This window comes from Ambystoma mexicanum, chromosome 5q (genome assembly GCF_040938575.1).
Source record: "Ambystoma mexicanum isolate Mex_15411 chromosome 5q, UKY_AmexF1_1, whole genome shotgun sequence".
In the NCBI taxonomy this organism is placed as follows: domain Eukaryota; kingdom Metazoa; phylum Chordata; class Amphibia; order Caudata; family Ambystomatidae; genus Ambystoma; species Ambystoma mexicanum.
In genome coordinates, this window is record NC_090933.1 from 1,078,999,382 (window position 1) to 1,079,143,560 (window position 144,179).

Sequence of the window (144,179 nt, forward strand, 5' to 3'; positions counted from 1 at the left end):
TCAGCCTGCAGTGTGATTATAAAACTTACTTGCAAGACAGCCCCGAGAGAGACGGCGCCTGAATTCGCGGTGTGCAAAATGCTTTGTGTGTTTTTTTTTCTTTTCTTCGCCTAGAAATAAATGCAGTTTGAAAACATGCTGCTGCCTGCTTGGCACTCTGTTGCATTTCTGGGGGCCATATGGGAGGTGTTGGGGCCTCCCATAGCTGGTGAGGGTATGGCTGCTGGCCCCCCACTGCCCTGGGGGTGGGGGGGGATCCAGCTTCTCCCCGACACTTGCATTTAGGAGGACTCGGAATATGTTGTATTTGTAGTTGTGAAAGGGTGGCTGAAGTGCCACGTAATGCAAACATTAACTAGAATAGATATTGATTTTCTAGTAACATAAGGGCTGTCGGGCGTGTTAGCAAGAGTTCTGCCATTTTGAATTATGTTTCATTAGAGGTTGCAGCTTCTGTTAGAGTTTTAGGCCGCATTTTGGAACTTCGGTTATGTTCATTTAATTAGATTTTATTCCCCCCTCCAATGAGTGTTTAGACAGTCAAAGTCCCTGGAGGAAAGGGGAAGCACCGCACAGATAGTAGTTAATAGTGCACGACCGAGCAGTCCACAGGAGCTAGAAATGGAGTACATTATATCAGTTTTGTTCCTGACGATTAGATTAGTACTGCAGCTGTGAAGGACAAATCCTATTGAGAACAAGGCCTGGTGCCCACACATTGCCAAGGTGTTGATCCAGGTTGTGGTTATTCTGTCCCCATTTAGAAGTGGCAGGTCCATTAGAACTACAGGTGTCACACTAAATAGAGCAAATAAATCAGAGAAATTAATCCCCAAGAGCAGTGTCTTGGCTATGTTTTTATAAAACCGCCTAGTTTCAATGAAGGATGGAGAAGGATTCGTGGTAGGAAAGCAGCATGTTTCAAGATGTGAGTCGCAATAAGTGTTACCAAAGAGTGCAACTGCAAGGACGAAGAGCGTTTTGGGGTTGCCAAGTTGTGTGGTCTCGTGAAAGTAGCATTGTGTCCACTTCATTACCACAGGGTATTGAGTTCATTGTTCACATTCGCACACGATTGCTTCTTTTCAAGGGACATGCGCATCACAAATTCTCTGAAGTTGTTTTGACCAATAAGGAAAGCCCATTATTGTATCAAGTTCCCTTAATGTAATGGACCAATCAGAACAAAGTATTTTTTGCTGACTGCACAATTAAGTCATTCGCAGGAGGCTATACTCATGTTGTTACAGATACTTTATTGACCAATGGGTTAGTAAAATGTAGGCAATGTTTAGATTTTCGTATATGGGATAGCTAATAGGAAATGTGGGATTTATCTGTATTGCATGCATGTTGTTTATGTAGTTTTTGTCCTTAAAAGCTGTAAATAACGTGGGCATGTCGAGTGAGTTCTCCATGTTTAGGTCTATGGAACTAACTGACCCCCCCGGACGTATTTGCATGTAATACAACTTGTTTTTCCTTGCAAAATGTGGGCTCCTTATTGACGCCTATCAATCAATATTATCAATCAGTGTTTGGTCCTTTCTTACAAATGTGGTGACTGTGCCATGATATTCAGATTACCCTGAGAGGCCGAGGACTCCCCCTGCCACGCATCCTGGGTTGTGATGCCCACCTGCAGTGACCAGTACATGTGCACACCCTGAGGAGGTTTGCAGGTGCTGTGCTTCCAGAAGGCCTGGATCCTTGGAACGGGGTGCTATGCCCTGCTGTACAAGCAATTGAAGCAGGACACCACACAGGAGGATCGTAGAGAACAGTTAAGAACAGTTAAGAACGTGAGTGCACTCTTGCAAGAAAAGCAGGGTGTTGATAGTTTTGTTTTTGTGTGTATGAATAAGTGAAGAGAGACCAGGGGAATCTCCTCAAAAACAAGGAAAGACAACGTTGTGACTGCTGAGTTTTCTTTTCCTAGTAATAGAGGTAAATCAGGCATGAGCGAAGCAGTGAGAAGGGGAGGGTCAGCACGCGACGATGGGCACAGGCGAGGAGAAGGCCGGACAGATACTGCTTAAGATCAATAGTAGATTGGGCGAGGGATACCGCCATCCAGGAGAGGATCGAGGGGAATTACAGCAGAGGGACGAGCACATTCATAGCACAGACTATGACTCAGTATGCACCCAAGGGAAAACGTATGGTGCAGAGAAGGATGGTGAGATGGATGAGGAGCAGAGGGCATAACAGAGGGAAACCACACCATGGGGCCGAAGCCTTAGATCAAGACAAAGCCAAATGGCACTAGCAAAGGGCATGAAGGGAAGGAGGATATTTTTATGCTCACCTGGTACCCCCGGGGGCGTCTGGGCGGCTCTGAGATCTGGAATCCTGGGTGCATAGTTGCCCAGTGTAGAATAATTAATCTGCAATTACAGAAGGGAGGATTTGTGATAACTGTCTCTAGTGGGTGAATCTCCCACCTCCTTCTGACCGATTCCCTTCCCACTAGGTTCTTATTTCACCTTAGTTATTTGTAGGGTGAGCTATCCGTCCTGAGTTTCTTGTGCAGGGGTGCTTGATGTTTGTTGGCAAGCTGCCCGAGTTGCTTCACTGGTGCAGTACGCCTTCCTTGGGCCCAGGCCTGCTGTGACCCCGAATCTGTAGGTAGGCAGGTAGGTTTGTTAATTGTAAGTGTTTGTTCTGTTTATGGTGGGAATTTGATAATGTCTTTATCTCCTTTTCAGGTGTGAAAGTCTTCATGCTGGCGTGCCGGATGGAGAGGCACGTTTTCTAGGTAAGAGAAAGTGCAAAAGCAGCGCCTTTATTGTTTTTTAAAGCTAACCTTTGTTTTCTTCTTCTTTTCCTCACAGGCCACTGTAGTGCTGCGAGTGGATGAAAGTGCGATGAAAAACAGGCCCCCGGAATCCGTTAAGGCAAGTACAGCACTGTGCGGTTGTTTAATATTGAAAGCGAACCTGAATATGTCTCTTTTCCTTTGCAGATGTTGCTGTGGTGCTCCGGATGGAAGCATGGCATAGCGCGATGGAATTCAGGTAAGACTGGTGAAATTCGATGTTTTGGAAGCGCGCGTTCTAATATTGTTTTTCCATTTCTCGTTATTGCAGGTCGGAATCTTCGAACAGCAGCTGTGGTAGCGGTTCCCGGAAGTCCTTAGGCTAGTACTCATAGGTGAGTGATGTTTCTTCTTCTCTCGGTTTCCACAGTCCAGTTGAGATGCTGAGTGCTGGATGGTGTCTTCTCAGGTAAGACAGAATAATCTTGTTCTTCTTCTTGCAGGATTCCAGGAAGATGCTGAAGACCCGGAGCTGGACACGGTGAGCGTCACACTGCGGGTTGCAGAATAACACGAAGTGTGTTGTGCAGTCAGGGTGTGGTTTATATAGCCCAGGTAAAGTAGTACCAGGGAAAGTAGTTCCAGGCCTGCCACACCCAAAACACTAGACCGCATGGCTTGGTTCTTAGAACTAGACTGTGTGGGTGCTTCCATGTTGGATTTAAAGGCCCATGTACATAAATGGGACCTAGTGTGAACAGCCCTTCCTTCCTACATATGAGCCTGGTGCCCAAGGTGCCAGGACTGGCTCCACGAGCACTTTTGCAGTGGTTTTAATGCCCTCAGGGTTCTGGTGGGAGCCTGCTTGTGGCACAACTTGTGCCCCCTCACAGTGGTCATGACAGATGTCCCACACTAAGAAGAGAGGAAAATAGTTCCTGTAGTTTCAAAAGGGACTTGGGAGCACAGACTACATGCCCTGGCCCTATATGGATTGGAAACACGTAATGAAGGCACTAACCTCACTTACAGCGGGAGCAGACAAATGGACATATGCCCTAGAAAAGCAGACAGCAGGGATCACGTTAGCTGTAGGGGACATGAAGATTTTGTTTGCTGCACTGCTAGGGGAGCTGGCGGACAAAATATGGAAGAAGGCGGGATATCCTGGGGTACAACTGAACAGTGATAATAATGATGGCATGCCATTTAACAACTGTCAAGCACACGTATCCAGACACATCTGACATAAATTCGATCATGGCCCGCGCCATGAAGGCAGATGAAGACCCACACTTTGCATTCATCAGATTCAGGAGATGTGGCGAGCAGGGACGGGGAATCATCGGACAAGAATATAGCTATATTTTATCACATTTTACTTAACGGTCTACCCAAGGAAGTGCAAAATGATTTGCATAAAGTGGTTGGTATTGGGGCAATGGGATGGGCTGAAGTACATGCGCACACATAATGCATTATTGCATTATTGCAGCATGAGGCAAGAGAAAGATACAGTGTATCAAGCGCAAAGGGCTGAAGTTAAGCTGGTTCAGAAAATGTTTGCTAAATTGTGCATGGATGTAGTAATGATTACTAGCACCGTAGAAGGGTAGCCCAACCAGAAAAAGATGCAAAGTTGGGTCGGGGGTACGCAGATGACAGAAGGGAGATGGGAACATTTCAGAAGGGAAGAGGAGGTTTTCAGAGAGGAAGACGGGGGAATTGGAGGGATGAGGCCTAGGTGTGGAGGACACTATTGGTTTTATGAGAAGAGGGCATTTGACATGAGAATGCAGGAGCAGACCATGTTTTCGTACAACAACCCCAGCCCTCCAGCATTTCAGCTAACCTATCATCCACCAACCCGAAATGCGACCCCAAGTTATCCCATATGCCCCAGGTGTCATGGCCGCACAAAGTCCAATACAAATGCAACTGATTCAGTAGCCATCACCAAAGATCACACAGACATACGTGCAGCAGCCACCCACACAGATTCCTACACAGCCATGGGATAATAATCATCTGCCAAAAGGTACAGTGATGCACTACACCAGAGCTAGCGTTTTAGGGGGCAATCCCTTCCCACTTCCAGGCACAAATGCTTATCCCCAATAGGAGTGCCCACAAAAAGCTCTGATGTGCCCAGTTCTATCAGTCACTTATGACTTGGAAGAGGAACCCCAGGTAGGAGTGTAGATAGTAGATAGAACATTAATGTTTATCGTTGACACAGGAGCTGCAAAGTCCTGTATCAGGGAAGGGAGGTTTCCCTTGTTAGGTAAAATAATGGACAAACAGAGATTCAATGGGGCAATTTTATCTATTTCTTTCACTGAAGATGTACCCATCACTGTAAGTGCACAGGAGATGTCAGCACCCTTATTGTATTGTAAAGATACTCAATTTAACCGCCTGTGCAGGGATCCCCTGAGTAAACTGAATATGACCATTTAATTCACTGAGGAGGGTATAGTGTGTTCAACACCAGGCATATACTATTCTAGGGCGCAGCAAAAACACAAGCACTTTGTAATGGCAGTGCCACACAAGGAATGCCCCTACATCTAGATTTGGTTCTCTACAGGGTAACAGTATTGCTAGGATCGGTGCCTGTGATTAAGGATTGGACACTGCACATTAATTTATGTTCAGGACAGCTGTTCCCGAGGAAAAGGCACCGGACACAATTAATACATTAGATTTGGAAGCAGTGATTACAAAAAAGGACAAAGTAATTATTTCTGGTACAGGAAGGGGAGGAATGGTGCACAGTTCTGTGCATAGACCCAACCCAGACACTGAGGTGGGCATCGGATGAACAGCTGTTCGAAGATACAGAGGACACATGAGAAAAGGTGTTTGAAATGTGCGTACCCTGCTAAATAATGACACAACACATCGAAGTACCTCACACTATCCTCCTTGCCAGGGTATTACCATCACACTTACAAGAGAAGTCTGAGAAGATACCCTGTCACCTATGGACTAGCAACCCCCACCCCCACTGTGTCGGGTTATTGATGAGCATAGGAGCAGTTGGATAAAACTGCCAGGTGCAGTGTTATTCCGAGTGAGCTAGTACCCCATGTCAAGGGAAACAGATGAAAGGGTCTATTCCCACCATTGTGGCATTATGGCAACAAGGCATCATACAACCATCAGAATCTGCATGTAACACGGCTATATTTCCTGTGAAGAAAGCAAAGGGTTCAAGTTTAAGGGTGGTTCAGGACTTACGCCGTTGAGCAATATTGTAGAAGCAGCATTTCCAGTGGTACCAAATCCTGGCAACATCCTTTGCAATATTCCCACCAAAACAACCCACTTCACGTTAATAGATCTCAAGAATGCATTTTTCTCTGTCCCATTACACCCTGACTCTCAGTACCTCACAGCATTTACCTATCAAGGCCAGAGATTTCCACACACATGATTACCTCAGGCATACTGTGAGTCCCCTAGCATCTTTAATAGAGTAGTGCAAGTGGACTAAAGAAAATGTACAAGTACAGATCGCAGTCATTCAATAAGTAGACAACCTTTTGATATGCAGCACAATAGAAGAGCACTGTAGAGAAGACTCAGTTAAACTTTCAACTTTACTAGCAGAGAAGGGCTACAAGGTAAACAAAGACAAACTGCAGTATTGCCAGAAAGAGGTAGTATACCCAGGTCAAGTAATATCATCAGCAGAAATGAGAGTAAAACAAGAAAGAGCAACAGCAGTGCAGAACGACCCACAGCCAACCACAGTGAAACAAATGCAACCCTTTTTAGGACTATGTAACTATTGTGGGTCTTGGATATTTGATTAGTCCAGCGACACCAAACCCCTGTTGCAAGGGTTAAAGGAAGCAAAGTAAAGGGATCCATTAGTTGGACAGAAGAAATTACCAAATGTTGTCAGGAACTCAAAAATGCAATCAGTTATGCACCATTGTTAGCAACGCCACATTACAGCAAACAATTCTTTCTATTCTCACATTCAAATGGTCAGGTGATGATGGCTCTCCTCACGCAGCAGACATCAATGGGGCATAAGGCTTTGGCTTAATACAGTGGACTTTTAGTAATGCAGGGTCCATGCAAGCAACCTCTAGCAGCAGCAGCTTCTGCAATACACAAATCCTCCACCATCAAAATAGGATGCCCAATCACATTATATGTGAAACAAAAGGTTTTTGCTATTCTAGAGAAATTGAAATGCACCCTCACTACACAGAGAGCTTCAGGCTACGAAGTGATACTGTCCAACTCCTCCATTCACATGGTTGGATGTCATACAGTGAACCCCACAACATTCATTGCAGAACCCGTACAGCAAGAGGATTCAGTACATGATTGTGCAACATACAAAGGGGATGTCTCGGGAGGATAGCTCAGCGGCAACATGCACATCTTGGACACAAAACGACAGGAAGCAACACAGGTTCGATCCCCGGGTCCGCGCTTAGAAACCCCTGGGTATTAAGCCCATCATAAATAACCTATTATATCATATGATGATGAGGGTACCCCTGTCAGGGAGGATGCGCTTGAGAAGAGGGAAGTGCTTTTTGTTGATGTTTCATCAATAACTGATCAGAATAAGTGACAGAGGCACATGGGTGCAGCAGTAGTGTGCCTTGTAGATGGGGAGTACAAGGTCATGGTAAAAAAGAGATTGCCCTCACATTATTCTGCACAAGCAGCAGAACTCATATCCCTCATAAAGGCATTGGAAATGTTTAACGGATGTCAAGTTACCATTTACTGACACTCCGCATATGTCACGTCCACAGTGCATTAAGGTTTGTTGAGGTGGCGTAGGAGAGGGTTGACCAAATCAGATGGTGCATCAGTACAACATGCAGCGTTGCTCTCCAGGGTGAAAGAGGCATTGACATACCCCAATACCCCACAGCAGTAGCAGTAGTAAAGTGTGCAGCCCATACAGACAATTTAAACCCAATACCTTATGGCAATGATGCAGCAGACAGAGCAGCCAAAGAAGCAGCATACCTGGAAGTACCAGAGGCCAAGAGGTCCCCTAACATAGCATTGCAACAGGCGCAGTTACCAGTCCCTTACAACTTGGATTCATCTAACTGACATTTGAAAGGACACCAGCCTAAGAGTTTTCTTAATATGTTATTGACATTTCTGAAATCAGTGAGTCCTTTCAGATGAGCAAATGCTAACCCCTTTTCACAGCCTCCAAAAATGGCAGATACAATTAGGAGAATTATGTTATGTATTGCTTGTTTCTCTCTCTCTTTCTCTCTCTCTCTCTCTCTCTCTCTCTCTCTCTTTTTCTTTCCCTTTTTATGGCAAGATTTATATGGTTGAGAGTTGCAAAGGGGGCACATAATAATACTGAAATAGCATAAAGGTTAGCAAATGATAGTGTATCCGTGATCAGAAGAAAAAGGGACACTGTGGATCAGGAGGTTCTTTTTGACATTATTTTCGACTGCGCATCACCCTGACACAGATCATTTATGGTACAATAAAACGCGGGAAGTGGGTAAAGGTAAGGTAAAAAATTCCTGTTATATTTGTTCTTTAATACTGCATGCAACTGGCACACCCAGACTGATTATTCCCAAAGAAATTCCATCTCTAATAGCACATTGTTTAGTGCATCTGGCTCTATGTAGGGTGTGTGGGTTGCTTCAGGAACATCAGGTTCAAGCAACTGTGTTAGAAGCAGACAACAGTGAATGTTCTGAAAAGAACGAGCAGGAGCAGTTGCGGTGCAGAATAAACCACAATGACGACAATCAGTGGGTTAAGAGACTGATGGGGTGCAGAGCAGAAGGACTGGTGTGGTTTTCAGAGGAAGCCGTGGAACAGGAACATATCAATGAGACATGTTAGGCTGTGTGTGGACGATATATGGAAAAACTGACCTAGATCAAACAATGCGAACGTCACAATAAGGACACAGTTACTTACACAGTTTTCCTTGCATTTCAGAGGAAATGGAAGCCTGCCTGTTGGTACAAAAGGACAATGCAATAGAATACTTCATTTTCCAGACCTCAATGGAGGAACTGCAGTGCTAATGGACTTTTTCTGGACATGTGGTAGCTTTGCATATGTCCAACTCCCACAATTCTGGAAGGGGTACTGTTCCCTGACAACTTTACATTCTCCTGTTCTCATTGTGCCAGATGCCATCACACCATAAGAAATGTGCCCCCTGTGACACTTGTGCCCCCTGTGACACTTGTGCCCCATACCTATCAATGTGGCCACCACCACAAACATATAAACTATTTTTATCCAGATTCAACAGAAAAGTTTAAGGCCATCCCTGAACAGTACCGGTTGTTGAGCAAGATAAACATTGTTTACCTACCTGCTTGTTCCAGGAATACAGACAGCTGTAAACTCAAAGTGGTTACAAATTATGCACTGGGAGTTTGCGAATGACACAGAGCATGGCCTCGAGACAATCAGAGAGGAGTTGAGGGCTGGTCAATTAATGACACTTTAAAACTGTTACATATTGGACCTATTTACTGCCATGGAGGGCATTGTATGTGCCAAAATAGGGAGTTCCTGTTGCACCTACATTCCACCCCATGATTCGGATAACGGGTCCCTGACACATGCCATTGGAGTCCTACACAATTTACGTGTTACAATGGAAAAGGAAGTTGAGGTGGGGGAACACGATTGGCTAACTAATATGTTTTCATTGGTTCCTTCCTAGATGAGCATAGCTGTAAAAGTGCTGGTGCCCATTGTTGTCCTGTTGCTGTCATATTTTGCTCCTGTCAGCTGGTCCTAAGTTGGTGCACGAAGACACTGCCCAGAGGAACGGCTATGATGTCGCAAACACAGACAAATAGAATGCAGTAATTGAGCATAAAATGGTCAGGATATCGCACCAAAATGGACCCCCAGGTACACTTTCACAACCCCCATCAAGTCCCTGGAGGAAGGGGAAAGCACAGCACAGATAGTAGTTAATGGTGCAAGACCGAGCAGGCCACAGGAGCTGGGAATGGAGTGCATTATATCAGTTTTGTTCCTGACGATTAGATTACTTCTACAGCTGTGAAGAACAAATCCCTGTTAATGTAGCTTTTGTCCCTAAAAGCTGTAACTAAGGTGGGAGTGAGATCTCAGTTATATAGAGCTAACTCGACCCTCATGGGCATGACCCTTTGGATGTTTTTATCAATTCGTTTTTAGGCCAATTTTACAACAGTAATAGCCCTAGGAGGGGTTGAGATCAGCCAGCCAACAGACCAGGCTTATCAGGCCCCTAACCTTTGGGGGGCTGAGCACATGATTAACCCAGGAGAAATCAGAGAACAAACCGAGCTCACAAGGACCCAAACCCTTGGTGGGGTGAGCACACGAGTAACCCAGGAGGGGTTCATAGAAACAAGAGAACAGACTGGGCTGATCAAGCCCCAAGCCGTTGTCAAGCTGAGCACACAAATACCCTGGGAGGTGTTGAGAAAAACCAGAGAACACACCGGGCTCACCAGGTCCTAAGCCTTTGTCAGGCTGAGCACACAAGTAACCAGGGGTCTTCAGAGAACAACTGGGCTCCCAGGTCTAGAACCCTTGTGGGGCTGAGTACAGGAGTACCCCCGGGGTGTTGAGACAAACAGGGCTGGACTGGGAACTAAAAGAGGCCCTGGAAATAATTACTGGGGACCAAAAGAGGCCCTGGAAATAAAGTTCAAAGTGGCCCCAAATGACACATTTTCTGCAAGCCCAATGCTTTTCCTATGAGAAAATTTGGAAATACCACAGAAAAGAGGCCCAGGGTGCAGAGACCCACCAGGAAAACTCCAGAGTTCCGTATAGGCCAGTCCACCCCTGGAGACAAACCAGAAAACAAACTGGGCTAACCAGAGTCCCTAGCTCTTGGCAGGCCGAGCACCTGAGTGTTCCAGGGAGGCTTGAGATAAACAAGACATCAAACAGGCCTAAATAGGCCCAAAACCGACCACGAATATCCCATTAGGGGTTAAAGAAACCAGGTTAATAAACAGGATGGGCAGGTTAATATACAGGGCAGAGTAGGCCCTTAGCCCACCCAAGGCTGAAGAGTCTGTGACTCCATGACAGAGTACATAAACCCGCACTGCCCAAATCCCCTGGTGCAGGTCCTCTTCTGACTTTGTATTTTATAAAATGACTTCCTGATGTGCACAAATCCACGTGTACAACATGATCAAGAAGCTTAAGACTAGAATAAGAATTCATAGCAAACTCAAGGTGAAGAGCTTTTTGTATTGTATCAAAATGTCTCAATACAGAAACATCTTCTAAGCATTAAGAAGACCACAAGGCACCAGTCATGTTAAAATATAACATATTTTATAGCAGTTAGCAGTTCGGGATACTGAACTGCTATGCCTAGAGGTATTTAGGATATTCAAATTGGGGACTCTCAAACCAGGAATAATTAATGAGGATATAGAAAAAAAAACCTCTTTCTTATAATATCTTCTAATCACTAAATAACCGGACTACAGTCTTAACTCTTTCTGTTTGCCCCTCCCGTGTCGTTGTTTGGTTCACTTTGTATTTCTATTCAACGCACAGTCATCTAAATACAAACTTTCAGAATTCTACAACTCTATTGGAAACAGTAATACTTGGAGCATATGCCCAGAAGATTTGACAGTACCAGGATGCCTTCTGCCCTGGTAACCAACATCACGGTGCCATGCAATCCTGATGTTGAAGGTTTCACCTCATGAAGCAATCTTGGAGTGAATTCAAAATGGATGAACTACACAACGATTTAGTGAAAATGGGTCGTAAGCCACACTACAATGCCTGTAAATCCAGTGAAGAAGCAGACAAAAGAATTTGGAAGACAGATATCAGCGCGGGTGGTTGAAAGTCACCTGTGAACAGACCAGATCCTTCCCTGGACTGGCAGAATTGATGGAGTATCATTAGGGGGGCGATTATGCATCGGGGACGTTTATGCATCATGGGCTGTCTTTGGTAGTCCTTAGACACATGCTCTTTCTCGGCTCATGTTTCCCTTTTTGCTCTTTGTTCTTTTTCCTGCTAAAGGATTTAACTAAGACCCACCCCTGGCTTGACACATATTACATGCACATGGGTCTCCCTGTATGGCTTTGTATTGTCTCTACCTCCTCTCCCCGTGTGCTCCAGTCACCACATGGTCCATTATATGAAGAACGAAGTGCGTAGTTCTGTTATTTTAGTTACATGAAAAGATTAGTGTGCTGCTTCCTTTATTGCTTTTTATTATGAAGTCATGTGATGTGCCATGCATTAATACATGCATACAGCTGGCGTGATGCATGGAAGATGGCATGCATGTGCTTGGTGGAGGAATATTCAGTGGATGCTATCTAAGAGTGCTCCATAAATGTTAGTTGAGAGTTGGCTGGCTGGTGACTGGACAGACCGCTGGGTATTGCCAATGATTCCATTCACCACAGGAATTGGGCAGTAACTGAAGAATGAAAAGCATGTCCTCTAGTACTCATGACTCCTGTGTGCAACCTGAAGTGGAATGCTTATTTCTGTGCCTAGGGGGAAACCCTTGCTCTAACTACCCAAAGAGGTAACCTACCCTTACTTTACTTTGAATTGGATTCCAGCCTGTGCCAGTGGAATTTTTGTTGGTGTTCTTGCTGCTCATGTGTGATCATTTGGGGGAAGGTATGATATGTCCCCTGTACTACTGGTGCAGTGGGTGCCACATTTTTGAGACAGCAATAGCTGCACAGCCCACTGCACCTGGAACCTCTTGCCCTGCTGCGCGTTCTTGTGACTGGTGAGGTTGCGGATCTGCCTAGGACTTCCGCAGAGCACATATGGCGCTGCAGATTGCAGCATTGTGCCGCTTGGTTCAGTTGTCCGGCGGTAGTACGTTGGAGGGCCATTTGAGGTGTAGTGCGCCATGTACTGTGGAGGGCCTGAACGCTTGAGCTGTTCCGCTAATTCCTTTTGCCCTCTGGGAGTCACTTTTGCATGGTTTCTACATTTCCAGGAAGAGGTTTGGTGATGGGTCTTGAAGGAATGCATCCATGCTGGTGGAGTGATGTCAAGATGTACTGGAGAGTGGAATACTGAGCGGCTGCTGTCAATGTGTACTGCATGCTGGCTCAAGAAAGGATACACTGTATCTGTGACTGAGGAATAAAGGACACTTGCATCTTCTGCATCCTACTTGAAGTGGAATGCGTTCTTACACATCTCATTTCATGTGCACAGTGGCATGCACGAATGAACATTTTCTCTATTTGTTTTCCGTAGTTGGTGATGGGTTGTAGTTCATTTTAAGAGATACATATTTTCTCACACTGTTGATCATTTGATATCATGACACAATCGGGTCTATACTCGTCTGAGCGCAGTAAGGAAATCAAGGCGGTCCACTTGCAAAGTATTTCTGGATTTCCAAATTACCTGCATTGCCTCTAAGTAACTTGCATCCAAACTGGAATCCAGCTGAACCATGGGCTCTCAGCATATTTATTTATTACTTAGTTATACAGCGCTTATACACAGGTGAAGCATGACTTCTTTTACCAATGAACATCACTGGCGACTTTTCTTGCAGGCATCTTATTTTCCTGTTGAAATTCTTTTGCCTGTAGCCTGGGTCCTTTGTTTGGATTTAGTAGTATGGAATACATGTAATCACCTTCAAAAGACTTCCTGTGGTAGTGAGCATGTGTGTCCTTCATTAGTCCGTCAAAGCAAACAAACACGCTGTTATCAATTTGACCACATTTGGATGTGGTATTAACCAAGTGAGAGTCTGAGCTTCATGTTGAGGCATACACAAATATATGTATTATCAGGGTGCACTTTATATTTAAAGAGACTGAAGAATTACCATTGTCGGTTCCCACAGTCTAGTATGGAAGTACTATGCAATATACCTATGTGGTTCCATGTGTTAATATCCTCGCAAAAATATTGCGATACAAAAATATCGCCATATTTTTGCGGCAATATTGAGGCATGTCACCTGCGGGGGACACCCCCGCAATCCCCCCATTATTTTTAAAGTGCGGGGGACACCCCCGCAACCCGCTCTCCCACAAATTATCCCCCCCAAAAATATTCTTTATGGCGTTCCAGGCGATACAGCAATATTATTGGTGGGAATAATATTACCTGATACCACCTCTATGTATGAATACCCGAATTGAGGCAACAACATGAGCTAGTGTACACATTTCATTTCCAGATCCTTCTAAAATTGCACAAGGCTTGAACTCTTCAATCATAATGCATAAATGTATACAAATAAACAGACACTGTTTTCATTTTTTCCAAAAAAGAATATAATTCGATATTCCAAAACAGCACAAAATGCACAAACATAAATAAAAAGCAAATGCTGGTCCCTGGCATTTAGAACAAAATATAAGCAGGCAATCCTGAATGGTTGCTTTCAACCAATTATGAGGCCGATTCATGGAATAATTAGCGCGGCGCAAGTGGGCAAAAACGTGCGAATCGCAGTGGAATAGCGAAAATCGCAGTGCAAGTGCGAAAATCGCACGAAAAGCAGCGCACGTCGATTCATGGAAGGCCGTGCGCGAGAAAACCAGCGGATGTGCGATAAAAAAGTGCGCGGCGCACGTTGGCGCACGTTGGCGCACAGGCCATCTAACAGCGTGCGCCAGGTCACAGCGAAAATCGCACAGGCCACAGCGAAATTCGCACATAGCGCAGCGCACGCAATAAAAGTAGGCGGAACACGGGCGTAACACTCGGAATGGGGAACAACTTGCCAAAACGTGGGCGTCACGGGGGAAGTACAGGGCACAAGTGCGCGGAACGCCCACACGCTCGCCTACAACACGTATTCATGGAATAGAATAGGGGAAAAAAGCGCACGCTCAAACCAGCGCACAGGCACAAACACGACCGCCACAAGAAAGCAGGCGGTAGCGTCTCTGCGGCTGTAAGAAATGTGCGCCAAAAGGTGCGCCAACAAATAGCACCTATATACTGCCATGATGAATGTCCCATACTGTGGCCCTCCAGGAAAAATGACGTGCAAAGGGGTACCCACAAACACGGACACCCGCTGACAAAAAATACGTGTGCGTGTATACCGGGGTGCGCGGGAAGTCTAACACGCGATTTCAGCAGGGTACGTGCATCACAGGGGTTCGCGTGAAGTTATTCACGCGATCGGGCCTGGGGGAGCGGGCTATGTGTATTTCAGGGGGTCGCGTGAAGTTTCACACGCGATCGGGTCTGGGGGAGCGGGCTACGTGTATTACAGGGGTTCGCGTGAAGTTCCTCACGCGATCGGGCCTGGGGGAGCGTGCTACGTGTATTTCAGGGGTTCGCGTGAAGTTTCACACGCGATCGGGCCTGGGGGAGCGGGCTACGTGTATTACAGGGGTTCGCGTGAAGTTCCTCACGCGATCGGGCCTGGGGTAGCGGGCTACGTGTATTACAGGGGTTCGCGTGAAGTTCCTCACGCGATCGGGCCTGGGGGAGCGGGCTACGTGTATTCCAGGGGTGCGCGTGAAGTTCCACACGCGAATAGCCTGGGCGCGTGTATTTCAGGGGTGCGCGGGAAGTTCCACACGCGAATAGCCTGGGCGCGTGTATTTCAGGGGTGCGCGGGAAGTTCCACACGCGAATAGCCTGGGCGCGTGTATCTCAGGGGTGCGCGGGAAGTTCCACACGCGAATAGCCTGGGCGCGTGTATCTCAGGGGTGCGCGGGAAGTTCCACACGCGAATAGCCTGGGCGCGTGTATTTCAGGGGTGCGCGGGAAGTTCCACACGCGAATAGCCTGGGGGCGCATGTATTTCAGGGGTGCGCGGGAAGTTCCACACGCGAATAGCCTGGGCGCGTGTATTTCAGGGGTGCGCGGGAAGTTCCACACGCGAATAGCCTGGGCGCGTGTATTTCAGGGGTGCGCGGGAAGTTCCACACGCGAATAGCCTGGTGGCGCGTGTATTTCAGGGGAGCGCGGGAAGTTCCACACGCGAATAGCCTGGGCGCGTGTATTTCAGGGGAGCGCGGGAAGTTGCACACGCGAATAGCCTGGGCGCGTGTATCTCAGGGGTGCGCGGGAAGTTCCACACGCGAATAGCCTGGGCGCGTGTATTTCAGGGGTGCGCGGGAAGTTCCACACGCGAATAGCCTGGGGGCGCGTGTATTTCAGGGGTGCGCGGGAAGTTCCACACGCGAATAGCCTGGGCGCGTGTATTTCAGGGGTGCGCGGGAAGTTCCACACACGAATAACCTTGGCGCGTGTATTTCAGGGGTGCGCGGGAAGTTCCACACGCGAATAGCCTGGTGGCGCGTGTATATCAGGGGTGCGCGGGAAGTTCCACACGCGAATAGCCTGGGCGCGTGTATTTCAGGGGAGCGCGGGAAGTTGCACACGCGAATAGCCTGGGCGCGTGTATTTCAGGGGTGCGCGGGAAGTCCCACACGCGAATAGCCTGGGCGCGTGTATTTCAGGGGTGCGCGGGAAGTTCCACACGCGAATAGCCTGGAGGCGCGTGTATTTCAGGGGTGCGCGGGAAGTTCCACACGCGAATAGCCTGGGCGCGTGTATTTCAGGGGTGCGCGGGAAGTTCCACACGCGAATAGCCTGGGCGCGTGTATTTCAGGGGTGCGCGGGAAGTTCCACACGCGAATAGCCTGGTGGCGCGTGTATATCAGGGGTGCGCGGGAAGTTCCACACGCGAATAGCCTGGGCGCGTGTATTTCAGGGGAGCGCGGGAAGTTGCACACGCGAATAGCCTGGGCGCGTGTATCTCAGGGGTGCGCGGGAAGTTCCACACGCGAATAGCCTGGGCGCGTGTATTTCAGGGGTGCGCGGGAAGTTCCACACGCGAATAGCCTGGGGGCGCGTGTATTCCAGGGGTGCGCGGGAAGTTCCACATGTGATTTGACAGTGTGGGTCCTCCCAGGTGTACCCTGTACACCCTCCACGGCCCCTGCAGGCAGCCCACACCACAGGGGACTACCATGCATCCCTGGTCATGTCCCGCAGACAGCCCACCCACCATGGGCATGCCCCCCAGCAAAGGCACATGTCTCCTTGAACTAATGAACACCAACTCATGTCCCCTTGCACCCCCACCCCCCAGCACTGTGGGGCACCTGCCAGCAGGCCCCCACCCATGTCCAACTCATGTCCCCCACCACCCCCACCCCCCAGCACTGTGGGGCACCTGCCAGCAGGCCCCCACCCATGTCCAACTCATGTCTCCCACCACCCCCACCCCCCAGCCACCAGGGTCACCCTCCACCAGGCCCCCACTCATGTCTCCCATCACCCCCACACCCCAGCAGTGCAGGGTCACCCTCCACCAGGCCCCCACTCATGTCTCCCACCACCCCCACCCCCCAGCCACCAGGGGCACCCTCCACCAGGCCCCCACTCATGTCACCCACCACCCCCACCCCCCAGCCACCAGGGGCAGCCTCCACCAGGCCCCCACTCATGTCACCCACCACCCCCACCCCCCAGCCACCAGGGTCACCCTCCACCAGGCCCCCACTCATGTCTCCCACCACCCCCACCCCCCAGCCACCAGGGTCACCCTCCACCAGGCCCCCACTCATGTCTCCCACCACCCCCACCCCCCAGCAGTGCAGGGGCAGCCTCCACCAGGCCCCCACTCATGTCACCCACCACCCCCACCCCCCAGGGTCACCCTCCACCAGGCCCCCACTCATGTCTCCCACCACCCCCACCCCCCAGCCACCAGGGTCACCCTCCACCAGGCCCCCACTCATGTCTCCCACCACCCCCACCCCCCAGCAGTGCAGGGGCAGCCTCCACCAGGCCCCCACTCATGTCTCCCACCACCCCCACCCCCCAGCCACCAGGGTCACCCTCCACCAGGCCCCCACTCATGTCTCCCACCACCCCCACCCCCCAGCAGTGCAGGCTCAACCTCCACCAGGCCCCCACTCATGTCCCCCTGCACCCCCACCCCCCGGCAGTGCAGGGGCAGCCTCCACCAGGCCCCCACTCATGTCACCCACCACCCCCACCCCCCTGCCACCATGTGCAGCCCCCACCAGGTCCTCACAATCCCCAATCATGTGCGTAATGGTCAGCCTCCACAGCCAAAAAGCCCTACCAAGTAACCCATTCACCCACATGGAAATGGAAATCACATGTTACACCCCCAATGTACATGAAGCAAATGAACCCATGTCCGTCACACACATATTTTCAAATAGAATGGGAAAACACACAACATGACATGCATGAAACCAATGAGATGAAACCACACAGTGAACAATGGAAAAAAAAATGTATTGAAAAAAATACAAATGCCAAAGAAAGAAAACTAACTACAATGTAAATGTGAAAAAATAAGCTGCATGTCCGCATAAAAACACAAAACTAGAAAATCAAATCAAAAAAATTATGTCCAAAGTGAAATGTAAGAACTCTCCATGCAACAAAGAACTATGTACAAAAATAACAAGGGTCCATCATCACAACTGAACTAAGGAAACCTCCTAAAAAACCTACCTAAATATCAACTATATACAAAAAGTGGAGCAGTGTCCGTCGACTCCAAATAACAATAAGAACGAAAGGAAACCTAAAACTAAAGAACTATATACAAAGGCGGCGGGCAAGTCCAGCGGCTCACTCTGTGGTGTTCCGGGCCAGGGCATCATCAAACTCCTGTTCGATGTCCCGGAGGCGGTCCAGTTCCATGGCCCCGAGGGTCCGCAGGGACGACGCCGTGTCCTCCTCCAACCCCCTGCGGATTGCCTCGAGGCACTCGGCCCGCCTCAGGGCCCTCCGCATGGAGTTCTCCGCCCTGACCATTGTGAGCCGCGCCTCTTCCGCCCGCCGCCGCTCCGCACCTATGGCGTGGCCCAACCGCTGCCACACGGAAGACACTCTCTGTCCTGGGTCCTCCTGCCCTCCGGCCGATGCCTGCCCCTCCGATGTCGAAGGCCCCGAGCCTTCATGGCTCCCACCATCTTGCTGCTGCTGCTGCTCTGCCTCTGCCCGTGCACTGCCTCCTGCTGCCTGCACATCCTCCGCCGGCTGGGGTGCACCTGTTGATGTGGCCACCCCTGCTGGACGTCCGACTCCCGACTGTAGCAGGGATGCCTCCTCCACCAGCCTGGCCGCACTGTCAGAGGCAGCTCCACAGGGCACCCAGGTGACTGATGGGTGGGAAGATGGCACAGAGGACGACTGGCGCGTAGGGGGTCCAGTTGAGGAGGGGGTCGGAGAAAGCCCCATCAGACAGCGGAATCCGGCCTGGGTGACCTGTCCCAGCAGGCTGACGTGGTCAACGAGCCATTCGAGATGACGTGCAGTCTCTCCATGAAAAGACTGCAGGTCACCTCGCATGGCCCGTTGACGCAACGCCACACCAGCCAGGACAGGCTCAACCCGGACCTGGATGGCCACGTCTGCAGGCAGAGGAAGGCCAGTTGACGTCAGCTCATCCCCTGCCTGAAAACGGGTCTGGACGTAGGCATCCCTGCTGGTGCAAGATGATGCAGGGACAGGATCGGGGACAGGATTGCACACAGGCACCTCCGCGGCCGCCTGTGCTGCCTCCTGTCCCTGGTCCTGCACTGCACCACTAGCACCAGTGGGATCCCCACCTCCAGACCCTGTCTCTGGTGCTTGCGCGGCCCCCTCCTCCACCAAACCCCCCACCAACCTGGATGACTCTGTGCCATCTTCCCCTGTTGGGCCCTGTGGGGTCCCAGCTGCCCCTTCTGCTGCCGAGGAGTCCAACTGCAACCTCCGCCTCTTGGACCTCCCCCCGGCAGCTGCGGCCTGGGACGCGGCACCGGACTCCTCACTCCCCGACGAGATGACAACACGGGAGGGGAGCCGGGCCTTGCGTCTCCGGCTGGCGGTCGGATCCCCGCCGCTGTGCTCCACAGCACCTTCTCCGCCCTCTTCATCAGTTGACGCTGCAGACAGGGAGAAACAAAACACAGGCATCAGGGCACTGTACAATGGACACATACACGCATGACAGTTGCACATGAGTGGCATTGGCAAACCTCAGACATGTCATCACAATCCCCAACACACATGTCATTGCAACTGGCACACATGAGCCATACCACAGCCATATCGCAACTGCCACCACCATCCCTACACATACAACAGCATCAGCAGCCAAAGGGGAGCCATACATCACATGCAACACAGGAAGTGCACCACACATGTACACACACCACCACACTTGCATGCATGTCTACACCTCTGCCAAGTGTCGCACTGTTCAGACGGGCATCCATGTCACATCTGCCAATCAGGCTTCCACATACCGCTGTCACATGCATCCATGTAGCATCACTGTTGCACCTTTGACAAATACACACACATGCACATGTACACAGTGCTCATACATGCAGCCGAAAACAACATACATGCCTGACATCACGGACATGTCTACTTACATACACATTCATCCAAACATGTGTGCACGCACAACTGCATTTGCCATGCAAGCCCACACACACAAGCACCATCCATGTCTCACACATTACAGCCCTCGCATGTGTCAGCCCCACGGCCCTGTACACCCCCACCCATACTCCACCCCATACAAACAGATGTGCAACCGGCACAATGGGGAATGATCACCACACGCCCTGCTCACAACCAGGATGCATGTACACTCACCGCTCGACTCCAGACGGCTCTGCTTCTCTAGGACCTGGACGTGGAGCGCTGGGGATATGCGTTCCAGGACCCCCATCTGTTCTTCCGACAAGTGGCCCCGGCGCCCCTTGGCATCCGCTGCCTTCAAGAGGCGCCGGGCCTTGTTCAGGGTCCTGGACCTGAAGTCCTCCCAGCGCTTCCTGACATGTTGTAAGTCCCGGACTGCCACCCCCTCCGCGTTGATGACAGTCACGATGTCAGTCCAGATCCGAGTCCGTCCTTCCTTGTCGGCGCGGGAACTTCCAAAGAGGGCATCATACTGCCCCAGGACTTGCTCCACCAGGACACCAACTTCGGTGGCACTGAAGCTGGTGCCCCTCTGCCTCTCTGGCCGGGGGTTGTCAGTGGTCACAGATGGTGTTAGCCCCGACATGACAACCCCAGAGGCAGGAGTGGGTGGGCAACTGGGTCCTGGGGCTGGGCTGTGGAGCGATGGAATTCCAGTCGGGAGTCTTCTGTTCCAGCAGGGGTGGTCACAGCAACAGCACCCCTGGCTGATGTGCAGGCAGCAAATGGCAGTGCACATGGGCAGCAGGCGGTCAGGCAGCAGCAGATAGCAGGTGGGAGCGTGCTCGGGGCTCTGGGGGGCAGTAATTCAGCCTTCTGGGCAGGAGCGTGGTCTCCCGTGTGCTCACGCGTGGCCAGCTTGGTACGGAGTGAATTGGCACGTGAAAATCCTGCACGTCAGCGTGAAAACCGAGGAAAGGCCCTTAGCGCGTAAGCGCGTCAGCACGCATACGCAATTCCATTGGACCAAAGGCCCTCAGCGCGTAGGCGCGTCTGTGACGTGACCCGCACGGGTGTTTCCCACACAGCACGTGATGACAGAGCACACGTGGAAAGACTGCACGTCAGAGTCTCATTGCGTGTGATTGGTGGAAATGGCCGTACACCGGGATACAGGTGCGCTGACGTACTTGCGTGTGTAAGTGTCCGCGCACACCTCATATACACGTACATAGGCCAATCGCGTGTACACGCACTTTTGTCCAATTACACGCGATGAGACTCTGACGTGCAGTCTTTCCACGTGTGCTCTGTCATCACGTGCTGTGTGGGAAACACCCGTGCGGGTCACGTCACAGACGCGCTTACGCGCTGAGGGCCTTTGGTCCAATGGAATCGCGTATGCGTGCTGACGCGCTTACGCGCTAAGGGCCTTTCCTCGGTTTTCACGCTGACGTGCAGGATTTTCACGTGCCAATTCACTCCGTACCAAGCTGGCCACGCGTGAGCACACGGGAGACCACGCTCCTGCCCAGAAGGCCGAATTACTGCCCCCCAGAGCCCCGAGCACGCTCCCACCTGCTATCTGCTGCTGCCTGACTGCCTGCTGCCCACGTGCACTGCCATTTGCTGCCTGCACATCAGCCAGGGGTGCTGTTGCTGTGACCACCCCTGCTGGAACAGAAGACTCCCGACTGGAATTCCATCGCTCCACAGCCCAGCCCCAGGACCCAGTTGCCCACCCACTCCTGCCTCTGGGGTTGTCATGTCGGGGCTAACACCATCTGTGACCACTGACAACCCCCGGCCAGAGAGGCAGAGGGGCACCAGCTTCAGTGCCACCGAAGTTGGTGTCCTGCTGGAGCAAGTCCTGGGGCAGTATGATGTCCTCTTTGGAAGTTCCCGCGCCGACAAGGAAGGACGGACTCGGATCTGGACTGACATCGTGACTGCCATCAACGCGGAGGGGGTGGCAGTCCGGGACTTACAACATGTCAGGAAGCGCTGGGAGGACTTCAGGTCCAGGACCCTGAACAAGGCCCGGCGCCTCTTGAAGGCAGCGGATGCCAAGGGGCGCCGGGGCCACTTGTCGGAAGAACAGATGGGGGTCCTGGAACGCATATCCCCAGCGCTCCACGTCCAGGTCCTAGAGAAGCAGAGCCGTCTGGAGTCGAGCGGTGAGTGTACATGCATCCTGGTTGTGAGCAGGGCGTGTGGTGATCATTCCCCATTGTGCCGGTTGCACATCTGTTTGTATGGGGTGGAGTATGGGTGGGGGTGTACAGGGCCGTGGGGCTGACACATGCGAGGGCTGTAATGTGTGAGACATGGATGGTGCTTGTGTGTGTGGGCTTGCATGGCAAATGCAGTTGTGCGTGCACACATGTTTGGATGAATGTGTATGTAAGTAGACATGTCCGTGATGTCAGGCATGTATGTTGTTTTCGGCTGCATGTATGAGCACTGTGTACATGTGCATGTGTGTGTATTTGTCAAAGGTGCAACAGTGATGCTACATGGATGCATGTGACAGCGGTATGTGGAAGCCTGATTGGCAGATGTTACATGGATGCCCGTCTGAACAGTGCGACACTTGGCAGAGGTGTAGACATGCATGCAAGTGTGGTGGTGTGTGTACATGTGTGGTGCACTTCCTGTGTTGCATGTGATGTATGGCTCCCCTTTGGCTGCTGATGCTGTTGTATGTGTAGGGATGGTGGTGGCATTTGCGATATGGCTGTGGTATGGCTCATGTGTGCCAGTTGCAATGACATGTGTGTTGGGGATTGTGATGACATGTCTGAGGTTTGCCAATGCCACTCATGTGCAACTGTCATGCGTGTATGTGTCCATTGTACAGTGCCCTGATGCCTGTGTTTTGTTTCTCCCTGTCTGCAGCGTCAACTGATGAAGAGGGCGGAGAAGGTGCTGTGGAGCACAGCGGCGGGGATCCGACCGCCAGCCGGAGACGCAAGGCCCGGCTCCCCTCCCGTGTTGTCATCTCGTCGGGGAGTGAGGAGTCCGGTGCCGCGTCCCAGGCCGCAGCTGCCGGGGGGAGGTCCAAGAGGCGGAGGTTGCAGTTGGACTCCTCGGCAGCAGAAGGGGCAGCTGGGACCCCACAGGGCCCAACAGGGGAAGATGGCACAGAGTCATCCAGGTTGGTGGGGGGTCTGGTGGAGGAGGAGGCCGTGCAAGCACCAGAGACGGGGTCTGGAGGTGGGGATCCCACTGGTGCTAGTGGTGCAGTCCAGGACCAGGGACAGGAGGCAGCACAGGCGGCCGCGGAGGTGCCTGTGTGCAATCCTGTCCCCGATCCTGTCCCTGCATCATCTTGCACCAGCAGGGATGCCTACGTCCAGACCCGTTTTCAGGCAGGGGATGAGCTGACGTCAACTGGCCTTCCTCTGCCTGCGGACGTGGCTATCCAGGTCCGGGTTGAGCCTGTCCTGGCTGGTGTGGCGTTGCGTCAACGGGCCATGCGAGGTGACCTGCAGTCTTTTCATGGAGAGACTGCACGTCATCTCGAATGGCTCGTTGACCACGTCAGCCTGCTGGGACAGGTCACCCAGACCGGATTCCTCCGTCTGATGGGGCTTGTTCCGACCCCCTCCTCAACTGGACCCCCTACGCCCCAGTCGTCCTCTGTGCCATCTTCCCACCCATCAGTCACCTGGGTGCCCTGTGGAGCTGCCTCTGACAGTGCGGCCAGGCTGGTGGAGGAGGCATCCCTGCCACAGTCGGGAGTCGGACGTCCAGCAGGGGTGGCCACATCAACAACTGCACCCCAGCCGGCGGAGGATGTGCAGGCAGCAGGAGGCAGTGCACGGGCAGAGGCAGAGCAGCAGCAGCAGCAAGATGGTGGGAGCCATGAAGGCTCGGGGCCTTCGACATCGGAGGGGCAGGCATCGGCCGGAGGGCAGGAGGACCCAGGACAGAGAGTGTCTTCCGTGTGGCAGCGGTTGGGCCACGCCATAGGTGCGGAGCGGCGGCGGGCGGAAGAGGCGCGGCTCACAATGGTCAGGGCGGAGAACTCCATGCGGAGGGCCCTGAGGCGGGCCGAGTGCCTCGAGGCAATCCGCAGGGGGTTGGAGGAGGACACGGCGTCGTCCCTGCGGACCCTCGGGGCCATGGAACTGGACCGCCTCCGGGACATCGAACAGGAGTTCGATGATGCCCTGGCCCGGAACACCACAGAGTGAGCCGCTGGACTTGCCCGCCGCCTTTGTATATAGTTCTTTAGTTTTAGGTTTCCTTTGTTTTTTCTTATGATTTGGAGTCGACGGACACTGCTCCACTTTTTGTATATAGTTGATATTTAGGTAGGTTTTTTAGGAGGTTTCCTTAGTTCTGTTGTGATGATGGACCCTTGTTATTTTTGTACATAGTTCTTTGTTGCACGGAGAGTTTTGACATTTCACTTTGGACAAAATTTTTTGGATTAGATTTTCTAGTTTTGTGTTTTTATGCGGACATGCAGCTTCTTTTTTCACATTTACATTGTAGTTAGTTTTCTTTCTTTAGCATTCGTATTTTTTTCTAATACATTTTTTTTTACATTGTTCACTGTGTGGTTTCATCTCATTGGTTTCATGCATGTCATGTTGTGTGTTTTCCCATTCAATTGGAAAATATGTGTGTGACGGACATGGGTTCATTTGCTTCATGAACATTGGGGGTGTAACATGTGATTTCCATTTCCATGTGGGTGAATGGGTTACTTGGTAGGGCTTTTTGGCTGTGGAGGCTGACCATTACGCACATTGTGAGGACCTGGTGGGGGCTGCACATGGTGGCAGGGGGGTGGGGGTGGTGGGAGACATGAGTGGGGGCCTGGTGGAGGGTGCCCCTGCACTGCTGGGGGGTGGGGGTGGTGGGAGACATGAGTGGGGGCCTGGTGGAGGGTGCCCCTGGTGGCTGGGGGGTGGGGGTGGTGGGTGACATGGGTGGGGGCCTGGTGGAGGCTGCCCCTGCACTGCTGGGGGGTGGGGGTGGTGGGAGACATGAGTGGGGGCCTGGTGGAGGGTGACCCTGGTGGCGGGGGGGTGGGGGTGATAGGGGACATGAGTGGGGGCCTGGTGGAGGCTGCCCTTGCACTGCTGGGGGGTGGGGGTGGTGGGAGACATGAGTGGGGGCCTGGTGGAGGGTGACCCTGGTGGCTGGGGGGTGGGGGTGGTGGGAGACATGAGTGGGGGCCTGGTGGAGGCTGCCCCTGCACTGCTGGGGGGTGGGGGTGGTGGGAGACATGAGTGGGGGCCTGGTGGAGGGTGCCCCTGGTGGCTGGGGGGTGGGGGTGGTGGGTGACATGAGTGGGGGCCTGGTGGAGGCTGCCCCTGCACTGCTGGGGGGTGGGGGTGGTGGGAGACATGAGTGGGGGCCTGGTGGAGGGTGACCCTGGTGGCTGGGGGGTGGGGGTGGTGGGTGACATGAGTGGGGGCCTGGTGGAGGGTGCCCCTGGTGGCGGGGGGGTGGGGGTGATAGGGGACATGAGTGGGGGCCTGGTGGAGGCTGCCCCTGCACTGCTGGGGGGTGGGGGTGGTGGGAGACATGAGTGGGGGCCTGGTGGAGGGTGACCCTGGTGGCTGGGGGGTGGGGGTGGTGGGAGACATGAGTGGGGGCCTGGTGGAGGCTGCCCCTGCACTGCTGGGGGGTGGGGGTGGTGGGAGACATGAGTGGGGGCCTGGTGGAGGCTGCCCCTGCACTGCTGGGGGGTGGGGGTGGTGGGAGACATGAGTGGGGGCCTGGTGGAGGCTGCCCCTGCACTGCTGGGGGGTGGGGGTGGTGGGAGACATGAGTGGGGGCCTGGTGGAGGCTGCCCCTGCACTGCTGGGGGGGGGGGTGGTGGGAGACATGAGTGGGGGCCTGGTGGAGGCTGCCCCTGCACTGCTGGGGGGTGGGGGTGGTGGGAGACATGAGTGGGGGCCTGGTGGAGGCTGCCCCTGCACTGCTGGGGGGTGGGGGTGGTGGGAGACATGTGTGGGGGCCTGGTGGAGGCTGCCCCTGCACTGCTGGGGGGTGGGGGTGGTGGGAGACATGAGTGGGGGCCTGGTGGAGGGTGCCCCTGGTGGCGGGGGGGTGGGGGTGATAGGGGACATGAGTGGGGGCCTGGTGGAGGCTGCCCCTGCACTGCTGGGGGGTGGAGGTGGTGGGAGACATGAGTGGGGGCCTGGTGGGGGCCTGGTGGAGGCTGCCCCTGCACTGCTGGGGGGTGGGGGTGGTGGGAGACATGAGTGGGGGCCTGGTGGAGGGTGACCCTGCTGGCTGGGGGGTGGGGGTGGTGGGAGACATGAGTGGGGGCCTGGTGGAGGTTGACCCTGGTGGCTGGGGGGTGGGGGTGGTGGGTGACATGAGTGGGGGCCTGGTGGAGGGTGACCCTGGTGGCTGGGGGGTGGGGGTGGTGGGTGACATGAGTGGGGGCCTGGTGGAGGCTGCCCCTGCACTGCTGGGGGGTGGGGGTGGTGGGAGACATGAGTGGGGGCCTGGTGGAGGGTGCCCCTGGTGGCGGGGGGGTGGGGGTGATAGGGGACATGAGTGGGGGCCTGGTGGAGGCTGCCCCTGCACTGCTGGGTGGTGGGGGTGGTGGGAGACATGAGTGGGGGCCTGGTGGAGGGTGACCATGGTGGCTGGGGGGTGGGGGTGGTGGGAGACATGAGTGGGGGCCTGGTGGAGGCTGCCCCTGCACTGCTGGGGGGTGGGGGTGGTGGGAGACATGAGTGGGGGCCTGGTGGAGGGTGCCCCTGGTGGCGGGGGGGTGGGGGTGATAGGGGACATGAGTGGGGGCCTGGTGGAGGCTGCCCCTGCACTGCTGGGGGGTGGGGGTGGTGGGAGACATGAGTGGGGGCCTGGTGGAGGCTGCCCCTGCACTGCTGGGGGGTGGGGGTGGTGGGAGACATGAGTGGGGGCCTGGTGGAGGGTGACCCTGGTGGCTGGGGGGTGGGGGTGGTGGGAGACATGAGTGGGGGCCTGGTGGAGGGTGACCCTGGTGGCTGGGGGGTGGGGGTGGTGGGTGACATGAGTGGGGGCCTGGTGGAGGGTGACCCTGGTGGCTGGGGGGTGGTGGGTGACATGAGTGGGGGCCTGGTGGAGGCTGCCCCTGCACTGCTGGGGGGTGGGGGTGGTGGGAGACATGAGTGGGGGCCTGGTGGAGGGTGCCCCTGGTGGCGGGGGGGTGGGGGTGATAGGGGACATGAGTGGGGGCCTGGTGGAGGCTGCCCCTGCACTGCTGGGGGGTGGGGGTGGTGGGAGACATGAGTGGGGGCCTGGTGGAGGGTGACCCTGGTGGCTGGGGGGTGGGGGTGGTGGGAGACATGAGTGGGGGCCTGGTGGAGGCTGCCCCTGCACTGCTGGGGGGTGGGGGTGCAGGGGGACATGAGCAGGTGTGCAGGGTAGTCCCCTGTTTTGTGGGCTGCCTGCAGGGGCTGTGGAGGGTGTACAGGGAACACCTGTGAGGACCCACCCAGCCTAATTGCGTGTGATAATTCCCGCACACCCCTGTAATACACGTACCTGGCCAAATCGCATGTGAGAATTCCCGCGCACCCCTGTAATACACGTACCCAGCCGAATCGCGTGTAGAACTTCCCGTGTACCCCTGTAATACACGTACCCAGCCAAATCGCGTGTGATAATTCCCACATACCCCTGTAATACACGTACCCTGGCCAATCGCGTGTAGAACTTCCCACGCACCCCTGTAATACACGTACCAAGCCAAATCGCGTGTGATAATTCCCACGCACCCCTGTAATACACGTACCTGGCCAAATCGCATGTGAGAATTCCCGCGCACCCCTGTAATACACGTACCCAGCCGAATCGCGTGTAGAACTTCCCGTGTACCCCTGTAATACACCTACCCAGCCAAATCGCGTGTGATAATTCCCACGCACCCCTGTAATACACGTACCTGGCCAAATCGCATGTGAGAATTCCCGCGCACCCCTGTAATACACGTACCCAGCCGAATCGCGTGTAGAACTTCCCGTGTACCCCTGTAATACACCTACCCAGCCAAATCGCGTGTGATAATTCCCGCGCACCCCTGGAATACACGTACCCAGCCAAATCGCGTGTGATAATTCCCGCGCACCCCTGGAATACACGTACCCAGCCAAATCGCGTGTGATAATTCCCGCGCACCCCTGTAATATACGTACCCAGCCAAATCGCGTGTGATAATTCCTGCGTACCCCTGTGATACACGTGCCCTGGCTAATCGCGTGTAAAACTTCACGCGTACCCCTGATATGCACGTTACCCGCTTTGCGTTCCTTGTTTGGCAGCCCTGTGGACTGGTCCAGGGTTAGCGCTGCCCTTTGCGATGATTTAGCGATTTTGATGGCTTTTCCTTGCGCGAGGGCGTTCTTGGGGGCGTTACTGGCGCTGCTGCAGGGTCGCTGCGATACTCTGCGCCACGGCTGGTTTGGGAGCCTGAAATCCATGAATACGCTGTGCGCGGAAATCGGTTTTAGCGCACGTGCCTGGCGCAGTCAATCGCACGCGGACACTCTGCGCCAGCCGCTTGCGACACTTTTCTGCGAAATTCTATGAATTACCCTGTATACCTTCTGATAGTGCAAAGGAAATGAAACGCATTAGACATGTTAAGAGACGTTTTTTGTATTAGGGTTGTAGATCAGCTAGGTTCCAAAGCCAGTGTCAACAGATGATAATATATAATAAAACATTATTCTACTTCTAAGTCTCATCATCATCTTCACTGCTATTTTTTTGATACAATAATACTGTTCTCCTGTGCATAAGGATGCTTGACCAGTTATATCAATAAAGTGCTGATTGCTTTTGTATTTGTTCATGAATTAACTGGTCAGGTTTACCTAGTCCTTATTGACATTGAGCTCAGCGAATAAGTGTTTTGGTGGTGGGTGAAGACAGAGTAAGTAATTTTAAAGACAACGCCACACTTATTTAAAAACATTTTTAAATAACGTACAATCAATATCACAAATTAGAAGCTGTAAACATTTCTCTAAATAATCGTCTACCCGTTACATGTTACTGCATTCACCACATCAATGCTGACCGCAGAACAGACTTCCTTTTGGCCTCTATCCGATATCCTTCAGTCAGCCCATAACGCTCCTTAGTCCTCGAGAGGCAACTGAAGAAATTTAGCATCACCCGACTTGCCCACAAAGTAACCAAGATATGTTCTCCGTGCACCCATACTTTGAAACATATTCAAATAAAATAGTAATGTCTCCCTTGATAAAGGAATACTTCCCTGAGCAATGTAGCTACGGGCTTTGCCGGGGACACTTAACTGCACTTAATGGTACAAATACAAATTCTAAATATATTATTAGTTATTGAAAATATACTTGAAACTGGATCATATATACAATTCCATGAAGATTAAATGAGAAACGTTGAGTCATGAGTTCTGCTTTCAATATGAGTACCAGTTTGAAGTGGACAGGTTTACTCTGCAATCCAGGTTTTGCTCATGAATAATTTGAAGCCTGGGGAACAAACTGCAGCGTAAGGCATCCATGATCAAACAGCTTGTGTGGCAGCTTTCCCTTGGAGCTCCATGTGTCTGTGTCAGGATCGTAGCAGTCGAAGGAGTTGGAATCTTCAATGGTGTTGTCGTTGGTCAGGTAGCGCCCGCCGGTGATGTACAGCTTATTTTTGATGACTGTGGCGCCGTGGTGCATCCGCCTGTCTTTCATGTCGGCACATTTAATGAACTTGTTGAGTTTGATGTCATAGGCAATTATTCGCCTTGTATAACCTATGTAAAATAATGAAAATTTGATTAAGGATCTAATCGGTTTCTCATTGCAAGAATCAGATCATAAAATGGACAACACAATACGCTCCAGAGCATTGCACTGTTGCAGCGCACTGCTGTTCATGCAACAGCAGAGAGGAGTCTAGAGCTGCATTCTTCAAACCAGCAATACTAAAAACTTTGATGAGTATAAGAAGGAGCAACATAGTGAGTCTTATTCACAAATATTTTTGTTGGTGCCAATGGGGAGATGCCAAGGACCATCTCAGATTTGCACCTGCTCTCTTACACCCGTTTCACAAGGCATACACCTGGGGCACACCCGGAGCATCTTCGGTGCTTGGGTCTAAATCAGTTTCATAAAGCTTTGATCAAGGGCATCTCAAAGATACACCAGACGTCTCATTATTAGCCCCAATACACAATTATGTGAATAAAGCCCATTATCTCCATTGGAATTTATTTCATGGAAATATATTCATTGTAGATAGTCTGAACACCTCGACTGGATTTTGCTATCCGGAGCCCAGCCTTAATACAATTATACTTAACTGTTGATATGGTCATAACAATTCAATGTCATTTAGCATTGAGAAGTGTGATGAATCCAATTATGTCATCACTCGTTTCCTAGAGGTAGCCTCTCCTCATGTGGCACGGGGATGGCAGCCGCTACCTGATCCTGACCTTGGTGGTGGAAATTTGAGGGAGGACCACATGGGGAGGCGACCCTCAGAGGGATGGAGCCCTCATGGCATATTGTGTCAGAAAACCTCCATATTCCCCAACACTCAGTCATAGAACTTTTAAACATCATGTGGTTAAATGAATAACAAAGATTTACATGAGGAAGAGAGGAACCAGAATGCAGATCGCTCAGCTAGACCAATGTGAGCGGTCTAGGTGTTGGAGAAATCCGATTTGCTCCAAAAGGCTTCCACGGGAGTTCTAAGATGGAGCCGTGGGGAACTGCAGAGAGACCCAACCGGCTAGTGACTGCTGGGGAAACCAAGCTGTCAGGTGGACACGCAAACAAAGAAGCTGCACGAAGAATGAGAAAGGCGGCCTCTGGACTAGAGACACATTCTCGCAGGCAGGAGGGACGCGGAAGTGGGACGTGAGACAAAGGAGCTTTGCACCGGCAAGAGAAGCTGAAGCTACGCGCAGACCGCCACCAGCAGCAGAGACGTGTCACTAAAACTGGAGAGAGAGCGGAAGCTGAGAAGGACCCGAGCAGGGTCAGAGAAGCCAAGGGAGTCACCCCAAAGCCAGAGACCCCACATTGGAAGAGTGGGGCACCGGGAGGGAGCTGGAGGAGGCATACCTGGTCCCTAACTGGAACGGGAGGCAAATTCCCTTTGGCTTAACTCAAGAAGTGAGTTCCATAAACCGTCTTTCGGGGAGATACAAATACACCAATGATAAAAGAAATTATCTAACATCCTTCAGAGGTCAGTTAACTGAGTATCGACTGACTATAATAATCACAGTGCCTAGCTGTTGGACGAACCATGTATGAAGCGCTACATGAAGTTAAACACCTATCTGGATTATCACAGGGACAGGTTTGGCTGAGTTTCAATTTCAATTACAAAAGTAACTTTCATTTGTTTGTTTTTGAACAGCGCTTGCACTTCCTGAAGTGTCAGCTTTTGGATGTTTTAATTGTAGTCTTGAAGATTTGAGAGGCTAGAACACCTGTGATGTGTGTAACGACAATCCCTCACCCTTGAGATCTGCTGCCACTGACCATTTATAGTAATGTACCCCATTGAATGCAAACTAGACCATGCATAGTCATCATTTTACACACTGTTTTTATAATTAGAGTGTACATTAAATATAAGTGTATAAATTATCTGTCTCTGATTATGCACACATCACAGAAACTCTGAAAAATACAATTGTGCAATGCTGGTTTGTTTTCACTGGGAACAAAAAGCATAATTTGCTACAAAATATTAATTCTCAATTGCAACTTAGTTTTCCATCTTATTAATTTTACAATCCTAAAATGCTAGGAAAATAAATATGCACAGTGCTTCTGTTTGCTCCATGAGCAGCAACACAATAGAAGCTGAATGGAAATAAACCATTCCTTTTATCACAGTGTGCAGTTTCTTTTTTTGAAAGGCTTCAGAGAAATACATTCTGTTTCAGGGGCGTTTATCCATGGCTTGCAATTAGATCCATGTAGATAAAAATCAAAAGAAGCGTTCTGGTTTGTGCCAACTAACCTGACCTTTTCCACTGCCCTCTGATCTAAACTTGTGTGCAAATGTACACAGGAAAATAATAAAGCTGTTGTATTTACAAGAAATTAATGCGTAAAAAGGCTTAGTACGCACCTTATCTGGAGGCCTGGGTGGAGAAGTAAATGTGGATCCCTCGTTCCAATGTTCATATTGTGGAATGCCCGAACATCAGCCCGGAGAAACCATGGAATGCCACGGAGCCACTGACTCTGATGATGGCAAATCCAAGATGATGCCACATGCCACAGACTTCTTTGAAACCTCATTAAAGTTAATGGAAGCCATCAAATAATGAACCAATATCAGACCTTGACTAATAATACCCTGTTGACTAAAAATACCATAAGGAGAAGAATTGGGAATGAAGGGGGAATAAACATCAACTGAGAGAACCATAAAAATCACCCCCAGCATAAAAAAAATAGAAGGGTCTGGAAATGTGCAGGAAGGAGGAGACTATCAAAGAAAGCAGACATTTCTTGAAGAGGCTGCCTTGATACAAGGCGAGATTGATGAGGAAAAGAATGCTGGGAAGGCTGCTGACTGTAGGAAGGCAGTGCAGGGGTGAAGGACTTGGAAGGAGGGACTAGGAGATGATAACACCATAAAGCCCTGGGGATGAAGGCTAACTAGAGTGGTAAATAAGCACCTCCCATGCCTCTGGGAGAACCAGAGCCTGAGGTTTTCCACCAGTACCCTGGGAAGGGGACACAGCAAACCAGATCTGTTGCAGGAGGGATACATGATAGTGTCTGCTTGAAAATTGCCCTGAACTAGAGTGAGGGCAATACCCATTCGACGTGGATTAAGTGCTGACATATCCCAGGTCAGGACGAAACCTGAAGTTAATGCTGAGAAGCCCCATGTCAGAACAAGTATTTTAGTTAACGCTGAGAAATGGCAGGTCATGAAGAATGCTGTGAAACCCAAAGTCTGAGAGAGGCCAGACATGCATTTTGAGAAGCTCAGGTTCTGTGAAATAGCTGAAATAAAGGTTGAGAAAACCCAAGGTTTGGGAAAAGACCAGAAGAAAACTCTGAGAACCCCAAGTTCTGGGAGAAACCTGAAGTGAATGATGTGAACCCCAAGGTCTGGGAGAGACCTAAAGTGAAAGGTGAGGAACCACAGTCTGGGAGGGAAATTATGAGAATGGTGAAAAACCCAAGGTTAGGGAAAGACATGACTTCAAGAGTCAGAACCCCAAGGTATGGGAGAAACCTGAAGTGAACACTGAGAAACCAAAGATCCCGGAGAGACCCAACGGGAAAGTTCAGTGCAACCAAGGTCCTGGAGGGACCCATCTGATTGTTTAAAGTATCAAAGGTTGGGGAGGATCCCAACTAGCCTACAAAGAATTTGGCTGGGAATTAACCTCAAATTGAGGAAACCAGAGGCCGAAGGGAAGCTTGACCAGAGAAAACTGGAGAGGGCTGAAACTCGGAGAAGCCTTGAGAGCACATGAGTATTAGGTTTTTTGCCTGCAAACTACTGATCGCATACAAAAAAGACTGAGTACCGTAGCCTGCAAGCTGCTAGCTTTCCAAGCCACACCCCTTACTACACACAAGTGCACGCAGGCGCTGACAAGTGCAGCCGGGACGGAAGAGAGGAGTGGTGGGCATTACAGGTAAGTATGCGTACATGCGTTTCTGTGGGGATTTAGGGTTGGGGGCTGGGAACAATGGTCATGTGGGGGATTAAGGGGTGCTTGGGAGTGAAAGCCCCTGGCTGAAAAAGGTGGGTGGGTGGTCGAGTGACTTCCAAGGTTTTGGGGGTGAAGCCCCCCTGAAACTGTAATAATGGCCTTTGAAAGCTGCACAAATGCAGCCTGTTTTCAGTGTGTACTTCAACAGTTGGGATATGACATAGAACCACTATAGGTACACCATGAAAGAGCCTTCCCAGGAAAACTTTTTGTTGTTGCAATAGATTGCGATGGGACATTTCAGACTAAGATTTGTCAACTCTTAAATTGGCCACCCCTTGGAAAATTTGTTTTATAGACAAGGGTAGCCGGGAGGCTACAAACTTGTTAAGCTTACAGTTTTGGAATGCTCTGTTGGCTATGTCGTCGGGTATTCCTTTTTAGAATAGTGTGTCGCAAGGAAAGACAAGGATTTGTAAGAATAGGTTGAGAACTTCATGATTTGGACATTAATCTACTGTCGGTGTTGGACATCTGGAGATGGACCCCATTTGAGTTGACACATCACTGCCCCTGTTTGTTTTGGAAACATCCTTATTATTTGTGAACATTTCCCTATTTCTGTACGCCGATGTTGCAACCTCTCCACTAAAGATATGTTTAATGAGAGGCGTCCTTTTGAACCATACTATCTTTGTGTCCCATGTATCCTTGCTCAGCCTTAGCACAGTGGGTAAGGAGAAATTCACACTGATCTCTATAAGTGTCATGGGTACTTCACTCACCAGGAAACCGAGGAGCTAACCTGTGCTCCTGTATCCGGAATCAACAAACCAGCTGTGTTGCGTGATCCTTTGCCCGTGTGCACCACCATTTGTATTGGCTGAATTGGGCCTTAGCTGTTAAAGTTCTCTGATTAATGTCCATTAGTAATTTACATGTGTGTAATGTGCGAATTGATGGCATGCATCATGCAGCACACACACACGCATGCACACCCTACCCACAGTTATTTTAACATTCATAATATCTCACTGAAACATTCTTGGGGGAACCATCCTCTCATCAATACAGGTGCAATTATTATTTTTCTTTTGGTCTGTCCCAAGGCTATTCATTGCCTAAAAAAACGATGTGAATGTGTTGCACAATTTCTAGTTTTCTTTTTTTGGGTAATTGGAACAACATGTGAAAACATTCCCCAGGTACTTTTCAGTTTCCAAAATAAACCAATGTGTACAGTCGGAGCTTTAGTGGTTATAAGCATACTATGAAATGCCACCAACATTTTAAAAGTATCACTTGGCTGGCCACTGAATAAAAAAAATTACGACCAAGGTAAGACTTCCCAAAGCTCTTTCACAAATATTATATTTGTTTACAGTGCCCCAAAACCATATTGCAATAAGCAGTTAGTATGCATAGGCAAGAAACTGAGTGTAAGCTACTGTCAGATTGGGACAGAGGCAGAAGTGGATTGCAATGTCTTGCATTATACAGAGAAAATAAGACATTGCGCCTTTAATAACTAGTTACCTCCGACAATGATAATACGGTCTGCGATCACAACTGCTGGCGCACAGACATTTTTCACCATCCTGGTTTCCATTCTGAACCACATGTTCCTGGATACATGGTACACCTGGTATGAACACAAAATGAAAAGGGCAATGACTGACCAGAGTGCACACTTTGTAGCTCGAGACACATCTCTACAAATCAAAACCTATCATTCACATCTTAAACAGCCCTAATAAAACCAACGGTATGGCATGTATGAACGAGTTGCACGTCAGCGAAATACTAAATGGTATGAGTGTGGAGCCATGTCCGCCCCTCCACACTGTTGCTTGTCACGAGAATTCATGGGTACTGCCTGAAACTGGCCCTTGCATGCTGCAACTAAGATTGTGCAAGTGCAAACTACTGAAGAGGAAGCTGTGTTGCTCAAATTCTCCTCTTGTTTCTCTGCCTTGTCTCATTGACTTCATTTGTATCAAGGTAATGGGCTCCAAGAGAATTGAAAGTTTACTTTGCTGTGCAATGTATCAGATTAAGAAGTCCTAAATCTGCCCTGTTATTGCTGGGTGGGTGACTTTCTTGCTCTTTAACCTGCTCTTTGTACTATTCAGCCTTCTATTCTGGCCAGTGTTCAGTAAAAACAAAACATCCATACGGAGACAGACAGCAACTTGGCCCCATGCGAGGAAAACAGCCATTTTCGTGAGGATTGCCAAACTGACCACCTGGCAGGACACAGTTCTGGAATGTAAAAGTGCAAGACGCTGGGGTAGAATGACATTGGGCCTCATTACGAGGAAGGCGTTAGAGGGTTAACGGCGCCGGTAGAGCTGCTGGTGTCATTAACCCTCTACCGTCTCGTTACGAGGTCTGCTCCACTAAGGACGTCTGGTAAAACCCTATGGGGGCTCAAATGTGAATGGGGATGTACCGGGTCCGGGTCCCAGGAAAGGGAATTACCGGGCCCTCCAAGGTCAGAATGGCCCGGTAATTCCTCGTTCCTGGATCTGGTACCCGGTACCCAGTATGGGGGTAGCCATGCCGCTAAAAGTGCCATGGCTACCTCCATACTCGTTATGAGGCTCATTGACTTCTCAGTTATATCAGCGAATGTGAAACAGTGTCCTCTTGAACTTTCAAAATGTTACTGTCAGGTTATGATTAATTGCTTCGGAGTAAAGCACATGAGAAGGTACATTAAGGTGTGTAATCTGTCACAAATAAGCATCACTTGTGTTTGAAACATTAGTGCAACGTTCCTGGAACTATTATTGCACACAAAAGAAAGCAGTTTATAATCATAATTGGCTTCTTTGACACTTAATGTTGACTGTTTAAATAACTACGAACAATCTTAAAAGGATACGCACTCGAGATGAACCACCAACATTTGATTTCCTTTCTATTGTCTTTTAAACATCGCCATTAATACCCATTTCATCAAAGTCATCCAGAAAACCACAAACAAATGAAAACAATTGTTTACAATAAACATGCCTAAACAAACGGTAAGATAATTTCAGAGCTTGCATATTCAGATGCCAAGAAAAAAAGAGATATCTATACCCTAAATCAGTGAAGTAGGGTTTTCCACCTGAAATGTATTCCAACACTGCCTTCGTCCTATGTTGGTCATGTGCTGGGCATTTGATGGATCCGGCTGCTGGCAGATGAGCTTTCGTACACCTCCTTTCATTTGATACATATTATAGTTTTGTGGAAGAGACACTACTGTTAAGGATACCTGTTACTTTACATTGAAGAGAGTTTTTCCATCTGTCAATTTTGACCTGGTCCATGAAAGCTCACCAAATATGAACGCACATTTCAAATGTAGTCAGGTTTCATGACAATGCATGTAAAAAGAAAATGTTTAAAAATATGTGGGGGACAAATCAAATGCCCCCAACCAACATAACTGAGGAGCCCCCTGGGAAACTAACCTGCCAGCATCCAGAAAAAGTGGGCCTATTTAGACAGACTATGCGGGTGTCTTTCTGCAAGGGAAATCCAGAGAAGACTAAAACTGAACTGTAATCAGAGTGAAGATTGCAAAAGCACATCACACTGCGGGCTGAGAAGTAAATGCAATTTTTCACTGAAACTGTCACCCATCAAAAGGGGGTGTACTGTGACAATTCAGACCCACTTTTCAGCAGAAAAACAGACAGCAAGTAATTAAAGTGTATTTTGTTAATGCCTGACAGAAACAGCCCTGCACTTTCAGCACAAAATCAAAGTGAACTCTGATCAGTAAAATACACTGTGTGTCAAAAGGTTAAAGGCTGATGTTAGCAAATGCAGTATGTGAGTTCATTTCAGCCAAGGACAATTGGCAAAATTCACAAGTGGTTCCCCCACTGCCAGCCTGGCTTGTGAATCCCCACTGTTTACAACTGCAATAAAATGTGCCCTGTCTGGAAGGTGTAGAAATGGCTAGCCTCTCGGCAGAACAATTGGCCCTGGCTGGTGCATGGCCGGAATGTAGGGGGGAGGTGTGAAAACAGGGGCTACAATCAAGGGGAGCCGAATCGTTGAAAGAAATACACACAATAGAAGCCTTTCAGATTGGAACGATGGTCCCCTTCAGATAAGAGGACATGCCTCGTGACATGACAGGGCCGGCCTAGATCATTATCTGCAGTGGGAGATCTCTGTGTAGCAAATGCATCCCCATTTACGATCTGTAGCCACCAACTTCAAACAACAAAGAGACTAATAAAAAACGATGGTCACGGGCTAGCTGAGAGAGAGACATATTACCTGGAGGAAGCAGAGCTCCCATTTTCTGAACATACAGATTTACAGATTTACAGAATTCATTTTAAATGACTGTTTTAGCATACGTCTTTTTCCCAGCAACCACAATTCATATTGCATTGATCAACTGGAGACATAGGTATGGTGACTGCCTTGCATCAAATCTGGACATGGATTTGATGATTGAACCGTGTCGCATAAAGATAGAGCTATCGGAACGGGCATGGGTCACAACTAGATAGATCCATGGGGACCAGTTTGCATTAAGCACAAACTGGGATGGGAGGGTTTGTCAGAGTAACAGCAAAGATAGAATTGCAGAGACTGACTAGTGTGACATATGGACAGAGAAGTGAAGGACAGCCTTGTGTAATGCCAGAACAAGATCACTGTAAGGAAGGACATGTGTCTAAACCTTGAAAGACTCACAAAATGAACATGTGTCTCATCAGACAACAATGCTAATAACCAAGCCTACTAAAACCTCACCCCTCTGCATCCACCTCTCAAACTCTAACTAAACACAAGCATACCTCTGAAACCACAGCAAACCACACACACTACACTACACTGCAACAACAAAACAAACTACACAAAGTCTTACACAACAGTAAACAATGGATACCGACCGGAAACCACACCAAAAAGCTCAGCGAACAGTGTTAATCGAACTGAAGCTATAATGGTATGAAAAACGGAGTGGAGACCACCCCATAGCACCCAGTGGTCACTGCTTGCCTCCTGCCTGGAGGCTAAATTCGGTACTTGAAGTTATATTCAATTCTTAGTTGAGTTAGATAATTCCTGAACTTCAGCATAATCATTAGACTTCATTCTTTTAGAAAAAGGGATTTCAGCCACTTCATTTATCAAAGTTTTTACTCGGGTACTTGTGTTCATATCACAAAATACATTAGGCGTTTTCCCAATTCCTCTACCACAAATCACAGCTCTTGCCAATGCATTTCGGTGACTAGGCCCATCTTCAGGGCTAAATTGCAACATACATTTCATCACGTAACACATGTGTATAAATTATGGATCATAAATGTTAAATGTACATACCAGCAAGGAGATTGGTTTCATCACATAAAAGAAATACAAAAGAGAAAAAGTGCAATGTGAACGTTAGTGTCATTCTACATGCAGACGTCGTTACCATTTATTTTTAGTAAATGTGTGAATTCAGCCATGTGTGAATTCCATTACTTTAGCTGTCTCGTAAATGTGTAAACGCCTCATAAATGTTGAAACATCAATGCAGTGTCTCTGTTAAGAGAGGGTGAAAGACTATGAGCTCTCTAGCTTATTCAGTGACCTTAATTGCTTGCATGGAATGCCGTGACTCGGCAGAACTTCTTATCTTGACTCTGCTCGCGAGTGAACTGCTCGTAGAACGGGCTGCAGCTGCGTGTGCCCGTGCGTGGCCTAGTAACAACGTAACCAAGGAGCTGACGGCACCGCCCGTCTTCCGGGATAGGACAGGACAGGCGTGCCTCCTGTCCCACCTCCTCGTGTGAGCGTGGGGGCGGGACTATCTCCTTGGTAACCCTTCGTGACACCGTCACATGAGGCAAGTTCTCTCCGTGCTTCCTAAATGTCAGAGTTTTTTTGAAAAGATGTGCATCTCCACGGTGCTCGCACCCCGCCCACATTCAAACAAGCCGGGATCGCCGGCGTTCGAGCATGTGCGGAGTGCAGAGGAGCCGCGAACTGACACATATCCCAGCGTCTATCACTGTGTATCACTCTAGTCCATGGGTGCACAACATACGGCCCGCAGGCCAGTTGCGGCCCGCCATGCCCTTTTGACCGGCCCGCGAGGCACAAGGACTTTCCTAATGGAGGGCGGCCCGCGCGGCCGCCCTCCATTAGGAAAGTCTTTGTTGACTTCCGGGCCGGTGAAAAAACTGGCCCTCATTGGCTCAGCACACACACGCATCACGTCGCTCCTATGAGCCACGTAATGCGTGTGTGCAGCACCAATGGAGGGCCAGCACTATGGCTGGCGTGGTCCATAAGGCTTGATGCCGGAAGGCATTTCAGCCTTGGACCATGCCAGCCGTAGTGCGATTCCAGCGACTTCCAGCTTACCTGCCTTCCAGCACGTCTCCGGTAAGTGGTCTGTTTGTGTTTGTGTGTCGGGTTTGTTTTGCTTTATGTTTGCGTGTGTATGGGGGGAAGGGGGTGTGTATGAATGTTTGTGTTTGAATGTATTTTGTGTGTATGTTGAGATGCGGGGGTGGGGGGTGTGTCCGATGTGTATGAATGTTTGTGTTTGAATGTATTTTGAGTGTATGTTGAGATGCGGGGGTGGGGGGGTGTGTCCGATGTGTATGAATGTTTGTGTTTGAATGTATTTTGAGTGTATGTTGAGATGTGGGGGTGAGGGGGTGTGTCCGATGTGTATGAATGTTTGTGTTTGAATGTATTTTGAGTGTATGTTGAGATGCGGGGGTGGGGGGGTGTCAGATGTGTATGAATGTTTGCGTTTGAATGTATTTTGAGTGTATGTTGAGATGCGGGGGTGGGGGGGTGTGTCGGATGTGTATGAATGTTTGTGTTTGAATGTATTTTGTGTGTATGTTGAGATGCGGGGGTGGGGGGGTGTCGGATGTGTGTCGGATGTGTATGAATGTTTTGATTTGAATGTTTTTTGTGTGCTGAGTTGGGGAGGTGGCGGGTTCGGGTCTGTATGGGTGCATGCTTGAGTGTGTGTGCTGAGTTGGGGGGGTGGGGGGTTCGGGTCTGTATGGGTGCATGCTTGAGTGTGTGTGCTGAGTTGGGGGGGTGGGGGGTTTGGGTCTGTATGGGTGCATGTTTGAGAGTGTGTGCTGAGTTGGGGGTGGGGGTTTGGAGTTGGGGTGGGTTTCGAGTTCGGGACTGTATGGGTGCATGTTTGTGTGTGTGCTGAGTTGGGGGGTGGGGGGTTCGGGTCTGTATGGGTGCATGTTTATGTGTGCTGAGTTGGGGGGTGGGGGGTTCGGGTCTGTATGGGTGCATGTTTGTGTGTGTGCTGAGTTGGGGGGTGGGGGGTTCAGGTCTGTATGGGTGCATGCTTGAGTGTGTTTGGGGCATAGTGTTTGGTTGGGGGTGGGAGCCATGGGGCATAGTGTTTGGTTGGGGGGTGAGGGGGCCATGGGGCATAGTGTTTGGTTGGGGGTGAGGGGGCCATGGGGCATAGTGTTTGGTTGGGGGTGAGGGGGCCATGGGGCATAGTGTTTGGTTGGGGGTGAGGGGGCCATGGGGCATAGTGTTTGGTTGGGGATGGGAGCCATGGGGCATAGTGTTTGGTTGGAGATGGGAGCCATGGGGCATAGTGTTTGGTTGGGGATGGGAGCCATGGGGCATAGTGTTTGGTTGGGGATGGGAGCCATGGGGCATAGTGTTTGGTTGGGGGTGAGGGGGCCATGGGGCATAGTGTTTGGTTGGGGATGGGAGCCATGGGGCATAGTGTTTGGTTGGGGGTGAGGGGGCCATGGGGCATAGTGTTTGGTTGGGGGTGAGGGGGCCATGGGGATAGTGTTTGGTTGGGGGTGAGGGGGCCATGGGGCATAGTGTTTGGTTGGGGGTGAGGGGGCCATGGGGCATAGTGTTTGGTTGGGGATGGGAGCCATGGGGCATAGTATTGCACTCCAAGAGTGAACTCAATAATAAAGCTAAAACAGGCACAGTTAGAAATAAATGATAGCAATGGAAAATGTGTAGTACAAAATGTAAGGTTGAAATGCAATAAAAATCGTTACCCCTCAAAAACATATCTTTTTCCATGTCTTTAATACAAATTGGGGGTTGAAAAAGCCTCCTGACATGTCCCGCCTACCGCCCCACCCACTTTTACTTTTCGGCCCACTATAGCCCTCATGTAAGGTACTTTCGGCCCTCTGTCAAAATCAGTTGTGCACCCCTGCTCTAGTCCTATTCTCATATTGTATGAATGGTTATCGTGATGTTTCCTAGATTGCTTCAAGGCAAATATCTTTTTCAATCAACGCGTCAGTACTTTTAACAATATTACAGAATAAATATCTCGATCCGAGGTGGATCTGTTTGTACTTATACACTTCTCCTTCAACCGCTGTATCTAACACACATCATACCCACAGGGCAATTACATCCTATTGAAAACGAAAAACTATAAGATGGGTAAAAAACAATTTGCATATAATCTAAACCAAACATGTTATTTCACATTCTGTGCATACATTTCTTTAAAGAAAGCAAGCAAAGTTAATCTCTTCATTGCGTCCTTTCGGTGTGAGCGTTCCCAGGCGGTCTATCCAAAATGATTCTCTTTGATCAAGTCTTTGTTGCAAATTCATATGAGGTTCATTTTTCTGGACCACCTGTAAGATTTGAAACCTTATCTGGGATAAATTATGTTTTTTGTGATCCCAGTGTCGTGCCACCGCCGAAGTTTTATTGTGAGTACGGATACATGAGCGATGTTCATTCCATCTTGTCTTCGCTGCTCTTGTTGACTGCCCTACATAGCATAACCCACACGGGCATTTAATTGAGTAAATTATATTGACAGAATTGCATGTTCCAAAAGGTTTCAATTTGATCTTTTCTCCAGTGTGTGGATGGTTTACTGTATTGCCTTTCAATATATATCCACAATTAGAACAACTCAGGCATGGATAAGTTCCGGTTTTGGTTGTTCCCTCTTTTTTCTTCTTCAAGCTTCTTGTTCTCACCAGCTTGTCCTTCAAATTCTGACTCCTTTTGTATGCAAATGTTGGCAGTTCTTTGAATAAAGGCTCCACTCTTTCATCTAGAGTTAGTATGTTCCAGTTCCAGTATTGTGAATAGTATATCTGTTTCTGTATAGGTTGCTTCTTTCAGATATTTCAAGAAATGTGTTATGTCTTTGACATATGTACTAGTTTTTGGTATCAGTGGTTGTAGGAAGTAGTCAATGTACACTCCTAAGGGTTGTAGAATACTGTTGGTGCCTGCCACAATGGGTCTGCCGGGTGGGTTGACCAAACTTTTGTGCACTTTGGGTAATGTGTAGAAATGTGGTATCTTCGGGTAATTGTTCGTCAAAAATCTTTTTGTATGATGGTTGATCCAGCTTAATTCTTCTGCTTTGGTAAGTAATTCTTCTAAGTTCTGCTTGATCATGATCGTATGGTCTTTGTCGAGTTTAGCATATGTGTTACAGTCATCTAATTGCCTCATACATTCGACATCGTAATCTTTCGTGTTAAGAAGTACCAGTGCTCCTCCCTTATTGGCACTGCGTATGGTGTGCTCCCATTCATAAGGTTTCATGTTCATTCGTCCTTTGGATTTAAAGTTGATTTTCTCCAAATCTCTAATGGTTTGTTTGTGAAAAATGTTTATGGAAGGTACATTGATCGGTGGAATTAATCCACTTTTTGTTCTAAACTCTTTCAGTTCTTCCTTATCCCTTTCTTTTCCTTCTGGTATCTCTAATTCATTAAAAAACACTTTTAGCTTCATCTTTCTCACCAGTTTGAACAGTTCCACTCTAGGGTCGAACAATGTGCTATTATGGGTAGGCACAAAGTTGAGTCCTTTGTGCAATGTCTTAAATTCTTGTTCAGTTAGTATCCTGTACGAAAGATTCAGTACTAAACTTTTCTCTGTTTCTGTTGTGTCTCTGGCCCTTCTCTTGGTTTTCCTCTTCCCCCTCCTGGTTCTTTTCGTTCTTTTGGGCCTTTCTCTAAAAAAGAAGAAGAAGCTGAGGCCCCACTCGTGGATGTGGTGGGCCTTCATGTGGGGCTTATGGTTCCTGTTGTTAATTCCTCTTCTTCTTCCGGTTGCGCAGGATTACTCTCGGTTCCGGAGCTAGATGTTTCACTGTTGTGGCCAGACCTGGGTTTCGGTTTGGGTTTACCTACCGAGGGTCCATATCTTTCCATCCAACTATATATCTCTCCGTTTAGATAGTCATATGTGTCCCTACGGAACTTCCTCACTTTCTTGGCTTCCAATTCTGATTTGTATTCTGAAAGTTTATTGTTTATGTCATCCAGAATTGTTTGGACCTCTTCTTCCTTGAGAGTTTTCACCAGTTCTTTTTCAATTTCTTCAATTTCCCCACGTAGTGTCGTCAGGTTATTTGCCAGATCTTGTATAGTTAATAAAATTAAGTCGAGTGAGCATTTATTTAGAATTGCCTCCCATTTCCTTACAAATTCTTTGCTCTCTTTAGATAACGTGGGGCGTAATTGCATTCGCAGCCCACGTGGTATTCTTTGGTTTTTATAATATCTGCCCAAAGGGATTGCATGAAGTTTGCGGTTGATTTCCTTTCTGATTAAATATTCTAACTGTTTAATTTTTCTGGCCGGATCCTGTCCGGCATTCGAGCTAGTGCCAAGGGAGGAATCGGTAATCAGACCTAAAATTCTGTTGGCCTTTGGCCTCCTCGGCCGAGAACTGAAGCTGCCAATAGCACATCACAGCTCTCTTGCTCTTTGTCCAAACTTTGTCCTACTAACGTCCCCCAACCCACCCCCTTCTTTTTTCAGATCTGTAACAGTGCCAGGGGACCACTCTGGTGGTGATAGTGCGCGGTATAAATATCCTTTAACATTAACATTTATGTGTCATTTTTTAGATCATTTGCAGGCGATTTTGTTGAAATAAAAATCATCCACCTGCGACTCAGGGAACTTTAATGACCAAAGTAAATTGTGTGTTCATAATTGTTACGCGTTTTGGAAAATTGCCACATGGCTGTGCAACATGATGTGGAAATGGCTGTTTTATTAAATTTCCCATGAGTTGCTGAAGCAGAATATATTTATACTATGGCAGTTACTATTAAAATTATGAAGTTCTGCTACAAAACTAAATTTTCCCCAAAAGCGGACATAGAAACAAAAGGGGATTTCAAAGGAAAATTGCCATATTTCTGTACCAGACTCTTAAACCAATCATTACAGAGCGGCTGGATTTGGGAGGAGAGAGAAGGGTAACTGTCCAATCCTGTATGTGCAAAATCGTGCAGGGAACTCCCTAAGATTGTAAACTTGATAGTGTCATCACTGCTATATAAAGTGGATGCACTATGAGGAAAGTAAGAGCTCCTAAAATTACCCTTGTGAAAGGAGCTGATAAAACATACCATCTGCCCTGCACAAGGAAACACCAAAAGGAGATTTTGCAGAGATTCCTCGGGGTCAAGCTGTCTATTCCATGTGTCGTTTTAGTGTGATGTCCATTATCTTTGGCTTTTGTGGGGCTCGCCCATCTTCAAATCGGTCCCAGATCCTGGTATGCTACGTTTGCCGGTTCGCTACCCCAGCTTCACTCAATGTCCACCTCAACAGACCTGGTGTACTCTCCTGACAGGTATTGTTCCACATAGGATATTTGGTAAAGTTCATTTCAACTTTTACAATTTGTTCGTTACCCCTTTCTGCTTCTCGGGATATTGGTATGTGTCTTTTTAACTTATTTGGTGCCCTGCATGTCCCACAAGTCTGCCCGTCCCTTTCCCTACCTTTGTGAAATGTTGTTGTGGTCTGCTGGGGGTAGAGTGGGGCTTCTGCACTCCTTCCACATTTGGCATCCTGCCCTTTGCGACTCTGCAGCGGTAAGCTCTCTCTTGCGGCCCCGGCTGCGCATCTTCCCTTTCATGTAGCTTTGCCAGTCGGGTTTCCTCTTTCCCCATTACTGGACAGGCTCCCGCTCCATGAAGCTCCTGGAGACACTTGTCCCTCCTCGACAGTCTCCTTCTCTTCCCCTCAGGCCTCTTGCCACAGAACCGGCATCTGATTCCACGCTACTCCAAGGCTCCACAGTCCTTCCTTGCTTTTTATCGCCAGAGTGGTCTTTAGTAGACTGCACCGTGTATGTTGGATCCGCTGTGAGCTTTTGTCTCCTGGTCTGATCTTCATGGTGTCAGTGATTGTATGCACTCCACCTGGGAACACTATACTCTTGCTCATCCTAGTATGATCTGTATGAATGAAAGCCTTTACTCTACAGAGATACATAGAGGGGTGGGGGTCCACAGGGAACTGAGTGTGGTGAAAGGATGGAGGGGACAGAAATGAAAGGGGAGAATACCGCGTTCTCACAAGACGATCGTTACTGGTCCCTATGGAGGGCTTCCCTCCCCGTGAGATCCACCCACTTGGTAGCACCCCCAGGGGGACTATGGGGTAGCAGCCTCACCTCCCTGGCCTCATGGAAAGGGACTCGCACCATGTAAGCAGTGACAATACCCTGGGATTCGTCACAATACATATGCACAGCAAGAGTGCAATATGGACTAATAGGCATGTTTACTTATAATGCATTTATTTATTACATTTATTGGTGTTTTTGAAGGCTCTACCTGCGAATCCAGTCTATATTTTAGTGTCCCAAAAGGAAATAGAGGTAGGTGCGTGGGGAGGATGGGGCGGTCTAATACTGGTACCTTCTGGACCAGTTAATTGTATGAAGGAGGAAGGTGAGAATGCATAAAATACATGGTAAAAAATGCAGATGTGTCAAGGTTATGAGAGATTACAACAGAACAAATCAAGAGCAAATTAAGTACACACTGGAGATATAAGCCTGTGGTGCAGGTTACATGTATGAATGCTAGTCTCAGTGAGCTATAAACTACAGGGGGCGTCAAGTCTCATAGTTCAAGTGTTCCAGATCCACCTTCAGCTTGTGCTTCAGGGATAGCGTTATGAGGCAGAGTTAAGAGCCGCAAGATCTCTTGAAAAGGTGGGGTTTGAAGGGCCTGATAAAACCGTGGCTTTCTTCCTCTCGGAGGGAGATTGGCAGGTTATTGAATAATCTTGCCCCTGCAACATCTTAACAGCCTTAAAGAGAGAGATTTAGTGCATGATGATCTCAGTGGCCTGACAGCAGGACAGTATTTGTTTGTATTTCTTTTTTTATATAGCACACCTGGCCCAAAGGCATCTGGGCACATGTCTTAGGTTACAATCACAGCATCAATATATAAATACACATATCATAAGTCACAATCGCAGCATCAATATACAGTTACAAGACATACTATACATGGTGAGATATAAACTGAACAATAACAGGGCATTTAAGGTATGTACAATCCGGCTAAGGCAGTTGCAGTGAATGAGCCAGGTCCTGGAATTAGAGGTTACGGTAGAGGATTGTGTGAGACTTGGGTCATGAGCCATGATTTGGCTTTGTTCTTGAAGGCAAAGAAGGAGGGTTCTAGTCTAAGTGAGGTAGGCATAGAATTCCATAGTTTGGAAGCGAGGACCGGGAAGCTGGCCCCACCAGATTTTTGCAATTTAAATCTGGGTACAGATAGGCAGTGGGTTTGGGCTGCTCTTTGTGGCCGGCTTGAGGTTTGCAGAGAGAACCAGGTGGCCAAGTATGGGGGTGCCTTCTTAGTCAGACATTTATGTGTGAAGGCCAGAGATTTAAGGGAAACCCTTTGGGCAACAGAGAGCCAATGCAGGTTGCGTCGGGTGTCCGATATGTGTTGGTTCCTGGGGATGTTCAAGGCAGTCCTTATGGCATTATTTTGGATGACCTGAAGCTTGCTAATGTTTCGTTGGCTGGTCCCAAGATAAAGGGCATTGCAGTAGTCCACCTTGGACATAATTAGAGTTCTAGCAAGAGTGATGCAGTTAGCTGTGGTGAAGAATGGACGGAAGGCAGTGATAAGTTTGCAGGTATATGCAGATGTTGGGATCACAGCATTAGTTTGTCTCAAGAGAGATAGGGTAGAGTCGAGGTAAATACCTAAGGTTTTGGTGTCATTGTTGACTTCGGTCTTCAAATAGTTAGCAACAAAGCCCCAGTAAGCCCAGTGTATGAGGCATAGGAGCTTGACAAGTGGAGGGTCTTCACTGCTGGTGTAATGTGATCTGTAGGCCTCAAACACAGGATCAGCCTAGCTGCCTCATTTTGGATGACTTGGATCGGAAGTCCAAGTTAAGCGAATAGGTTCTTATCACTTCACTTTGTGGGATGTGTTTAAGCATGTATAAGTGAAAATCCCATCTTGTTGTTAGGTCTTGAATCAGGTGGGGGGATAGAAGGTAATGAGGCCATTAAAGATATGCCCGAGATTTCTTGCCTGAAATACATGGGTGAGTGTTGGGCCCAGGGAGAGCAGTTAAAACAGAAGGGTAGAGGGGACTATGGAGACCATATGGATAATCTTCATCTTGGAGATTTAAAGGTAGAAACTAGTGTTGATCATCTGAACCTGGATATGGGTAAGGCGGGATGAGGCGAGTTGGGAGTCTGCAGCTGCTTCACTCAATTTGAAGATGATGTGGGTGTCCTCTGCATATGTTTGGAGGGGGAGAAAGGGGTGAGGAAGTCAAAGAAGGGCTTGATGCAGGTGTTCAAGAGCCATGGGGACAGCACTAAAACCTGCAGGATGCCAAAGTTGCAGAAAGGAGGGTAGGATGCAGACCGCACTTGTATTACATTGTCACTTGCAAATATCAGGTCACACCATGACCAAAATGCTATGACATGTATTTATTTATTTTTACATTTATAGAGCACGCTAAGCCCTGAGGCATCAAGGTGCTGTTACATGACCAGTTACTCACATGGCAGTACAAGCATTATATTATATACAGTGTTAATCGGGCACCAGGTTTTGTCAGTTTCACAATTACCCCCAGGACGGAGGAGGCACTTGGCACTTGGCAGTTCATATTAGGTGAACATCAATGTTTTTAACGCTCTCTGGAATGTCCAATAAGAATGTTCGGCTCACAAGGTAGGTGGGAGAAGGTTCCAATGTTTGGCCGCAATGGCCTGGAAGCTAGAGCCGTTTAAACTTGGGCTGGGCATGGGCTGCCCTGGTAGGTCCGGAGGAGGATGCCTTTGTGATTTTCCGGGATAAGTAAGGTGGGGCATCCTTGGGCAGGCAAGCCTCTGTGTGTGATGGAAAGTGTTTTCAAGAGAATCCGTTCATGAATAGGGAGCCAGTGTGCTTTTTCCTGGCTGCAGTGATATGGTCAGCTTTGGCGATATTCTGTGCTGCTAAGAGTGCATTGTTCTGAATAACCTGCATTTTGCGAATGTTGTTATCACTGGTACCTTCAAAAAGGGTATTACAATAGTCAAGCCTAGATCCTTCGGTGGCTCGGGCTATTGTAAGGCAGCTGTCTGGTGAGAGGAAAGGTCTGGATGTGTTAATTAGCTTAGTCATGTAGGTGGCAGAAGAGGCAATGGTGCTGATTTGCCGTGAGAGAGATAAGGTGGCATCAAGATATACGGCAAGCCTTTTGACAGAGGGTGAGACTGGGATCGGGATACCGTCAATGTTGAATGGGGAGTATTGGGGAGTATTGGGGAACAATCTTCTTGATCACTGACGGGGGCCCACCAAAGGTATCGCTGTCTTCTCATCATTTAGGCATAGACAGTGTGTGGCCATCCAGGCCTGGATGGTCATGTAGACAGAGTTTAGACAGAGTTTAGAATGGTGGAGACTTCATGGTAGGGGGAGTAGAATTTGCGTGTCATCAGCATAGTTTGTATAAGATATACTGATTGAGTCAGGAGGGCAAATAGTGGTATCGTGAATATGTTATACAAAGTTGGGGACATGCAGGATCCTTGGGGCACACTGTAGGTGATTGGTGCTGGGGGGTCGGGGGGGCACTGGCATTCTCTGCAAATACTCTAAAGAATCTATCCCCTAAGAAGAAAGCAATCCAAGATGTGGCCTTGGGAGAGAAGTTACCTGAAGAGGATAGGTGCTGACCTGGGAGTTTATGGTCCATTAGGTCGAACGCTGCTGATAGGTCAAGGGGAAGCAGCAGAGCAGGCTTGTCTTTATCCCTGATTTCGTAAGTCTGGGTTTTTAGGTCGAGTAGTGCTGACTCCGTCTCGTGGCCTGGGCGGAACCCTGACTGATGCATACCCAAGATATGATTGGCTTCTAGGTATCTCTGGATTTGCAGGTAAGCTGCTATATCCAGAAATTGTAGCAAGAATGGGACAGTTGTGATGGGACGATAATTGGTAGGGATAGTAGGGTCTAGTGAAGGTTTTCTTTGGATGAGAGGAAGTACCTAAGCTTCCTTGAGGCTGGTAGGGACTGTGCCAGTGGAGAGGGATGCATTGATAATAGAGGCAATGAGGAGTGCTATGATGTCTGCACAGTCTTTGATAAGGCTCGTTTGACAGGTATGTGTGGTAACCTGCATGTTGTCTGATGCGTGCTGATTATCAAATGCCTGATGGAACATGGAGTGTGAGTGTGTGAGGGATCCGAGAGTGACGGTTAAGGGACTACAGCATGGGACTAGAGCTGTTAGGATGCAAACTCTCTCTGGTCCAGTATTTATCCTTACCTGTAACTGAAGATTAAAGTACAAGCTTACCTTTTGTACTTACCGCCTCCACCTGGTCTCTCTGTCAGAGTCTCCTGTGCTGAAGACTTCATTTTGGCGACAAGGATTAAGGAACGCATTAGATGAGGTTTGTTGGGTTGTTGCTCTGTGTAGTGGAGCTTGGTTGTGCCCAGGGGTGGGGGACCTGAAGACCTGGTGTGGCAGGCCAGGTCAAAAGGAGGTATGTTGTGTATGGATGGTAGTGAGTGTAGGTTGGTGTGTTGCCTTGCACAGCGGTTTTACCCATGTGTGGGTAGTTGTGTTTGGGTGTGGCAGACCCGAGGCCATGGCGTGGCAGGCCAGGCCATATGGGAGTGTAGTTATTTTTGAGTGTATGTCATCATGTTGTGCTTTGTTGTCTTTGGTTTGGAAATGTGCTGGGTTGGTTCTTGTTTCTCTTTGGGAAGGAGGTGTCTGGTCACCTGCATGTTGTCTGCTGGGTGCTGCTTATGGAATGCCTGATGGAACGTGGAGTGTGAGTGTGTGAGGGTTCCGAGAATGACGGTTAAGGGACTTCAGCATGGGACTAGAGCTTTTAGAATGCATACTCCCTCTATTCCTTTCTTTATCCTAACCAGTCACTGAAGACTAAAGTACAAGCTTACCTTTTGTACTTACCGCCTCCGCCTGGTCTCTCTGTCTTCTGTGCTGAATACTTCAGTATCTCCTTTACATTGAGATGGTTTAAGACCTTTTAAAATGGTTTTTACTTCATCTTCAGAGACGTTGGTGAAGTAGAACATGGGGAGATCTTGGGGCTGATGGTGGAGGGAGATCATTCTGTCAGAGGATGGTAGGGGGTTTCCAGTTCCCTGGGAATAGTGAAGAACTCATGGGTGTTGGATTGGCATTGGCAATGCAGGCATTATAGGTGGAGGATTTAGGAGAGAGGGTGTTTTTTTTATATAGTGTTTGGCATCCACAGTGAACAGTAGCTTCTTGGCTTCTGATGGTGATGTCTTCCAGTTAGCTTCTGCTAACTGTTTGTTAGAACTCAGCGTTTGGAGTTCTGGCGTGAACCACAAATGTCTATGTGCAGATGTTTGAGTTTGCGTGGCTTGAGAGGGGCTATGATGCCAATAGTGGCAGTTAAAATTTGGGAATATAGGTCCGCAAGTGTGTTGGGGTCATTGGCGAAGGGGGGCTGGGGTAAGAGTGAGCTGAGCAAGGGAGCGAGACCTTCCTTGGTGAAGTTTCTGGAGCTGCAGGCAAGAGTGGGGGGGCTGTGGGATAGCGATAGGTGTAGCGTGTCCAGTGGGTGAAATGGAAAACTGCACTATGTTGTGGTCAGACCACAGGCAGGGGCTGTTAGTGTGGATAGACCCGTTGACAATTGAGGTCCGCAATCCAGTCTAAGATGCAGCCTTTGTTGTGTGTGGGAGTGCTGATACATTGTTGAAAGCAAAGAGCGCTAAACGAGTTGGAGAGTGATGCGGCTGCTGGGTCATCAGGGTCATTATAACCTAAGTTGAAGTCTCCCAGGAGGATCGATTTTGAGGTGGGCTTAATGTGGGCACCCAAGGTGTGTAAGAGGTTCTCCTCAAAGGACATGGCTAGGCCCGGACAGTCGTAGATGGTGTGAAGAGTAATGGTGTCAGAGAGGGTCAGTTTAGCAGACAAGATGTCGCAGTTATCGGGCAGGGTGGAATTCAATTCTCCAATGGCCAGTCCTTTGCTATGAGGGCTACTCCTCCACCTCTGGCATTTGATCTGTCATAATGGAAGATGGTGAACCCGGGGGAAAGGCAATAGAGATGGCAGGGCCAGATGCGTAATGCAACAATTTTTCTGTGGTTGCTAAAATGTCAAGGTTTAGGGTGGTGATGAGATCCTTGATATCAAAAGCATGCGCAGGGATGGAGCTTGCATTGATTAGAGCACATATTAGTGGTAAGGTGGGTGTGTGCTTGGTCTGCTGGCCATATGGGACCTTAGTGGTGTCCTTCTGCTGGGTGATAGGCTTTGTTGGCTTATGGGTGCTGCGGGTTGCGGCCAGCTTGGTTCAGGGTCTAGGGGAGGTTACTATCCAATCCCCTGAGTGATTGTTTCTTTTGGCAGTGATTTGAGGGAGTGAGATGTGCCGAACGAGTGGTGACTCTTGAAGTACAGTGAAGCTGGGGGCAGTCAGGTGAGGTAGTGCATGTGGTTGGGGGCCGAGCAAAATGCTCTGATGTCCCCTAGTACTGTTAGGAATGCCAGTGATGGACTTATCAGGGGGAACATCGGCCCTCCCAATGGCTGAAAAGCAATAGCTGCTAAAGTGCTCAGAAGGAGGTAGAGAGGTTGTAGGTTTAGGAAATACATGACACCTGGCAGTGCAGGCTAGGGTGCTTGGCACTAGCAGTTGTGTGTAATGATTAATACGCTTGGGGCTTGTAGTGGCTTATCATTAGGATTGGTGCTGGGGGTGATGAGGTGGTGCTCATCAGTGCGTTAGGGTTAACAGGCATGGGCATAGAGTCCAGGTTCTGTCTTGGTGGTGTAGAGGCTGAGTGCTGCAGCTGGGGAGGTGTGGATTTTGGGCAGAGACATGGTGGTTTGGTCAAGGGTATGTTTTGCTGCAAGCATGTGCAGTAGGAGCAGGGCAGGAGTCAGCTTGGGGTGGAGAACGAAAAGCATGGTGAGTGGGTGTCTGAAGGGTGTGGGCTTGTAAACCTGCCAATGCAAGGAGTGGTAGTAGGTGGTTGAAGTCGGAAGGGGGGCTTCGGTGAGGCAAGTCCAACTCAGGGGTGAAGGAGATGGTACGCAGAGTGGGCGTGAGGGTGGGTTTCAGAGTGCCAGGAGCTGATGGCGATTGTCTCCTGAACTGCAGGGGATTTTGTGTAGGCACAGCATGGCCTAGTGTAGGTGGCTGCGCGATGATGGGTAGTAAGGTATAGCTAGTGGGTGGGGGGTGTGCTGTAGAGATCTCACTGGCAGAGGCACCTGTGGGAGGCGGGGCAGGGCATGTAGTGGACAAAGGCAAGTTACAATAAGCATGGGCAGCGGCAATAGGCAAACGTTGGCAATGCAGAGGCACTTGTAAAGAAATCGGTGTTTGCGCCATGGCGGATGGCTCGGGCTTCCAGGACGGGGGCAAGTGCGTAGTGGTGGGCACATTGGTCTCTGCAGGAGGCCGAGGTGAGCAGGACAAAGACGCTTGCACGCATATCAATGCTTGGGCCATGGTGGGCGGCTCGGGCATCCAGTATGGGGGCAAGTGCAAGTTTGTGAGCACAAAGTTGTCAGGAGGTGGGGGGGCGAGCAGGCTGATGGCCGTGGGATGAAAGCATGTGCATGTTCAGATGTGGAAGCATTAACGGGGGTATGACGAAATGGCAGTACCCTGATCCGGAGACACGCAGGGGTGGGCAGCTCAGTTCTCAGTAGTGGCTTGTGGCAGTCATCTCGAAGTGGTGGGCTGTACGTTACCCTCCACAGTGATCGAATGTACAAGGAAGAGGGAGGGAAGATTGAGTATGAACAGGTAGGACACTTGAGGCTATGGCATGTTTGAGGTGGCAATGTGCATATTGAGAGGTGATATTGGATGAGCTGGGGTATGTAGAGTGATGGGAGGAAACACGTTGGGGGGGTGGGATGGGGATTGCATGGGAACAATACAGTTAAACAACAGAGACCAGGCACATGGGCTTACCAGGTGTTTGAAAAGGCAAAGGAGGCTGATGCAGACGTTAATCATAATGTGTGGGTCGGCTTAGAGGAGGCGTTTCGAAATCTTCCATGCCCCGACAGGCCCGGACAGGAAGAGCCCTTTGGCATGGTCTTTCAGGGTGGCCCGGCTTTGCATGCCGGCTCACTTCCTGGGCCTGTGACCAGTTGGAAGTCATCTCATTGGTGGGATGGCAGCCTTAGATGCTGCAATGGCAAGGGTGGTTCTTGCTCTGGCCCAAGCTGTGCAATGCATACAGTAAAGGGCTCAAATTCGGTGGCCAATTTAGAGCTATGTCCTCGCTTGTGTGAGTTCAACAGAGGCAGATGGTCAGCCTCAATGCAGGGTACAGTGGGGATAGGATCCCAAGGTGGGAGACCTCCCAGGCTGCTTTCTTCTTTGTTGTGGACCCAGACAGAAATTGTATGGTAGCAAATAAAAACACACAATAGATGCAAGTCACCAAGAGAGCAAAGTAACATTTATGTACCCATTTTCATGATGCCTTTGCCACTCTTTGGCAGCTGCCCCATTCCACAAAGCTATAGGTTCTTCTTACATGTGTGTTTATGTACTTTTCTCTCTCTTCTTTGTTTTTGTCTACGCATATTCCACTAATTTGGAATATGATCACATGTGTTGGGAGCCCACTCTTGTAAAACGTAACTACTAGCCCCTTTGCCCCCAACATCAGGAGCACCCTTCCAGTATTCGTTGTGTCTGAAATTGTAGCCCACCGCTGCGCTAGGGGTAGATACATATATGAACTGTAATATTAAATATACTTTTTCAGCTAGTATACAACAAAGGACACAGAAGAACCTGGGTAACGGTTACATACATTGGTCTGGACATTCTAGCCACCAAGGGTTATAATCAGGGACACAGGGTTGGATTACTCAGGACAATATTCCAATTTAGCATACATACTTCATGTTTTGAGCACATCTATCAGATAGGGCAATATGGCATAGGCCAACACTTTGAGCTTTACAGAAGCAGAAATATTGGAAATTATGATGGGACCATCGCTCTTTAAACCCACAGGTACAGACCAACCCCTTACTCTCCAGTCCACAGGGGAAGATCTAATCAAACTTAAGAATAAATGCCTATGCACAGTGCATGGACACTTCTTGCAAGAGTATTTAAAAGCAAATATCATACCAGCCGGGCTAGTGGTCGAGAATGAACCCGCTTTTTTCCTAGATGACATGAATATAGACATTAATTCAGTCAAATAGTCACCAAGTGCAGAAGAGATCTGATGGTTCACACCATCACCACAGCATTACGGATAGGCTGTAAAATACAAGAACTAGACAAACAGGAACGTGACTTTCTTAACAATACAGCTATTAACAACACCCGAGAGAAACTTAACAAAATCAATTCACAATATGAACAATTCAAAAATACCACACTCAACAAAAAAAATGAAAAGCTCACAAAAGATACCAAGGATTTCAAACTGGAAATCGCATACCCCTATCTAGTGGAGAACTACTATGACAACAGACAGGACGACACAGGAGGGGGAAACCAGCAAATGCAAAAAAACAGGTGCAGATGGGTGACTTTCAATGACACCTCAAGTGCAGATTCAGGTGATGATGACCCGAGACAATACCACACAGGAACATATGAACAATCGAGAGCCAGAATGCGGGCTTTTTTAGAACAAGGGGACCCCAGATACTTCTGGGGTCCCGACAATTTCAGCAACAACAGGTACCCCCAAGGACTCAGATACTAACAACCATGGAGGCGGCAACAGCAGAGGAGATGGATGTACAACTAACACTCCCTGTGTTCAATCTCACATCCACGGAACTTACTGACAATGAGAAATCACTCCTCAGTAAGGGCATGTCCTTTGTTCCCACCAGAAACACAGACTGGTACCAATTGGAATTAGGAATGCGTAGCTTCTTCAGAAGTCTTAGACTGAAAATATTCTTTCGAGAACAACAAGATAAAGAAACCATTGAAGACACCGGCCTCAGACCGAAATTTACTTTCACACCGCAGGGCCACCAAATGCCAGAGGAAATCCTGGCTTATGAAAAATGTGTGCTCTTGGAAGTCCTTAAACTACCGAAACAAAAAACGTCTGTACGCAACAACCTGACCAATGAAGAAAGGGCGGCCCTTACATCCCTGTGTGCCAAAAATAAGATCATAATTAAACTAGCCGATAAAGGAAGACATTCTGAACCTCTTATCCACCAACACCAAAGGATCCCAAGCTATGCTCTGACGAGGCCTAAACCTTGGCCTCCACAACCCCAATGACCATCTTGCCCTATCCGTAGATAACACTATCTCCAATCTGGCTTTTATAAACAGAATCACAATACCTACCCATTCCAAAGACAGAATGCTGGGTTGGGTTTCCGACCTTAACTGTTCCATTTCCATCACCAAAAACGAACCCGTAGCTTGGTCAGACCACCATTCCAGGATCCTCTGTGGCCAAAACCTCACTAGCACCCCCTTTGCTATCCAGAAACTGCCGTAATGTCACAATAGACAATATCCAGCCCCTTATGAGTGACATCCTTAACAGGTCCACATTCAGCAACCTTGACCCTCCTAGTTTGGTAGACCTCTACAATAATACTCTCAAATCTGTGCTAGATACTGTGGCTCCTCTTATACTTAGGGAAGCCAAACCCACAGCTCATCTCAACAAGTGGTTCACCCCGAACTAAAAAATCTGAGAAACTCAAAAAGATCAGCTGAATTCACTTGGCGTAAAGCACCGTCTGTCAGTAACAAAACTGTATTCACGTCAGCGTCCGCCACATGCAAAGCAGCCATCCTCTCAGCAAAAAAAGAAACCTACAATTCCAGAATTCATAACGCAGAATCTCCGGCACCACCCTCACAAGACTGCATCAAAGACGCAGAGTGGTGCTCCAAAATCCAGCAAGCTCTCGCAGATAAAATCACCTTACTCCAGAACAAGATCAACGCCAAAAAGGCAAGCCTCACTATCGGCTCCCAGCCTGTCCCTGACCCAGAGAAAAAACCCCTTCATTGCACTCCCTTCTCCTTCTCACAAGTAACTGCTAAGGAAGTGGAAGACATCATAAAAAGCCTAAAACCTTCACACTGCCAAGGCGATATCTGCCCTGCCACCCTGATTGAAGAGGGAGCAAAAAACCTAGCACCTTTCATCACCACGCTGATAAACTCCTCATTCGCATCTAATCAAGTACCCAATAATCTCAAGGAAGCCTGGGTTATGCCCTTACTTAAAAAAACAACCTCGACCCAGGCCCATCACCACCGTCCCATTCCTTCTAAAAATTCTGGATCGTGTGGCCCATCTGCAAATTCCAAAGCACTTAGAGGAGAACGAACTCCTAGGACTCAGACAATCAGGCTTCAGACCCAGACATGGAACTGAGACTGCACTCCTAGATCTAAAGATCCAAATGAACGAGCCCAAGGATATGGGTAAGCTAGCAATCCTCCTACTCCTCGACTTATCCGCCGCCTTCGATCTCGTCGATCACCAAATTCATATCAGCCACCTCCACACAGCTCCAGCATTCTCCACTAATGCCTAAGACTGGATAAAATCCTTCTCATCAAATCAGACCACCAGAGTCTTCTCCCCTTTTGCCTCAGCAGACCCAACACCGATACACTGTGGGGTCCCGCACGGCTCCTGTTTGTCACCCACATCATACAATATATTTACGAAGTTACTCTTCGATTGCCTAGATAACCTGGGTGTCATCTACACTAATTACGCTGGTGACACCCAAGTCCTCATCCCCATCACTGGCTGTTATGACCATGACCCTAAACTGCTAAACAACATCTATCTTGAAATCCAAGCCTGGATGGCCACCAACAGTCTTCCCCTCAACGACGACAACCGAGTTAATGATCGTGGATACTCAGGCACGCCTGAATAAACTCGACTCCAGATACTCGGCCATTGTCATTGACAGCAATACTATTAACGTCTCCAAGAGATAAAAACTCGGAGGGTCTACCTCGATACTACTCTTTCTCTTAAAAAAGTTAAGCAGGTTTGCTTCCTCTACAGCCTACACCAATAAACTAATCTACAACTGCAAATCTTACTTATCCACCAGTAGTTGTCTAACATTGGTTAAAGCATTTGCGCTATCCAAACTCGACTACTGCAACACACTATTCCTGGACTCTTCTGAATACAATCTAAATAAACTCCAGGTTCTCCAGAATAACTCTGTGAGAGCAGCACTTAGTCTTCCCAGATCTTGCCACATTTCCACTCACAGACAGAACACCAACTTGCTACCGATTCATGACAGAATCACACTACGCACCCTGGACATCACGTACAAATGCCTTACAAACTCAGCCCCGAAATACTTGGCTGACAAAATATGCAAACATCAACCTACATGTACTACTAGGTCAGCTCACTCCCACAACCTGGTGGTACCAAGATTTAATCTGAAAACAGCCGGAGGAGCTAGCTTCCCTGTCCAAGCGGCCAAACGATGGAACTCTATTCCCATCCCCTTCAGACAGGAACCCTCCTTCCTTATCTTCAAAGCCAACATAAAAAATTGGCTGAGTACCAAGCCTCCCCTGTAAGAGGCCTCCACTATGTCATTTGACCACTGTATATTTATGTCACTGCTCAACACATTGCCTACTTTTGACATAAAGGGGAAAGCAAGGAAGTTCAAACATTTCTCCAACTTCAAGACGGCCAATGTCATCTACTTTGTGCAATGCCCATGCAATGCCCATGGGGAAAGCGATATGTTGGCCAGACCTGTCCACAAAAGGATTGTGGAACATCGCTCGAAGATCAGGTGCAAAACACTTACAGCACCTATGGTTACCCACTTCATCAGACACCAGCACTCCCATAAGGACATGTGGTGGGTCTTAGAAGTGATTAACAACATGCCTAACATACATGCCTCACTGGACCGAAAAGAAGGCTGGTGGATCCACACCATGAACACTGAATAAGAGGGCCTGGATGAGGTGCACCTTATACTGTAATCACGAGTATGTTTCACAGAGTGGATCCGCCCCCCTGGATCTCCAGACATTTATCTGTCAGCTGCTTTTGTGTCCTGGGACTGCGCCCCTAAAAGGGTAGTTGTCCAATATATAATCAAGGCAGGCCTTACATCCCTGCACTCGGGGGGTGGGAGGGCCCTCCCCTCCATCTTCCCTGCCCTCCCTTCCCCCCAGCACACTTATCCTTTCCTGGCTGGCCCCATTCCCACCTTGGTCATGATCGACTCAGCCTTTCCACAGATGTCTCAATCTACACGTCCCTCCATGCTGGACATCTAGTTTGCACCTCCTCACCTCTGTGCATTGGCGCTCAACCAGCCCCTGTCCTCCCATTAGGGACTCAGTGCGCCCTGTGTTATTTCATGGGTTCTCCCCTAATTTTTACATTTTACGTCTGTTACACACAGCCATGTGCACTCGGTTATGCCTCTGCCACCGAGCCATTCCGCCCAGGATTCGCTTTCTTTTTTGCCTGAATTGCGCGAATATCCATGGGCCCCGGGGCTGCCTAGCAACACTCAGAGTTGCTACAACCCCTCGCTGATCTTACATCTGCGTCCACCACACAATCCTGGCAGGACGCCGACTACACACTCAACCCATCACATCGGCACTATCACCTCAGGCCCCATCTCCATGACAACAGACCATATACATTTATTCAGTGTGTGCACTGCGCCGGCTCGTAGCTTGCACGCTGGCAGTTTCGTTGGCAGCAACTAGACGCTGTCCCAGACACAGCCCCTTCTCTGGGCCAGGAACGCACAGTAAGAGGCAGTCTTTCCCTACTAGCCAGCCTATTACATCCCGTGACCAGACTTTGTGCACAGGAGCGTTTCCTGCTCCTGTCAGAAACCGTACTAAAATTAATATCTTTTTTGCGTTTTACACCTTCCATGCCTCATGATAGATTCTCTGTGGAACCTGCACCCAACAGGCCCGCCGGCATACTGCGGGACCTCCATGTTACTGGCTCCCGATGCTACCACTCTCCTTGACGATCAGCTTTGCATAGCCTGGTGTTGTGTACGTGGTACACGTAACGCGCATGCGCGGCCCGCGAGCCGGCGCATGCGCGCCAGTTAATAAAGGCGGCGCCCGGCGGCAGTTCGTGCCGGAGCGCCGGAACAGGCGGACGTCTCCAGTGTCCATTCTTGCGCGATCCATCTGCACGCAGGGCCCCAGATCTAGGAGGGGCCCGCACTCCACCACAGTGGGCCCTCCGATCACAACACTGGCGACGAGGAGGTACGGTCCACTTCCGTGCCCGACGACCACGGAGTGACGGAAGTCTGCCGTGTCACGGACCCACGGAGCACCGGCGGCCATTTTCTCTTTCACCCGCTCCCCGTCACACGTGGCGACAGTGGTTGCGGCCCAACAGGGTGCTCGTGCGCCACTCGCCAACGGCGTCGGAAGACACCAAAGAATAATTTTTGGAACGCCCACAGTCCTGCAGGCGCAAGACTGTGGCAACCGAGAAGAAAGAAGGGGATTTCGCGCCCAACCCTACCACGAGGCCGAGATAAGCCATCCTCTCCTGAGACAGCCAACTGTGAGTACGTGGCACTGAAATGGGTGAAGGTGCTGACGATGAGGGTGCCGCAGCCCCAATCCCCCGCAGAGCTCGCAGCTCCCTAGCCCCCATGCCGGAATTCGATGCCACTGGCCCCCCTTCCAAGCTAGGCCCGAAGTGGCTATTGTGGGTCAAAAGACTGGACATGTTCTTTAGGGCATCTGGGGTAGACGATGATGACGAAAAGATTGCAACCATGATCTATTCGGCAGGCGCAGAAGTCCACAAGATCTACGACTCCCTCGTCATCCCCGTGGTCACATACGACGCGGTCAAGCAGGCACTCAAAGACCACTTCCTACCCATGGCCAATGTAGACTTTGACAGGTTTGTCATGGGCGCTGAGAGACAATTGGACGATGAGCCCCTAGACAAATTCTGCGCCCGCCTGAGACACCTGGCGACCTCCCGCAGATGGGCCAACGAGGAGGAAATGGTCCGCAACCAACTACTGCAGGGGTGCAGCTCCGGAAAACTTCGGAGGCAAGTATTGAGGGAGCCTGGCCTGACCCTCCAGCAGATTCTAGACCTGGGCAGAGCACATGAGCTAGCAGAGGCCAGAGGCGCGAAAATGGACGCTGCCTCACGACCAGGACACAACGAAGACGCATTCGCAGTAGGACGGTCAGCTGCGGGTAGGTCGAGATGGGCGCCGAAAAGGCCTGACACCACGTCCACACCAAGCAACGCCCCATCGTGCTCGAACTGTGGGTATGACCTCCCCCACAGCGGTGACTGCCCGGCGAAGTCGAGGACATGCGCCCGGTGCGGAACACCGGGTCACTTTGCCAGAATGTGCCGTGCGGCTTCCCCTGTTGCAGCAGCGAGAGGACCAGAGAGAGTGGGGCGAGGTGGTACTCGCAGAGTGAGAGGCATCTCCTCGATTGATCAGGGCCTGCAGGACCTAGACCTCGCGGAAGAAGAAGAGGAGGAGGAAGAAGTCTTCTTCATCTCCAGCATCGCGAAAGGTCCCAGCACGAGGCGCCAACCCACGTGCACCGTCAACATCAACGACATTCCCACCCCCATCCTTATTGACACCGGAGCTTCAGTCTGCGTGCTAGCCACCGAACATTATGTAGCCCTGCCAGGCCCACCAGAACTGTCAACATCCACAGCAAGGATATATGCATTCCGTGGAGACACTCCCTTACCCATCCAGGGTGCGTTTGTCGCCCCAGTATCTCATGGGCAAAACTCCATCAAAGCGAGATTCTTCGTCACCGACGTCAGCCCACATTCCTTGCTGAGCTGTGCAGCGTCGGAAGCGCTCGACATTGTCCATTTCACATTTGGGGTATACCACGCCGACCTGAAAAGCATGCTACACAAGTTCGAGAGTCTCTTCAAGGGCATCGGCAAACTGAACGCAGACCCTATTCGCCTGCACATCGACAAGTCTGTAAGGCCGACAGCCCTCAAACACCGCCGAATTCCCTTTCACCTGAGGGCCCAAGTGGAGGAGGAGTTGCAACAGCTGATTGACCGAGACATTATCGAACGGGTAGAAGGCCCCACCCCTTGGGTTTCGCCCATCGTAGTAGCCCCAAAGCCGAAACAACCAGGGGCCGTGCGCATCTGCGTGGACATGAGGCTCCCAAATGCCGCCATCAAAAGGGAACGCCACCTCACACCCACCCTGGATGATATCGTCGGTGAACTCCAAGGCGCCAAAGTCTTCTCCAAACTGGACCTCAGATCCGGCTACCATCAACTGGAACTGCACCCCGAGTCGAGGTACATTACGACGTTCACAACGCACGAGGGGTTGTACCAGTACAAGAGACTTAACTTTGGGATCTCATCCGCGGCTGAGGTCTTCCAGAACGCCATAAGAGGAGCGTTGTCCGGTCTGAAGGGTGTCATTAACATGTCCGACGACATTCTAGTCTTCGCCAAGTCAGAGAGCGAACACCTCAAAAGGCTAGAGCGCACGTTTGAGAGGCTCCAGGCGGTAGGACTAACCCTGCACCAAGAAAAGTGCGAGTTCCTTAAAGACCGGCTGGAATTCTTCGGGTTCACTTTTCATGCAGGCGGCATTTCCCCAGACCCTGGAAAAGTAAAAGACATAAGAGATGCACCTCCACCCACATCTCCAGCAGAAGTTCGGAGCTTCTTGGGGATGGTCAATTACTGCGGCCGATTCATCAAAGACCTGGCCTCCCTATCAGAACCACTGAGGGCACTTACCAGAAATGACGTGCCGTGGCAATGGACAGCGACTGAACAAAGATCCTTCAATGCCATCAAAGAGGCCCTGTCAGAGCAGGAGACAATGGCCTATTTCCACCCCAGCCGGGAATCAGAGATCGTAGTTGACGCCAGCCCTGTAGGACTAGGGGCAGTCCTCATGCAGGCCGACGAACTGGGGGCCATGAGACCCATAGCGTACGCCAGCAAGGCCCTCACCGACACGGAAAGGCGCTATTCACAAATTGAGAGAGAGGCCCTTGCCATCCTATGGGGGTGCAAACACTTCAGGATATACATCCTCGGCAAACCTGTTGTCGTGGTCACAGACCATAAACCCCTGATTCCCATCCTGTCTGGAACATCTTCCAAGCCGCCTCCCCGTCGCGAAAGATGGATGCTGTCACTCATCGAATACGGCGTCAGGTTGGTGTACCGCCCAGGCACCCATAACCCCGCGGACTACCTGTCCCGCCACCCAGGCACGAGAAATGCCCAGAATCCTGTGGAGTTGTCTGACGCTGGGGACGCAGTGCATCTCGTCGTTGAATCAGCCCTGCCAGTGGCCCTGTCGAGGGAGGACATTGTGGATGACTCGAACTCTGACGAGGCATTCCTGCGAGTGAAAAGAGCGGTAGCCACGGGGGAACGGCGGGACGTCCTCCTGAACAACGGCAGAAGAAACCTAGAGGTGCAGAGAGACCTACAACTACTGTGGAAGGCTCGACACGAGCTCTCGGTGTTCACGGACGGCCTGCTACTGCGGGGAGACCAGATCGTGATCCCCAGGTCCCTGGTCACGAGAGTCCTCCAGCTAGCCCACACAGGGCATCAAGGCATGGCTAAGATGAAGGCGCGCCTAAGGCTGAAGGTCTGGTTCCCCGACCTGGAACACAGGGTGACCGAATTCGTAAGGACCTGCATCCCCTGCCAAGCCGCGAGTCCCGCGGAAAAGAGCCCGCCCATTCGAGCCATGGAACGGAGCGACGTGCCGTGGGGTACTGTTCACGCAGACTTCGGCTCGACCGGTAGAGGCCTATACTTCTTAGTAGTGACAGACCAGTGGTCGAGGTACCCGGAGGTGGAACTTGTGGAATCCACCGCCAGCGATCACACCATCCTGGCCATGGACAAAATTTTCGCCACCCACGGCTTCCCACTTGAGATCTGCTCAGACTATGGAGCCCCGTTCCAAGGGCAGCGTTTTGCCAGGTACTGCGCAGAACGAGGCATCAAGCACCGTAAGGTGACCCCGCTGTGGCCGAGGGCCAATGGAGAGGTTGAGCGTTTCATGCGGACGCTTAACAAAATTTTTCGCATCTCTGTCAATGGTGGGGAAGACCTGCGCCATAACCTAATCGACTTTCTCCGTGAGTACCGGTCCACCCCACATCAGTCCACCGGAATCGCGCCTGCCGAGGCACTGTTCAAGCGAATACCCAGAGGGTTGATACCGGAAGCGGGAGAACGACGCCCAGGGGTGATCGATGACGCACAGGTGGCAGCAGACAGGGCCGCGAGAAACGAGAGTGAGACAACGAGGCGGAGGCTGCCGGAGAAAGAGATAGCAGTAGGAGACACCGTCCTTGTCCGAAACAGGAAGCCGGAGGGGAAACTCTCAATGACTTATGAAACACAACCGATGGGAGTAACTCACGTCAAAGGATCCATGATCACGGCGGCGAACGCGCGTGGGACGGTGACCAGAAATGTGTCCTTCTTCAAACGCATAGGACCAATAACCTCAGAAGAAGAACCGGATCCCGGCCAAAGGCTGGCGGCAGAAGCGCCGCCGGAAAACGTTGAACCGCCCGGAGATCCTGGGAGGCCAGAGAACCTCGAAAGGAGCCCGCCCAGGTACCCCCGCAGGGAAGGGCGCCGCCCCCCACAAAGGTTCCAAGACTTCATTATGGACTCAGCAGCCTGAGCAATCAAGTCTGTTAAGTATAAAATGTTTTGAGCCACGTTGGCTCCCCATGTTTAATGTTTTGTTGTTTGAGGGGAAAAAGGAGGGATGTTGTGTACGTGGTACATGTAACGCGCATGCGCGGCCCACGAGCCGGCGCATGCGCGCCAGTTAATAAAGGCGGCGCCCGCCAGCAGTTCGCGCCGGAGCGCCGGAACAGGCGGACGTCTCCAGTGTCCGTTCTTGCGCGATCCATCTGCGCGCAGGGCCCCAGATCTAGGAGGGGCCAGCACTCCACCACAGTGGGCCCTCCGATCACAACACCTGGCATTCCGGCAAGCCGCCTACAATCACTGCCAGCCAGTAAAGGAAGAGACCACACCTCTTCCGCCATTCCAGCGACAATTACTTTTCAAACCCTCATCTACCTGGCATGGTTAAGCATGCATCTATTTGATATATCTTGTGGCTGCACACATGGTGTCTACCATCTAGGGCACTGAGTTAGTGGTCTTTATAGCGCTTCCTGACACAGTCTTCCTTTTTTTCATTTGCCCTCACTTTCAGGACTTGTCGCAGTACAGTGCTCCACACTATGTATACAGATACATTCCTCAAGGTCCCCCTAGCCGCATCAGCTGCACCCAATGCAGAGGTTAGTACATCCTTTCATCCTGACCTACGTTCTATGCTTTTGTGCCCACTGCCCGTTTTACTCCTTCCTTTGATTTTCTCTTGCGTTCTGTTTATCACAGCATACATACTCCTTTCTGTTTATGTCTGCACGCAGTCCCGAAGAAGGTAACAGTCAAACTACAGAGACATTGGCCCTCATTAGAAGGTTGGCGGAATGGGTTTACCGGCACCGGTAAAGGTGCCGGTGCCGCTAAACCCATTCCGCCCTACCACGAGGTCTCCTCGCGGGACCCGCAACGGGCGCCTGGAAAAACCATGCGTCCATACCGGGTCCTGCGAGGACACCAGGGAGCTAACAACGGGCCTGTCATTAACGGGCCCGTTGTTAGCTCCACCCCCATTCCCATTGAGCCCTAGGAGTGCTCGAATGGGAATGGGGATGGACCGGGTCCGGGTTCCTCGGACGGGGAATTACCGGGTCTTCCAAGGTTGCGATGGCCCGGTAATTCCTCATTCGAGGAACCCGGGCCCGGATTGCGGTAAGGAGGCAACATGCCGCTAAAAGCGGCATGGATACCTCCAACCTTCTAATGAGGGCCATTTGCTGAAACGTCTAACCGGTCCGACGGATTGGCAGCTTGCCACCATTGCATGGAGTTAGTGACACGGACTATACATTACTTTGCCACACACTATGAAATCTCATTAATTAACGTTTTCCGACGAAGACCTGCAACACGATTTAATCTATTGTTGAGCTAGACAGACAGAGGCCCTAGCCTCAACCCATTTGAAAAACGGCACCAGTACTTAATATAGTGTGCCTATTATTATGTTTTGTTTGTTTTGTTCAAATAGTTTTTTTGTCCCACGCTTTATTGGATATGTTTTTTACCTTCATGTTATATGTTTGATGTTATATATTGCACCAATGTGTAAAATGCACTGAATAAGCATAAATATATATTTTTGATACATATTGGAGTACTGAAGTTCATTACACAAAGGAGACTTTGCCACTCTTTGGCAGCTGCTCCATCCCACTTAACTATAGGTTTTTACGTATGTGTTTATGTACTTTTTTCTCTCTTCTCTGTTTTTGTCTATGCATACTCCACTAATTTGGAATATGATCACATATGTTGGGAGCCCACTCTTGCAAAACTTTGCCCACATCATATGCCAGTATAAAAGATATTGTCATACTGGCTGTGTCTATACATGTCCATGCAGGCTGCACCAATATATGCCAGTATTACCATATAAGAACTCCTCACTAGTAAAAGATATGCCATGCTACACAAAGGAAGTATATACAGACTGGATGAACCAATGTAGACAGTCTAGACATGTAATCATACTTATGTTAGCTTTTGCCCTTGATGCACAGTACAAAAACGTCATGCCACACTAACAATATGTGGCCCGACTGGGACCACCAATGCAGGGCAGGCAAGCGATGTAATAATATTTATGTCTACTTTACCCTTGGTGCACAGTAAATAACATTTACTGTGCATCAAGGATAAAACAAAAAAGAATGCCATGCCCACAGCAGCCTCCACCCCTATGAATCCCATGGCCAAAATAGGATCCAGCTAGGCAGGGCTACATGCTTGTTCCCTGTGGGAAATAGAGAAATGTAGACACAGATACCATGGTGTACAGACAAATATTTTATTAAATGATATATTTATGTAGTGTTTTGTGCTTTTACTTAAAAGGGCTTACCTGGACTGACCCATCCAGCCCACCATAGGGCTGGATGGAATGTGAAAAGAAAAGAAAAAGGAAAACTAGACAATAAAACTTCCCTGCCCAGCCGATTCCAGAGAGTGTTGAAAAACGAGACGGTTAAAAGAAGGGAATAACCATTGGGGAAGTGGAGGATGCAAGAAGCTTCAGGCGGTGGCTCCCGGGGAGACTGTGGCCTCGAGCAGCCCCCCAGGGTTGACAGTCTTTTAATAACCAAACACGTGTGTTGGTGCAACACAGCTGGTCCACCTGGCCCAGGCTGCATGCCCAGAGCAGCCTGGAAAGTCACAGGTCTTTGTGCGCTGTCAGCTTGCCGGGGGCCCAAACCAGGCAGGCCTAAACAGTAAAAATCGACAGACTGCATGTGCGGGCCCTGAGGAAAATGTCTTCCCGGGCCACATATGCAAGGTACGGTCCAGGCGGTGAAGAGTGGGAGAAAATGACAGAGGTCCGCCCTGCCATATCGGGCAGTGAAAGGAAAGCACTGGGCTGCCCTTGAGGCCGGGGAGTGTACGGTCCTCAAGACATTTGAAGTGCAGCGGGCATGGTGGTGAACAGAGGAAGTGTCCACATGGCAACGGGGATACTATCAGAAGAACACAATGTACCAGGGCATGGCAGTTATGCAGGGGCCCCCCCAGAGCATGGTGGCTGCCGAAAAGGCGATAAAGAGTGACCTGGGTGTAGCAATGAGTGTGATGACCCCCACCGAGCATGGGACTGCAAGGAAGAGAACTAAGGGGCCTGCGGGATGCGTCGGTGAAAAGGTGGCCCCACGTGGCAGACAGAGCTGCCTGAAAGACAGTGATGAGATGCAAGTTGCACAGGGTGATCAGGTGGCACCAGGCCAGGCAAGCAGGCCAGGTCCCATCCACCACGTGGGGCCACCACCAACAGAATCATGACTGGGATAACGCTGCCGTTATTCCCGCTCGGTCAGAGCTGGACCCCATACAACAGGACAGCACCACAGGTATTGAGAAGGGGTGGCTGGCTGCATACATAATATATATTTATGTGTTATTTTTTGTAGTGTGTGTAATTGTGTATTCATACTGCATTTTAATGTATATGTGGGTAGGTTTATTGTTATAGTTATCAAGGCATAAATTAGTTTTCAAAAATAGACTAGGAGAGTTTGGTAATTCAAATGTTCTTGATTAGCAAACAAACCCATTTGATTAGCAGTGGTATACTAATATTTTTAAATTCACCATAAATTGTTTCTACACAGGACATAAAACTACCAACAATACAGCATTTTTGTGTACCGCTTAAGTAAGACATTAGTGAAAAAGAGTTGGGCCTTGCAAATTCTTCAAAATTCTGCTAGACCTGCAGCTCTAGAAACGTACCTACTCGACCTATAAGAAATGCACTTGTCCCTTGGCAATAGATGACAAAGCATGTAAATGTGCTTTATGTGAAACGGTGCAAGTCACCAAAAACCCACTTTTTGTTTGGCATGCTGCTGCCACCCAGAGGCCAGCCTTGCACAGTGAAACCTTTATTTCACATTTACTGCAAACAAAGTAAATATGAAATAAAAGTTGTAAACATCACCTGTAAATGGTTTTCACCCATCATAAAATCTGCTCGACTATGCGAGTGGGCAAGTAGACTTTGCGTGCCCTGGATGAGTGTCTTTAAAAGTTACATCTCCATGAATAGACACAAATAGATACAATAAAAAGGCTCTGAAAACAGTTTCCACCTCTCATGTTTGGGCTGTTATACAAGGCAATCCTAATCATAGAGAAAAGTAAGCTCCGGAGGCTCAATAATACAGTGGATTGTATTGCAGCAGATCTGTAGATATACAGACTGGATGGAACTATTGATCACTACTTTGCATACATATGTAGTCCGTTTTGTGTGTTCATTATGTAAGAGGAAGGACAGTAAGAGACTAAGCTGAATGGATGGCATAGCTGGCAGATAACTGGACAACTAGGTGGACAACTGTTGTTTGTGGCCAACTCACGTTTAGGGTAGCTGGTATAAAGCAACTGGGTAAAAGGATATCATGCACAGGAGTATGGGTTCAGCTCATGGCCTGAGCAACAGTTGCAGATGTATGCAACTAGTAGATCACAGAACTAGGTTTGCCATCAAAAGTATTTGGCTGTGTAATAATGTACATTTTCAAAAGTGTTCCATTGTCCTGATGATGCATCTTCCCCAATAAAATGAAATGTAGTTGTCACTGAGATTTAGATACACTAACCTAAACTTTACTGTAATGCATGGAGACATTGCAGTGTTTTACAGTAGCAATACTGAAATTATTCATTATGTAAGGAATGGAATTGCAGGACTGACTTAAAAAAATATGAAGTTAACACATACTCGTTTTTGCCAGACAGGATATAGTTAGCTTAATAAAAGTGTCATACTGGCTTGCAATTATTTGGTGAAAATAAATTCTTTACTAGCACTCCCACACCGGCCTTTGGCACTTAAGAGTGGAGAAGGGGATCTGTGCAGTGAGTAGAGCAAAAAAGGGTGGAGAGAGGCCTGGGGGCAACAGCGGAATGCAGGATGACTGTGCTTTAATTGAACAAGGCAACTTAAATAGCTATTTTTGCTACAAAAGGGTCAATTTAATTAGCAAACCCATGGAATTGCATAGCAAATTGCTATACGACACTGCTTATGTTTTGCCTTGCAGTTATTAATAGGATAGTGAATGTTAGTAATTAAGGAGAGTAGTGTTGCGTTGTTGTTTATAAGTTGAAAGGGATAGATATGAAGGTGTTGCAGGGGTGTAATCTGGTGTGACAGGAAAAGGAGAAGTGGTGGCCTGCCAGGGGTTGTCTAAGGCAGCCATCTCTTGCCCTTTCCTCGCAGTGGGTGGTGCCAAGTAGGACATAGGGGTCTGTTCCATCAGTTTCAGACTACCGTTGACCCTGCTAAGGGAGGGTGGGCTGATGGAGCAAATCCCTTAGAGGGAAATAACGTCAGGGAAACCAAGAAGAAGGGTTCTAGGGTGGGTAGGGCTTTTTGTAGTTATTAGGTTGTATATTCTATAAATGAAAAGGAGTGTCCTATGGGATCCCTAAAAAATCCACCTTGGTGTCTGTTTCACCTTTCAAGGCAGAGGTTATGGATTCTGGGTGTAGCCCATCTCCTGTTGTAGCATCAATTTTATTTACAGGTGGCACAGTGATTTCTCACAGTACAAGTGTCACAAAATGCAAACTATTCAGACTCTATCCCTGTTCCCAGAGGTAACACAGGTGGTTTTATTTATACCTACCTCAGTTCATATGTGAGGGGTCTTCCCTTGTTCAAACTGGCCACATGACAGGTATAATCAAGGTGTACAAGGATGATTTCTTCACAGGAGTTTCCAAAGAATCTACCTGTGAATCAGACCTGATCAAAACACAATCTATATCATCCCATGTTGCACTAATTGCATAGGACAATATCTCAATGCGCCTCGATGAAACTGTAAATAGCCACTAAAGATTTCTGAAACATTACTAAAACAAATCTCAAGCTATGGTTTGATCTAGGGGTCTGCTACCTTTGGCTTTCCAGATGCTTTTCATTACATGATCAGCTCTAGCAAGCATAGTCCATGGTGAGGGACAATGGGAGTTTTAGTCCAAAATTTCGGTCCACATCTTTTGCCATCCTCAATATGGAACAAATATCAGGAACAGTCAGTGTGCCATTTCTTTTGAAACTGTAGTGTAACTGGTCCGCCCATCCTATCCCACTGCCCATACCTGCTCTCTTCTTTCTGCGGCATGCATCTCTTCAACCTTCCTGCAGCCACAGCACCCCTTTAGGCTTGAGGAATGGCACACCAAGCTTCATGGGGCACTTTGAGGAATCCAGACTCCTCCTTTACTGCTCATTTCCCCACGAAGAAACGTCAGCAGGCTTTCAGAATCATTGTGAAGCTGTAGTTATGGAACATCCGCAAAATCAGATGAGGGGTGGCAGGGATTCCATTTTGGACTCTGGCTGCATCTGAGGAGTTTGAGGCTTGTGGAAGACACTTGGGTAGACTTCCAGGAGAAATGATCAGGGATTCTGGCCCCCTGCCACAATCACCAGACTAATTCCTTCCTATGCCCCGATGGACAAACGTCCTAGCTGGCTACTGATTACAGTACTTGGGCAAGTGAGGTTTGAGACAGCACTCCGACTGCCAACCTACGTAAGGTGGAAGTTGAGAGGAGTCTTCATATCTCAAGTAGCTGGTCCTCCAAACCAAAAATTCTTGTCTCCAATAACCCTTAATGCCGAGCTTATGATAATAAGTGGAGTCACCAGACTATCCTCTTTCCAGGGCCTTAGGGTACATAGGATTGAATGGGGTAGCGGTCAAGTGAGTGAGATGGAACTTGTCTGCAAGAGACTAGTGGCAAGGATGCCAAGTTTAAAGTCCCTTTACCACCACAGGCACACAAGCATCCTTTTCAGACGTTAATCCCTCTATGATCTTGACAAAGAACATCTGAAAGCATATCCCAAGCTTAAAGGTACTTTAAGTCTACATGGATCAATTCAACAGGAAAGTTATCTTGTATTTTCCCATCACTCTCCAATAACCTCACCACATCATCTGTTTCAGAGCCACCAGAGTATCCGGAGAGCATGCAAACGGCATTGAAGCGCAGTGTAAATCACAAGATCATATCATATGATTGGAGCACGCTCACTTGAATAGGCTAGAAATTGCCATATTAGGTCAGCAGGAAGCACTTGTATGAAATGCTTGTTGCAGTAATAAATGCCCGTCTACATCCAGTATCGTCCCATGCACATGTCCGTGTACAGATTCATATGCCATTATAGCCGGTATGCCAAGTGCAGCCATCATATACTAGGTACAGACTCAAATGCCCAGTTATTGACATCTTTTGCATGAAGCAACCTCAATCTATAAGCACAGCTATCATCTAGCCATCCATTTCTGTCGTATTGCTGTATCCTCATAGGCCCCGTTACAACCACCACATGCGCCCAGGTATAGACTCATATGACAAAGTACAGCCTTGTTTGCCTAGATATGCACATTACTAATTAGCTGTACCATTGTATGCTTGAGCACAGCTGGCATAAGCCCCAGTACTACCTAGTGTAGGGCCGTGATATGCACGGAACAGATTCAAATACCAGGGTACCACCATTACATGCCATGTGAAACCACCATTTGCCTAGGCACAGCCATTATGCACCCAGGCACTGCTAATTATGTACTCATATGTCTATGTAATCCTTTCAATTGGCTAGTTTTGCCATCATATGCCAAAGTGCTCCCATCACATGCCATTCATTACCATTATATGCCCAATTTGACCCACCACATGGAAGGGATTGGCCTCAATGCCCATATATTACTATCAAATGCCCCCTCATGTGGCAGGAGTTTCCTTCAATGATGATGTACTCCCACCTCACACCAGATATTGACATTATAGGATCAGATATGCCCACCACATGCCAGGTATTGCCATATATATTCCAGAAAAGATTTTGAGGAGTGTGTATTGTACTCCCTAATTTTGAAAGCTGGGGATAAAATGATTTTTCATGGCACAGAAAAGTAGTTATTATTGCCGACTGGTGTATTCCTCGCTAATTACAACTCAATTTTAATTTTACAAACAAGACTGTTTTTGTTGTAACATATTCTTTCTTTGTCCCCAGAATTTAACATAAAGACAGAGATTGCCAGCTTCTAGGCCATCTTCAAATCAGTTAACACAATACTAGGGCTTCTCTTTGTGGCATATGTTCTGATGCCTCCTGTCTGACCACATCACCACAGTAGTGCAGGCGACACAAAAGGGCAAAGACCTGTTTATCCATTACTTAGGAGTATCTGCCTAGTTACAGGAAGTAGAACATACTGATATGCTGCTTGCCTGTGGACAGGTTGCTATCAAATGTCCAGGTTTGCCTTTGATATGGCAGGTATATCCATATATATATATATATATATATATATATATATATATATATATATATATATATATATGCCCTGTGGATCACATCATCTGGCAGGTATTGCCCTCATATGCATGTCAACTCTACATAATATGCCTACAAATTGCCATTAATACCAGGGTTCTGCCCCTCCCATCCACACCCATTTAAATAATTGGGTCTTGCCCAATGTGTAGAGGGCCGTAGGAGATGTGGCATGGTATGGAAGACTGGGGGTCACAGGAGATCTGATCAGTCGCCTGGGACTGCACACAAAGTATTTAGTGTATGCTCAAACCCCCTCTTGTTATCGCAGACTACATATTAATGTGGGGAAGAGGGGCTCCAGGCCAAAGGTGACTTTTGGCTGGGTAGAACTTTTGGCAGGAGGTAGCAGGGAGCAGGTCAGGTCATCCATAAGTGCCACTGTGTGTATGTGGCACGAGCTGCTGAAAAGCCTGGCCAAGTTACCTCCCCCACTTTGTGTTGCTGTTGGGAATGATAGTGAGGAGAAGGTTGGAAAGACCGAAGGATTAAGGAGGCAACGGGGGGAAGAGGAAGCCAGCCACTGAGATCCCACCCACAACTAACCCCTTCCTCCACCACTTCTTCCTCCTCCTCTTACTCCTCTTTCTTCCTTATTTATTTATTTATTTATTTATTAATTAAATTTATATAGCGCGCAGGCAGCCCAGGGGCATTGTGGCACTGTTACTTGCAAGGAAGACTTAGTTACAATGTGTGCAGGTTGTGCCTTGGGTTACAGTGAGGCAATGACCTGTGATCAGATATACCACATAATACATCATACAATACAATTATGAGGGCTAGGCCATGTAATTGTTAGATGAACAATCCCAGCACGGTACTGCTGTTATCCTCCAGGGGACATGCAGGCACCACAATGTTTGTTTTGTAAAGGACAATATTGAAATGATCTCCGAAGGTGGCACTACTTATTTAAGTCACACAAGATGAGTGACATTTTCTAGGTCTGACAAATATTCACCTTCATTGAAAGAGAAACACTCAACTACTACTAAAAAACCAAAGCACATTTGCAAATCCCTAACAAAAGTTTCATTTAACTTTAGCAACGTTTAGGTATTTTGGTCATTTTGCAGTTGAATTCACCCGGGCCGGGAGCTACAGCTCTCTTGAGGAAGACCTACAAATATATACACTCATGAACATAATAACTACAAAAAAAAGTGTCAGCATGGGCCCAAAACTCAGGGCTAATGGACTGTAGGCAGACTGGCTTTACGAAAGGCGTTGGAACCAAAGTAAATCTGGTGCTTCTGACATTATTATAACTAGAGGCAATGATAAATAAGCAAAAGCTGTTTCTCGCATTTGTAGATATGCGACAAGCATTTGATACTATAAATCACGATATACTTTGGGCTAAATTGTCTCAGAGGTCATGTCCATTGTCATTATTACATCTGTTGATGGCTCTTCACAACAATACAAAGATCCAAGTGCGAACAAATGATTGTGGCGAACTTTAAGAAGAACTTAATACCAAGAAAGGGGTTAAACAAGGTTGCCCCTTAGCAGCTCTTCTGTTCAAACTGTATATCGCTGACATTCCGGCAGCACTTCAAATGGTTCACTGTTTTCCACCAAAGGTGAAAGGCCAGTCAATAAGATGCGTAATCTATGCTGACAATATTGTTTTAGTAGACTCAACCCAAATTGGTCTTCAAAGGCTTTTAACGTGCCTTCAAGAATATCTGAAATCTAATGATTTGGAGATCAATGAATTAAAGACAAAGCTAATGACAATTGACGGTCCTGGAAAGAAGAAAGACCAACACTTTAAATGGTCTGTACAAGGAAAGACGATTGAGAAAATAAAATCAATCAGTTACCTAGGAGTACTTGTCAACACTTCAATTAGAGAGTGGGAATGGTCAATGGACTTGAATCAAAGGATGACCACGTTCTCACTACAAGGAGCGAAGTTGTATGCCGAATATGGCTAATTTACATTTTTGCCAGTCCTGCAATTTTACAAGCAGAAGGTAGTCCCATCGATAACTTTTGGTGCCGAAGCTGGGTGGAACTTAAACCATCATATTTGGTCATCCTTAGAAGGACTGTTCTGGAGGCGTGTTCTGAGACTGCCAAAGAATAGCTCAATGATTACGATATGGCACGAACTGGGTCTAGACTCTCTCTACGGCACCGTCCTCTGGCGGTCAATATCGCTGCTAAGGAAAATGTATGTATCCGATATGGCACCTGCATACCGGATTTTGGAACCTACGCAAAAATATCCTCATTCTGGTATTCTGGCATGCTGGGCAGAAATGATAATTAACATCACAGAACATGTCGGAATAAAATGGCAAATGGTGGTATCCTTTCCTCAACTAGTGAAGAAGAAACTGTGACTATGGAATTGGATTCAGAACAACGAAAAAAGAGTGCATTAAAATCATCACTATACACTGGATGGGCAGCTAATAGTTTGGATCAATTACCAAAATATCTGAAAAAATTCCCCTCTAAACATCACCGCAATCAGTTCTTGAGGTTGTGGTTAAACACATACAACACAAAGGAAATGCTGTGGCTAAAACAGGACAAAGACACGGCTGACAACCAATATGGATTCTTTAAAAAAGCAGTGGAATCATCAAAACATGTGATAACTGAATGCGTTGAGCAAATGAAAGTTCATTGTTTTTGGGGAAATTTGCACCGTTAACAAAAAACCTAGATGATGGGTGGTTTACTATGCATTCAAGTAACAATGTTCAGAAAAAATGTGCGGTTGTTAACTATCTTGATAAAGCCTTTCAGAAAGATGTAGAGTAGTTGACAATGTTCGAGGGTGAACTAAACTAAAATTGTCTGAGTGATAGACTTTGTACTATGGATAAGAACTGTTAGATTTTGTTTGTTTGTTGTTGTTGCTGTTATTTTGTTGTTGGTGGTTAGGAATGTATGTATGTTGGTTGTTAGTTTGTGAAGAGTTCAGTTTGTTGGTTGGAGTTTAGCATACAAGTTTGATGACGTGGTCATTTTGTTGTGTTTTGTAATAAAAGTTTTTAATAAATGTACTAAATGTTACAATAAAAAATTAAAAATAAAAAAAAACAATCGGTTCCCTCCAAACCATAGAAAGGACATATAGAACTGCCTGAGGAAAGAGAAATGAACTGCAGAGTAATATTTTTTGGAAGATACCTGTAATACTATAAAGACAAACATTGTATATGGTCAGATTTGTCAGAGGGTAGTTATAAAATAAAAAGAGTGAAAGTTGATATGGCAAACACAACTTAGTACTTGAAATGACAGACTTTATATGGTGGAGTATCTGGGTTCGTTCCATAGGGCCATTGTTATAAAGTAGGTTCTTGAGGCAGAATTATGTCATTGGGAATTTATTGAGTTACAGGGTAAATCAGGTTTCTTCAGTATTCCGTATAAATAATCAAAAGAGCTAAGATATTATGGGGAGAGCCCACTGGCTCCCACCACCCAGGCTGCATTTCCACCAACGGCCTGGGTTGGAACTGTGAGACCAACATATACATTCCACCCGAGCTTGAAGTCTCGGGAGGATAGCTCAGGGGCAACGCGCTAACCTTAGAAGCAAGACGACACGGAGCAACACATGTTCGATCCCCGGGTCCGCGCTTAGAAACCTCTGGGTATTAAGCGCATTATAAATAATCAATCATAACCCACTCACTCAACATTCGACTGACATCGCATCATTCAAGCAGGGGAAGAAACAGAGTACAACAGCCATCAGTTTAAATGTGCTTATTGGGCCATTGGAGTTCAGAATGGTATTATCCCAATGGATGTGAAGGAGCTTACAAAATATATGATTGAAAATTACCTGTATTAACCGGACAGGGTTCTGCATACAATCCTCGCCTCCAAACAGATAGAGTCTTTGGTCTTTTGCAGCAACCGCAGGATGGAGCACAGCAACAGGCATATTCGCCATAACCTCCCAGGTATTGTAAATAGTGTCATATCGCTCCATAGTACTCAAGATTCCATGGTTGCTTCCAATACCTCCAATTGAGAAAATGTAGTTCTTGAAGGCCAGACTCCTGTGGGAATAGCGTGCGGCAAGCATTGGTTCTCCGATTCGCCACTGGTTCAATTTCAGAGACAGAATGTACACAATACAGCTAACCTCTCGTTTCACGCTACCAACCGGCATTCCTCCTAAGACATAGATGTTACTATGTAAACCCACAGCAGTGGCCTTGTAAAGACGCAGCGGAAGCTTAGCAAGGCTCATCCACTGCTGGGTTTTCTCATCGTACAGCAGAACGTCTCTAGTCGTCTGCTGGCTGTTCTTCCTACCGCCTACATTGATCATAAATTCTTGCTGCGAGTACCTGCGTGGAGCATGCCACATGGGTTTGATATCAGGGATGTTTGCGCTGGAAAGACAACACATTAGCCTGCGGGCAGAATCGAGGATGCTTTTGCAAACGGGGGAGGACTGAATGAGTGGGTCATTAGCAATAAATTGAAAGAGAAAGGTTGGGTGGACATACTGGATCCTAACCTTCTCAAACAAGTCCTGCATGTACCCTTGCCTCGCTAATAGGTCGTGCCGGATCCAGACCATGAGGGTTTCGAACACTTGCTCTTCTTCACCGCACAGTTCATCGTCTCCGAGATAACTCATCAGTTCCAGCGCACAGAGGTCTTTCAGGTCCTCGGAGGCAGCAACTTCAGGAAAACATTTCAGAGCCATATCCATGGCTTTCCTCTTGAGATTCTCACAACACAGAATTTCTGATAATCTTTTTATGCTCAAGCAATTAGTTGGATTGAGTTGGTCCTGCAGGTATTTGGAACAAGCCTCAAAGAGCTTTACGTACTGTAGCATGGAAGCGGCTTCTATGAGGCATAGCACGTTCTCCCCTGTTATGAGTATTTCGCCGGTGTATACATAAAGGATAATTTGCTGCAGTATCTCTGGCTCAACACCCTTCAAGTCCACTTTTTCCTGATGACTTTCTTTAAAGTTATTGCAGAACATGGCCTTAAAGTAAGGGCTACTGGCAGCAAGCACATTTCGGTGGCAGGCAAATTCATGGTCCCCGGTGCAAATCCGAACATCTGTCAGGACCTCATTTTGCCTGAAAATGTTAAATTGTCTTAATAGTTCAAAGGCGAAGTCCTGATCTTGGAAGAAGAGTCCCTCTGGAGATTGTTCCTCCATTTTGGAGCAGGCTTTGTTTGTGAAGCATCACTGAACTGCCTGCCTTAGTTGCTCCATCATAATAAACACAACAATAATAAACGCTTGTATGGAACAGAGATGAGATGTGCGGAAATAAAGGGAATGGTGTGAAGCTGGAAGCAGAGCTTTAAACCTGAGCAGCCACTCAGGCACTTCTCCAAATGTGGCTGCGCTGGCACGCAGCACTGAATGAAGTGCGTCTTCTGTCAACCTAGCAGAAAGCAGAAGAAATGGAAAGTACACAGTTTATTGCAACGTTTCAGCTACAGCTTTAGTTTTCAAACAAAGTATTGGTTAGTTCAAGGCATATATACTCCATTAATAGCTTTCATTGTACAAACAAAGTATCATCACTAGTACGGTGCTAACTATACGCCAGGGCCTTGCAGGCGCCAAGAAATCCACTGCACAGAATACTATATAAACAAAGTATAGTTTCAATGATTTAGATAGACTAACACCTCACTCCAAGTCCACTTACAACACATAGGCCCTCATTACAGTTTTGGTGGTATTCTGCCGGTAAATCTGGTGCCGGAATATTCCAAGTGGCGGAAACTCTGGTAAATCTCCACTCCATGTAGTCCCACAGGGTTCCATGGAGGGGATTGCCGGAATTATTGTCACCGGAATTACCAGTGGCGGTAATTCTGGCATTTTTTTGCCAGTGGGGGCAAGATTTATCTCCAGCTCCAGGCTGGGTGTACATCAGTGGCCGCACCAGGCAAACTTCTGTTCTGCCGGTGCAGTGAAAGTGCCACTGCTGGAATTACAGGCAGGTTTAACAGCCCTTTTACCACACCGGCAAAACTGTAATGAGGCCCAGAGTGATTGCATTTTCACATGTGATGTGCACCAGGAGGGCCTCTGGTGCACATCATGCACAGTGGTGGATGGCAATCTTTTTAATTGGGCGGGCGGAGGGGGTGAAAGTATTTCCCACAAATATGCCGGAGCTACCAAGTGTACTGAGGGAGCTTGAACCAACCAAGGGACTTTCAGGTATTTTTGTTTTACTGGGTTAAAAATGGTGTATTATATAGAACACTTTCGGTGAAGAACTGTGTAAGAAGCCAGACAGTTAGCAATTTGGTTTTGTAGGTTAACTCCAATCCAAAAATGCAATAGATGCAAGTCACCAACAGTGCACAGAAGTATTTCCCAGCGTATTTTCATGATGCCTTGGCCCAGAATATATGCCAGTACAAACATATGTTCACACTGGATGTCCCCATACATTTCCATGCTGGCTGCACCAATATATGTCCGAATTCCTATATAAGAACAAACTCATGTTTGCGTTGAACATAATGCCAGTAATCATACTACATGAAAACATGTCCACACTGGCTCTGCCAATACTTGGCAGTATCCCCACATAAGGACATACTCCTGCTGTCTTTACCTTTAAAAATGCCCTGCCGCAATAAGAAAAAATGTCTAACCTGGAAGCTCATTTTAGTCCAATCTAGACACAATATTTCTCATCATGTTTGCTTTATCCTTGATGCCTAGTGAGAAATGGCAAGACTGGCTTCCCCAAAATGCCATTCTAGCCAAATAATAATGCTTAACATGCTTGATCATAAATAGTTAGCATAAAAACATGCCCAAAATGTCAGTATAGCCAAGTAAAAACACATAGCATGCTTGGCTTATCATATATGCCCAGAAATAAAGTGATTCCATAGTATGAAATGGCTAGACTTGCTTCCCCCAAATTGCCAGTCTAGCCAAATAATAGCACGTAATATGCTTGATCATAGATGCCCAGAATACAATACCATCCCACAGTAAGAAAGGACTAGACTGGCTGTCTCAAAATAACAGTCTAGTCACATAATAACTGATAAGAGGAGAATTACCATTTTTCACAGGACATCTATGATAGATGGCCAGTAAAAAATGCATTGTTGCCATGGCCCCACACCCAATCCAGCTTAGCCCAAACACACATGTGCACACACATACACATAGATCATTCACTCATTCACAAGCACACCCATACATCATACATGCACTGTGACGAATCAAGGGAATTCATCACTTCTTCCCAAGGGGGGGCCCCCCCTGTGAGGCTAGGGAGGTGAGCCTGCTCTGCAACACCCTTCCTGGGGATTGAGGCAAGTGGCACCTCACTGGGAGAGATGGGGCATCCGTTGCAGGGCTTAAGGACTCCTGTTCCTTAGGCTGTTCACACCATTTCCTACATGGGATGCTCAACAATGCCAGCGATTGTTAAACACCAAGACTGGGATGAATAAACACTCACTAGATGTCATTATAGTATAGGAGAAGGAGAAAAAAATGTCCCTTTAAATCAAAATATCCAATCCACTGGGACGAGTACGTTGACTAGAGTGTGTTCGATGAGCAATGAAGAGAGAGAGGAACGCATAAGCAGGCAAGGGAAGCCCCCGAGCTGGGTAAGACCGGGAGAATTCAGACTAAGCGTAAACCAGAAGGTCCACAAGATTCAAACTCGTATGATACTGGAGAGTCGGACTCTAGCGATACAGCAAATTCCCAGCCTGAGAAACTGAAAGGACAGGATCCAAGAGGAAGGTGCTGGCGAGACCACGAAGGCTCTGTGGTGGAGAGGAGGTCCACAAACCATTGCCGATACCACCCTTGGCATAGAACATCAGGGTGTCTTGTCACTCATTGGGACACAGAGACACTTTGAGGAAAAAAAGAATTTCAGTGAGCACAACCTGACAGTGATGCTGTGCGAAAGAGAAGGTTCCTGATGTACAAGGCTCCCGAAGAAGTTCTCCTTCAAAGTCGAAGGTAACGGGGAGAACCGGACTAATGGGAGGCCTGAGGGAATCTTTATACCATGCACACAACCTGTCTCAGTAGAAATCAAGAGGAAAAGTCAAGTTTAAAGCTGATGAACTGAAATTATTGTGATACAAAAGAAGAGATTCCTATAAATCTGCATGTGGAGAGAAAGGAAGAGTAAGGGAAGGAAACTTAACATTCTGTACAAGAAGAATATGGTTATGTAAAGAGAGTGAACGTTATGAGCCATAGTTCAGAGGAACTATACAATTGAATCATGTGAAAAAGCAAATGGATCAGAACAGGTTGAATGACAATTACCGTGGAGGCAAGGCTTACCAGAAAAATAGAACCTTCCGAGAATACGGCAAAACCAGCAACCAAGAGAGTCGATCTTGTAAAAGATCGCCAAAAGGTACTCCCAAACAAGAGAGACAAATCAATAGTCCATTTGAAGAGTTATAAAGCTAATCTACAAAATCACAAAAGACTATTCGAGGATTGTGTATTAAACAAAAATCCTGCAGACTGACACTAGAAGTATCCTCAGGAGAAGGGAGTAATTCTCCTGATTTAAGTTATTTATTAGGTAGGGTCACTTAGGGTCGTTTTTGACTGCAGACTTATTCCTTTGGACATTCACGCATGACTGACGAGCACCTTAGTTAGTAACATAGGCAGGGACCATAGGGACAGGGAAAGTCAGGCCGTATAAATTTACTTTGAGGAAATATTTAACGGAATGTTATTAGAGTGTTTTCTTCCTTCTTCTGGCTCCCCAGAGTACTCATTCACACACACACGTTACATAAAAAAACAAATTCTTACCTGCACTCAGCCTGATCCTCCGAAGCTCCACAGTGGGCTACAGACAGTGCTCCGACTCCTGCTCGTGCATGAGCAGGAACCAGGATGCGGACGTGTTTTCTGGTTCCTGCTCATGCACAAGAAGGAGCCGGAGCACTGATGATGCAGTGCCTCATCTGTATGTGCGGGGAGGTGCGGAGTGTCCTTTCCAACATACAAACGTACAGTACCCCAGTCTGCATCTCCAATGGGCCATGCAAATCTGGGGAAGCAAACCACCCCTGCCTTGCATGGCCCACTGGTAGGAACTGTCAAGGGGAAAGCGCATTTTCCCATGACAGTCCAAGGCAGTTGAGGGGTACTCCCTCAGCTGCAGCAAGTGGCTGACGGAGTGCCCCTGTGCTGGCCCAGCTCGTCCTTAATTGTGAGCATTTTGGTGGGTCAATGCCCCCTCGCCCATTATGGATGAGCCGCCCCTGATCACGCAACTCATATAGGCAAACGCTACTCTTCATGTGAAGTATACATGAGAAGGGAGACCTTGTCAGTCTGAGGACCCCCACTGACTATGAAACAAACCAACTATTTTAAGAAATAGAACTCAGGCCCTTCAGTTCTGATAGGGGTGTACTGACGTCTTATTATAAGTATTTGTCTGCAGTTCACATGAAAAAAGCTATTTGGCTTCTGCCGAATTCTTTCATGGTACCAGGCACCAATTAACTTGAACAACAAAGATGAGAGAGGCAGTGATGAAGTGTGGGCTACCTTAGAGAAAGAAAGTAAACATTGGCCAACAGCACTCGATTGACCACTAGACTAAAGCGTATGTGTGCGGTGGACAGAAAAGGAGAAGGGGAGAAGAGGAGCAAGGAACCGGTTTCTGTGGGACAGGCCTATGGGGAAACTGGAAGATCTCCCAGCCGTTGGGTGGAGGTTGATAGGGATCGGACAAACCTAGTTACATGTCAGACAGAGGGAAACGTGCCCAACTCTTTCCAGTCCTGCTAGCCTCTTAGCGAAATGCCATGTGGGAAAATCTCTCAAACGTGCCTGTAGGCCAGGTGGTAAGCAGCGATACGTAAGAGGGCTGTGTCTACATAGCTGCGGTGCAATGAGGAGAGCTGGACTGGCCTATTATGGCATTTGAAGACATCCCAGAGCATACATTCCTCTTATATGACAATATATCTGGGAAATCAATTGCATGTCAACACGTGCCTAACGTTGCCCACTCCTATTGGCCTCTTAATGAAACGCAACCAGTTGGGAAATGCCCCGCTTGCATAAAGGCCAGTCTGTCACAAGCGGGTATGGAGGGAGAGAAGCGAGGACTGGGTATGTGAGAGATAGAGACCTTTGTCTGTGGGTGGAGCCAACTTTGCTCAGTGAGATAGCAAGAGCTATACAACCCTTCATCCTCTGGTGTGGTGGTTACTCGGAGGTGTAAGCAGGGGTGGTATGGCCCATCCAGGAATAGGAAAACGCCCCCAAGGCAAGAGGATTGGTTGGTCGTGTGTTATGCTGAGGGACATGTGATGTACACTGCTCCAGCCCAACTGGCCTCCCAGAAGAAATCTCTGTTTGGAAATAACCCTTGGTGACTATTGACCAGTGCTCCACAGGGTGTACGCAGGGAGAGTTGAAAGGGCTGTTTGTGGGACAGAAAGTGCAACATCTGGAGCCAGGTGCTTGTACTGGCCTGATCGCTCTGTCCTTTGGGGGCAGGGGGACTGAAATGCATCTCAATGGTGGCTTTTGAATGTGCCCCCTACTGCAGACACGAGGGCATGCCAAGGGCAGCAGACAGGCATTTCCATTTGGAATGTGGCTCCTCGCCTCTGAGTTGCCCCCTTAACCTCCATCTCATCTGCCTGCTGGCTATCTCACCTTTAACCTGCCTCTGTCCCTCACTTTCTCTGCCTCCACTCTAGCACTTCACCCATCATCCCGATCATCCCGAGGACAGCTGCTCGTACCACCTACCTGCACTTAAAAATGTCTAATGTTGGTTGTCCTTAATCTATGTAGCCCCCCCATGTATTGCCCCCGGTGATTTTTCAATTTACTCCCCTCCACAGTCTAGTCAGAATGTCATTCAAAGTCACCCCTTTGTCAGAAGCTCACTGCTTCCCATCAAATCTGATTTCTTATGTATTGTGATCAAAAGAGCATTGTGCCTCTATGTATATAAATAAATACATTCAAGTCCATTGTCCTTGAAAAGGACCAACACACAATGCATAAAAATGTGCTGCATGGTGAAAGGGGCTTTGGGGTGCACAAAGTAGTCTCGGGTGTCACTGCCCGCAGCCCCGATGACAGGGAATGACCAGGGCACAGTAGAAGCCCTTCATGGATGCTGAGCGATTGCATTAGCAGTCAAAAAAACAAGACTCCATTCGCTTGCGAGCTGCAGGAATGGGAGCAACGCCCACTTTCTTTCTCCTCTGCAATGCGACTCGCACGAGCGCGACATGTAGCATTTGTGAATCGCACCGCACACAGTACACTGCGGCCTGGACCTAGCATTTGCCGAGGAAGCTGCTTTTGATGAAGGCTGGCTTTGTGTGTGCAAAGTACTGTCCTAAATCTGACGCCCATGGTTTTCTGGAAATGTATCCTCATTTGACATGTAGGTTTTATGATGTAGCATGAACTTGTAAAAATAAAGAAGTAGACGATAACACTTAAACAAATATTTGAACGAGTGGTTATAAAGTATTTTCAGCAGGTTTGAAATTTGGGTCATTAGAAATAAATAAATAAATCGACTATTCGTCTTCATATTCAGCTTTGGCCGAATACTTGACAAACAGTTATTCAAACGAATAAGAAGAATGCTATTCAAGACGCCCCTATTTGCAGACCAGCATTATGGTGCAATCCCTCAATCACTCCCCCAAACAATGCTTATGTGAGAACATCCTGGTGATTCACAAAGATATGAACCAGGGCCTTCAAGCTGGGCGCTCAAAAGTGTAGAAAGATCACACCTGGCAAGATAGCTCAGCAGGTTGAGCGCTCGCTGCTGTGATCTGCAGGTAATCCCGGCAAGGCCAACTCAGCCTTTCATCCTTCCGAGGTAGATACATAAGTACCAATTTCGGTTGGGTGGTATTGTATCTAAATATGTGCTCTGTAAAGCGCTTTGGATTAAGGCGCTATATAAATAAACACATCATTATCATTACCTGTGTAAGCGGCTAAAAAGTTATTACTTTTAGGGCCTGATTCATGGAACTTTTAGCGCAGTGAGTTAGCACTGCCAACAATCAGGTTGTTTGTTGGCAATGCAAAGTGACTTTGCACCGCGCTAAACATTCCACGAATCAGGCCCTTAGAATGTTACCCAAATCTGCATTGCATTTCCCTGGACAATCCTCTGATACTACCCCAGACGGCCGCTTTTGCAAATCCACTATTACATGAGTGTGTGTGTTGTATCCTCACAAATGGTGCATTAGGCACACCCATGTCCAACATCCACATGTACACTGCAAGTCAATGCACTTATGTGAATCGAGAGTAAAGGGTGCATGCATGCGTGCATTACCACCTTTCCTCGGGTATACTTGCACCATACGCCTGGAGAAGGCCTCTTTGCACGAGGGCAGGTGCACGCAACACTAGGGCAAACATTTCGTTGGTGCAAAACACATATTCCTGCCATGCATTTCTGGTGTAGTGCAAAGGAATGGAACTTCAGGAAACACTGGCCTGCGTTTACACTAGGGCAATGTTTGCCCTAGCGCGTACACTAGTGCCACGTGTTTGTGCATATAATCATTGATAGGGATCTCCTCTACCAACTGCAGCTATTTTGACTGGTTTATCCGTAGACACCTGCAGTAAACACTTAAATCACTTATGACACACACATGAACTCCCATCCCATCCTGCAAACGAGCACACACACCCAAAAATGTGTTTTTGTTTTCATCTTTTGAACACATGACACGGAAAGTAGGGACATAAAACATATGGTGATTCAAAGTCAATGGGTACCCAAGTTTGCAGACCGGGGCTTTCATTTAACGAATTAAGGCATTCTGGGAATTGTAGTCTTGAAAAACAAACTGAACAGAGGACCTAAGCACGCGATATCAATGATTTGTAAAGCCACAACCCATGCCTGGCTAAGAGGTGTGGCGCTTAAAATGGCGTCAGGGGAGTTATTAGATATGGCCATATTTGTAAATCCTTTGGGAGAGGTGCATATAACCAAACAATGACTGAACACATGTTATTACACTAAAGCGGACATACAGTTTGCACAATAAAAGGCGCTGCTTACCAGGCTAGAGTCTGCTAAGGTTGTCCTTCTTTCACTTCGCCTCTCCCGACGAACCCCAATTTCCACGCTTCAGAACAGCACTTAACCCACAGTATTCCTTCAAAGGTTCCTGGCTTCTGGCGTTGTTCGTTGAAGACACTTTCACTGCTTTCTGGGGCTCTGTTAACCAACCACGGAGCAGCGAGACACAGCAAACTACATTCCAGGCCTAATTATAGCTGCACATGAACTTGGCAGTGTTGTTGCATGTGACTTGACTGCAGCGGTGACGCTGGCAGCGACTGCGCATGCTCAAGATGTGTTTACATTTTAGAACTGGTCAGCGGGATGAAGATTTACTTATAAAAATAAAAAGCTGGCTGGCGGCTTGGAAAATTGCTGAAGCCTCTGGATCTAACCTGCTTAAAATCCCTAGAGCCTAGGAACAGTTTGATCCTTTGAGCTTTATTCTTGGAGACAAGGAGATGGGCAGTAACTAAGAAGCGTGAAAGGTCAGCAACTGTGTCTGAACAGAGATGAACCTGCCAGGGGATACCAGCCCCAATACATCTGGGAGATGCTAAACCAGTCCTGGTTTTAATTTTGCAATCTGGGATCTTGTAGTCCTTGATTTCCCCATTATAAATCAAACAATGTAATGTCCTAGAATGCGGAATTAAAACTGTCAGGTTGCCCACATCGTTGTGTGGGCGGACCCCCGTTGGGTCCCACAGGACATGACGTCCCGGACGTGACGTCAGGGGAAGGGGAGGGACGAGGGCAGGTTCGGCAGTTCCGCCGATGCGTTTAATAAAAGAGGTTGCCTCACACCCCGGCTCCCGTGTATCATTCCTGCGCAAGCAGGGACTTATCCAGGGGAACGCTTCGGGAAGAAGCGGCGCCTCAACACTGGCGACGAGCGTGCACGGACTCCCGCTGGCACCGTGCCGAGGTCTGCGGTCGAGCAGTCCAGCGCGTCGGCGCGCCTCGGGCACGACGGCCGACTCCACACGGCCCCACCTCCCGCATGACAAAGGCCTGGATTCGGCACACGGGCGCCCCAGAATTACGGGAGCACTGACTCCGTGCGGCCCTGCCTCCCGCGTGACAAAGGCCCAAACTCTTCACACGGGCGCCCGCGCGAAGGCGTGCAGGCGCGCCCAGTGACAGCAAAAAAAAAAAAAAAAAAACGGGAGAGTGGCGCCAGAGGAAACCTTCCTCTCGTGCAAATCACAACCTCCCTCCCACGTGCGGCGTGAGGCTGCGCAGGCCAAGAAATAAGGCCACACCGCAAGGAAGCGGTGAGGTGGGGAAGGTAATTCACCACACACAGCAGAAGGACTGCTGCTGCTACCCAAGCACAGTCCCAGGTGCCACAGCATATCGACACACAAACTCTTCACTGCAACGCAGTCATGTCGGACACGGCGACCACGCCAGCATCCTCCTCGGGATGGGTAGGATCGGCGCCTGGAAATGCTGACACAGCACAGGACAACAGCCAGCATGCACACCAGGAGGGAGCAGCCCAAGTCATGCACATGCCCAACCCATTCGAAATCAGAGATACCTCTAATCTGGGGCCCAGATGGAATATATGGCTACAGGACTTCAAGTTCTACACAGGTGCCATAGGATTGACGGACGACACGAGGCTGAAAAATACACTGTTCATGGCAGTGGGACCAGCGGTAAGAGACATTGCGGGGGAGCTGCTGAATGTAGAAACAGTCACATACGGGGAGCTACACGCCAAGCTGTCCGAATACTTTGCACCACATACAAACGTGGATTATGAGCGCCACATGTTCCACACAACAAGACAGGAAAAATGGGGAATCAATAGACAATTTTGTGATGCGCCTCCGTATCAAACTGAAACATTGCGAATTCCATAGATACTCCAATGAAGAGGCGCTCAGGTCCCAAGTAATAGCCGGATGCCTCTCACAAGCCTTTTATTAGTGAAAGCGCATATCAGTCTTTGACCACACAGTCAAAAATCAGAAAGGCCACGGTAGACATATACCCCTATGGCTCCACGACACCCCTGCCATGCAAAGGCATGATCACAGTCAGATGCACACATAAAGGGCACTCCGCAAAGATCCCGCTGTACATTCTAGACACAGAAGCTAACAGCGGATGTATACTGAGCTTCCGGACAGCAGTAGACATGGGACTAGCACACATCTTATACCAGCTGATGGCCCACAAGTACTTCACAAAACCGGACTCAATCGAACAATCATTCCCAAAACTCTTCACTGGCCTAGGCAAGCTGCGAAACCGGAAAGTACACCTCCACATTAATCCTCAGGTCAAACCAGTGGCCCAACACTATCGAGGCATTCCGTTTAATATCCAGAGACAGGTAGAAGAGGAGCTGGACAAACTCATCAAAATGAACGTTATAGAACCTGTATCGGGCCCGACGCCATGGGTATCGCCCATCGTCCCCGTCCCCAAAAAGTCACCAGAAGGATCCATACGTTCATGCGTAGATATGCGCAGAGCCAACACAGCCATCGAAAGGGAAAGGCATCAAGCGCCCAGGATCACGGACATGATTCACCTTCTTCATGGGGCGAGAGTCTTCTCCAAGCTAGACCTTACAAAAGGATACCACCAAATTGAAATCGCACCGGAATCCCGTTACATCACCACATTCGTCACTCATCTTGGCATGTTTCAATACAAAAGACTCAGTTTCGGCATATCCTCGGCCGCCGAGATCTTTCAGGAGGAGATTCACAAGGTCATCAGACACGTCCCCAACTGTCTGAACTATTCGGACAACGTCCTAGTCTACGGCAAATCACAGGAAGAACATGACCTAGCACTACACAGGGTATGCCAAGCACTGGACGACGCAGGGCTAACCTTGAACAAATCCAAGTGCGAGTTCTCGAAAGGATCTCTGAGGTTTTTCGGGCACATCTTCTCAGATAAAGGCATGAGACCCGACCCGGAAAAAGTAGAGGCCCTCAACTCAGCCACGCCCCCCGTGAACACCACCGACCTCAGGTCGTTTCTAGGACTGGCCAGCTATTGCTCCAGATACCTGAAAGACTACGCCACAGTCAGTAATCCCCTACGCCTACTCACCCGGAAGGACATTCACATTCACCATTCACATGGTCGAAGGAGTGTCAAGCAGCGTTCGAAGCGATAAGGAAGGCCATCGCACAGGCAGAAGACATGGCATACTTTGACGCCAGCCGCGACACCGAACTAATAGTGGATGCCAGCCCGGTGGGACTCGGCGCCATATTGACCCAGAAAGATCCCAGGGAGCCACACATCACACACGTGGTAGCATACGCCAGCCGGAGCCTGACGACCACGGAACAGGCATACTCGCAGGCCGAAAAAGAGAGCCTCGCGGTCGTCTGGGCTTGTGAATATTTTCATCTCTTCCTGTTTGGCAAGGAGTTCACCATCATCACGGACCACCAGGCACTACTTACCATATAAGGCAGCCCAAAGGCCAGGATGCCACCGAGAATTGCCAGATGGGGCCTACGCTTACAGGACTACAAGTTCCAAATACGGCACCGGCCAGGAAAGGAAGAAAACCCAGCGGATTACCTCTCCCGGCATCCCATGTCCACGACGGCGTCTCAACCGTCCATAGCGGACGCATACATAAATTACATCATACATCACCTGCAACCACTCCCAGTAGGGTGGCTGGAGCTATCGATACAATCAGAGGCAGACCCAGCGCTGCAAATCGCTCGACACTGCTTACAGATGGACAAGACGACCCTCATGAAACATCAAGCCAGAGGTGAATCGGACACTACGAGGGAAGACATCAAGTGGCTGGACCAAGTCCGGGAAGAGCTGACCGTGGTAGAGGACAACATCATACTAAAGGGTTGCAAGGTCATCATCCCGAGAACGCTCCGGGAGAGGATAGTACACCTAGCGCATGAGGGACACAGAGGCGTAGTCGCCACAAAGCGCCTCCTTCGCCAAAAAGTCTGGTTCCCTCAACTCGATCGCTTGGTAGAAACCATCGTGGGAAGTTGCCACGTGTGTGCGCAAGTGGCACCCCCGCCACACCCAAACCCATTACAATCTTCACCGTTGCCAAACAAAGTGTGGGAGGAGCTAGCAGTAGACCTATTCGGACCGCTGAACAACGGGACACACGTGGTCGTACTTATGGATGAACATTCAAGATACCCGGACGCCCAAATAGTAGAGAGCAGTGCCATATCATGTGTCATTCCAGCTCTTGACAGGATGCTCTCTGCCTATGGCATCCCCAAGATCATAAAGTCTGACAACGGTCCCACATTTATAAGTCAAGACTTTCAGCAATTCGCAAAGTACATGGGGTTTAAACATCGACGTATAACCCCCCGATGGCCACAGGCCAACGGTATGGTCGAGAGGTTCATGGCCAACATAAAGAGGACCCTCCAAATAGCCCATGTGCAAAACAAGCCATTCGAACAGGCCCTCAATCAATTACTACGAGAATACAGGCACACGCCACACAGCACAACGGGAGTGTGCCCCGCAGACCTGATGTTCCGAAGACCGATCACCATGCGACTACCTGAAGACTCGAGACCACAAGAACTGACACCGCTAGAACAAGAAGCGCAAGCAAATGACACCGCGAGGAAAGCAAAGACGAAAGAGATCACAGACAGGAAAAGAAGAGCTTGGGAGAACATAATGCAACCAGGAGACGAAGTATGGCTCAGGCAACCCAAGAACCGGAAAGAAGAAGCCACCTTTGCACCCACGCCTCTGGTCGTGACACACAAGAAGGGCTCTATGGTCACAGCACAAAGGGATGACCGCTCAACGGTAACCAGGAACAGCTCGCACTTCAAACGAGTCAGACTGACTCCAGCAGGTCAATGGACCTGGGACAGAGATAGTGATGAGGACAGACCACGCGAAGAAGCGTACCAAGGAGATGGGGAAGAGTCAGAAGGCGAGGCGCCCCTCCCCACACTCGCCAGGGACGGACCGACCCCGATCAAAACAACACGACCGCAGAGGAGTCGCATGAAGCCGACGCGACTCATCGAGGAGATAGGGTAAGAGGGGAGCCACTCTACTGGCATGTTAAAAAGGGGGGAGATGTCAGGTTGCCCACATCGTTGTGTGGGCGGACCCCCGTTGGGTCCCACAGGACATGACGTCCCGGACGTGACGTCAGGGGAAGGGAAGGGACGAGGGCAGGTTCGGCAGTTCCGCCGATGCGTTTAATAAATGAGGTTGCCTCACACCCCGGCTCCCGCGTATCATTCCTGCGCAAGCTGGGACTTATCCAGGGGAACGCTTCGGGAAGAAGCGGCGCCTCAACAAAAACCAGGTCTGGAATGAGTAGTGCTGGCATGTATACACCAGAAGAACAAATCGTCTGAGACCACAGTTGCCGCCACACACATCACATATACATCAAGTAAATGCTGTAACACAACCTCTAAAAAATATTAAAACACTCAGACCAAGAGGAGGGGGATGCCGTTTTCCTGGTTTTGCTGTACGGATGTTTTTATGTGGACCCTGGAGATTTTCATAGTTGATGGAAGGAAGAATGCACAAGTGAACACTCTGCCATCTTGTTCCTTGCTACCCTGCTTCAGGTGGAGTAATCACAGGATATCTGAAAGGCTGCCAGTCAAGGTACAGGAACATTCTCAGGCAAAAAGCCATAGAGCGATAGGGGGGGAATTTCTGGGAAGCATGTGCAATGTCAACAACCGCCTCTTATGTAGCGTCATGTGAAGGGAAGTTGGCAGAAAAAAAAACTGGAGCCCCACCTCCTGTTGACTCCCTGTGAATAGCTATTATACTGGGATGCCATGCTTGCCAACAGCCTCAGGTGGGTGCAGTCCTCTTGTGTCTGTGGTGCCTCCAGCAATGACATTTTATGTTTTAGGTAGCATCTATTCGCAAGGGCGGAGGGGAAATAGTGCAGAGGTTCTACCACTTGCAAGGACAATGGGCCTCATTATAATGTTGGCGGTCACGGTATGAACGGTGACGTTAAGGCACCGGGCACCGTTCCCGCCGAATTACGAGTTCTGCCCGCCGGTGACTGACAGCCAGGTTTGAATAATTCCATCTATATGTTGCATACATGCCAACATTTTGCAGCACCTGAGAGTGAGATTCTCTCAGAGAAAGCAGTAGCATTGAATTTCCCCATTCGATTGCATTGGGGTTACAAATATTTTAGGAGGGAGACAGTAAAATATAGCAGCGTTTTTGTTAAAAAAAAACGGGAGTCTTCTTCCTAAATCGGGAGGGTTGGCATGTATGATGGTGACGATCCTGGGGTCTACAGGAGACCAATTGCTGTGCCACAGCGGTCTGATGATAAAGTTGTTTGTGGAAGCAGAAATAATTATCTCGGAGGCCCATCTCTGGACACCAAAAGATGAACTGCTTCGATGCATATGCCGGAGGTGCGTTATGCAGCACTTCAGCTAATATTCTTAATGATTCCTCATGTATGGAATGTTCATGTATAAGGGCTCCATGCCTCCCACCAGAACCATTCCGAGGTGCCCCGTCCCTCCCATCAGATCCACACCCAGACACCCCATCCCTCCCACCAGGCCCACACCCAGACGCCCATTCCCTCTTCCCAGACACACACCCAGATGCCCCATCCTTCCCTCCAGATACACACCCCAATGCCCCATCCCTCCATTCAGATCCACACCCAGATGCCCATCCCTCCATCCAGATCCACACCCAGAGGCCCCATCCCTCCCACCAGATCCACACCCAGATGCCCCTGCCCTCCCACCAGATCCACACCCAGATGCCGCTGCACTCTCTCCAGACCCATACACAGATGCCCCCTTCCCTACCTCAGACGTAAATCCAGATGGCCCATCCTGCCCTCCAGATCCACACCCAGATGCCCCATCCCTCCCACCAGATGTCCCATCTCCCCCTCCTGATCCACACCTAAATGCCCTATCCCTTCATCCAGATCCACACCCAGATGCCACATCCCTCCATCCAGATACACACCCAGATGCCCCATCCCTCCCACCAGATCTACACCCAGATGCCCCATCCCTCTGACCAGATCTACACCCAAATGCCCCATCCCTCCTTCCAGATTCACACCCAGCCGCCCTGGCCCTCTCTCCAGACCCATACACAGATGCCCCCTTCCCTACTTCAGACGTACATCCAGATAGCCCATCCCACCCTCCAGGTACACACCCCGATGCCCCATCCCTCCCACCAGATGTCCCATCTCTCCCTCCGGATCCACACCTAAATGCCCCATACCTTCATCCAGATTCACACCCAGATGTCCGATCCCTCCCACTTGATCCACACCCAGATGCCCCAACCCTCCCTCCAGATCCACATCCAGATGCCCCATCTCGCCCACCAGATCAACATCTAGATGCCCTATCCCTCCCTCCAGATGCCCCCTCCCTCTCTCCAGATACCCCTTCCCTCCCACCAGATCCACACCCAGATGCCCCATCCCTCCCACCAGATTCATACCCACATGTCCCTACCCTCTCTCCAGACCCATGTACAGATGCCCCCTTCCCTACCTCAGACGTACATCCAGATGGCCCATCCCTCCCTCCAGAGCCACACCCAGATGCCCCAGCTCTCCGACCAGATGACCCATCCCTCCCTCCAGATCCACACCTAAATGCCCCATCCCTTCATCCAGATCTCCACCCAGATGCCCCATCCCTCCCACCAGGCCCACACCCAGACACCCCTTCCCTCTTCCCAGATCCACACCCAGATGCCCCATCCCTCCCACCAGGCCCACACCCAGACGCTCCTTCCCTTTTCCCAGATATACACCCAGATGCCCCATCCCTCATCCAGATCCACACCCAGATGCCCCATCCCTCCCACCAGATCTACACCCAAGTGCCCCATCTCTCATTCCAGATTCACAGCCAGATGCCCCTCTCCTATCTCCAGAAATATACACAGATGCCCCTTTACCTACCTCAGACGTAAATCCAGATGGCCCATCCCGCCCTCCAGATCCACACCCAGACGCCCCTTCCCTCTTCCCAGATCCACACCCAGATGTCCCATCTCTCCCTCCGGATCCACACCTAAATGCCCCATACCTTCATCCAGATCCACACTCAGATGTCCGATCCCTCCCACTTGATCCACACCCAGATGCCCCAACCCTCCCTCCAGATCCACATCCAGATGCCCCATCTTGCCCACCAGATCCACACCTAGATGCCCCATCCCTCCCTCCAGATGCCCCCTCCCTCTCTCCAGATACCCCTTCCCTCCTACCAGATCCACACCCAGATGCCCCATCCCTCCCACCAAATCCACACCCAGATGCCCCATCTCTCCCACCGGATTCATACCCAGATGCCCCTACCCTCTCTCCAGACCCATGCAGAGATGCCCCCTTCCCTACCTCAGACGTACATCCAGATGCCCGATCCCTCCCTCCAGATCCACACCTAAATGCCCCATCCCTTCATCCAGATCCACACCCAGATGCCCCATCCCTCCCACCAGGCCCACACCCAGACGCTCCTTCCCTCTTCCCAGATCCACACCCAGATGCCCCATCCCTCCCACCTGGTCTACACCCAAGTGCCCCATCTCTCATTCCAGATTCACAGCCAGATGCCCCTGCACTCTCTCCAGACCCATACACTGATGCCCCCTTCCCTACCTCAGACGTAAATCCAGATGGCCCATCCCGCCCTCCAGATCCACACCCAGATGCCCCATCCCTCCCACCAGATGTCCCAACTCTCCCTCTGGATCCACACCTAAATGTCCCATCCCTTCATCCAGATCCACACCCAGATGCCCCATCCCTCCCACCAGATCCACACCCAGATGCCCCATCCCTCCCACCATATCTACACCCAAGTGCCCCATCCCTCCTTCCAGATTCACACCCAGATGCCCTGCCCTCTCTCCAGACCCATACACAGATGCCCCTTTCCCTACTTCAGACGTACATCCAGATGGCCCATCCCGCCCTCCAGATCTGCACCCAGATGCCCCATCCCTCCCACCAGATGTCCCATCTCTCCCTTCCGGATCCACACCTAAATGCCCCATCCCTTCATCCAGATCCACACCCAGATGTCCGATCCCTCCCACCAGATGTCCCATCTCTCCCTCCGGATCCACACCTAAATGCCCCATCACTTCATCCAGATCCACACCCAGATGTCCGAGACCTCCCACTTGATCCACACCCAGATGCCCCAACCCTCCCTCCAGATCCACATCCAGATGCCCCATCTCGCCCACCAGATCCACACCTAGAGGCCCCATGCCTCCCTCAAGATGCCCCCTCCCTCTCTCCAGATACCCCTTCCCTCCTACCAGATCCACACCCAGATGCCCCATCCCTCCCACCAGATCCATGCCCAGATGTCCCATGCTTCCTGCCAGATCCACACCCAAATGCCCCCTCCCTCCCACCAGATCCACACCCAGATTCCCCATCCCTCCCACCAGATCTACACCCAGGTTCCCCATCCCTCCATCCAGATTCATACCCAGATGCCCCTGCCCTCTCTCCAGACCCATACACAGATGCCCCCTTCCCTACCTCAGACATACATCCAGATGGCCCATCCCTCCCTCCAGAGCCACACCCAGATGCCCCATCCCTCCCACCAGATGTCCCATCTCTCCCTCTGGATCCACACCTAAATGCCCCATCCCTTCATCCAGGTCCACACCCAGATGCCCCATCCCTCCCACTTGATCCCACCCAGATGTCCCAACCCTCCCTCGTCTAGATCCACATCCAGATGCCCCATCTCGCCCACCAGGTCCACACCCAGATGCCCTATTCCTCCTTCCAGATGCCCCATCCCTCTCTCTAGATACCCCATCCTTCCCACCAGATCCACAGCCAGATGTCCCATTCCTCCCACCAGATCTACACCCAGATGTCCCATCCCTTCATCCAGATCCACACCCAGATGCCCCATCCCTCCCAATCGATCCACACCCAGATGCCCCAACCCACCCACCAGATCCACACCCAGATGCCCCATCCCTCCCACTAGATGCCCCATTCCTGTTTCCAGATGCCCAATCCCTCCTACCAGATCCACACCCAGGTGCCTCATCCCTCCCACCAGATCAACACCCAGATGCCCCATCACTCACACCAGATTCACACAGAGATGCCCCATCTCTCCATCCAGATGCCCCATTCCTCTCCCCAGATCCACACGCACATGCCCCCTACATCCCACCAAATCCACACTCAGATGCCCCATGCCTCCCTCCACATCCACACCCAGATGTTGACTTAGATGAGTTCATGGCCCCTGTTGCAAAGTAGAATTCCTTTAAGTTTGAGAGTAATAGGCTGCTGTTTGCAGTCAACATTTTCCACTTTGAAGTCTAATAACACAGTTCTGTAATTGAGTAATTTGTCAATTGTGCACTGTTAGTTCTGCCCCTTCCAGCCATGAACGCTTGTGTTTAGCTTCGGAATACACAAGGCAGCAATGTACCTTTGTAGGGTTTACAGGCATACCCTAGATGGTTACTAGGGGACAATCCTTACATCACAGCATGTATTACCAACATGCCATTTGGCCTAGAAGGAAATAGTTAACATTTAAAGTTAGTGGCATACTTGTAAGTGTGCGTTGACGCAGTATGGGCGGAACAGGTGAGTAGCACAAGGGGGTACACTTCCTTTCCATTGAAACATTTTGACAGGTGGACATGCTCACCATTTCCGGTCTAAGACCCGCCCCTTTCCCACCCCGGCCCATTGATATTGATTCGATATAAAGTTAATATACATTTAATATATCAATTTTATTCAACCTGAATAATTTTTATATAAACTTAACATACATTTTATATTATTTTTATATAAAGTTAGTATACATTTGATAAGAACGCCAATATTTTTAATAACATTTTTTATATAGTGTAAGTTTTGTGCACCTTTCCAGCTTTCCCAGGGGCTATCAGGCTTGGTAGTCAGGAAACAACTATTATGAACTGCTACCGTTACGATAAGAGTAAACCCACCCCTCCCCCCGATTCCCCACAGGTTCTGACCATAGTTATACCCTGGATTGTCTTACAGTGCATGCTGGGATGGAATATGCTCAGGATTTGATGGCCGACTACGAACCTGAAGCATTTTTGGATGACAACGATGTAGTTATGGAGCAGGAGCTTGTCATTGTGTCTGGGCAAGCATCCGAGGGCGATGTGAACACTGCAGACAATGACTATGAATCTATGGTTTTACAGGTGGATGCGACTATATGCCGGAGAGTGACCCCGGCCCCCAGGGCCTGTGAGAAGAGCCACGCTGTAGCAGAGACTATCAATATTTACTCTGTTGGCTGTTCAAATCAACTTGAAAACCCAGGGAATTGTACTAATAGCCTATGTAAGGACTGCATTTTGTATATTGGAGACCAATTGCATTAAAGACAATGTTATTATTAATTTGCTTGCTTGTGATAACAGTCTGTGTAAGGAATGTATCTCGCTAATGGGGACCGATACGAACACAACGTCTCTTCCCCCCTTTGATAACCGGCTGCCCAGGGATTTATAGGGCAACATGACAATGCCTGATTCAAAAACACAAAATGCTAGTGGGCCAGTTTGTTTGGCCAAAGTGGGCCACTTTTGGGCCAGTTTGATAAGTTACTTTACCATGCAGCTAGCAGTTTATCAACCCCCTGCTCCCTTGGGTACTAATTAAACAATCTGTCACAAAACAAATGAATTGCCATTGTCAACTGTAGGCCACTTTGTCATTGATGACTGAGATAATTGTATGCCCCAGTCAGATACTGGTGGGCTGTAAAGGTTTGTTGTCAATATTGGGCTACGTGTCCAAAAAAGTGCTCCCTGAAATTCTTAAAAAATATATATTATTGATTAATTGGCAAATGTTTTTATATTAACTATGGAAGTTACAGATAATTCCATAGTAAAATGATGAGAGCAGCATCAGCGCTTGAATTGTGATGCGTTAGAGGGTTTTGTTAATTGCTACAGAAGCTGCAATATGGTTTTTATGAAATTAACTGTGGATGTGTTCATTTTTGTTCTTGATTTTATAATTGTGTACTAATGTTCTGTCTTGTATATTTTATCATGGTGTGAAAAGTTGTAGAATTGAAACATACTAAATCAATTCTTTTAAAAAGGGTCTTGATTTCATTAGAAAATTTGACAAATATAATTGTAATCTTTGCCAATCTTATTTCATAAAATTGAGACCAACCTTACGTCCTGCCCCTAAAAATCATGTTAACAGCATTCACGTCTCAGCTCTTCCTATGGCTGGTAGCAAAATCCTCACGCTCCACCAATCTGGAATCAGAAGCATGGCGGAAGTAGTATGTCTGAAGGGAGCCTACTACATAGCACAATGGTTCACACACTGTAACCAAATCCTTTCCTGTTTGTTATTATGCCTCTTATGTTACAAACACAGAAGTTGGAAACATGTTCTCTCTACTTTTGGGGTAAGATAGGTTCTCCCCAAACTAGCGTATAGCACCAACAGGTCTCTACGGAAGCCGAGGTACGAAACCTCACTGTGGAAAGATTAGAAAAAACACCAGTTCACCTCTTTGCATTGCGACACCCGCATGTAGAAGGTGCTATTACAGTAATGTATTACCTGAGCACTTCATTGAAAGCCTCTTTGCCTTCACCATTTGCATCCCTCCAGAAGATCAATGAGGAGGATGTAAGAGTGACATTATGCAGAACGCGCACCACCAACTAAACAGTGTTCCATGCTTAGGTGGAGAAAGAAATACATAGAGAAATAACTAATAGAAAGGGTGTAGAAGGTGACAGAAAATCATTATATTACATTGTGAACTCTTGTGCTATGCCTTTGGCTGTAAAATTGTGCGAGTGCGGATACCTTGGTACAGGGTGTTGAAATAACTCATACATGATTGTCTCCATCCTGATATTTAAAGACAGGAAGTATGGCTGGCTTCTTGTTATGGTAAAAGATTGGCAAAGATTTCCATTTGGTTTGTCAAATCCTCCAACTGCTCATCCTCAAGATGATTGCACAGATGTCAACAACTGGAAGAAGGCTGAAAGCCAGGCAGCTTGTGTTCCCTAATAGTTGAAAGAAGAGAAGGACACGTAGAAGAAAGTGAAGAAACAAGGAAAGAAGAGAAGGAAATAAAGAGAAAGAGTGCTGGTCTGGCCTGCTTTGCCCCTTCCTAAAGAACTGCACACCCCCCACCACCAGCTCGGCAACAAATCAAAGGTCGTACCACACTCTGGACCTGCCTAGATTGCCATGCTTGGACAACACGAACGTGCTGCTGCAGGGGTACGCCGCACACTGCACTAGGAGAAAGATATAAAGATGTGTTTTTAATGCCATATCATTTGCAATTGTTTTGCAGGGTAACACCAATCCAAAAATCCAATGCATGCAAGTCACCAACAGTACACAGGTACATGAATGCTTTAATTAATAAAATGCTTTGCTATTAAAAATGAAAACATGTCCAACTGCCTGCACAATGTAGACCAGTTTAGACACGTAATAACATATTACAGTAAAACATGCCAGGCCACATTTAGACATAGATTGATCTAGACTGGTTGCACCAAAATGCCAGAGATAGCAGTCAAAGCAATAACACTTATCATGGTTATTTTATCACAGATTCCCAGAATAAATACAATGCCATACTAAGAAACAGCTAGATTGGCTGTACCCAAAGGCCAGTCTAGCCAGGTAATTACACTTAGCAGGGCTGCTTTATCAGAGATACCCAGTTCAGAAAAAGACAAACTAAGAAATGACTAGACTGGTTGCACTAAAATGCCTCTCTAGCCACTAATACCACATACCATGCCTGCTTAGCCTGGACATGGATGACCATTAAGATGTATTGCACAATCCCACCCTACCTCACACCCCACACATCTCCCCTCCCTCCCACCATTTGCCCCACCCCCCAAAATCAGCTCATTGGCCCAGAATGTACTTCTCCCTTGTCCGAGTGCTTACGTATGAGGCACCTTGCCTCCTAGGTAAATACTGGGACGAGGAAGAGTGGGACTGAGTGTAATGATGATTACAGGTAAACTAATCCATGCATTACCTCCATGTCCCTCTACCTCATCCCAGAATCTGTGTATGAGGCAACGTGCCTCATACACAAGTACTCGGACGAGGAAAAAGAGGGCTAGGAGTAATGAAAATTACAAATAAGTAATCAAGGCATTAAACACAAGTAGTGGTGCAACACCATTGAGATGATTGGGCTTCAGCCGTTCCCTGAAATGTTGGGCTATGTTGACTCAGCCTGGCTGACCTACAGGGCCGTTGCCGGACAGAACAGGACACAGATGTTAAAGATTGCCTGGGTTTCACTGTAAACAAAGGCCCGGCAATTTTCACTGTTAATACCTGCCCTCAAAATGCATAATTTTTTAGGCAATTGAAATCGTGATGTGGGTTTAGTGCTTGCATGCCAGGGGAGTGATTGGAAGGGCAGAGAGGGGGCATGAGACCACACATTTTCACAGCAGTCCATACATGGGTGCTTTCAGACTAAAAGGAGAGGGTTAACTACTTGTAACATTGAAGCTGCACTAGAATAGTCTCATTAGAATGCGTAAAGAATAATAAGTTCGCTCCATTCCCACCGCCTGTGAAGTTAGCGCCTCTCCCACCATTTCAAGGGATAGCCCTCCGAAATGTAGGTTTTGTTGCACCCTTGAACACATGCAGACACATGCACACCCAGCCACCCATACATTTAAGTGTCCACCCTTTCACCATACAGGCACACCCAGGCAGCAATCCATACATTTTAGTGTGCACCCTTTCACCATACAGGCACACACACCCAGGCAGCCACCCATAAATTTATGTGTGCTCCCTTTCACCGTACAGGCACACACACCGAGGCATCCACCCATACATTTAAGTGTGCATCCTTTCACCATACAGGCAGACACACCCAGGCAGCCACCCATACATTTAAGTGTGCTCACTTTCACCATACACTAACACAGGCAGACACCTATACGTTTAAGTGTGCACCATTTCACCATACATTCACATACTCACACCCAGACAGCCATCCATACATCATGCACTCACTCCTTCATGCACATTACATGACATAAATATATTCACACACACACTTACATGCACACACATTTAAAAAAATGTTTTTTTTAACTTAAATCTGTTGGTCCAGGGAACAAGGCATCAGCTCCCTGCAGCCGCCAGGAACGCTTGTTCCCGTCATCTGCAGAGGATCTGGAGGCCTTCATGTCATGGGGTGAAGGGGAGCCCTATTACTTAAAAAATGTATGGTTTCTCTGACTTCATGAACAAGTTATTTCCATTAAAGGACTGTGCCGTAAGGAAATCATTTCTTTATGACAGCAGAGTGACTTCAAAACTAAACTATTTCTTTTTGAAGTCATAGGGCTCCCCAACCGCATGATATGGAGGCCTCCAGGCTGGAGGCTTCCATGTCATGGGGTGGGTGGAGACCTCAGACTTCAAAAAGATATATTTTATTTTTGTAGTCACTCTGGCTTCATGAAGACATTTTTTCTGTTACGATGTACTATTTCTTTTTTTTGTTTTAAATGTTTATGTCTGAGGGGGTCCCTCCCAGGACATGTGGTGGGGTTCCCCACACCACAGGTGTGCGGGGGCCCCTGCTACGCCATTGGTATGACCATCGAGGCCAGAGTTGTTCCGGTGAGGTGTGGTTTTCTCTAGGCTTCATGCACGCTCTTCATGCTTTTCAATATCTACATGGAGCCACTGGAAGAGCTGGTTGCAGAGACTGGAAAGCGGAGTATCTTTGGGTGTCTCCCCAATGGACTTGCTCTCCCATTTACAGTTATTTATTTTCTTCTCTTGATATGACCCCTATCCTGGTGTCCTCTATAAAATCCATGGGTTTTACTCTCACTTCCAATCTTAGTTTTTAGTGAAATTTCATCTGCCTTTTTTCAGGTATTCCTTCTCAAAAAGATGAATCCTTTTAATGTCATCCATACGGCTGTTCTAGCATTAGTAGGATATCGCCTTGATGAGTTAGACGCGGTGGCCCGCCTCATCTCTGGCATCATTAGTCAGTCAATAACTTTATTTCGGCCTCATTTCATTTTCGTATCAAAGCCCAATATGCCATAAGCTAATCCCTGCCCCCTGAAATCAATCCAAATACAATCGAGAGCTCTCACCCCCTGATAGTGCAATCTAGTACAGTTTGGGATGTCCTCACGGGTTACAAAAAGACAACCACGTACAGCACAGAGCCAATGGCGACATTTGTTGGTAAGCAGTTCCCTGGTTTCCAAGAGGTCGGAGGAAATTTGGGGACCTTGTGCAAAAATACTATGCCCGCACGGCCTCCTCTCGCCTTGCTATTTATCCTACCCTCCCATCATGAGGTCTATAGGCCCTGTGGTGAACACCATAGGGAGCATAGCTGGGTGCCACAGAGCCTGCCCTGCCGGCCGGTTTACCAGCCGCGGGTTTAGCGGTAAGAACACAATTTACCCGCTGGGTAGGAACCTGCAGGGAGGGTTGCGCGGCATGGTTCAGTGATCTGGGGATGAGCGCAAGGGAGCCTATCTGGATTTGAACATGAGGCCCCTGTCCAGCAAAACGCCATTGTGGCCTATATTTTCGCTGATTTCACTGCTGGGCCCCGGCCCATCCATGTTAATTCTGATCATGTTTGTAAGATCATGGGAGTCTGCAAAGCCTACTTGACGACTGTGCACAATTCTGAAACCTCCTTGAAGACTGTACTCCGTCCTGCAGCCTCCTTGATTGGTTTACTGTAGTCTGTTTGAAGACTGTGCCCCATTCTGCAGGCTGCTTGAAAACTTTACTCCATTCTGCAGCCTGCTTGAAGGCTGTACTCCCTTTTGCAGCCTGCTTGATGACTTCTCTCCACTCTTTAGCCTTCTTGAAGACTGTACTCCATTCTGGAGCCTGCTGGAAGACTTCATTCAACAGGGTGCTTGAACACAGCAGCCTGCTAGAGTACAGCACATCGTTCTGCAGCCTGCTTGACAATTGTACTCCATTATTATTATTTTTTTCTTTAATTGTATTTGGTTAACTTAACCTTTTACAAACATACAAACATTCAGCGTTTCCATATATTAACATAAAATAATCAAAAGGAATGAACAATTCATGAAATCAATAACCTAATCAAAATTTAAAACCTGTATAACAGTTAAAAAAAACTATAAATCACCTTTTACCAGACCATTCCCTGGAACGCATTGCTTATGCTACCTAACAAATCCTCCAATTTACAAACGAATACCTATTCCAAAGTCCTTATACTTGTACTCCATTATGCAGCCTACTTGACAACTGTGCGTCATTCTGCAGCCTGCTTGAAGACTGCACTCCATTCAGCAGCCTTTTTGAAGACTGTACTCCATTCTGTTGCCTGTTTGAAGATTGTACTATATACTACATCCTGCCCGAAGACTGTACTCCATTCTGTGGCCTGTTTGAACACTGTACACCATTCTGCAGCCTGCCGAAGACTGTACTCCATTCTGCAGCCTGCTTGAAGACTGTACTCTCTTCTGCAGCCTGCATGAGCATCATACTCCATTATGCAGCCTACCTGACGTCCTTGCTCCATTATGCATCCTGCTTGAAGACTGTACTGCATTCTGCACCCTGTTTAAATACTGTGCTACATTTTGTAGCCTACTTGAAGACTGCACTCCATTCTGCAGCCTCCCTGAAGACTGTATTCCATGCAGCAGCCTGCTTGAAAATTGTACTCTAGTCTACAGTCTGTTTGAATGCTGTACTCCATTCTGCAGCTTGCTTGAAGACTGTACTCCATTCTGCAGCCTGCTTAAAGACTGTGCTCCATTCTGCAGCCTGTTTGATGGCTGTACCCCATTCTGCGGAGTGTTTGAGGACCGTACTCTATTCTGCAGCCTGCTTAATGACCCTACTCCATTATGCAGCCTGCCTGATGTCTTTGCTCCATTATGCAGCCTGCTCTAAGACTGTACTCCATTCTGCAGCCTGCTTGAAGACTGTACTCTATTCTGGAGCCTGCTGGAAGACTGCACTCCATTTTGCAGCCTCCCTAAAGGCTGTACTTCATTCAGCAGCCTGCCTGCAGACTGTACTCCACTATGCAACCTCCCTGAAAGCTGCACTTCATTCAGCAGCCTGCTTGAATACAGTACTCCTTTCTGCAGCCTGCCCGATTATTGCAATCAATTATATAGCCTGCTTGATGACTGTGCACCATTCTGAATCCTGCCTGAAGACTGTACTCCATTCGCAGCCTGCTTGACAACTGTGCTCCATTCTGAAAGCTGTTTGAAGACTGTACTCCATTCTGCAGCCTTTTTGAAGACTCTACTCCATTCTACAGCCTGCTTGATGACTGTACACTATTCTGCATACTGCTTGCTGGACAACTTTATTCCATTCTGCAGCCTGCTTGATAGCTGTACCCCATTCTTCAGCCTGCTTGATGACTCTGCTCAATTCCGTAGCTTGCTTGAAGTCTGTGCTCCATTCTGCAGCCTGCTTGACAACTGTGCGTCATTCTGCAGCCTGCTTGAAGACTGTACTCCATTGAAAAGTCTGAAGACTGTACTCTATTCTGCAGCCTGCATGAGCATCATACTCCATTAGGCAGCCTACCTGACGTCCTTGCTCCATTATGCATCCTGCTTGAAGACTGTACTCCATTCTGCACCCTGTTTGACCACTGTGCTACATTTTGCAGCCTACTTGAAGACTGCACTCCATTCTGCAGCCTCCCTGAAGACTGTATTCCATTCAGCAGCCTGCTTGAAAAATGTACTCTAGTCTACCATCTGTTTGAATGATGTACTCCATTCTGCAACCTGCTTGAAGACTGTACTCCATTCTGCAGCCTGCTTGAAGACTGTGCTCCATTCTGCAGCCTGTATGATGGCTGTGCTCCATTCTGCGACCAGTTTGAAGACCGTACTCTATTCTGCAGCCTGCTTGGTGACCGTACTCCATTATGCAGCCTGCCTGACAACTTTGCTCCATTATGCATCCTGCTGGAAGACTGCACTCCATTCTGCAGCATCCCTAAAAGCTGTACTTCATTTATCAGCCTGCCTGAAGACTGTACTCCACTATGCAAACTCCCTGAAGGTGGCACTTCATTCAGCAGCCTGCTTGAATACAGTACTCCTTACTGCAGCCTGCCAGACGATTGCAATCCATTATGCAGCCTTCTTGATGACTGTGCACCATTCTGAATCTTGCCTGAAGACTGTACTCCATTCTGCAGCCTGCTTGACAACTGGGCTCCATTCTGAAAGCTCTTTGAAGACTGTACTCCATGCTGCAGCCTTCTTGAAGACTCTACTCCATTCTACAGCCTGCTTGATGACTGTACACTATTCTGCATCCTGCCGGACAACTTTACTCCATTCTGCAGCCTGCTTGATAGCTGTATGCCATTCTTCAGCCTGCTTGATGACTCTGCTCAATTCCGTAGCTTGCTTGAAGTCTGTGCTCCATTCGGCAGCCTGCTTGACAACTGTGTGTCATTCTGCAGCCTGCTTGAAGACTGTACTCCATTCTGTTGCCTGTTGGAAGATTGTACTCTATACTGCAGCCTGCCTGAAGACTACTCCATTCTGTGGCCTATTTGAACACTGTACACCATTCTGCAGCCTGCCGAAGACTGTACTCCATTCTGCAGCCTGCTTGAAGACTGTACTCTATTCTGCAGCCTGCATGAGCATTATACTCCATTATGCAGCCTACCTGACGTCCTTGCTCCGTTATGCATCCTGCTTGAAGACTGTACTCCATTCTGCACCCTGTTTCAATACTGTGCTACATTTTGCAGCCTACTTGAAGACTGCACTCCATTCTGCAGCCTCCCTGAAGACTATATTCCATCCAGCAGCCTGCTTGAAAAATGTACTCTAGTCTACAATCTGCTTGAATGCTGTAGTCCATTCTGCAGCCTGCTTGAAGACTGTACTCCATTCTGCAGCCTGCTTGAAGACTGTACTCCATTATGCAGCCTGCCTGACAACTTTGCTCCATTATGCATCCTGCTGGAAGACTGCACTCCATTCTGCAGCATCCCTAAAAGCTGTACTTCATTCATCAGCCTGCCTGAAGACTGTACTCCACTATGCAAACTCCCTGAAGGTTGCACTTCATTCAGCAGCCTGCTTGAATACAGTACTCCTTTCTGCAGCCTGCCCGATGATTGCAATCCATTATGCAGCCTTCTTTATGACTGTGCACCATTCTGAATCCTGCCTGAAGACTGTACTCCATTCTGCAGCCTGCTTGACAACTGTGCTCCATTCTGAAAGCTCTTTGAAGACTGATCTCCATTCTGCAGCCTTCTTGAAGACTCTACTCCATTCTACAGCCTGCTTGATGACTGTACACTATTCTGCATCCTGCTTGATGACTCTACTTAATTCCGTAGCTTGCTTGAAGTATGTGCTCCATTGTGCAGCCTGCTTGACAACTGTTCTCCATTCTGGAGGCTGCTTGAATACTGTGCTCCATTCTGCAACCTACTTGAACGCTGTACTGCATTCTGCAGCCTCCTTGATGGCTGCACTTCATTTAGCAATCTGCTTGAATACTGCACTCCATTCTACAGTCTGCTGGAAGACCGCACTTTATTCAGCAGCCTGCTTGAACACAGTACTACTTTCAGCAGCCTCTTTGAAGGCTGTACTTCATTCAGCAGCCTGCTTGAATACAGCACACTTTTCTGCAGCCTGCTTGATGATTGTACTGCATTATGCAGCCTACTTGACAACTGTGCATCATTCTGCAGCCTGCTTGAAGACTGTACTCCATTCAGCAGCCTGATTGAAGACTGTACTCCATTCTGTTACCTGCTTGGATATTGTGCTCTATTCTGCAGCCTGCTTGAAGACCGTACTCCATTCTGAAGGCTGCTTGAAGACTGTACTGCATTCCGCAGCCTGCCGAAGAATGTGCTCCATTCTGCAGCCTGCTTGAAGACTGTACTCTGTTCTGCAGCTTGCATGATCACCATACTCCATTATGCGGCCTGCTTGACGACCTTGCTCCATTATGCATCCTACTTGAAGACTGTACTCCATTATGCAGCCTGTTTGAATACTTTGCTCCATTTTGTAGCCTCCTTGAAGACTGCACTCCATTCTGCAGCCCCTCTAAAGGCTCTACTTCATTCAGCAGCCTGCTTGACGATTGTAATCCATTATACAACCTGCTTAATGGCGCTGCACCATTTTGCAGCCTGTTTGAAGACTGTACTCCATTCAGCAGTCTGCTCAAAGATTGTGCTTTATTCTGCAGCCTGCTTGAAGGCTGTAGTCCATTCCGCTGCCTGCTTGAAGACAATACTCCTTTCTGTAAATTGCCTGACGATTGTAATCCATTATACAACCTGCTTAATGGCGCTGCTCCATTATGCATCCTGCTTGAAGACTGAACTCCATTCTGCACCCTGTTTAAATAATGTGCTACATTTTGCAGCCTCCTTGAAGACTGCACTCCATTCTGCAGCCTCCCTGAAGACTATATTCCATCCAGCAGCCTGCTTGAAAAATGTACTCTAGTCTACAATCTGCTTAAATGCTGTAGTCCATTCTGCAACCTGCTTGAAGACTGTATTCCATTCTGCAGCCTGCTTGAAGACTGTGCTCCATTCTGCAGCCTGTCTGATGGCCGTACTCCATTCTGCGGCCAGTTTGAAGACCGTACTCTATTCTGCAGCCTGCTTGATGACCGTACTCCATTATGCAGCCTGGCTGACAACTTTGCTCCATTATGCATCCTGCTGGAAGACTGCACTCCATTCTGAAGCATCCCTAAAAGCTGTACTTAATTCATCAGCCTGCCTGAAGACTGTACTCCACTATGCAAACTCCCTGAAGGTTGCACTTCATTCAGCAGCCTGCTTGAATACAGTACACCTTTCTGCAGCCAGACCGACGATTGCAATCCATTACGCAGCCTTCCTAATGACTGTGCACCATTCTGAATCCTGCCTGAAGACTGTACTCCATTCTGCAGCCTGCTTGACAACTGTGCTCCATTCTGAAAGCTCTTTGAAGACTGATCTCCATTCTGCAGCCTTCTTGAAGACTCTACTCCATTCTACAGCCTGCTTGATGACTGTACACTATTCTGCATCCTGCTTGATGACTCTACTCAATTCCGTAGCTTGCTTGAAGTATGTGCTCCATTGTGCAGTCTGCTTGACAACTGTTCTCCATTCTGGAGGCTGCTTGAATACTGTACTGCATTCCGCAGCCTGCTGAAGAATGTGCTCCATTCTGCAGCCTGCTTGAAGACTGTACTCTGTTCTGCAGCTTGCATGATCACCATACTCCATTATGCGGCCTGCTTGACGACCTTGCTCCATTATGCATCCTACTTGAAGACTGTACTCCATTATGCAGCCTGTTTGAATACTTTGCTCCATTTTGTAGCCTGCTTGACAATTGTAATCCATTATACAACCTGCTTAATGGCGCTGCACCATTTTGCAGCCTGCTTGAAGACTGTACTCCATTCAGCAGCCTGCTCAAAGATTGTGCTCTATTCTGCATCCTGCTTGAAGACTGTAGTCCATTCTGCTGCCTGCTTGACGACAATACTCCTTTCTGTAGACTGCCTGACGATTGTAATCCATTAAACAACCTGCTTAATGGCGCTGCACCATTTTGCAGCCTGCTTGAAGACTGTACTCCATTCAGCAGCCTGCTCAAAGATTGTGCCCTATTTTGCTGCCTGCTTGAAGGCTGTACTTCATTCTGCAGCTTGCTTGAAGGCTTTACTTGATTAATCAGAATATAGTACTAGTTTCTGCAGCCTCCTTGAAGGCTGTACTTCATTCTGCATCCTGTTGGAATTCAGTACTCCTTTCTGCAGCCTGCTTGATGGCTGTGCTCCATTGTGCACCCTGTTTGCAAGGTCGGATTGGCCTCTCGGCCTTGCGGCCCGTGGCTGGGCCGAAACCATCCCTGGTTGGTGGGGCTGGTTTCTGGCCACGCCTGGGCCGGTTTGGAAGATCGAAAATATTTTTTTTTTTTTACTGTTCTCCATTCAACTGGTTGCTGGAATACTCTACTTCATTTTGCATCATGGCTGAATACTGTACTGCATTCTGCAGCCTGCTTAATGACTTTAATCTATTCTGCAGCCTGCTTAAGGGCTGTACTTCAATCAGCAGCCTGCTTGAATACAGTACTACTTTCTGCGACCTACTTGACGAATGTACTCCATTTTACAGCCTACTTGAAGGCTGTAATGCAGTCAACAGCAAGCTTGAAAATCAGTACTCCCTTCTGCAGCCTGCTTCATTACTGGAGCACAGCTATTCGAGCACTTTGCCAACACTTTGATTTCTCTTCATTGGTTGTCTATTCACATGCGCATTTTTCCAAAATCTGGGACATTACCTAAAAGCCGGTTTACCAGCCGCGGGTTTAGCGGTAAGAACACAATTTACCCGCTGGGTAGGAACCTGCAGGGAGGGTTGCGCGGCATGGTTCAGTGATCTGGGGATGAGCGCAAGGGAGCCTATCTGGATTTGAACATGAGGCCCCTGTCCAGCAAAACGCCATTGTGGCCTATATTTTCGCTGATTTCACTGCTGGGCCCCGGCCCATCCATGTTAATTCTGATCATGTTTGTAAGATCATGGGAGTCTGCAAAGCCTACTTGACGACTGTGCACAATTCTCAAACCTCCTTGAAGACTGTACTCCGTCCTGCAGCCTCCTTGATTGGTTTACTGTAGCCTGTTTGAAGACTGTGCCCCATTCTGCAGGCTGCTTGAAAACTTTACTCCATTCTGCAGCCTGCTTGAAGGCTGTACTCCCTTTTGCAGCCTGCTTGATGACTTCTCTCCACTCTTTAGCCTTCTTGAAGACTGTACTCCATTCTGGAGCCTGCTGGAAGACTTCATTCAACAGGGTGCTTGAACACAGCAGCCTGCTAGAGTACAGCACATCGTTCTGCAGCCTGCTTGACAATTGTACTCCATTATTATTATTTTTTTCTTTAATTGTATTTGGTTAACTTAACCTTTTACAAACATACAAACATTCAGCGTTTCCATATATTAACATAAAATAATCAAAAGGAATGAACAATTCATGAAATCAATAACCTAATCAAAATTTAAAACCTGTATAACAGTTAAAAAAAACTATAAATCACCTTTTACCAGACCATTCCCTGGAACGCATTGCTTATGCTACCTAACAAATCCTCCAATTTACAAACGAATACCTATTCCAAAGTCCTTATACTTGTACTCCATTATGCAGCCTACTTGACAACTGTGCGTCATTCTGCAGCCTGCTTGAAGACTGCACTCCATTCAGCAGCCTTTTTGAAGACTGTACTCCATTCTGTTGCCTGTTTGAAGATTGTACTATATACTACATCCTGCCCGAAGACTGTACTCCATTCTGTGGCCTGTTTGAACACTGTACACCATTCTGCAGCCTGCCGAAGACTGTACTCCATTCTGCAGCCTGCTTGAAGACTGTACTCTCTTCTGCAGCCTGCATGAGCATCATACTCCATTATGCAGCCTACCTGACGTCCTTGCTCCATTATGCATCCTGCTTGAAGACTGTACTGCATTCTGCACCCTGTTTAAATACTGTGCTACATTTTGTAGCCTACTTGAAGACTGCACTCCATTCTGCAGCCTCCCTGAAGACTGTATTCCATGCAGCAGCCTGCTTGAAAATTGTACTCTAGTCTACAGTCTGTTTGAATGCTGTACTCCATTCTGCAGCTTGCTTGAAGACTGTACTCCATTCTGCAGCCTGCTTAAAGACTGTGCTCCATTCTGCAGCCTGTTTGATGGCTGTACCCCATTCTGCGGAGTGTTTGAGGACCGTACTCTATTCTGCAGCCTGCTTAATGACCCTACTCCATTATGCAGCCTGCCTGATGTCTTTGCTCCATTATGCAGCCTGCTCTAAGACTGTACTCCATTCTGCAGCCTGCTTGAAGACTGTACTCTATTCTGGAGCCTGCTGGAAGACTGCACTCCATTTTGCAGCCTCCCTAAAGGCTGTACTTCATTCAGCAGCCTGCCTGCAGACTGTACTCCACTATGCAAACTCCCTGAAGGTTGCACTTCATTCAGCAGCCTGCTTGAATACAGTACACCTTTCTGCAGCCAGACCGACGATTGCAATCCATTACGCAGCCTTCCTAATGACTGTGCACCATTCTGAATCCTGCCTGAAGACTGTACTCCATTCTGCAGCCTGCTTGACAACTGTGCTCCATTCTGAAAGCTCTTTGAAGACTGATCTCCATTCTGCAGCCTTCTTGAAGACTCTACTCCATTCTACAGCCTGCTTGATGACTGTACACTATTCTGCATCCTGCTTGATGACTCTACTCAATTCCGTAGCTTGCTTGAAGTATGTGCTCCATTGTGCAGTCTGCTTGACAACTGTTCTCCATTCTGGAGGCTGCTTGAATACTGTACTGCATTCCGCAGCCTGCTGAAGAATGTGCTCCATTCTGCAGCCTGCTTGAAGACTGTACTCTGTTCTGCAGCTTGCATGATCACCATACTCCATTATGCGGCCTGCTTGACGACCTTGCTCCATTATGCATCCTACTTGAAGACTGTACTCCATTATGCAGCCTGTTTGAATACTTTGCTCCATTTTGTAGCCTGCTTGACAATTGTAATCCATTATACAACCTGCTTAATGGCGCTGCACCATTTTGCAGCCTGCTTGAAGACTGTACTCCATTCAGCAGCCTGCTCAAAGATTGTGCTCTATTCTGCATCCTGCTTGAAGACTGTAGTCCATTCTGCTGCCTGCTTGACGACAATACTCCTTTCTGTAGACTGCCTGACGATTGTAATCCATTAAACAACCTGCTTAATGGCGCTGCACCATTTTGCAGCCTGCTTGAAGACTGTACTCCATTCAGCAGCCTGCTCAAAGATTGTGCCCTATTTTGCTGCCTGCTTGAAGGCTGTACTTCATTCTGCAGCTTGCTTGAAGGCTTTACTTGATTAATCAGAATATAGTACTAGTTTCTGCAGCCTCCTTGAAGGCTGTACTTCATTCTGCATCCTGTTGGAATTCAGTACTCCTTTCTGCAGCCTGCTTGATGGCTGTGCTCCATTGTGCACCCTGTTTGCAAGGTCGGATTGGCCTCTCGGCCTTGCGGCCCGTGGCTGGGCCGAAACCATCCCTGGTTGGTGGGGCTGGTTTCTGGCCACGCCTGGGCCGGTTTGGAAGATCGAAAATATTTTTTTTTTTTTACTGTTCTCCATTCAACTGGTTGCTGGAATACTCTACTTCATTTTGCATCATGGCTGAATACTGTACTGCATTCTGCAGCCTGCTTAATGACTTTAATCTATTCTGCAGCCTGCTTAAGGGCTGTACTTCAATCAGCAGCCTGCTTGAATACAGTACTACTTTCTGCGACCTACTTGACGAATGTACTCCATTTTACAGCCTACTTGAAGGCTGTAATGCAGTCAACAGCAAGCTTGAAAATCAGTACTCCCTTCTGCAGCCTGCTTCATTACTGGAGCACAGCTATTCGAGCACTTTGCCAACACTTTGATTTCTCTTCATTGGTTGTCTATTCACATGCGCATTTTTCCAAAATCTGGGACATTACCTAAAAGCCGGTTTACCAGCCGCGGGTTTAGCGGTAAGAACACAATTTACCCGCTGGGTAGGAACCTGCAGGGAGGGTTGCGCGGCATGGTTCAGTGATCTGGGGATGAGCGCAAGGGAGCCTATCTGGATTTGAACATGAGGCCCCTGTCCAGCAAAACGCCATTGTGGCCTATATTTTCGCTGATTTCACTGCTGGGCCCCGGCCCATCCATGTTAATTCTGATCATGTTTGTAAGATCATGGGAGTCTGCAAAGCCTACTTGACGACTGTGCACAATTCTCAAACCTCCTTGAAGACTGTACTCCGTCCTGCAGCCTCCTTGATTGGTTTACTGTAGCCTGTTTGAAGACTGTGCCCCATTCTGCAGGCTGCTTGAAAACTTTACTCCATTCTGCAGCCTGCTTGAAGGCTGTACTCCCTTTTGCAGCCTGCTTGATGACTTCTCTCCACTCTTTAGCCTTCTTGAAGACTGTACTCCATTCTGGAGCCTGCTGGAAGACTTCATTCAACAGGGTGCTTGAACACAGCAGCCTGCTAGAGTACAGCACATCGTTCTGCAGCCTGCTTGACAATTGTACTCCATTATTATTATTTTTTTCTTTAATTGTATTTGGTTAACTTAACCTTTTACAAACATACAAACATTCAGCGTTTCCATATATTAACATAAAATAATCAAAAGGAATGAACAATTCATGAAATCAATAACCTAATCAAAATTTAAAACCTGTATAACAGTTAAAAAAAACTATAAATCACCTTTTACCAGACCATTCCCTGGAACGCATTGCTTATGCTACCTAACAAATCCTCCAATTTACAAACGAATACCTATTCCAAAGTCCTTATACTTGTACTCCATTATGCAGCCTACTTGACAACTGTGCGTCATTCTGCAGCCTGCTTGAAGACTGCACTCCATTCAGCAGCCTTTTTGAAGACTGTACTCCATTCTGTTGCCTGTTTGAAGATTGTACTATATACTACATCCTGCCCGAAGACTGTACTCCATTCTGTGGCCTGTTTGAACACTGTACACCATTCTGCAGCCTGCCGAAGACTGTACTCCATTCTGCAGCCTGCTTGAAGACTGTACTCTCTTCTGCAGCCTGCATGAGCATCATACTCCATTATGCAGCCTACCTGACGTCCTTGCTCCATTATGCATCCTGCTTGAAGACTGTACTGCATTCTGCACCCTGTTTAAATACTGTGCTACATTTTGTAGCCTACTTGAAGACTGCACTCCATTCTGCAGCCTCCCTGAAGACTGTATTCCATGCAGCAGCCTGCTTGAAAATTGTACTCTAGTCTACAGTCTGTTTGAATGCTGTACTCCATTCTGCAGCTTGCTTGAAGACTGTACTCCATTCTGCAGCCTGCTTAAAGACTGTGCTCCATTCTGCAGCCTGTTTGATGGCTGTACCCCATTCTGCGGAGTGTTTGAGGACCGTACTCTATTCTGCAGCCTGCTTAATGACCCTACTCCATTATGCAGCCTGCCTGATGTCTTTGCTCCATTATGCAGCCTGCTCTAAGACTGTACTCCATTCTGCAGCCTGCTTGAAGACTGTACTCTATTCTGGAGCCTGCTGGAAGACTGCACTCCATTTTGCAGCCTCCCTAAAGGCTGTACTTCATTCAGCAGCCTGCCTGCAGACTGTACTCCACTATGCAAACTCCCTGAAAGCTGCACTTCATTCAGCAGCCTGCTTGAATACAGTACTCCTTTCTGCAGCCTGCCCAATTATTGCAATCAATTATATAGCCTGCTTGATGACTGCGCACCATTCTGAATCCTGCCTGAAGACTGTACTCCATTCGCAGCCTGCTTGACAACTGTGCTCCATTCTGAAAGCTGTTTGAAGACTGTACTCCATTCTGCAGCCTTTTTGAAGACTCTACTCCATTCTACAGCCTGCTTGATGACTGTACACTATTCTGCATACTGCTTGCTGGACAACTTTATTCCATTCTGCAGCCTGCTTGATAGCTGTACCCCATTCTTCAGCCTGCTTGATGACTCTGCTCAATTCCGTAGCTTGCTTGAAGTCTGTGCTCCATTCTGCAGCCTGCTTGACAACTGTGCGTCATTCTGCAGCCTGCTTGAAGACTGTACTCCATTGAAAAGTCTGAAGACTGTACTCTATTCTGCAGCCTGCATGAGCATCATACTCCATTATGCAGCCTACCTGACGTCCTTGCTCCATTATGCATCCTGCTTGAAGACTGTACTCCATTCTGCACCCTGTTTGACCACTGTGCTACATTTTGCAGCCTACTTGAAGACTGCACTCCATTCTGCAGCCTCCCTGAAGACTGTATTCCATTCAGCAGCCTGCTTGAAAAATGTACTCTAGTCTACCATCTGTTTGAATGATGTACTCCATTCTGCAACCTGCTTGAAGACTGTACTCCATTCTGCAGCCTGCTTGAAGACTGTGCTCCATTCTGCAGCCTGTATGATGGCTGTGCTCCATTCTGCGACCAGTTTGAAGACCGTACTCTATTTTGCAGCCTGCTTGGTGACCGTACTCCATTATGCAGCCTGCCTGACAACTTTGCTCCATTATGCATCCTGCTGGAAGACTGCACTCCATTCTGCAGCATCCCTAAAAGCTGTACTTCATTTATCAGCCTGCCTGAAGACTGTAATCCACTATGCAAACTCCCTGAAGGTGGCACTTCATTCAGCAGCCTGCTTGAATACAGTACTCCTTACTGCAGCCTGCCAGACGATTGCAATCCATTATGCAGCCTTCTTGATGACTGTGCACCATTCTGAATCTTGCCTGAAGACTGTACTCCATTCTGCAGCCTGCTTGACAACTGGGCTCCATTCTGAAAGCTCTTTGAAGACTGTACTCCATGCTGCAGCCTTCTTGAAGACTCTACTCCATTCTACAGCCTGCTTGATGACTGTACACTATTCTGCATCCTGCCGGACAACTTTACTCCATTCTGCAGCCTGCTTGATAGCTGTATGCCATTCTTCAGCCTGCTTGATGACTCTGCTCAATTCCGTAGCTTGCTTGAAGTCTGTGCTCCATTCGGCAGCCTGCTTGACAACTGTGTGTCATTCTGCAGCCTGCTTGAAGACTGTACTCCATTCTGTTGCCTGTTGGAAGATTGTACTCTATACTGCAGCCTGCCTGAAGACTACTCCATTCTGTGGCCTATTTGAACACTGTACACCATTCTGCAGCCTGCCGAAGACTGTACTCCATTCTGCAGCCTGCTTGAAGACTGTACTCTATTCTGCAGCCTGCATGAGCATTATACTCCATTATGCAGCCTACCTGACGTCCTTGCTCCGTTATGCATCCTGCTTGAAGACTGTACTCCATTCTGCACCCTGTTTCAATACTGTGCTACATTTTGCAGCCTACTTGAAGACTGCACTCCATTCTGCAGCCTCCCTGAAGACTATATTCCATCCAGCAGCCTGCTTGAAAAATGTACTCTAGTCTACAATCTGCTTGAATGCTGTAGTCCATTCTGCAGCCTGCTTGAAGACTGTACTCCATTCTGCAGCCTGCTTGAAGACTGTACTCCATTATGCAGCCTGCCTGACAACTTTGCTCCATTATGCATCCTGCTGGAAGACTGCACTCCATTCTGCAGCATCCCTAAAAGCTGTACTTCATTCATCAGCCTGCCTGAAGACTGTACTCCACTATGCAAACTCCCTGAAGGTTGCACTTCATTCAGCAGCCTGCTTGAATACAGTACTCCTTTCTGCAGCCTGCCCGATGATTGCAATCCATTATGCAGCCTTCTTTATGACTGTGCACCATTCTGAATCCTGCCTGAAGACTGTACTCCATTCTGCAGCCTGCTTGACAACTGTGCTCCATTCTGAAAGCTCTTTGAAGACTGATCTCCATTCTGCAGCCTTCTTGAAGACTCTACTCCATTCTACAGCCTGCTTGATGACTGTACACTATTCTGCATCCTGCTTGATGACTCTACTTAATTCCGTAGCTTGCTTGAAGTATGTGCTCCATTGTGCAGCCTGCTTGACAACTGTTCTCCATTCTGGAGGCTGCTTGAATACTGTGCTCCATTCTGCAACCTACTTGAACGCTGTACTGCATTCTGCAGCCTCCTTGATGGCTGCACTTCATTTAGCAATCTGCTTGAATACTGCACTCCATTCTACAGTCTGCTGGAAGACCGCACTTTATTCAGCAGCCTGCTTGAACACAGTACTACTTTCAGCAGCCTCTTTGAAGGCTGTACTTCATTCAGCAGCCTGCTTGAATACAGCACACTTTTCTGCAGCCTGCTTGATGATTGTACTGCATTATGCAGCCTACTTGACAACTGTGCATCATTCTGCAGCCTGCTTGAAGACTGTACTCCATTCAGCAGCCTGATTGAAGACTGTACTCCATTCTGTTACCTGCTTGGATATTGTGCTCTATTCTGCAGCCTGCTTGAAGACCGTACTCCATTCTGAAGGCTGCTTGAAGACTGTACTGCATTCCGCAGCCTGCCGAAGAATGTGCTCCATTCTGCAGCCTGCTTGAAGACTGTACTCTGTTCTGCAGCTTGCATGATCACCATACTCCATTATGCGGCCTGCTTGACGACCTTGCTCCATTATGCATCCTACTTGAAGACTGTACTCCATTATGCAGCCTGTTTGAATACTTTGCTCCATTTTGTAGCCTCCTTGAAGACTGCACTCCATTCTGCAGCCCCTCTAAAGGCTCTACTTCATTCAGCAGCCTGCTTGACGATTGTAATCCATTATACAACCTGCTTAATGGCGCTGCACCATTTTGCAGCCTGTTTGAAGACTGTACTCCATTCAGCAGTCTGCTCAAAGATTGTGCTTTATTCTGCAGCCTGCTTGAAGGCTGTAGTCCATTCCGCTGCCTGCTTGAAGACAATACTCCTTTCTGTAAATTGCCTGACGATTGTAATCCATTATACAACCTGCTTAATGGCGCTGCTCCATTATGCATCCTGCTTGAAGACTGAACTCCATTCTGCACCCTGTTTAAATAATGTGCTACATTTTGCAGCCTCCTTGAAGACTGCACTCCATTCTGCAGCCTCCCTGAAGACTATATTCCATCCAGCAGCCTGCTTGAAAAATGTACTCTAGTCTACAATCTGCTTAAATGCTGTAGTCCATTCTGCAACCTGCTTGAAGACTGTATTCCATTCTGCAGCCTGCTTGAAGACTGTGCTCCATTCTGCAGCCTGTCTGATGGCCGTACTCCATTCTGCGGCCAGTTTGAAGACCGTACTCTATTCTGCAGCCTGCTTGATGACCGTACTCCATTATGCAGCCTGGCTGACAACTTTGCTCCATTATGCATCCTGCTGGAAGACTGCACTCCATTCTGAAGCATCCCTAAAAGCTGTACTTAATTCATCAGCCTGCCTGAAGACTGTACTCCACTATGCAAACTCCCTGAAGGTTGCACTTCATTCAGCAGCCTGCTTGAATACAGTACACCTTTCTGCAGCCAGTCCGACGATTGCAATCCATTACGCAGCCTTCTTAATGACTGTGCACCATTCTGAATCCTGCCTGAAGACTGTACTCCATTCTGCAGCCTGCTTGACAACTGTGCTCCATTCTGAAAGCTCTTTGAAGACTGATCTCCATTCTGCAGCCTTCTTGAAGACTCTACTCCATTCTACAGCCTGCTTGATGACTGTACACTATTCTGCATCCTGCTTGATGACTCTACTCAATTCCGTAGCTTGCTTGAAGTATGTGCTCCATTGTGCAGTCTGCTTGACAACTGTTCTCCATTCTGGAGGCTGCTTGAATACTGTACTGCATTCCGCAGCCTGCTGAAGAATGTGCTCCATTCTGCAGCCTGCTTGAAGACTGTACTCTGTTCTGCAGCTTGCATGATCACCATACTCCATTATGCGGCCTGCTTGACGACCTTGCTCCATTATGCATCCTACTTGAAGACTGTACTCCATTATGCAGCCTGTTTGAATACTTTGCTCCATTTTGTAGCCTGCTTGACAATTGTAATCCATTATACAACCTGCTTAATGGCGCTGCACCATTTTGCAGCCTGCTTGAAGACTGTACTCCATTCAGCAGCCTGCTCAAAGATTGTGCTCTATTCTGCATCCTGCTTGAAGACTGTAGTCCATTCTGCTGCCTGCTTGACGACAATACTCCTTTCTGTAGACTGCCTGACGATTGTAATCCATTAAACAACCTGCTTAATGGCGCTGCACCATTTTGCAGCCTGCTTGAAGACTGTACTCCATTCAGCAGCCTGCTCAAAGATTGTGCCCTATTTTGCTGCCTGCTTGAAGGCTGTACTTCATTCTGCAGCTTGCTTGAAGGCTTTACTTGATTAATCAGAATATAGTACTAGTTTCTGCAGCCTCCTTGAAGGCTGTACTTCATTCTGCATCCTGTTGGAATTCAGTACTCCTTTCTGCAGCCTGCTTGATGGCTGTGCTCCATTGTGCACCCTGTTTGCAAGGTCGGATTGGCCTCTCGGCCTTGCGGCCCGTGGCTGGACCGAAACCATCCCTGGTTGGTGGGGCTGGTTTCTGGCCACGCCTGGGCCGGTTTGGAAGATCGAAAATATTTTTTTTTTTTACTGTTCTCCATTCAACTGGTTGCTGGAATACTCTACTTCATTTTGCATCATGGCTGAATACTGTACTGCATTCTGCAGCCTGCTTAATGACTTTAATCTATTCTGCAGCCTGCTTAAGGGCTGTACTTCAATCAGCAGCCTGCTTGAATACAGTACTACTTTCTGCGACCTACTTGACGAATGTACTCCATTTTACAGCCTACTTGAAGGCTGTAATGCAGTCAACAGCAAGCTTGAAAATCAGTACTCCCTTCTGCAGCCTGCTTCATTACTGGAGCACAGCTATTCGAGCACTTTGCCAACACTTTGATTTCTCTTCATTGGTTGTCTATTCACATGCGCATTTTTCCAAAATCTGGGACATTACCTAAAAGCCTCTGGGGATGGGTCAACTGGCTTCCCTGGCAACCAAGTTAAAAAAATGATCTGGCCTCATGTTACTCCAAGAGTGTACATTTTGAGATGAAACATACTAAGGTTTGGCCATTGCCTCTTCTCAGCCCAAGCATTCTCTCAAGCTCTACAGTCGGTACCCATTTTAGTTTGCATTTTTCCTTCCGCGATTGCATTTCATAAAGCCTTGAAAACTCACCTGTTTACTTTAGGTTATTCATACGTTGTTTTAACTGTATTCTCAATTTTTAAAATTGTATGTTTTATTCATTTTATTCGACATTTGATGGCTGCAAACTGGTGTAGTATAGCATGCGTTGTCTCACTCGCTGTTAGACCTATTATTTCATGCATTGTATTAACACTGGCTGTACCCAGCTGTATGCCATTCTCGCACCTCTCTCTCTCCCCCTATTTCTCTCCCTCTTCCTCTACTGTAGCTGTCTGGAGAGCCATGTTGTGTTTTACTATAGCAATAAGCATCCTTTCGGGGGGCTTTACTGGGTGGTATCGGCCCAGGGTCCCATGTTATAGGTCTGAGTGAAGCGAGGGCCTTAACGCTGGCCCCTATGCCTGTTGCTAGTCGGCGAGCCGCCCAGAATGGATACTTATTGTTATTAGCACGCCAGGTTTTCAATTAGGAAACGCGGTGTGCTAACAGCAATGCATTTTGCGGCGTCCAGTTCAAACAAAATACTTACCCAAGATGGCTGCCATGTAGCTGGAAGACGGGGCTCCATATTTTATTTTATTTTTATTTATTTAAATTTATATAGCACACATCGGCCTGGGGGCATTGTGGTACTGTTACAGTATGCTCACTTGGTACAGGAATACATTACAGAAATTGGTACAAGAATCAATTACAACGGGTAGGTACATTCATAGCTTTACATACAGTCCATATAGCTGAGAGGTGAAGCCCCTCTTCCATTTCCATGACGACGGCATGGACACGGAGCAGCGAAGGAATCAGTAAGTGGGCCAGGGGGTGGGAAGGGATATTAAAACCTAGGGGGAAGGAAAGGGAAGGGAGGGAGGGGGTAGATTGCAAAGCGGGTAAGCATCCATCAGGCTGCTTGGAGCGTGGGCTGAGAATGTGGGATTCAGCCTGCGATCCGAGAAACCTGATTGGTTGGCTCCTCCGCCCGGGTGCTAATTATAGTTTGTAGTGCAGGATGCAAGGTAAGGAGTCTCTCCGAATTTTGGAAAGGATTGATAAATTGGAGAACAGTGGCTGTATATGTAAGCTGACCTCGTCAAAAATGAGGATAAACTACAAACATAAATTGGACTTAATTTGATAGCGGCTGCCAACACAAAAGTAGGACTATACTTCAGTAACATGGGGGTAGGGTCCGATATAAGATGTTTTCTAATTGGACATTTTACAACTTTAGCAGTGATGACATACCTTGTAAAGCTAATCAAGGTAATTTGAGTTTGGAAAACTATTTGCCCAATTGGAAGTTATGCCATTGATGTGTTATTGCATTGAAATAAAGTCAAAATGGGCTGATGTACTATTCTTTCTCCCTGTTATCCGAGGACCTCGATATTTATAAGTGATCTCTGAACTGCTTTTGATGCGGTTGACATATTAATATGCAGAGTATGTGAGGGTAGAACCATTTGCGAGTGTGCTTTGACCGTTCTGCTTGTGGTGTGGCGAGCTGCGTCTCCAGCACAGAAGATTTACCCTAAACCTCTTATGGTAAGTATGTGTTGATTGTTGGTGCAAGTGAATCGCGCTTGGGCCTGTAAGTGGTATTTGCTAATCAATGAAATATATTGCATTCATCTTCTATACAATGCACAGGTTTGAGAAGTCAAAAATTCAAAATTATTTCGGCACCAAATGTATTTTCATATCTCAGCCGACACGTGTTTCAACACTGGGTCGTTTTCAAGGCTGATAGTTTATGCATAAAACATATCAAAATCATATATTCTGATACAATAACACAATGAAAAATTATATTAAAATAAAGTTAAATACCCAATTCATAATTAGTGGGCAGGAAGGTATGTCATGAGGAAAAACAAACAGGAGCAAATATTCATAAATTGGTCATACTGTTACAATTCTCTTCATTTACTCTTTTATTGGCCTAAGGGTTGTGTGGGGCCCCATGCTACCCGTGGCGGTTTCTAATCTCCATGCCACATTTATCATGCTCATTATAGTCATAACATATATATATATATTCACTAAAAAAAATTTTGAAAAGGGGACGTTATGGTTAAGTTGCGCTACTAAAAACCTGTGAAATTCACTAAAAAAACTTTAGAAACGTGACATTATGGTTCAAAGTAAAACCGAAAAACCCCTGAAATTCGCCAGTTATGGTAGGCTAAGCAACCATACCTGCCCGTACCACTGTGCACTGCTAACACTAACACCCAGGACATGAAAGATGGCATCACAAATGTCATTGATGACATCACTGATGATATCACATGTGTAGCCGCTTTGTTTTTGGTCACTGCTATATATATATATATATATGTATATTCAGTAAAAAAAACTTCGTTAAAGGGATGTTATGGTTCAAAGTAAAACCGAAAAAACCCTTGACATTCGCTAGTTATGGTAAGCTAAGCAACCATAACTCGCACCACCTACATGCATTGCTAAGACTAACACCCAGGACATCAAAGATGACATCACAAATGTCAGTGATGGCATCACTGATGACATCACATGTGCATGTACTTTTCATGAAAAGTCTGCACAAGGGAGCCTTATTATAATGTTGATAAAAAAACTGTGAAGGCTCACTGGAATAGATGACATGAGCTATGTGGTGCATTAAGCAATGCATTGACATAAATAGCATTCTATTATGAAGTTCTTTACATTATAGTAATGTACTCATGCATAAACATAAGCATTGTGTGCAGCATACATGATGGAGGTGCAATATTCATAATCTTCCCATGTTAAATAGTGAAATGGTAAATGCTTTCTTATTAGAGTTTTGTGTACTGTGCAACATGTTATAAGTAGCTAATGAAACCCACTTCCTATATAATTTCATTATTACATACAAAACACAAAGACATAACAACAAATACAAATATAAGTATATACAGTGACAGTGAAGTATGAAAAAAGCAGCAGTAGAACCAGAAATTGTTCATAGCCTACCTGATTATTTTTATGCACAGAAAGGATTGTTCTGCTTCAAACCTACTGGTTCCCTATGTATAACTATCACTTGTTGTGACTGCACCCTAAAGAGAGTAATGCAAATACAAATATGAGCATATCCACAGAAAGTACAGTAAATCGGTTTACAGTATTGCCAGGTAACCATAATGTAAAGCAACTTCTGACTTATTTAAACACCTTGTGGAGAATACCACTTGACAATATGCTTGTGTACAGCACGGTAACGTGTCCCAGAATCCGTAAACACTTAACAGTAAGATGTTTACCTCGTGGACAATGTGGAAACAGATTTTGTATTGATGTAGGAAGTTCCACCTGCAACATATGCCTTGCACAGCGCCAACACGTATTGGTAGTCAGCCATTAACAATTTAGTACACATTACATACTTTTAGCAAAAGTTTTAGTTATCCGAAAATGACATCAGCTAAGGCCATCCCTCCTTCCCAAGAAACAGCAGCACTTCTGTAATGAAGGAGCATGACAAACACTGCCCCAACCTTAGAAATAACAAACACACAATATTTTTGCACCAGACACCCACACCCCCATATCACTGTTTGATGCGTCTTTCCTCATTTCCGTTCACAAAAGGCCTTATTAGCTGTCCTACCAAAAAAAAAAAACATCCGTTAACAAAGTAAATGTTGCATTAAGAAGCACCTTTCACAGTGTAAATGTGTTCAAAAAATAAATTGCATTCACTCCATGTACTTTATATTTCTCAGTAAAGGATACAGACGCTATAAGATTTATCAGTAATAGTATAGATGTGCAAAGAAGTAACATGTGCTACGGAAAAATAGGATTTCTGGTTATAATCCTTTTTCAGGATTGCCACCATCGAAAGGAAAGGCGGTTGTTGCATATATGGCCGTCTTCATTTTCCATGGCAGCAAGCTAAAAGCAAAGGTACGTGCCGAGATGCAGAGCCTGTACATAAACATACAGTGATTACAAAACAAAATCCTTTTTCAAGATGGCCACCATAGAAAGGGAAAGCGGTTGTTACATACATTGCCCCTCTTCGCTTTCCATGACAGCCTCCAAAAAGCAGCAGTACGTGCTGTGACGCAGAACTTGTAAATAAACATACAGGGACATATAATGTGGTACCTTACATTTCGAAATGATAAACAGGATTTTAAAAGAAAACGTTAACAGTTAAGAATTTGTAAAGTACTTTTATTTAACAAACAACTGTCAGAGACCAACGGACTAATCCCATTTCCAATTACATTGTATCAATGGTTCTAAGGGCAACATTGACAATGTTCATGGTGATACGCACGCTGTTCTTTTCGCATACACAAAGTATGCGTTTCTGTTAAAGCACCCGCTTTGTTTGCACAGGTATTTGCAATACGGCACCATGACCGTTGCCTTACACCAACATAAATGATGTTATGTCACTCCTAATAGCTAGTTCAGCGTAGGGACAGAGGGGGCCAGGCCTGTCATCCCATAACATTATAATGGACAGGCAGCCGGTCACAAGCAGTTGCATCTGGCGTTGAAAGAAGCTGTCACTTGGCATCTGTAAACCATGGCATGCACAGTACGTCAATATGTAGCTAGGCGGAAAACGTAAGAGAAAATCTGTGTCAATACCCAACCTTTAGGAAAACATTTCAAAACAGACACAAAGATTGGGGAAAGTAGTACACAAATGGAAGTGGACAAACATGACATTTTAAGGAATTATTGGTGTTGACCATGGGTACATATAGTCCAAGCCTACAAAGGCCGCGAAACAGCAGTCACCGTAAGGGTTAAAAAATATGGCAACTACACAGTGAGAGGGTAATTCAGTTATATAAAGCCAACATGAATGGACAAGCAAGAAAAAAATTACATGTCTTGACGTTACACAAGACCAAAAGAACATGCAAACTGATACACAAAGCTATGTGGGCAAGCATAACATTTGAAAGAAGAAGAAATAACGGTCAACAAGTGAGACTCAACTCATAGCCTGCAAACGCTAACAATGTGCACTCTCTGTTATTGAAGGAAAAATATAACTGCGCAAAAAGATAATACTTCAGTTACATTGTCACAATTAGTGTTTGGTAATATAAAATTAAAATGCGGGTCGGTGTCAAAATTAAACTTACATGATCTTGATAGCCTCCATTGCTTTTTGGAAAGTCAGACAGCAATGTGTTTGAATCAAAGAATCTTTGTGAACTGATATTTCATGGTTCTTACAAACGATTTTAAAACATAACCTTATCAAATGGTATGTTTTTCCAAGCTCTCATTCCTTGCATAGCTTTTGAAGTTTCCCTTTCGCTCAAGGTAAAAAAACAACAGCCCCTTATGGATTGACTTGGATGCGTGGGCCTACTGAGCTCACAACCAAAAAAGCAAATCAATTGACCTTCACTCAGAAGGCAAATACATTCTCACTTTGCAACAACATATGACAATACAATCTTGAGAACCGCTGCTCCCATATGCCTCCAGAACCACTGTTTCCAACAAATACTCCAGGTGGAGGGCTCACATTTCAAAATGTAGGACGCCAGTCCGACTTCAATATGAATCTGAAAACATTGTAACACAGACGCAGGCATTGGACGCTGTACATTGAGCACCAACTTCCACTATACCGTATGAATTTGGTGGCAAGAAAACAACACTTTTTGAGTTTGCGCTGCCACATTCCATCCCAAGCTAATTAAAGCTCACCTTCAGAAACAGTATTTCATAAGTATATCAAGTCCATAGGTGTCTTGTTTTGTATGTGTTACTGGCGATGTCCGTGTACACCAAAACATGAACGAAAGATGGCGGAGGCAGCAAAGAAATGTGAAGCACTTCACGCTGTTCCACAGCCAATCAGTGAAAGCGCCACATGTCCGCGGACATGATGCTACGGATTATCCAATCGATTTCTTGTCCGCGGAGCGAACAGGGAAGTATGACCGCGGAGTGGACATAGATATCACTAATTTTTTCAGACCTACTTTTGAACGTTTTAAAGAAAACTACTGGACAGATGTTCACCAAATTTACAAAAGCATGCTTTCAGGACCAAGCCGCTGCCCCTGCCACAAATTTGGTGAAAATCCGTCCAGCGGTTTGGCCCATAGGCATGCGCAAAGTTTTCCCCCATTCAGTCTATGGGAAAAAAAGATGTTTTGGGACCCCCCTATAACTTTTCCCCCCATGGACCAAACATCACCAAACTTTGCAAAGAAAATTCAGAGTGGCCCTTATACTTTTTTTTGCAAAGTTTGGTGCTGATTCGTCCAGGGAGAGCGGAGTTATGGGCCGCCCAAAAAGTGCTTTTCCTATGGAAACAGCAACTTAACCATAACTACACAGCCACTAGTGTGGCTGTGTAATATATGTGCTCATGTATTTATTCAGGAGACTGTGAGGTCCATGCTGAGCGTTAGTTTCGGTGATGGGGCCACCGGTTGATAAAATCGAATATAGCGCGTTGTCGTGTCCCATAGGGAAAACAAATTTGACGGTAAGCAATGAGCTTCGAACAATGGGGCGAGTTTGAGTGACAGACTGGGTTGTGGTGGGGAGTAAATGGAATAGTCACCAGGGACAATTCATAGGTGGATGAAAATACATAGATTAAGGACAACCAACATTAGACAACTTTAAGTGCAGGTATGCGGCACAACCAGCTGTGGTAGGGATAAGACTATGATGGATGAAGTGCTAGTGTGGAGGCAGAAAAAGTGGGGACAAAGGCAGGTTACAGGCATGGGAGGAATGTTAGCTAGCAGGCAGATGAGAGTTAGTCTAAGAGGGTAACTCTGAGGTGAGGAGGTAGGCTTTTAGTTTGTTTTTGAAGAAATCGTTCTGGACACAGTTAATGCAGCGTGTGGAAGTTGCGCATATGCATTAGGGTTTTGACGCGTTTGTCGGCAGTGTGAAAAGGAAAGGGAATAAATGCAGACTACTTTACCTTGTCTCTGTGTCCCACATTTTGGCACAAAGCTGCACAGTGACAGTTAGATAGAACACAGGCCCCATAAAAGGTGGGACACAAAAGACTGCTTCTCGGATGTCTGGGGAAGAGAATTCCATGCAAGTGTTGAGCAAGAAGAGAAAAGGAGCAGAAGCGAGAGGAAGCACAGGGAGGGCGAGGAGCCACAGGGTAGTCGAGGAGGCAGAGGAGAGATTACAAGAAGGCTTGTAGCACGGGATAGAGAAGGATAGATATGGTTATGCCTTACTGTGGATAGATTTGTGAACCAGGACAACACATTAAGATATGGCCCTGTTTTGCATGGCCAGCCATCCAGCCTGGTTACGGTACAAGGACACAGGTGTCAAGCGAGGGAGTTCAAAGAGAATCCCAGTATCAAAGTTAATGATCTTGTTGAGAGGACAGAAAGCATAGTTGGGGAGACCAAAGACGATGCTGGAACAGTAGTACAGTTTAGAGAAGACAAGAGTGGTTAAGAGAGTCTTGGTGGTGTTGAAAGGAAGGAGGTGCCTGATTTTCCTAATATTTAGCAGGTGGAGGCGAGCTGCTGTTGCAGTTAGGAGATACAACTAGAAAAGGTGTGAGAAGGGTCATAGATGATGCTGAGGTTTCTAGCTGAAGAAGAGTAGGGGAGAGTGTCAGTTGAGAATTGGATAGGCAGAGGAAGAGATGAGAGAGAGTCTTTTGCAACAAAGAAGACCTCTGATTTGGTAGAATTTAATATCCAAATTTTCATGGCAGAGCAACTGCTGGAAATGTTGATAGAGAGATCAAAGGAGAGTTCAGGAAAACTGAAGATGTGTGTGTCGTCCACGAAGAGTTGGTATGGGATTCCAAAGGAGGAGATTAGTGCTGCAGTATGAGCATTCACTGCTGCTGTCCGTGCTGCGCTTGTTCAGTCTGTGAAGGAAGTTTGCACTGTGGCTGCCTTACTTCACCTTTGTGCCTGTGTTTATTTATGAAATTTGAACTTCTGCTTCCCATTCTGTACAACATGCCCATGTGCAGGAAGCACCCCATCTGCGTATTGTGCAGGAGCACCGCAAACTCAACTCCCCCGTCTCAGGTTATGGTGTCTGTACTTAGAATGTACTCAAAATACTGTGACCCAAGTGGGGAAAGAGAGTTAGGGGAATGTTGCTTGTACAAGTAAGGGTTTTTGGGAGAACTGGTAAGAGGGTTAGGAAATCGTATTAAATGTGAAGAGGTGGTAGGGGTAAGAAATGGAACTTGCCGCTTTTGGCTTTGTTATTAATTGCATTATTCATTGTGGGCCAGCCCTCTAACTCATGCACACTTGTTTTGTTCCATTACTCACACTTTGAGTATGTTATTTATACATAGTACATTGTTAACTGCACATTATCACAGTCTCAGCACATGCCCATATTATCAGCATATTAGTGTCTTCACAGGATTGTTATCAGAACATATTCTTAACATATTGTCACTGATGGCTTCACAAAACTCCCAAGGCCTCATCACAAGTTGGGCGGTATCCCAGCACTAATTGCGCCGGGATACCGCCCAATGCAATTCTGTTACTGCAACTGAATCCGGTGCAATTTGCGCCAGATCCCGAGTTACGCGGGCGGTAAATCCCCATTCACCATTGGGCCCTCACGACCCATTGGGCCTCGGGGGTGCTATTCCCCCCAACAGAAAGCTGGCTGTAAAACTGACACTTACCGCCCAACTGGAGATTTAGCCAACCCTTAAATGCAGTGGTAATAGCGTTACCACCACATTTAAGGGCTGAGTCCAAATTCGTGATGAGGCCCCCACACTTTGAAATGATTCATGGGTCTTTATTGAACACAACGGAAATATTTTGGTATTGTGGATTTGTGTTTCACCGGTGGGCACTATAATGGGTATCCCTCTCTCAACCTCCCATGGACTCCCTCCACCCTAGCCCCGATTTCCCTAACCCCCCCCCCCCTGTGGACTTCCGATTAGAGTTCGGTAACATCTAGTATCTATTTATCCTGCTGCGGTGAGGGCCTAAAGGCCATTGCCTTATCTGCGTAACTCCCTCTGGGACGTCCTCAGGGTTCCCTAACTGTAAAGGTCTTTTCCCAGGTTTCAATAGCAAGCGCACGTTTCTTGAATGCGTCAGCAACAGACACCCTGCTCGTTGCGCTCTCTCGCACTTGCTTCCTTTCTGTCCTGGCCCCGATTGTGTCTGTTACTCACTCCTCCATCCTCTTCCTTTCCTCGTCACACTCACTCCTGCTCCGCTCTCTCTCCCATCTCCTGTCTTCCCTTCTCCCTAATCTCTGCTTCTCTTATTCAGTGGTCACACACTCTCCCCTTTCCCCAATCCCCTCTAATCTCTCTCTGATGGTCACACACTCCCTCTCTCTCTTTTCCTTTCTCCCCTCTCTCACTTGCTCTCTCTATTCGGTCGTCTCTCTACTCTTCCCTCCTTTTCACCCATTTCTCCTCTCCTTTCTCCTCTGCACTCCTCTCCCTCGGCTCACTTACCCCTCTTTCCCAACACCCTGCTCACTCTCACTGGCTCTAATTCATTCACGCATCACTCTGACTCTCTGGTGCCACTCTCTCCCTCACTTCCAACACCTCACCTGTAGCAATCCGACCTACAGCTGGGTTGGCAAAGCTGCTACCTCGGCCACAGCTCTTGCTGCCTGTGCGCCCTCTGAAAAGGAGCATGTGCTTCGCCTCTTCGGAAACGTATAGACGAGGCAGAAAGCATCAAAGGCGTTAACACGCTTTGCTTTCAAGTCCTGCAGGAAACGTTGCCTGGATTAAACAGTTCCTATCAGTGGCCTGTGAAAGGATTAAGTGAGCGGCGAATTGATGGTATGTGTATTTTGGGCGTGTTTGGATAAATAGCCATCTGCAGGGCGAGAATGTAAAGTAAAGCAAACCTGCAATCCTGCATCATTCTCACTATGAAGCCATTTTAAGAGGAAGTGGATGGTGCAGCAGTAGGGTGCAGAGGCGTGGCAGGGCTTTTGTGCAAGGAATGTGGTGGGATTGGGGCAGGGGAGGTGTAGCTGTAAGGGTGCAGAAGGTGAGTTCACCCTTACATAGGTCTGTGGAAAAGCATAGCTAGACACTGGACCTCATTCTAAGTGTGCCGGTTCGGGAAACAACAGTACGGTAAGCTTACCAGCACCGTTGTTTCCGGACCGGCACACTACAACTCTGTCGGGCCAGTGCCCTCCCACCCGGCAGGTTAAACCTGGGTGGAAGGGCACCCACCCGCACAGTTCTCACAGGAGCACCAGTACCGTTAGCAATGGTGCCGGTGCTCTTGTGTCCCCATTCCCATAGAGTCCTAGGGGACTCTATGGGAATGGGGACTAACGGAATTACTGGCGCCTGACTTACCGGCTGCCGGACTTGGAATAGCCCAGTGGCACTGGGAAGTCTGCCACCGGGAAGTCTGGCGCCAGTAATCTTTTACGGGTCTGGCAGCAACCCGCAATAGCACCAGCAGGTGCCCAATGTCTCTTGAAAGTGCAGATGATGGTTTGGGCAGCACAGTCCATTGAAAATAATTAAAAACAACAGATATTGCAGCAGCATGCACATCATGTTAATTGAATATATTTCACAGGGAAGAAGAGAGTTTCTGAATTTGACGTCTAGTAAAGTGTAAGGCATATGGCACACGTCATTAACCGAAGGGTAGAAAGAGCCCCATATGTACATAGTTTAAGAGCTGCACAATTGATTAAATCTAACTTTCTAGCTGCATTGTCCATTGAAAATCAGCACAGGGCATGAGGTGTGGAACAGCATCCCACACCCTTAATGAAAGGCCTGACTACTACTGTATCACTCGTATCAGTCTTGTGTAAATGATTGGAGGGTGGAGGGGTTATTGTGTGCTTCCACATGTGTGGCGGGTTAAATGCGAAGAATCAGAGAGAGGAGTGAGGGGATACGTCACCATGTGTTCTTTTCATGCAGGGGCTGTTCCCAAATGTGTGTTTTTCTAGTGACACTGGGAATAGAGCACATGGCTTTACTCTGAGCAGGATGGTGCTGTATAGGCCTTAGATCTGAATGGAGCACCCTCTGCAAATCTGTCTGAATACATGTTTGGCAATTTGCAAGGCACTGAAAAGCATGGGATACATCAAAATAATAAATAGTAAATACAAATAATTCAGTGCTCACTGATGGCTTCATCAATGAAAACAATAAGTAATGCATAATTAATACTTTCTGTAAAATGCTCACTTTAGAGCTGCTTTGCAGGAAAAGTTCCATGCAATCGGATTTTGTCACAACATGAACTTAAAGTTACTTGCATTGCACACATTTACGACCGAAAAAGAGAGCTTTCACATTTCCAAAATGGCTTCCTGATTGCGAGAAAGGAGAAGTAATAGGTTTGATGGAGCGGCTTGAAATCTTCTACTCAGTTGGTGAAGGGCTTTACCGAGTTAATGCAGTGATCACCCAGTTTATTAGGAATTCACCAGGAGCAAATCTAGTCAACCATGTATTATGAGTAGACCAGGTTCACGCACATCCTCCGATGTTACAGAGAACCACAGGCATTGGAATGCATAAAAACAGGGAATAAATCAAAGCAATACCTGGAAAACAAGTAACAGGAAATACTGAATGCTTTCACCCACATCCTGTGCTCATTTCCTGTACCGAAGCAAAATATTAGCTTAAAGACAAACGCATCCAAAAAACAGGAGATATATTAAAACAATGAATAATACACAAGTGCATGAGAACAAAATACTTTGCAGTATGGTATGCATTGTCAATCCTATACAACAAAATAACATTGATTGAGGGGGATATTGATGGGTCACTGAGTTGAGACATTTGCCCACTTGATAAGGCGTTCACAAGGCTTAAACCCTGGTCGCCATTCCATTAGGGTAGACCCAGCAGGCTCTCAGGCACACACCCACCAATGTGATAGTGAACCAATGTTATAGAGAAGCCTGCTGGCGTAAAGGGCGCTGCTGTTTGAGCTGTGCGGCTGCACTTACCTTCTGCTTCTGTTCTTCGTGCTACATTGTGTCCCTGCTCCAATTTGCGTAAGTCAGACAACTCCTGCAGTCAGCGGTTGAGGAGAGCGGAGCATTTCTTTTTTTTCATCATTTCACCGAGACCAGTCACGTGAACGGAGTCACATGACCCCATTGCGACACGCCCACAGGAAGAACTCGTTAAAATCACCACAGTGCGACCCTTGTGGCGTGAAGCCCGCTGGCGTAAAGGGCACTGCTGTTTGAGCTGTGCGGCTACACTCACCTTCTGCTTCTGTTCTTCGTGCTACATTGTGTCCCCGCTCCAATTCGCGTAAGTCAGACAACTCCTGCAGTCAGCGGTTGAGGAGAGTGGAGCATTTCTTTTTTTTCATCATTTCACCGAGACCAGTCACGTGAACGCAGCCACGTGACCCCATTGCGACACACCCACAGGAAGAACTCATTAAAATCACCACAGCGCGACCCTTGTGGCGTGAAGCCCGCTGGCGTAAAGGGCGCTGCTGTTTTAGCTGTGCGGCTGCACTTACCTTCTGCTTCTGTTCTTCGTGCTACATTGTGTCCCCGCTCCAATTCGCGTAAGTCTGAAAACTCCTGCAGTCAGCAGTTGAGGAGAGCGGAGTATTTCTTTTTTTTCATCATTTCACCGAGAGCAGTCACGTGAAAGGAGTCACGTGACCTCATTGCGACACGCCCACAGGAAGAACTCGTTAAAATCACCACAGCGCGACCCTTGTGGCGTGAAGCCCGCTGGCGTAAAAGGCGCTGCTGTTTGAGCTGTTTGCGGCTGGAGTCGGCGGGATCGCCCATCATGGACATCATGTCAGATCCGGACCTGATAGGTGCAACCACCAAGGTTTCCCTCACTGCTGGCGACACAGGGGCGATAAGGAAGGTGAGTGATGCTAGCAATTTAGAGCCAAAACTGTCCACATGTCCACTGAACAATTTACATGTAATTATTACGGCTCAAACCACATCACTGCTCATGACTGCTCACCCAATGGCTCTCGCACAACCTTCCAAATCCCCGTCTCTTAATTGTACGAACGATCTACCCCCACATACACTATCACAGTCAGCATCCGACTTAGCTCCGTGCTCCGGCAACATTAAAGTCAACATGGCGAAGAGGAATTCCATCCAAAATAACATACCTGCCTCTGCCGAAACACTTGAATCAAGTGATGCTGCTCAATGGCACCATAATAATCCACTTGAAAATGTAAATGACTTGAAAGAGATGACTCAATATGTCTCATCATTACAGTCACTTTCAACGGACCTTCTTGATATCCTGGCAGATAATGATCAGGCTATCATCATATCCGAGACACTAGAAGCCACGGCAGAATCAACTCTACAGTTAGAACCAACAAAAAAAAACTCGAAATCGGTTGTTGATGAGCACATCAAAGGCGACCAAAATGCAATCAACACAGTAACAAATTCTCTTAATCTTCATTTAGCTAAGGTCCCGCGCAAGTGCACCAATTTAAATTTGGTGCAAGCAGCAAATCCTAGCACATCGACACCAACCTCAGTTGCTGTTAACAATAACCATCGGAAATTTGATTTCCACACAATGTCACACCAACAGGAAGCACTAGATCAAAGGTGTCTAAATGTCTCAATGCTTGGAGGTGGCAAGACCAAACAACGCTATCTTTTTCCATAGTGAACCATGGGCGCTTGATTGCCTATGTAGTTGGAAGAACATATTTGTCACACTTTCCTTGCAGTTCGTTTGTGGCAGGGGCCAGCACATCCAGGTTCTTTGCACCCCATTGAATGACAAGGACCCACATAGCGGTGAAATGATAAACACCGCCTCAGCATACTCTGCCCAGTGTGGATTGGAGATAAATTTGGATAAAATACTGAAAAACGTTGTTAGTGAGACAGCCGATTCAGCCAATAGAAAAAGGGCAACATGTACAAATTCCTCTCTCAAGTACAGTGCATTATAGCACTATGTCTATGGGAAAGTCAGTTTGCCTTTCTTTTACTGTCTGATAACTTCATATGCTGGAAAGGGTGCAAGATTTTATATTGTTTTTTCTATGAGAGCCTAGGCAGGCAACACACAAATATAAAGTGTCCTTTATTATTAAAACAATGTACTAAGACTGTCGGGCACCAACAACCCCCACCAGCAGACTGTCTTTTACAACATTGCCTTCGTTCCCTACCTCAGCGATCCACATTTCAATACATCAATCTTCCCTCAATATTCCCTTCTATTACAACAAACTCCAATCAAAGAACACATTCCCCATAAAAGAATAGAACCACCCAATGTTGTGAAGAATACCACAGCAACATGAGAACCATCGAGCTGTAACATACCAGATTCTTTAAAGAACATGTTTCTCCCTCTTGAAAACACACATTTCTTTATGCTATGCTCATCTACAATTACACCTCACACTCTGTTTTCATGTTTCCACCAACCATCTGCATCATTCAACATGTCATCTATCTCGCGTTACTGTAGACAATGCTTACTTCCCTCACCTGCATAGTGTGCAAACCAATGCACATACTGCCTATTGGATTACTGCAACACCCACAATTGCCTTTTGAAAATGTGCTTAGGACCTTATCATCATCATCATCATCATCTCAACTTTATTCCGAAATTAATCCATAAAAGTTTACAAAAACTTATAACAAAACATAAAACATGATGATATGGGTCATATAACATATATAAACAATGCTTAGGTATGTTTCCATACTCTAAGCTGATGCAATTTCTCAGTGTTAGGTTGCCCTCTGCTGTCCAAATGGCAAAGCGCACCCACTTAAACAACCGCTAACATTTCAACAAACAGAATGAGCATGGTTCTATGCAATCACCTTCACCTTCCACTATCGCAAACATTCAGAAGTGACTTCTTTCCACCTACACTGTTCTTCACACAGCGTACGGCGGTTCCAGTGTCAATGAACAATTAATCAACGGCTCAACATTTCAGTCTGTAATTAGTGAAGCGCTGTAGGACGATTGCCTCCTCACGTGCTAAGACTGAAAGTATGTTATATTATGTTAGATACATTTCTAAAGCACAACCTACACCCGAAGGCATTTTGGCACTACAATCCACAGGCCCAGACCAGAACAGTGGGACAGAGGGGGTGAGCCTAAAAGAGGTGAGTCTTTAATAGACAGCGAAAGGATAGATGAAGTGTCACAGCTCGCAGATCACAGGGGAGGGAGTTCCAAGCCTTTGCAGGAACCACAGAGAAGGCTCCACCCCCAACACAAGAATGCTTTACAGGTGGAATCTGACTTTTCAAAGAAGATTGGGAGCGTAGTACCCTAGCAGAAATATAGGGGGGAAATTTGGCCTGAATATATTCAACTCCAATTTTATAAAATGCTCTGTGCACAATACACAAAGACTTAAAGAAAACACATTTCTTCATCAGAAGCCAGTGTAATTGACAGAGGAGATGAGTTATGTGGGAGCCAAATGGAGGGGGAAGAATTGCCCTAGCTGCCATATTTTGTAACATCTGAATTTGGTGGAGAAGGTAGACAGGCTGTGCCAGATAGAGAGAGTTACAGTAATCTATAGTACTGAGAACAAGAGAATAGACCATGAAAACAGGAATGGATGAAAGGAATAACCTTGTGGAGAGTCCTCAATTTTAGGTGACCTGATTGACAAACAGTGGAGATCTGATCCTTCATCGACAAAGAGGCAGCGTAAGTGCTGTAATTACGCTACTAGGCAATCTTATGCCATCACAGGGATTCTGCAATGGAACAAGGTTGACAATTATGCATCTACAAAGACACATCATAGAGGCCTGCGTGATCGATGGAACTTAGATACTGTTCTCATACCGTGCATACCTCTCATTTCATCTGATATGTGTAGCCTATTCAATGGCCATTAAAAAGTCACAGGAACCTATGCCCCCTACCTGGAAGTGATCGGTAATAATTCCAATACTTAAGAAGGGGGACAGAAGTGAACCTATGAATAACCGATCGATATTGACCTATGGCGTATGATGGCTAGAATGGCTTATGTTATTCCAGGAACAGCTAGTATATTATATAAAATTTTAAAACCTCGAAACTTTAAACTTTAAAACATTGAAACAGGGGGCCAAAAATGCAGATAACATATTTCCTAGATCATTGCACAAATTTCAAGGAAATTCCTCTCTTCTTCCAAGCACTACCCATAAATGTTCAAATGGCATAGACATCTGCAGACTTTACTCTTTTGCATAGGTGTTCTGCCACATTCAGTGATGTTGTACCCAAATTCAACATACAAGATCTTAAATTCCTCTTCCTTAGAGCATCAAACTGAGGGCAGATAGAAAGAAAGTGCTGGAGATTTTCCCTCACGGAAAGACAAAAACGGCACATTGCGGAAAGATTACCATTCCATTTGGCTTGTGCAGTTTGCCAATGAGCGATTTCCTAAGCGCATTCTCATTATTAGGAGGCGCTTTAGGGGATCATCCTCCAAACATATAAGACTCCTTAGCTAGTAGATGCTCGTACCCCATGGATCGATTCAGGCATTTATTAACATACTCATCCCACTTAAACTACCTGTAAGCATCCTGGACAATCGTTTTATGGGATCACCTAGGTCCAGCCTCAACAATACTTTGTTTATATGCCGCAACCACCCAACTATGATGACCTTCCCATGGGTCAGTACATTGTTTAAGGCCTCACGGAATTCCATATGATATTCCCCTGCACAAATCTGTACCCAAGATAGGTTCAGCTTCAGCGAATCACATCCGTAATGCATAAAAGGCCAAGTTCCATATGAAGTGGAATATTTGGAGAACTGGCAGGGACACATAATACACTTTAAAAAAAATGTTTATGGTTTGGTTAAAACCTTTACAAAACATTAGGCATATACAAAAACAGGCATATATAAAACACAATACGAAACATTCACATATAAGACCTATAAAAATCGATTTTTACATGATCAGTGTAAAACAACTAGACTTCTCAAAATGATAATTGATTTGATATTATTGAGTACAGTTCTTAAATGCAGAGTGCATCTGTATAAACAAAGCAAGAGTTAGAAACCATATAAAACGTTGAACCTGATTCTTCCATCAAAGAGTAACATATTATACATTAGCCATGTGAACTGTACAATATAAAATATTCCATTCACACCAATCGCAAAAGAATAGGCAAATTATTCCAATAAAAACAGAAGACAAATGCTTGTAACAAATAAACTATCTGATAAGAAATGTTCTATTTGCACTGAGGTAGAATAAGCAGTCAGTTTTACTTTTTACGCGCTTTGCCCAAAGTGCAATATGATGTTGAAAAAAATCAGGGCTCAGATCGCAAACCAATTACAATCCTCAATTACCTATAAACATTAGAGACAATTAAAACACCTAATCAAGTGATTTAGAGTTAAAAACTCGGAACAATTGAAATGAGTAAATAGACAGCAGACAGGCCCACAAAGTCTATGGTACAAATTGCTGTCAGATGCAATAACGTACCATTGCATGTAGGACCATCCAGACCAAATTATGCATAAAGTTCCGTTTTTATGGTGATTCATTTGTGACTCAATAATTCAGCTTCTATTACCTTCAATAATTGTACCAGTGCAGAAATCAGTGAATTGTGTTTCCTGACATCATCTTAATCCAAAGGAAGTCAAGGGAATCTTCAAAATCAATACTGGTAAATCTCATTAGTAGACTAGTTCTCGCTACTCTAAATTGCGGGCATTCGAGTACTAAGTGCTTCAGTGTTTCTTGGGTTCAGCATAATTCACGAATCAACAATTCATTCTGTGGCCATAACCTTTTCCACTTCACCAGTGCCTTATCCTCTCTCAGGTGTACAATTGATTGAATTTAAAACGCATGTAATACATACGGGTAAAATTACAAGGAAACATAGTTAAATAGGAGCAACACACGTCTCTTTTCAGAATGTGCTTTGCATAATCCTTATAGGTACTGTATCTATTGAGTCCCTCAGTCGTGAGAATCCAGTCCCTTTCAAATAGCTGTACGAGAGCATAGTTCACTCGGCGTAACTTTAAGTTCTTCAAGTAACACTTGTATCCTCTTATGGTATTGCATAAAGGAGCCTGAACTACAACCCAATATAATTTTGTGGAAGTCTTGAGAGAGTGAATTCCTGGGAGGGTCAAGAATTTCTGGCATAATTAGACAGGGCTCGCCATTCCCATCTACAGGACAATGAGATTAGCCCAAGCTCATGTCGGATTATACAATTCGGAATAGATAAAGAAAGGTGCAATGCAGTTTTCAATAGACATCCCTGTAGAGTATTGAGGTGCGTCTTAAGGTTGAACAAGCACATGTCAAGAGCATATAAAAGAACAGATTCCACCTTCAGCGTGAAGAATTATAGCAACGGGACCAAAGAGAATTTGCAGTACTTAGAAAAAATCACTTTCATTTGGCACAACAAAGGTCTTGATTTCAGGTTAGGTCGGTCAGTCCAGTGTTTAATAGACGAGGCATTGCTCATAAAATAGCCAAGATAAGTAATTTCCAAGAACTGTGAAATTGCAGCTCCCTCAATCTCCCATCTGTAATGCTTCAACTTTTTATCTGCAACAAAGACCAGCATCGTGGTTTTGATAGAATTAGATCTAAGATTGTGCAAATACGCAAATATTTGGAATATTTGCAGCTTCCTTTGAACACCTGAGGGAGTAAGATCTTATAGAATAACATTGTCTGCAAATGCTAACCAGTGCAGCCGCAAGATGCCTAGTTTATCGGCAAATGTGTTTGAATCCTTCCACTGCTCTTCAGGGTCGCTTAAGTACAGATTAAACAGCGTTGCTGCTAAGTCACAGCCCTGCTTTAGTCCAAGATACGGCATGACGGATTCCGTCATCGCACCATCACGTGTAATTCTGACCTTGTAAGAAGTGTTAGTGTGGAGCAATGCGATCCAATAAATCAGAGCTGCTGGGATACCTAAGTTGGCCATCCTATTCCATAAAAGATTCCTTACTACAGTATCGAATGCAGCATACATGTCGATAAAGGCCATATAGACTGGACTAGATCCTTTAATTTTAGTACCTGCTAAAATGTGTGCCATTATGGTTACGTTTAACACCGTACTCAAGCCTCTGCGAAATCCAGTTTGAAATTTGGAATGAATGCTATGTAGAGCAATATGTTTTTCTAAGTCAAATAAGATTAGAATGGAAAAAAACATTTGCGCAGCATCCGTTAGAGAAATAAGGCGATAGTTATTCGGAATTGCAGGATCACCTTTTTCATGGATGGGTACTATGATAGAGGTAACCTAAGTTTCCGGAAGAGAAACAGTCGAAAAGATTAGATCAAATTTGATTTTGAGGATTGTGGCCCATAATGATCGATCGGCCTTGTAGACACATGGCGGAATGCCGTCTGGTCTAGCCACTCGCGAATGGGTCAGCCTACCAATGGCCCACTCGATATCTTGCCTGGACCAATTGAGTGATTGCATTGCAGAGCTTTGAGTAAGCTGATAAATGATATCAGTAAAGCGTGCTGGAAGCTCGTACTTCTTTGCAATATCTGCTTTTCAAACATCAGCCGGAATCATATTATTAGAAATATCACTACTTCGAGGATCCGGCTGCTTAATTACTGACCAAATACTTTGGGTGTCATGCTGACAGTTAGATCTAATCATTGCGCAGCTCGCTTTCTTATGACTGAGGATCCGGATACCTCAGACTTTATTCTTATATGTTTGCAGAATACGTTTTTTCAGATAGATGTACTGGGATTTACATAGTTGATCAGTTTTATGAGTTCTCAGATTCTTATCTTTGCTCGTTTTAGCATTTTGAGATTGTAGTCAAACGGGTGTTTGGTCAGTTCTTGGCATGGCTTCTGCTTAGAGATAAGGTAGGCTAAGGCTGTGGTAACAATATTAGAAAGTATCGCATCCCACTGCTGGGATGAGAGGCAATAGGAGGAAATTCCTGTTATTTAATTCAGAAGAAACCATAGATGCGAGTTGTTGGCACAGTTCTGGATTGCATCTGAGGGAGATGGGCAGACAATCTATTTCCCATAATTGCAACAATTCGTCAACGGCAAGTTCAGTGAAAGAAATGCCAATAGACAGCTGTATAGGTGCATGTTCACTGTAATTGATCCCATGAACAATCACTGGGTCTACTATTTGTTCAAGTGAGTGGGATGCACACAAAAAATCGATCATTGAGCACGTCAAACTGCGGTTCCATGTATAATTGGGGGACAATTCCGCACAGTTGACGAAGCCCAAGTCCCAATCATCAAGGTAAGCCACACATCTCTTACCTCTAAACCTAATCCTCTTAGCACCATCATTTTTTAATACATCCACCTCCTCAGACCTCTCAAGACAGGATTAGTTCAAATCACCTCCAATAATGATTTCATAATTAGAATTATGGATATATGCAGTTTCCAAGCAGTAGTCAATTTCATCAAACATATCGTCAATAGGAAGTTTAAGTGGATTCCAGTAAAGACTCACCAATAATAATGGTTTTCATGCCCTTCCTTTTAGTGTCATGGCAACCAATAGAAGGTGCTCAGATGTATACATATGCCTAGTATGACAGTCCATATTGTTGTTAATGGCAATAGCTGGGCCTCCAGAAGGGCGGCCTTCCCGGGCCTTAATGGCATGTGAGCAGAAAGTTCAGAATCCCTGTAAAACCAACACGTCAGTTTTCATAGTTTCCTGCAAAAGAATTACATCCGGAAGTTGGCAGGAGGAAAGAAAAGCCAACCACTAGGAGAGATTAAGGTATCCACATGAGTTCCATGAAAACAATCACCAGTTTCTGATTCAGCTGATGCTAGGTCGAAGTCTTACCTAGTTTAGTAGTAAAAATGGTTCTCAATAAAGGCTCTACCCATGACAACTGCTTGTTGTTACCAGCAATGAATAACAATTGCGAGATACACAATTTCTCATCTGCAGAACTTCCAATCCCTCCAGTGATTCGCTACTCTACCAAACACTGACTGATCGCTTGGAGGTGCAAGAATTCATGGGCAACATCCTCGTTGTTAAAGGTATGTAACGTGAATCCTAGATCCAACAATTCATACCTATATGACCAAATGAATTTAAGGATATTTGCAGATGGTAAATAACAAATCATTCTATAGGTGTTTTGACGTGGAAATTAAATCCTTTTGAAGTCTTTTGTGGTTAGTATTCTTAAAGATGGAATACAAGAAATTAATTCAAGTAGATAGCTGCGATGGATTCTTGCATCTCCCAGAATGTCAGCCTTCCCTTCGAGCCCAAGGATATTCATTGCACTGCGATGAGACTGCCCTGAGGACGGGATTGTCAGATAGATCTGCAGCCACAGTGAGCACCAAGATATTCTCAGGCTTAGAGGCTATTTGAGGAACAGAGGATGCCACATCCCCGCTTTGAATCGTATTGCCCATCCCAAATGGCAATCCGCTCTCCACAAGATCAGTTACAGGACACGATATTGCTCCAATTGCTATCATTTGAGTATCAGGAAGTTGGATGGCAGACCCAGGTAAATTTAATTGTTTCATTAGAGAAGTTAGCAAACCATCTTCCAGGGCTTTCTTCAGGGTACCCAAATTATGTACATGGGATTCAGTCTTGGAAGAGCTAGATATAAAGGATAATAATAATAAACTTTAAAGAAATGCGTTCTCTGTCACAACCAGTGTTGGTGGGGCCCCACAATTCAGCTCCGTACAGGACCATTACATTTCCTTCCCAAATTTGCATCAGCCTTCGCTACATGATTATTCCATTTGCCATTGTTTGAAATGTTGACCCCCAAGTAATCAAAACTCTTGACCTATTTGATTCGTGCCCCATTTAAACCCACAATCATATTGGTCCAGTGGCCACGGCTTTTGCCATATTTCATAAGTTTTGTTTTGGAGGCGTTCTCCTCCAAACCCTTCAGCTGGCAAAATATAATGAGGCGGGCAACCTGTTTCCTTAAGCCTATGGGTGTACGTGATGTAAGAACAATATCATAGTCAAAGAACAGGATACCCACTCTTTCGCCAGCTAACAAAGGGGCGTTCGATATACCCATTGGAAAATCTTCCAGAGCACCATCTAAGAACAAGTTCAAAAGCAAGGGGGCCAATGTACAGCCTTGCTTTGCTCTTTATATCATCAAAATGTATTTGCAACCTCACCCCCTGGGTCCCATCTAACTCTGGCTGTGGAACTCGCATAGCGTTCCATGAATGCCCTTAATAGGTTCAATGGGACCCACCTGTCCCGCACCACTGTCTCTAATGCTGATCTGCGAATACTATCAAAGGCAGGCTTAAGATCAAAAAATATGAGATAAAGGCTGCCCCTCAAAAGTTTAACATATTTATAGTGGATCAGACTTCATCCCAGAATCTGCTCCACTGTGCTAAGTCCCTTTACAAAGCCCACTTGCAGGTGGCTCAATACTTCCTGTTCGAGGACCCATTCTTCCAGCCTTGTTTGCCACAATTTCTACAAGACTCCAATGGGATGTCTAAGGCCGGACCACAAAATGATGTTAAATAATCTATTCAAATAAGGTCCCCATAACCGCGACTCACTCTATAAAGATCTGCTGGCATACAGTCTGGTCCTGGTGCTTTTCCTGGGACTTGGCGACCCACAGCCTTCGCCACTTCATCCAGGCTCAGCTGTAGTGCTGGAGCAAGCTGCCCATAATCATGTCCCAAAACCTGCTTTCTTACTCACACAAAATCCCCCTTTGGCAAACAATTTATTTTCACTTCTATTCTGTATGGGCAAATTTTGCATATTATATGGTCTTCCCCTTCCACTGCTCTCTTTCACCTATTTTTCAATTACAGGACTCGTTCTCTTTTGCCCGCTCACAATCAATACATTCCTCAGTAACAGGATGGCTTACCTACCTATCCACGATTCAGACAGTGACACATCAACTGCTAAGTGCAGAGTTTTACAATGCAATCACAAAGTAGTCTACGCTACTTCCCTCCAGTGCATGCCCACCTCCAAAGACTGCCTTCTTTACTTGCTCCATCTTTCCTTTAGTTTGAGGATGCTAGCACATCTCTCTTTGTAAATTATACCAAAATTCTCTCGACTGAACTGTGGACAATGATCAGCAACCACATCACTAACATATACTGCACAATTAAAGCATCTAATTTAATGTAACTATTTAATAAAAGGCCAGATGTATGTTTGTCCCTCTGTGTTTGTCCGATGCAGTAGCTTTGCCTTTTGTTAGCACTAGAGGGCGCTGTTGCCTTAGGAGATATAGAGAAAATATCAATTCACATAGCTTCACCTGTTTTCACCGCTAGAGGGAGCTGTTGGCTTAGGATATATACTGGTACTACTGTGTCAATGAAAACCTGCACTTTGGCCACTTGTACAAGAGCATGTACCCTAGTCATCAATAAAGTAGCACCTGCTGTGTATTGAGCGTTGCGCCTCCGCCTCTGGATATTTACTAACCAGCACCATCTTAAGATGACTGCACATCTGTGACTGCACAATAAATAGCCTCATTATACTCACATCCATATTATGTGAAAGGCACAGGCATATATCAATGGGTTATGAAGGAGCCATTGGCACCTCAATGGCCTGGCTACTGGTCTGGCAAATATCACCTCACCCATTAATCCATCATGAGCCACGAGTATTCTCCCGACACTGTTATTTATGAAGCCCAGGCCTAAATAAGACTGATGTGACCCTAGGCCCTAAAATGCTGCTCTTAGTTTCCACCAGACCTGTCCACTAGGCCCTAATCTGATGCCAAGCGGGGATTTGTACCTTGAGCAAGGTTTCTTTTATTATTTGTGATCTGAACTCATTGCAAACAGGTATGTACATCACAAACCTTGTCTCCATATAAAATGTTTTCAGTGCAAAAGAGCCTGGTCGTGTTCACACATATTTCTCTCAATGAGGTGATAATGTCAGTATTTGGAACGCATATTGGGCAGTCCCTTCCTTTCTTTGCTGCCAGAAAAGCACCCAAATGATATACACGCATATATCTTTTGTAATTAACTAATCTTTAATAACGTTCTTAATACTGGGCACCAGTCTCTAAGCGGGA

General features: G+C 47.4%; 1 protein-coding gene across 1 annotated transcript; it reads right to left on the minus strand.

Annotated features, from left to right (window-relative positions):
• Positions 1-28,755: 28,755 nt before the first annotated feature.
• On the minus strand, positions 28,756-86,478 carry KLHL38 (kelch like family member 38). The gene is made up of 4 exons (XM_069621587.1): positions 86,263-86,478; positions 77,004-78,585; positions 35,343-35,448; positions 28,756-29,906 (listed from the first exon to the last, which is right to left on the minus strand). The coding sequence occupies exons 2-4, from the start codon at positions 78,351-78,353 to the stop codon at positions 29,617-29,619; spliced, it is 1,746 nt and encodes a 581-aa protein (XP_069477688.1). The 5' UTR covers positions 78,354-78,585; positions 86,263-86,478; the 3' UTR covers positions 28,756-29,616.
• Between the last annotated feature and the right edge of the window lie 57,701 nt (positions 86,479-144,179).

Coding starts and splice junctions, on each gene's coding strand:
- KLHL38 (XM_069621587.1), bottom strand. CDS start 78,353: ATGGAGGAACAATCTCCAGAGGGACTCTTCTTCCAAGATCAGGACTTC. Junction 35,449..77,003: donor ACCCTGTCCGGTTAATACAG/GTAATTTTCAAT, acceptor TGTTCATACCAG/GTGTACCATGTATCCAGGAA. Junction 29,907..35,342: donor CCGTATTATCATTGTCGGAG/GTAACTAGTTAT, acceptor TATTTTACATAG/GTTATACAAGGCGAATAATT.